The sequence below is a fragment of the Cibotium barometz genome, chromosome 12 (genome assembly GCF_041138505.1).
Source record: "Cibotium barometz isolate CiBa-2024 chromosome 12, ASM4113850v1, whole genome shotgun sequence".
NCBI classification, from domain to species: domain Eukaryota; kingdom Viridiplantae; phylum Streptophyta; class Polypodiopsida; order Cyatheales; family Cibotiaceae; genus Cibotium; species Cibotium barometz.
The window spans coordinates 5,073,861-5,218,039 of record NC_141057.1 but is presented as its reverse complement, the minus strand read 5'-3'; the positions used below and the strand labels follow the sequence as shown (position 1 = coordinate 5,218,039).

Below are 144,179 nucleotides of genomic sequence, written 5' to 3'. Positions count from 1 at the left end.
GTTTTGGTAACTTTTTCTACCGAAGAGATCGAAGTTTATCTAGCACCTCCAAAGACGTCTTGGTAGTGTGGTGCCTCTGGAGAAATGTTTCACGTAACGTTGCATAAGTGGAAAAATGTGCATTCGCGTATTGTGCCTTCCATCTTCCAGCTTTAGATTCCAAGGTAGATGCAAACACATTGCGGTTTAATTCATCGGGTCGGTTTTGATTACCATTGGACCGCCAATGACTTTAAAGGTGCTCACATGAGTATCAGGATCCTCTGAATGTTTTCCCTTGAAAAACGAGATTATCTGGCTCGTCGTCTGAAAATTGACTTCCACCACCATTAAGGGATTCCACCAGACTGGGTTACAGCCCAATGTATTCTTTGAAACTCCAGTAAATTCATAGAATTGATTCGCCCCGTTATATTTGTTAAGGACTGGTAGTTGGCTGGCCAATGCCTCTCGTTGACGTTAGGTCTCCTCCTGTGTGAGGATACGTTGATCACATGGCATTAGGGACATGACGAAGAGCCCTGGCGTGGTGATTGTCATGAATAGGAAAAACGTTGTTACACTATGTCACCAAGAGTCTGCCAAAAGCATTTAAGAACAACATGATCGCTAAAAGTGTTGTGGATCAATCAAAACCTACTGAGGTTTACCTAAAAAAACAAAATTATACAACATGCACAGGAAAACGTCAAGACATATTTGAATCCTCGAGCTGCAAGAGGTTTCTTGGGCACCCACCATTGATTATCATGATAATGGCAAGAGATTGGGGTGCTTGTAGAGTTAGTACACGAGAAGGCTTAATTGTCAATGTTGGATGGTGTCAAGTTGAGGGTGATTGTTGACGACGACAAAGCTTGATTTTCAATGTTGGATGGTGTCGATTGTGCCCTTTTGACCTGCTTTGGTGAGGCACGAGGTGTGGTAACAAGTGAGACTGCCGGTGATGAGGATGGGACTTGAATTTGGAGGAAAGTTGAGGGTGAGACCATGTGGATGATTTCCTCTTGGATGGTGTCGAGTGGAGGGTGATTATCGACGACGACGAGGCTTGATTGTCAATGTTGGATGGTGTCGACAGTGCCCTTTCGACCTGCTTTGGTGAGGCACAAGGTGTGGTAACAAGTGAGACGATCGGTGATGAGGATGCGACTTTTATTTGGAGGGCAGTTGAGGGTGAGGTTGTGTGGATAATTTACTCTCTTGGGGACACAAGAGGACTGTGGCTTTTTTGGCGTTGACTGTCATGGTGGCCATTTCTTCTCGCCAATTGATTTGGTAGTGATTGATTTCTTCTCGCCAATTGATTTGGTAGTGATTGATTTCTTCTCGCCAATTGATTTGGTAGTGAGTGGCATCAATTCACTCTTTTCCAATTACAATTTGGACTTGGAGTGCTCCTACATCTATGACATGAAATCTGCACTCGAACTGGTTATTTCCTATAGATATTTTAGGAATGAAATGCTCAACACTCATTAGACACATTTCATGTGAAATTTGAATGTAAGTGTCTTCTTGTGTAAGTGTGGGTTTTTCACCATGTCTCCAAGAATATGAGATTGTTGGGACCATAAGTTATATGTGGGCTTTCCACCGTTGTAGACCATTCTCAATCAAGAGTCCAATCCATATTCTTGGTGGGTTTAGTTTTGGTGGTAGTTCGAGGGCGATGGAGGACTTACCAGTTTTTGTGGGTGAGAGAGTTGGTGCTGGTAGAGGATCAGATATGGTGCACTCCCCATCCCCCAGAGGATCATCATTACCTTGCCCTTGGAAAGCTCGAGGGTAGCTGTGTTGTCAGTTGAGTTGATTGTACATGTAGCATTGTTCACCCAACTCCCTTCAAGGATGACTGCTTCTTTGGTCTCACCTGTGGGAACTGCATAAAACTTACAAGCCAATGGGTTGAAGACAATATGTACCATTTGTGTAAAAGACCCAAGGCTGTGTATATGTTGTCCACCACTAGGCAGTTGAATTTTGGCATGAGCACTATGAAGAGATGGTTTGCCTAGGGAGACCCATGTTTCCCATGGAAAAAGATTGTGGCTAGCTGTGGGGGACAACAAGGCATGCTTTCTTTGCATATTTCTACCAAAGGGGAAATCTAACCATACCCGAAGGGTTGTCGTTTCATGTTGGGGAGCTATGCTTACACTCAAGGTGTTAAGCAAGGCAAAGGCCTGGTAGGGGTCATGAAGGTACCAGATATTTGGGACCACAAATGGCATTTTGAGTTTGTGATCTGGGAGTGCATCAAGTGTAGCTAGGATTTTCATCCAGTCATGGTGGTCAGCTTCATCGTCATTGACAAAATGGTCGAACATCAACACAGGGACTCGTCCCATTCATCCTCATTGTGGTTTTGCTCAGTTTATCGCTTTTCAACCAAAAATTTAGGAATCATCATTTTTCAATCAGAATCCAATTCAACTCATCAGTTCTCAATCAGAATTTTAAAATCATATCACCCACATTTGAATTCATCATCTGGATAGCATTTTAGCTTATAATTTCAAGATCTTAGATTTACTCGTATATAGTGCCAGTAAAGAGCTGCAGTTATACCCTCGGTATATACGGGTAGTCATGGTCCTTAGAACTATAAGGTAAATACCATCATATCTAGGCCTCAAGCAAGCCAGGGATTCCATATAATTGTAGTACTTCCATCTGAAGATCCAATTATCAATTTATCAATTTCAGTCTGAATAACAATTTGTATGAATTTTATCACACAATTATAACCTTTTACTGCTTCTTCATAAATTTTTGACATTTTTGGCTTCTTGGTTGATCCACATTAGCCAAATTTACTCTGATACTAGCATTAAGATCCCTGTCCCCACCGCGCAACGAATTCAGGGGCGCTAGCAGCAGAAGTAGCACTTCTTGCGCGGGGCATGGTCCCACACTTGGGGCCTCGCCCACGGATATCCGGACAAGAGACTAATCCATCAGTTCTTCCAAAATCGAACCCATAAAAACTTCCCTTGTCCGAAAAGCACGGGCAATTCCTCCTAGTCAAAAGCCTTATCTAACAGAACTAATCTGACCGAACTCGTAAGTCCCATAGTCAGGTCAAGGAAAAGATTGCACTTGGATCATAGAGACCAACGCTTTTTTCCTCATTGAGAGGCACAGCCGTTGATTCTTTTCCATAGAACAATTTTTGTTCGAGATTTACTTCATCTATCGTAGCATAACAGAATTGAGTCTCAATTTAGAGATCCATCAGTCCAGCCTAACCCCATCCAGTCCCATGGATTAGCCAACCGCCCAACCACTGTAGTGATGGGATCCAATTAGGAATTTGGTTAGGTTTTGTCCCGGGTACCAGGGAAAAGAGTTCCTAGGTCCCCTAACCGGATATTCATGCAAACTTAAAACTAGTCATACCACTTACACACCCAATATGAAATTGCCTTTTTCACAGAATCAACTATCTTTAAAAATAATCATTTAATGAAACCATTGAGTCACTGATCCTAATCCTCAAAATCTCCAGTTAAATCCTTATTTCCAATCATTCCTTCATCGGTGTACCTATGACATCATTGGCAATCAGAACGCTCACCACCTATCCACTCAGGGACCTTTTCGATAGTTCCTAGCTCATAGTAATCGGCAATATATTCACATATCAAAATGGAAACTCCGTTGAAGATCAGCAAGATCAACCAACGGATCCATTTAAAAGGGCCATAGACTCAATCGTTGAGTACCAGCAAGGTCAAATCATCAGTGACCCAGAGCTCGAGCACTGTATGGCTAGCACCCTCTAGGATCCTTCACAAGTGACCTAGCGCTTCACTCATAGGCCGCTTCCTTGGTCCCTCATCCATTGTATCGAAAGCTCACCATTTTAATCAAACTGAGGGAGGCTAGTCAAGACCTCGACCGACCTTGCTACGCGAGACGTCCTCCATTGACTCTTTGTCAGCTGTTGTAACTTATTAGATTAGGTCTCCACCATGACCTCATTCACAAGAGACGGTCAAAATGCTTCCCCAGCATTCTTGACATAAAACATTCATTAAAAAATAAGTTATAAGGTTGGCTTTAGGAGAGGATTTACTACCTTGGATCACATACTAACACTTCGGGCACTTATTGAAGAGGGCAGGGCACAGAAGAGAAGGATATAGTGCTGCTTTGTGGACTTCCGCAAAGCCTTTAATACCGTACCACGTGCCAAGATTATGCATAGATTGCATGACATTAAGGTACCTGAGGATATGCAGTGGGGGATATATGTATGAGTTTGTGACAGGCAGAGTTTGAGCTCTAGGCGGACTATTTGATATGGTGACCAGCACGATAGGGGTGAAGCAGAGACGCCCGCCTATCGCCCACCCTCTTTGGACTGTACATTGATGTAGTCTCTCATTATGTAGATAAATTGGGAGCCCCAAGGGCATGCCTGGTAGGGGTGTTGATACTACCCATCTTGTTATATGCTGATGATATTGTTCTAATCTCAGACTCTTCGGAGGGATTACAGAGACACCTGGATGCATTACAGGCTTTCTGGTGCGGATAGAGATCTGACAATGAACCTTGGGAAAACCAAGGTTATGGTGTTTAACACCACACAAGCATGGGTGATGAGATCAGAGCATTAGTTCACTTTCCGAGGGGAGCCGGTTGAGTACATTAGGTCATATGTCTACTTGGGAGTTACTTTCACAGGATCGCGTTTCTCCCTAAAGGAGGCAGCAGCAGAGCTAGATTAGCTTGAGGGCATGCAGCCTTGGGGGCACTTGAGAGGCAGTGTGCACACATACAGTTTTAGGAGCCGCGCACCAAATTGTGGCTATTTGATATGCTTGTCACACCGACCCTCCTATACGGAGCTCCAATTTGGGGGCCCAGCATACATCACAGATCTCAGAGAGGGATGGATGAGGGATGGAGGCGGATGGAGAGACCACTAATTATGATGATTGCCCGCATGATTCAGAGCAAATCGTCAGTACCACATGAGATTGTTCGGGCTGAGCTGGGTGTTGCACCAGTAGTAACCAAGGCCCTATTCCAGGTAATTACCTTTTTACAGAGCGGCTATGGGAGCTCCCTCAGCAGAGGTACTCCCGATTGGCATTGATCTCATCCATACAGTTGGCACAGGATGGAGATACTCATTGCTGGTATGCTCAGATGAGATCATGGTTTGACCGACATGGTTTGTGGATAGAGGCACTACCACCCTTTCAGTACAGTCTAGATTGTCCATTTTTGGATCTCACCCACTTAAAGCAAAACCACGTGATCAGGATGGATATCATCATAGTGGACACAGAGAGGAAATGGACTAGCCCCCTTGAGCCCTTAGTAGGCACGAAAATGGCTCATTTATAAGAGCCATTTTCTACACCTCTCACTAGATGATTTTATCACCCGCCCGGCGTACATGGATGTACACCTATCACATGGGATACGTTGTGCCATTGGGCAGATCCGAACCTCATCACACCAGCTGCGGATTGAGACACAGGGCGATATGTGCATAAAATCTTGGATGACTGCATTTGTCAGCTATGTTACCAGGAGGCAGAGACAGAGTAGCACTACATTTGCCGATGTACAGTCTATTATGAGATCCGAGGGAGATATCATCCTCTTCCGAGAGGGTTTCGGGCCGTTATGCAAGGTCATGGAGTTTGAGGATCAGAGATGCCTGGGATTGTACCTACTTGAGCTCAGGAGACACATAGAGACCCTCTTGGTTGGCAGACAGGAGACTGAGCCATGATGTACCTAGCATTAGGCCATCATGGCACCGACCACCACGCTCCCAGGGAGTCACCACCCACTGATAGAGAAATTATCTTATGTCGTGCTCGTCGGCCACGTCCACCAGGATCCCAACCACGACATCCTCACCATCGCTAGATCAGAGCCATTATTGCTTTGCATTAGAGGTGCCTACCTCGCTTCTACGACCTCTCCATTCTAGATAGCCCCATGGTGGAGATACTTGATCTAAGGAGAGGGCAACACTTCAACTGATCCGCATACATGGATCTACTTGATATGCATTTTCCAGTATTTTCTACTCAATATCATCTCGGAGTCTTACAATTCAATTCTTATAACTGTAAGACAATCAGTTTATTGTACTTTTTAGTCTCATGTAGTTGTTCGCTTTGATGAGACACCAACTTCAGATGTACTCTCAATTTTGGTATCATAGGCCATTATGGCCTCTTAGAGACGTTAATATATCAATTCAATTCAATTCATTCTCTCTCTCTCTCTCTCTCTCTCTCTCTCTCTCTCTCTCTCTCTCTCTCTCTCTCTCTCTCTCTCTATAAGTCCAAGTTTTACGTGCAGGTTGAGGAATTGCACAAGTTCAAAGTGCAACCTCAAAAATGGAGGCAACACAAACCCTAGCATATTTTATGAATTATTGTTTATTATTTAATTTTCTTGGAAATAACCCATTTATTTCATTTATAAAATTTACTATTTTTTTGCTCTTTTTGACTCCAATGTGTGTAGGGGTGCACATATGCACATATGGGAAAGCCCCAAATAATTTATGCATTGATCTTAATTTTTTTTTCTGATTATTATTTTCTCAGACTTCAAAGGCTCTCTCATTAGATGCACACATTCTTTAAAAACTCACATTCTCTCACTAGAAAGTGCACTTCAAAAAATAATACCTCAGTTACATTAGGCTGTGGAAAGAGGGATCTTCCCACTTGAAGATCTAAGATGCCCTCATCTCACAAACTGGGGATAATCCTTCCTTAATTCTTCTTCTTTCTCCCAAGTAGAAAATCTCAATCAAGAAAACTTTCACTTGATTAAATATTCTTTTAAGATCTTATTTTTAAGAGGTTTTTCTCTAACGTCCAAAACTGCTTCTGGTTTTAATTCTACTTGACCTTGGGTTGGAAAAGCAATTTCTTTGTCATCTAATATATACAACTAGGATATTGGACATACTTCTTCAGTAGGCTAACGTGAAAGACATTGTGGATTTTCAAATATGGAGGCAATAAAAAATTCAAACAGAGTAAATGGTTGTGGGTGATAGTTTCTTGTACTTTCCCAAGGAGAGAGAACTTCTGTTGGGTCATACACGAAGAAAAACCATATCACCTTCATTAAACTCCCTGGTAGAACTCTTTAGATTGTTGCTTATCTTAGGTATCTCTTTAATGTCTTTTTTCATAGACTCCATTTAACGATCCATCTCATCCAGTATGTGCTTTTGTTGGAAATAGGATTGTAGGAATGCACACACTTTTTTTTGTGTAAACAAAAGAAGGTGAAAAGGCCAAGTGGATAGCTTCTAGTAATCAATTTTGCACTCCAATCAAGTTAGCACCCATACCATCTCATTTTTCAACAAAGAAACATCCCAGTCAATCGGATATCCCAAATGCCTGACCAACTGACCGAGTGGAACAATCTGACCTGGCCAAAGATTAGAATGCCAAAGATAGTAGCAGACTGATAACAACTTCAACTTTCAAAAATTGACATGTAAGCCAGCTGTGAGCCCATAAAGCAAAAGGACATCCATAATTGGTTGCAAATCCGCTAGGGTATTTCTAGGAGTCATTAACATAGGCCCGTGCCACAAAGTGAGAACCATCCAGCATCGCAATACCATGCAATCTGCCCTTCTGGGTAAGCTTGTCAATATATAACAGCAAGGGATCACACACACACACACACACACACACACACACACACACACACACACACACACACACACACACACACACACACAGTGGAGAACCTCAAGGGAGCACAAAATGAGATGATATATAGATGATGAATGTGTGCTATACAAAGAAGATAAGTATACCCCAAGATGCATTTATACTAACACGAGGGAAAAAACCTCCTAAAGAGGAAAAAAGCGGCCCAATTGGTCCTAGTGTTTTCATACACACCACTACCAAATATGGCTACAAATCCCCCTTGGGAGTGATGTTGTGAACAAGGGGTAGGTTGGCACTAGAAGTACAGAGATATGCCAGGCTCTTTGGACTGTGAGATAGGGAGTCCATACTAGTCCTCAAAGGAAAGTAAGTTTAAAGCTTTGCGAGAAGCTTTAAACTTCTCTCGTGGGAGAGCCTTCATTAACAAATCTGCTAAGTTGTCTTGTGTTGGCACATAAGCCAAGCTGATTTCCCCTGCAGAGCATCTCTCCTCCCTAACATAATGATAGTGCACCTCAATGTGCCTTGTGCAAGCATGAAAAATTGCATTCCTCGCAATTGCCATAGCGCTCTGACTGTCAGTGAAGATGGCAGTGGCCGAGGACTCGTTACTACCCATAAGGTGCCTGAGCCAAACACGCTTAGGGGGCTTTGTGATGCGCTTAGAAAGACTGCTTGCATGGATTCATCAATTGAATATAACGAGTCACGAATCCAAGTTCCACCAAGGACGACATCATACTCAAGGGAATCTAAGTTAACATGGAATGTAAATTCCATATCTCCACTGATTGTTTGAGTAGCATAGCTAAAATAATCGGGAACTTCAATGTTTTGTCCATTGGCTCCTCTTGCAAGACCATTGTCTGTAGGGATGAGTTTAGGTTGTCCCAATGATACCCAAGTGTCTATTTTCATGATGTTATGACTAGCTTCAGGGCTAATTAACGTGCGTTTGCGTTTCACATCATTGCCCTGTAGGGAAATCTAACCATACCATAATAGAATCTTCTAGAGGAACCATGGATGTTTCAGTTTTTGTTTCAGCTTTAGATCCTGTTTTCTGTTTCATATTCCCACTCACGTTTGTCCTCTTTTTGGCTCTCAGCTTTTTCAAGAGTACCCAATGTGTAGACCGGCACACTTGGTGCTCTGACAATTCTAAATGAGGTATGTTTGGAAGCTTGTGAATCCTCACATTCCTATTCTATGGAGCTCTTTATATCTTGGTATAACTCATGTTGTGAGCCCTTAAGGGTGCAAGTGCTAAGTGCTGATGTTATGCTGGCTTCATCACGAGCATTCCTCCAAATGAGGTTTTGAGAGACTACTTTAATTTGGTAAGGGATTTATTGAATTCCTCACGTGCTTTCTCAATCGCATAATTTGTGCAATCTGCCTCGAATGACTCTTCTGTAGAGAGTATGTCTTCCTCTTGAAAGGGAAAGTGGTACTCCTCTAGGTTTTGTATTTTGGTTGCTTTTTTAGGTTTGGCATTATTAGGTTCAATCACCAACCGGTGATCCTGTAAGACACTCAACCAAGCTAAGCATGCTCTCCTAAGCTTGCTTTTTGCGTTCGGCATGTCATATGATCATGATTTTCAATTTGGGGTGGTTGGGTGGGTTCTAGTTTCTTAATTGGTTTATAAGGTGCACTGAGTGAAGAGTCAGAACTTGTTTCATCCTCACTTAGTGATGTACTAGACAGCTTACAGAGATTGAATGTTGCTAAGATGGAACTGCAGATGTCCTCGCAAAGAGAGAAGAGGCCATGATGAAGATCGGCAAGTTTCTTCTTTGTGTGTGTGAAGAAGAAAACGACATACAAGTGCTGCATGTGCTTAGTATTTTTCAGGCTTCGCTCTGACAGTCTGCGAGCTAGTCGTTACGTAGTTGCCTCTACGTTGGTGTTTTTGTTACACATGTTGGTTGGCCTGCATGCGTGGCTCTATCAGCTGGGGCTGGTGGTTGGTTGAGGCCACGTGTGTGGAAGGCTTAAGTGTGAGCCTTAAATTATAAGGCTAAAAAACTTAGTCATTTTTTTTGCCTTTTTTTGTGTCAAACGTCACGTTTAAAAAAAAACGTGAGTAGTCGTGCCTTGTGAACCCAAAAGGTGGCGTCTCTTTGATGATGACGATTCAGCCTAGAAGGATGTGATCAAGGCCTCCAGGGGAATAGAGGGCAGCCTGCTAGCACATGGATGCAACCCTGGTGTGAGTTTCTGCTTCCCATAGTTTTTATTTTTTTGTAGACAAATTTGGTGAAAAATGACTAATTAGGTAAAATTGGGCAAAGGGGTCAAAATTGGATGGGGCATTCTCTCCTGTTCTTCCATACAACTCTTACTATACCTAACTTTAAGATTAAGTTATTGATTTAGGGTTAGGGTTAGGTTTTTTTCGGGTGTGGGCATCCTAAGCTTGGAGCTTTTTTGCTCTGATACCACTATGAGGACTTCCTAGTCTATTAATACTTAAGAGACATGACTAAGATTGAATACAAGAACTAAAGATAATTAGAGAGCATAATAGGTTTAAATAGGGACTGAATAGGTGCATATGAAGAGGCACATCCCTAAAGCAGGGGTGTAACTCTTAGATGAAAAGTCATGTCTTTAGATGAAGAGTTACATCCTTTTACAAATAGCTGTCTCCTTGAGAATGAGACATGTCCTTTTATAGGTGACCCATGTGACGGGGTGCAACCCTTCACTCGTGTAATCGTGACAAAAGTCCCTTGTGAGGTTGCCTTGTTAAATGGTTCAATGGAAGGATCTGAGGTTTCTTGAAGTTGCCCATGGAGTAAGCAAGGGAATGATTTTAGCAACATGAAGATTTTTGGAGTGTATATTCTTAAAGAAGCTACCAAGAAGAAGTTCATGCCTCAAGGATAGTGTTTGGTTCTTGCATCATGAAGTGTTGGTTTCAGCATAGATGATGCTTAGTGTGAAGAAGGGTTGCTATGATGGGAGGTGTTATTCCCATGGTTCTTTGTAAACAATGCAAAGAACGGTTTTAGAGGTGCAAATATAGTACTCGTCCTTTATTAATTTAGGAAGCACAAAAAAATTAGGTAACTTGCGTGCCATTTTGGAGGGAATATTTGGGCATATAAACAAATGAATCATCTTGGGGTGGTCCAAAATATCGGCAGCTCTCTCATACAACATTCCCTCTAATTCAGGCTCTAAACTACTGAAAAACAACCAAGAATTCTCTCTCATAAAAAGTGAATACATAAGATCCTAGACTCACAAATACATTCTAAACTCTAAAAATATGAGCTTTCTAAAATTTCACTTCTTGTGGGTTCCAAAAGCTAGCCCATGTGTGAGCACACCAAAGGAAAGGTAGTGCTGGTTAAGTTGCTCATAACTGGATGAGCAAGCACAGCATGAGCTAAAGAGAGCTTGTGTATTAGGCACCTGGTGGTTTTTAAAGGAAAACCTTATGAAGAGAAGCGCCCTGGTTGTATGCCAAGAAGAGGAAGGTGCAAGTTAGAGCTATATGATGAGCTCTAGTTGATGCAAGAACATTGGAGAGGCAACTAACTTGCTAGGCTTATATTGAAATGCCAATAAGAGTCCAAGAAGAGAAGTCACTATTGAAGAAATATGAGCCTGGCAACCAACTTTTGCCAGGCTCATATTGAAATGCCAATAAGAGTGCAAGAAGAGAAGTCACTATTGAAGAAAGATGTCAAAGCAAATTCGAGGCATAGATCATGAGGAAACAGAATTGGATTCAGGAATGAGAATGCACAAGGAGGTGCCACTTGCAAAAAGAAAATGAAAATAAAGGAGGAAGAACTGGGCGAGTCATTTGATTAACATTTGTGTGTGGTTAACATTGGTGTGCAAGGTGGAAACTTCTAGAGGGATAAGGATGCCACATGTCAAATATTCTTGTCTAGAGGCTATCTATACTAGCAGCCTTTCATTGTATAGTTGTAAGCATACTATAATACATTTGGTTGAGTGTGCTCCTTGGTGTCCACATATCTTACTCATGGATTATCTTGATTATTTTGAGCCTCCCTAATCTAATCTCTCTCATTCTATGCAACACTCTACCAAGCCTATCCCTCACCCCTTTAGATTCTCAATAAAAGAAAGAATGTTGAGTTTCAAGATCAATAGACTAAAGATGCAAAAAAGATTACTCCAATTAGAAAGAAAGCTCCATCATAAAGAGAGCTAAAAGTAGTAGTACAAAAGCTTGATGAGTATGAAGAGGGTTACTCTACTTAAAAAGAAAGCTTGATGAATATAAAGAGGGTTACTCTACTTAAAAAGAAAGCTCGATGAGTATGAAGAGGATTACTCTACTTAAAAAGAAAGTTGCATCATCAAGAGAGTTAAAAGTAGCAAGAGAAAAGCTTAATGAGTATGAAGAGGATATCTATATTCTTAAAGCCATCATGCAAAGCATATTGAAATAATGGAGGCCAAGGAGAAAATTTTAGAAGATTAGGTTAAAGAACTAAAAACTTATGTTCGAGTGTTGGAGAGTGAAATTGGAAAATGTGCAACTTTTATCAACATGCAGTAGATACATTGTAGACTAAAAAATTTTCCATTGTTTAGACTATCTAACACTGTTGTGAATTGGTTTGATCCACTTATTAGAGTGGAAGTGTCAAAGCTATAGCCATATTTGGCAGTGATGTGTGTAAACACACTAGGACCAGCCCGCGGCACTTTTTCCCTCTATAGGAGATTTTTTCCCACGTGCTAGTATACACCCATGTTTGGGTATACTTATCTTCTTTGTACAACACACATTCATTTTCTATCTATCATCTCATTGTGTGCTTCCTTAAGCTTCTCCACTGTGTATGTGTGTGTGTGTGCGCGCGCACGCTTGCTTTTCTGCAACCCTATTTTCAACATTTCGTATTAGAGCATACGATCCTTGCCCCTCTATTGCTGTCTACCCTTCACCCCGAGTTGTCTATCTTCTTGAGTTAGATCAAGGAGACCTTTTGGGAGAAGAAAGAGGACCATGAAGTGTGTAGTAATTTGTACTATAGTGTTAACCCATTCATAGGGTTAACAAGATCTACCGCCATTACCTTACATCAATAAGTCACAATAGATACAGCAAAGGGTCATAGTATCCACCAAAGCTACAACTTGGATGGGCACCCGCCGTAATGGTGTGACGGAGTATTTATGGCGATTTCCACTTCAAGAGCGTGCGGTAGCAAGTTAGGATGAAGTCCTAAGTGATGTACTTCATGGATATATTATGAGAGTAGTCACTGTAATAGCATTAGGCCTCTTATGAGCCTAAAGTGCCCTGTCGACCACAATTTAAGTGAGTGTGAACACTTATGGCCATGTATATAAGTGAATATCTCTCATAATACAACATACTCTCCCATTGTGCAATTGAGTCTTGCTAATCTCTCTCCCTAATTTATGCTAGTGAGTGTGTGTGAGTGAAGTGAGGTGAGAGAAGGGACGAGTACCCGTAGTGCAACGTATAGCAGTGTGCCAACACTTGCGGGAGGCACGGTGGAATTGCTTCTCAAGGAGTTGTAGAGCTTGGAGACCTCAAGGGTTACGAGATCGGACATTGAAAATATCCTCAGGGAGAGTTGCAGTTCACCAGGTAATCTCTTGTTGGATATGTTTCAAGAGGGGTTAGGGGGAGCCATAACATTTTTGGCGCCTTTGCGAGGGAGCCATCCTTTGGCTTTTTCCATCGTTTTTTCTCTAATCTACGCATTATCCATTGCCCATTGTCTTGATTAATGGTTTTCTATGAAAAAGATGTGGATTTGATGGTGATTTGTGTGTAATTTAGTGTATGATAGCTCTCTTTTTTGTTTCTGTAAAGAATGTTTTTAGCTTAATTTTTAGCCTAATTTATTGTATTTGTTATTGTTATTGCGGTTTTTCATGTTCTTAGGGCATGCACATAGTTTATATTAGGCTTAGTTTTCATCCATTGCATCAAACAATGCAATAGAATGTAATTTTTAGTGAATGTTAGCTCTCTTAGTATTAAACATAGAACTAAAATCATTAATTTTAGCTTAGTTGTGTGTTTTTTATTGGAATTGTTTGCATTAGAGTGTTAGCAAAAAGTATTAGGAGTAGATTAATCTTTCAAAAAAATTCTCAAAACCATAAAAAAATCCTTGAATTCGACTAATTTCTCTTAATGGATTGGTTTTTGTTCATTAAGGGTGATTAATCTTATTCAAGGGGATCAAAAATTAGAAAATATGTGAATTGGGATCTAAATTGATCATATGAGTAGTCGAAATTAGTGTTTTTGAGAGTTTTAAGAGCATCTTGATGCATCAAAACACCTAATTACATCAATTTCTTCATCAATTGGAGGAATTTGACTCTCTTTGCTTAATTTTATCTTAAAAGAAGAGACCAAAATTAAGAGTCTAATTAATATCTTATTTTAGATTAATTTACACAATTTTTGATGCATATAGCTTAGCATTCTCTTGCACTATCCAATGATGTGCTCAATTGTGTGAATTAATAAGAGATTAGTGGTTAATTAGAGTCCTTGATTAGTGTAAAAGAGGGAGAGATTAGTAAAAGAAGTAATCTTTGATTAATTCTTAATCACTTTTTTACATAACTCATTAAGGCTAAATGAGCATTCAATGAGTAGATGCTCATGAGTTGTCAAATTGTCCATTTTAGGGGTCATTTATGAAGGATGTAAGGGGTGTTATAAAAAGGTTGACTTTTGTATTCCCACTTACCTTTTTGGAAAAATGCCCATGTCTCCTTAAATTTAAATTTAAAAAAATCCCCCCAACAACAAACAAGGAAATTCGTATTTCCCACTAGACTCCAAAAAAAATTGAAAAAATGTGAACCATTTTCTACACTTTTACGCCTTAAGGTTTCACAGCATGAAACAAGATTCACACACAAAAAAAAAATGGTTCATGACATGAACCATTTTTGAATACTTTTAGGGCCTAAGATTTCACGCCCTAGGAGTCCACAAAAAAAAAATCAGATTTAATTTTTCCTTGAAGTCTAGTTCACGGCGTGAAACCCCAAGTGTTTCACGACATGAAATAAAGTTTCCTCCCAAAAAACAAATCAAATTTAATTTTTCGTGAAGTTCGATTCACGGGGTGTAAAACACTAAGTGTTTCACGATGTTAAAAAAAAAATTGATAAAATTCGTGAAGTCCACTTCACGATGTTTAAAAAAAATTTGATAAAATTCGTGAAGTCCACTTCACACTGTGAACTGCACCTTGCTAGTTCACGACGTGAAGGGGGGTCTGTCGGCAAAAAAACACCCCCTGTTTGGAGGCTCGTATCTCCTAAATCGTAAATCCGATGAACGCACTCTATAGGGCTTATCGAATAGCTGACTTAAGCTCTTTAACTTTGGTCTTGGTCGTCCGAAGTCAAAATAGATCGTTTTGACCTCCGACCAACAGCCTCAAGAACCACATTCTCCCAATGGTATGAGGGATACCATGGGCCAACTCGGGGCCTTACTAACGTCTCTGCCGTCCGGCTATACAAGCACAAGAACGGGGCAACGTCAAGGCAGGGAGAAGTTATACCTATACCTTAATTTAACCAAGATAGCAATCCATTTACTCAACTAAACCATAGGACTAGAATCCATGTTACCTTCTTGATAAAACAATCCTTTTCACAAAGATTTTAGCATTTCAACTTGAGATTGCGATAAGACATTCTTTATTAAGGCATATACTGTTGTTTAAAAGAATACAAACTTTAAATAGTAAATCAATCAAATAGATCACTATTAACAATTAATAGAGAATCCGGGGCCATACCTCAACCCCTAAGAACGATATATAATTGAAAAACAAAATATGTATATACCTTATAGAAATTTATCATTTATCGTTACCTTTGCTCGTTAACAAGAGCTTTAGAACTTGACATATGAGAATAGAGTCCTCTAATACCTTCTCTTACGATTGAAATCATCCGATCATCCCCAAGCTTTATCTCTTCTTACTCGTAGTGTGACTTTTCTCTCTTTCGAAGGTCTATGTAATATAGCCTTCTCTTGCAGAGCTACGGCATACTATTCTTTCTTTTAAAGAAAAGCTATGGAGTTTTGGTCTCTTTCTCCAAAAGACCATAGAAATCTAAGCTCCTTTTCTAAGATATTAGATAAGAATGAAGGGATATATACTCCTCAAGCTCTAGGATTACCTTAAGACTACTTGCTACCTTCTTACAGTTTTCCCTGTGTAGAGACCCTGACAGAATCAGCAAACTGTTTTGGCCATAACTCTCTGATAAAAACTCAGAATATGGCCGTATAGCCAGTCAAAAGAACCGGAAGGCATCTGGTCTACAAGCCATCGCGGGTAGAATAGGAAAAACGTTTGTATATAGCCACAAACGTGCCATCTTTAGAAACGCGTTGTTTTTCCACATTTTTAGTATGCATGGACTCTAAATATGTAAAAGTACTCTAAATATGACCTCTTATCACCTAAATTCGAATTTCTATTTTTGGAGATACTTATCTCTTATAATAGAACTATTCTTGTCTTCTTAATTCTTTGAGGATTTTTAGAGCTAATATTTTTATTCTAACACTTTCCTAATGTTTTAAGCCTTATTGTCTCACTCTTCTCTAAGTACACTCTCTTTCCTTATTGAAATCTATATTAAAAGAGACACATACATACATGGCTTGGGAGGGACCTTACAATCCCCATTACATCGGCGGGGGTGGTCAGTCGCGCAGCTCCTCCCTTGCTAACCTTGCCACAGCCATATTCCAATATGGCACAATCTTGCTCTCCCAGAGATGGTTCTTACTAGGACACAACGCCTACAGGAGCTGCAAGCAGAGCAACCAAGTACCATCTCCTATCATGGCAGATGAATCGATCCTTGAAGACGAACTCGTTCTCTTACCCGATGACAGCATGAGATGCAAACCCAGATGGCAGCCATGCAGAGTCTACTCTAGAAGACTTTGGAGACTCACATCGCAGATGCAGTCCAGACACTCTCAACCTGCAAGTTCGACAGCTTCAATCAACGCACCAATTCTAGACACCAACATTTTACACCTAGAGGTAGCAGCCAATGACCTAAAGGTTATTTATCATTTATTATAAGCATAAAAAACTATGAAATTGGACATTAAACCCCTTGAGTCCTTTTCTTGTCAATGCAACAAGCAAATCCTTGACCAATGGCTGTGTAAACTCTGCTTGTCCTTTGAGCCCATGGACCTCACTGATGCAAAAAAGATTACCTTTGCCACGTCTTTGCTGAAAGACAATGCATTTTTATGGTGGCAACGACGACTGTCTGATGGGAAGACCATCAACATGTGGGAGAAATTCGAGTGTGTCATCCGTAAGCAGTTCATACCTGCCAATGTGGATTTTCAAGCATAATCTTGCTTACGCCAACCGGCTCATTGGCCTCTTATATCTTGCAGTTTACCAGCTTGGTGCTAGAGATTTTAACATTATCCCCAGAAGACAAGATACATGCTTTTGTCGAGGGACTTACCCCCATGTTGCGCACGGACCTTCACAAATACAATCCAGTTGATCTAGAAACTGCAATCGGCTATGCTGAACGCATAGCCGATGTCACATTCATACCGCGAGGATCTTCATCACAAGGTCACCTAGGCTCTTCTAATCTCGGCAATGGTAATAAATTTGTTTGTGAGGGTTCCAAACCTTTGTTTGGCGGTTCTCAACCTCGACCCATTTCTCGGAGCAGTCATTCCAGTAGCTCGACAACAAGATGGGTCATCCTTAGACCGCCGACCATGGCGCCAGCAGGCTTATCAACCACGTGGATCAGACTGTGGATGAGACTCTGGACGCGACCAATCCTGTAACCCAAAGCAATCTTCCTCTATAGGCCAACAGAAGACAAGCCTATGCACCATTTGTTCTGGAAACCATCGTTGGTTTGAGTGCCCCAAACGTCCTAGTAATTGGCAGAACTCCAACGTGGAACCTTCCACCTCAGAAGACAAGTCTTAGGTTCAGCCTTCAAATAATTCTAAAGGCAAACGTGTTATGGCTATATCCCAACACGCACAGGCTTGTGTAATTACTTCAGTGGCAAAAACACAAGATGCCCCTAAAATTCTAGCCTCTGTGTCCACTCAAGTGTTGACACTGATTGGCTCAATTTTTCGCTTTCCTATCAGTGTTCAAATTGACAGTGGCTGTTCTCACAATTTTGTGGCTACAGCAATGGTGCAATGATTGAAGATACACACTATCCGCAGCCCCCACACTTATGAGATTGAGTCGGCAGATGGGTCACGTTTTAATTGCAATACTATGGCTCCTCGACTTTCCTTCCACATTCACCAATATTGCGCGATAAGATGGATTTTGAGGTTATACCTTTATCCCGATACGATATGATCTTGGGTCAGCAATGGTTACATGAGTATGATCCTCTCATTAGTTTTCGCAGCCACACCTTACACTTTGTCAAAGATGGCAGGGACATCGATCTCCCCAAGGTGTTCGCGAATCAACCCTCCACACCAACTTGTCCACACTACAGGCAAAGCGGTGGGTTTGAAAGGCCGGTTGTTCTTTGACACTATTAATGGTTTATTCTACAGAGGAGACGGTGCCTGACCAAAATTCCAAGGTGGCATATTTGGCCCAACCCTTCTTTGCCCCACACTTGGATCTGTTTCCTGTTGCGGAACTACCCCCAGTGTTGCCTCATGGACACCCAGTAGATCATCCAATTGATTTACTTCTTGGCAAATCACCACCAACTCATGCTCCATATCGAGTCTCTTTTATAGTATCCCAAGAAATTCAGCACCAGTTAACGGAGCTCTTGGACAAAGGTCATATTCGCCCCCGTAAGAGTCCTTTTGGTGCACCAATTTTGCTTGTGAAAAAGAAAGATAAGTCAATGTGACTTTGCATTGATTATCGTGTCCTTAATAAACTCACTATCAAGAATAAATATCCTCTTTCTTGGATTGATGAATTATTTGATCAATTGCTTCATGCCAAAGGTATTTTCCAAGATTGATCTAAAGTTCGAATATCATCAGATCAGCAACTTTTATGAGTCTCATGAATGACCTTTTTCGACCATTTCTAGACAAGTTCGTGATTATTTATTTGGATGATATTCTGGTATTTGGTGCTTCAATCGATGAGCACAAAAACTACATCAAGTTTTTCAGGTTTTACGAGATAATGCACTTTTTGGCAATCTAGAAAAAAGTAAAATTTTCAAGACATCACTGGAGTACCTTGGGCACATCATTTTAGCTAATGGCATTTCCGTTGATCCTAAGAAGATACTAGTTATTCAGGATTGGCCAACACCACAAAATATTCATGATGTTAGATCATTCTTGGGTCTTGCCAATTTTTTTAATCATACGAAGGTCTTTTAGTTTTCCGAAATTGTAGCACCTTTGACAACAAAAGGCTTTAAAATCAGCGCCTACTTTTCGATGGACAAATGATGCTTCTCACGCCTTTGATAAGTTAAAGGTTGCTTTGACAACAACCCCAATAATGGCAATCGCAGATCCCAATCTTCCTTTTGAAGTCACGACAGATGCTTTTGATATTACAACTAGCGCAATTCTCATGCAAGAAGGCCGAGCCATTTCCTTTGACAATCATAAGCATTCAATAATTCAAACACGTTATCTAGTGTATGATAAGGAGTTCTTGGCAATTGTTCATGCTTATCGAGCGCCTGAAAACATTATCTTTTAGGAGTAGATTCTGTTGTGAAGACAGATCATCATTCCTTGAAGTATATTTTCACACAACTAGTTATGAATGTTGCCATATATATAGGCAGTGATGTGTGTGAACACACTTAGGACCGCCGGGGTACTTTTTCCTTCTTTAGGAGGTTTTTTCCCCCGGCTTGTATATACGCCCATCATTCTAGGGGTAACTTATCTTTTGTACATTGACACAATCTAATACACTTTGTGTTGTGTGCATCCTTGCTTCTTCTTCTCCAAGCTTTGTGTGCTTTCCTGCAACCCTAATTCCAACAATTGGTATCAGAGCAGGCATCGGCTCCCAGGGCTACGCCGCCAGCACCCTCCGACTCACGTTCTCCGATTGAGGCATACGTATTCTATTGTGGGCCGCGCTACATAGCACGAGTTATTTTTTGTTCAGTATTTGCTTCATTACAGGTAGCTTTTGTATCAGTTTCAGTCAGTGGCCATGGCTGATAACAGCAATGATGTATTTCGCATGTTATCTGCTGATGACAAATTGGATGGAGACAGCAACTACCTACTTTGGGCATACATGATGCAGCATGTTTTGGTTGCAAAAGGAGTATGGAACATTGTGCAAGGTATGGATGTACGTCCAGGTTCTGTGGATGTAGGATCTGTTGAGGATGTTGCAGGTTCTAGCAGCTCTACTGTTGCTGCTGTTTTACCCACTGCTGAACAAGCTCGTTGGGATGGTAAAGATGCGCAGGCTCATGCCTTGATTGCACTTTCTGTCAAACGTAACATCACCCCACATATTCGTTCAGCTAAAACAGCAAAACAAGCTTGGGATATTCTAGCTGGTTTGTATGCAGGTCGTAACGAGGCAAAAATCGCTTACCTGCGTAAAGAGCTAGAATTGAAGATTATGCAAGAAGATGATGACATGAATGTTTTTCTTGCTGAGATTAAAGATCTCAAAGAACAGTTGATTTCTGCAGGTGAGATTATTCCTGATCATTCTCTTGTGCAGACTGTTCTTGATGCTTTACCTGAGACATATCAGACTTTTGCTTCCACGTGGAGACTTCTTAATGAGGACAGACCTGATGCTATCAAGTATGATACTTTAGTCAACAAACTCTTGCAAGAAGCGCAGTCCAAGAAAAACAGGGCCAAGCAGCGTGCAATTGATCAAGCATTTATTGCTGCCCCCAGCAGCAGAGGAGAAGTGGTAAGGCAGCCCCTTCCACTGTTTCTTCTCCTATTAGTAGGTCTGCAACTTCTTCTCCTTCCACAGGTAGCAACAATAAGTCTAAGAAGGCTCTTGATAAAGGCAAGAAAAAGACCAGGTGCAACTATTGTAAGGCAAATGATCATGTCATTAAGAATTACCCTAAGCTAAAGGCTAAAGAGGCAAAGAAGAAAGAGTCAAATGCAGCCACAATAGCGGATGCTTCTACAAATGCAGATTCTGCAAATGTTGTGCAGGATACAGAATGGGCGTTTAGCGTGTATTGCCAGTATGACCCATCTGTACATGATGCATGTTTGGCAGTTTCTGTTGACTCTCATGTATGGTATTTTGACAGTGGTGCTACAAAGCACATTACCTCGCATCGTGATATGTTCACTTCTCTTGAGGCTGTCCCTAATGGGAATACTGTCACATGTGCCAATAATGCTTCTTACCCAATGAAGGGCATTGGTAAAATTATGCTTACTGCTACAAATGGCAGCGCTTTCACACTTTCAGATGCTTTGTATGTGCCAGGGATAAAGAAGAATCTATTGTCTGTCTCTGCGCTTGCTAGACTTGGACTTGTAGTCAAATTTGTGGATGACAGATGTACTGTTCATGATTTGACTTCTGGTGATACGATTATTGTATCTGGCACCTTGTTTCGTGGGCTGTATAGGCTCAATTCTTATGACAAGTGTGTGGAAGATTCAGCAAATGCAGTTTCTGATGAAAAGGCAGTTTCAGATGTATGGCATGCTCGTTTTGGTCATCTGAACTTTGCTAGTTTGCTGCGTTTGCAGAAATTTGATATGGTTGCTTCATTGCCCCCTCTTGAGGCACCATTAAAACATGTTTGTGAAGGCTGTATTTTGGGCAAAATGCAGCATTCTGCGTTTCCAAAGGATGGTTCTGTGCGGGCCACTCGCAAATTGCAACTTGTACATAGTGATGTGTGTGGGCCTATACAAACTCCGTCATTTGGTAAACACTTGTACTTCGTGACTTTCATTGATGATTACTCAAGGCATGCATGTGTATATCCACTAAAGGCAAAGTCCGAAGTGTTTTTGTGCTTCAAACAGTTTTTGCTTATGGTTGAAAATGTATCCAATTGTAATGTGGGCACCCTCCGTTCTGATCGAGGGGGGGAGTACATGTCTAAAGAGTTTGATGCATTTCTAGTCGTGGGATAAAACACCAATGTACAGTGCCGTATACCCCTCAGCAAAATGGTGTTGCTGAGAGAAAAAACAGGTCACTTATGGAGATGGCACGATGTATGGTCAAGAGCCAAGCTTTGCCACATGCGTTTTGGCTTGAGGCTGTCATGTGTGCTGCATATGTACTCAACAGGTGTCCCACTAAGGCCTTGCAGTCTATTACTCCATACGAAGCTTGGCATGGCAGGAAGCCTTCTATTAGTCACTTGCGTGTCTTTGGTTGCTTGGCCTATGCTTTAGTGCCTGTGCAACAACGCAAAAAATTGGATGATAAGGCTATCAAATGCATTTTTGTTGGTTATAGTGCTGAAAGCAAGGGTTACAGATTGTATCATCCACAGTCAAAGCGTATCTTGATTAGTCGAGATGTTGTTTTTGTGGAAGATGCTGTGCAGCCCTTGTTATCATGTACCAAAGAGACAGGTGTGAGCTCACGGGATGTATTTGATACGTTGTTGCCTCTCTTTACAGGTGGGAATTCAAATGTAAGTCCTAATGAGGCAAATATTCAGCCTATGCAGATTTCAAACGACATCATAGATCAGCCTATTTTTGATGCAGATTTACAGGATATAATTCATGAGGATAGGGCTTAAAATGAGCATGCTAGAGGTATGCCTAAATGGCTGGTGCAGACCTTGCGTGATAGTAAAATTGATGCACCTATATCTAGTCGTACTCGTTCAGGTTTTCAGTATGCCTCTTATGCATCAGATTGTTATGCTTTGGCTGTGTCTAGTATGTGTGAAGAGGAAGAACCTCTTTCATTTGATGAGGCACAAAAATAAAAAAATTGGTTGGCTGCAATACAAAGTGAATATGATGCTATAATGAAGAATGGTACATGGTCTTTGTGTGATTTGCCTATTGGTAAAAAGGCCATTGGATGTAAGTGGGTTTTTAAGTTGAAACGAAAGCCAGATGGCAGTGTTGATCGCTATAAGGCTAGACTTGTTGCAAAGGGTTATGCTCAAGAAAAGGGCATTGATTTTGATGAGACCTTTGCTCCCACTTGTCGTATGACTACCATTCGTAGCATTTGTGCATTGGCAGCTCATAATGGTTGGAATGTACATCAGCTGGACATAAAGACTGCGTTCTTGAATGGAGATTTGCATGAGGAGGTGTATGTATCGCAGCCTCGTGGTTTTGTTCAAAGAGGGCAGGAAAACAAAGTGTGCAGGTTGCAAAAGGCCTTATATGGTTTAAAGCAAGCTCCACGAGCTTGGTATGAAAAGATACATGCATATTTGACTGCACATGGATTTCAGAATAGTCCAACAGAAAGCACTTTGTATGTTAAACGTGTGGATGGTGTACATCTAATCATTGCTCTCTATGTCGATGACATGCTGCTCACAGGACCAAATGAGAGTCATATTGTTGATTTTAAGGCTGATTTGAATGCCTCTTTTGAGATGTCAGATTTGGGGCATTTGCATCATTATTTGGGGATACAATTTAAGCAGTGTGATGGAGGTATTGCTTTGTGTCAGACAAAGTATATTGAGACATTGTTGCGGAGATTTGGCCTTGAAGACTGCAAGCCTATTGCTACTCCAATGGAGACAGGTTTGAAGTTGAGTCTTCATGATGCTGGAGATCACTTTGATGTCACACTCTATCAGACAGCTGTTGGTTGCCTCATTTATGTATGCATTACGAGGCCGGACATTCAGTTTGCAGTCTCACAGGTGAGCAGGTTTATGCATAGCCCAGGGTCTCAGCATTGGAAGGCAGTTAAACGCATCTTTCGCTACTTGAGTGGCACCATACATCTTGGGTTGTTTTATCCCAAGGGGGGATTGTTGCCGCCAGATTTGCATGCTTTTTCGGACTCAGATTGGGCTGGTTGCTATGACACAAGAGTGTCCACAAGTGGTTTTTGTTTCATGCTCGGTAGCTCATGCATATCTTGGTTGAGCAAGAAGCAACCTACTGTGGCCACTTCGAGTTGTGAAGCTGAGTACAGGGCAGCTTTCATAGCTACGGTTGAGTGTGTGATTGGCACTTGCGAGAAACCCAGTTTTTCATGCTCGCACAAAGCACATTGAGGTGCATTATCACTATGTCAGGGAGAGACTCTCAGCAGGAGAGATCAGCTTGGCCTATGTGCCAACACAGGACAACCTCGCCGATCTTTTCACAAAGGCGCTTCCTCGTGAGAAGTTCGAAGCTTTCCGCAAAGCTTTGGGCTTGCTCCCCTTTGTGGATTGATCTACTTCGGGCATGGCACTCCCCTATACATGAGTGCCAGCTCTCGTTCACACCATCACTCCCAGGGGGGATTTGTTGCCATATATATAGGCAGTGATGTGTGTGAACACACTTAGGACCGCCGGGGCACTTTTTCCCTCTTTAGGAGGTTTTTTTCCCCCGGCTTGTATATACACCCATCATTCTAGGGCTAACTTATCTTTTGTACATTGACACAATCTAATACACTTTGTGTTGTGTGCATCCTTGCTTCTTCTTCTCCAAGCTTTGTGTGCTTTCCTGCAACCCTAATTCCAACAATGAATGTACGACAAGGGAGATGGGTGGAGTATTTGGTAAACTTCCATATGACTATTGAATATGTTCCTAGTCTTTCTAATGTGGTTGGCCGATGCTCTTAGCAGAATGCCTCAGGCCTTAGCAATGGCAATTTCTACAGTGTCCAAATCGACATACCAACGACTTTTGTGGATCGTTATGCAAACGATCAAGATTTTGCAAATGCTTTTCGAGTGATTACGACTCCACAGTCTAGTCCTTCTGATTTAAAGATTTATGCACCTTATTCTCTCGTCAATGGATTATTATATTATCGGGATCGCATCTGTGTTCCTCATAACACAAGTATGCGTAAACTCTTGGTGAAGGAACACCATGAGGTTCCTTATGCAGCTCATCCTGGTATCAACAAGACATATTGGTTGCTGGCAGCTTCGTATTATTGGCCTCAAATGAAGCAAGATGTTATAAAGTTTGTTTCAACGTGTTTCTCTTGTCACCAAACGAAAGCTAATAAATAAGCTCCAACTGGTCTTCTACAACCACTTCCAGTACCAAATGAACGTTGGGAAAGTATCAATATGGATTTCATTACATCTTTGCTCGTTCTTCGAAAGGTAATACACAGATAATGGTGGTGGTCGACAGATTGTCCAAAATGGCACATTTTATACCGTGCAAGAAGACAGCTCAAGCTCCAAATATTGCTTCATTATTTATTTAGTATTTTTTCAAGATACATGGATTTCCAAAGTCCATTATTTCAGATTGAGATCCTAAGTTTACCGGACATTTTTGAACTTCACTTTTCAAGTCACTTGGCAATTTTATTGTTCAGTTTAGTGTATCATCCACAGACAGATGGCCAAATTGAAAGAGTTAATCAAATCCTTGAAGAGATGCTTAGACATTATATTCAGTCTCGCTTACCATCTTGGGAAGATTATCTACCATTGATGAAATTCGCTTATAACAATTCTCATCACACCGCAATTGGAATGAGTCCTTTTCAAGCCGCTTATGGTCATACACCAATTGTGCCATCAAACTTTGTTCTTCAACACAAGGTGGCATTAGCGGATCAGCTAGTTCAAGAAATGCGAGATGTTCTTCTTCAAGTTTGAGATCAGATGATTTGAGTTCAAGAACAATATCAACAAGCAGCTAACCGACGTCGCCGACATGATGAATTCAAAGAAGGTGATATGCTTCTTTTGTTCATGGCTCCTCATCAATATAAAACAGTGAAATCAGTTTTTCCAAAGTTAAGACCATGTTACTATGGTCCTTTTTGGATTATTAAGAAGAATTCTCCTTTGAGTTATGAGTTAGATTTACCACCTTCATGGGAAAAGATTCATCCAACTTTTCACATATTATGGATCGAGGAATTTGTACAAGAAGGAGATTCTACTGTACCAGATATTTCAGATTATGTTCCAGAGATCGAAGATGAGCATATGATTTTGATTCCAGAAAAGATTCTTGATGTTCAATAGAAAGAAACTCGACAGAAGATTATTACAAAATTCTTGGTACAATGGAAAGATTTATATGATTCAGATTCAACTTGGCAAAGTGATAAAGATTTACAACAGTACCCGAAATTACTTCAAGAGTTCTTTAGTCAATAATAGTCACTTGTATAACCCTGGATCTTATTTTAAGTGGAAGGGAATGTCACGATTGTGACTTAATCTCTCTAAATTGACTTGTTTAGTCTTAATCATTGAAAGGACAGCATTGAAGAGTCACACCCTGTCACATGGGTCACCTATGAAAGGACATGTCTCATTCTCAACAAGAGACATAGCTATTCATAAAAGGATGTAACTCTTCATCTAAAGACATGACTTTTCATCTAAGAGTCACACCCCTGCATTAGGGATGTGCCTCTTCATATGTACCTATTCAGCCTCTATTTAAACAGGGCTTTGTTAATGCAAACAACACCTAGCTTAATTGTCTTTAGTTCTTGTATTCAATCTTCGTCATGTCTCTTAAAGTATTAATAGACTAAGAAGTCCTCACAACTTCTATAAAGACTTCTTCATTTGGATTCATGATACATGCTAGGAGGCCTCTCATGGAGGACGCTATGTTTTGTGTCCAAGAAGTAGGAATTTTGTTCTTTTTTTGCTTCTGCTGTATAAATCCCTAGATACAACACTAGGAATAGCTATAGGGGGTAGGTTGGATACTTAAGGATATTTCGCTTTTGATAACCTGTGATTGCCATCCTTCTGTCCCTATTTGCCAACCATTCAATGTCTTTATTGCATTGTTCTATTTACAAGGGTGTCTTTTATCTAGATCTTTGCTTCTAGTTCTATTTTCTACTCTTAACCTGGCTTCTCTGGGGTTGCATTATCAAAAAGACAAAACCATGCTATGTAGTTGCTTATGATAGGGTGTTGGTCAGAGGTGTAGATGTCCATGGGATCTTTTAGTGAAATGGACCCTTGAAACACCAACATGGTGATATAATAGTCCGCCATCAACACCGACCGGCACCTACTTGTTCATGATTTCTAAGCTAAGCAATGGCAGAGGCACTTCCAATGATATATTTAGATATAGGGTGCCTTACCAATTTTAGATATTTTATTAAAACTGTCTCTTTAGCTTTTATCCTTCTAATTCGTTCATCCTTTTCATGCTCGCATTTGTGCTGTTGAGAGCCTTTTGCACAATTTCTAACCTAATGTTCAACCTTGCCAAATGGCACCCCTTGCCTTGTTCAGCTCTATGTTGAGCTTTCGGTTGGTCTCCTCCTTTTGTTTGAGGTACACGTTTTCCTTGTCGTCCAGGTGGCTCTGTAGGGTGTTGGCTTTGTGTGTTTCTTCAAAAAAGAGTGGCTTGCGATTGGGTATAAGAGTTCAAAAGCTTTTCATATTTTCCTCTAGCAAGCTCTTTGAGCTCTAAATTTGTTGATTTTCCATTTCCAACTTGCTTATTGTGGCATGGTCCTCCTTAAGCTTTACTTCATACTACTCAACTTTGGAGGTGTGGGCTTGCAACAATTTGAGGGTGCTAAAGATTATTGATTATGCATAAGTCTCTGCTACTTTTGGCTCCGAAGTGGAGGGGGGTGTTGTGGCTTCCTCTGCCTCCTATGTTAAAGGCTTTCTTTGCCTCTTTGGAGAGCCTCTTAAACTAGTCTAACCATTGAGATGGAATCATAGGTCTTTGGTCTCACTAAGATCCATGATGATGTAGGGTTCTTGGGCCTTGTTTTTCCCTTTGGGTGTGGACCCTTCGCTGGACAATCTTCTACTTCTAGGGAGATTTGCAACCCTGATCAGTACAATGCAATCTTGCCTGATACACCTGCAATGGCAGCAGAGCACAATAATCTGCCAAGGCATGCAACTGCTACACTGGCCCAATGCATACACACGTTTTCCAACCTTGTGCACTCTATTACTTGTTCTGCAAACAAGAAGTTAACTTGCAAGCACTCAATCAGTGCCGGGCATACAATCGAGGAAATGCAATGCAAATGCAACTTCGCTTTTCTATATTTCTTTTACTCCACTCGCCAGACAACAGTAAAATCGCAAAAAGCTCCTCCCCTTCCTTAGGCACAAACTGAACTGTATAGTCCCACCACAGAGGGCAATCCACCTCTCTGCGCATCCATTACTTGCAAGAACCTCTGTACAGCAATGCTATGCTACTTCATGGAAGTAGACAATCGACCACAAGGACTGCTTGATCAAGAAGACTGTGAAATACCTGAGTTGGGCAAGGTTGAAGGCTTGGGAGGACGCTAGAACAGACGGCGATGGCACTGCTCTGTGTACTTGAGTCGCTCCGATTACAAATGATTATGCAATCATGGGCTAAGGTATTTCTATGCGGTGGATGACGTGGCATAAGTGGTCGTGCAATCGAACGATCGGAAAACAAGCGATCAAAGTCGCATCGATCGCTCTGTGAGTTGACGAGCGATCGCACGATTTCTCTGCGAGATCAGGCGATCGGACTTTAAGGCGATTGGAGACAAGGATCGATCGGTGTCGGATCAATCGCTCGAGGTGATGAACGATTGCACGATTTCTCTGTTTGATTGGACAATCGAGGCGATTTGAGACAACGATCGGTCGATTGAAGGTTTGACGATCGAAGTGGCCACTTCTTTTAAATGATTGGAGAAGCCGTCGATCCACCCTTCTATTATGGCAATCATCAGAAGCATAGAATTGGGCGATAGAATCGGCTGATTTGGTAAGTCGGATTGTCTGGTTGGCCCATTTGATCGATGATCGGGTTTTTAATTTAAAGCGAGTTTTTAAGGCTTTTTCCAAGTTCTTCTTCTCAGTGCATGGGTCCATATGTCCTTTAATATAGACACCCCTGGGTATGATTTCAATCCATGAAACATAGGGCACCATGTTTCATGTCCTGTAGGGCACCTATGCACAGACTGTGCAGGGAGTGAACATGTTGACATTAGACTTTGCTCCAAGGATTACGCCTTTCTACAACATTATGAGGCGTGTCCAGACTCCGACCAAGTGGTTGCTCAGGTCTGGAATCAAAACCTCCTCTTTACCATGAGGATTATCTCATGGAATGTGCAGGGTCTAGGGAGGCTTCCCACAACGGTAGAAGCAGGGATTGATGCATCTTTGCACGATTGGATAGATTTTATGTGGATGACTGGGGCATGGATAGAGGAGGCTCTATTGCCATCTTGCTTGGTGGTACTACCAAATCAGATCACTGCTCAATTGTCTTGTGCATCAGGGAACTTGGGAGGCAGAAGGGTGTACCCCGTGCTCGCATCCCAGACTCTATCAAGATGCAGAGACCTCCTTCGAGGTTAGAGAGATTTGGAGGCCTTGTGATGATCCTGACCCCAGGAGAGGCTTGGCACTGGAGAGGACCAGCCAGCACTATCATTATGTTGACTTTGCCAAGAAAGAAAAGGCTCTGGACAAGGAGCGAGCTATCAAACACAAGTTGGCTATGCTTCATAGGGAAGCGTCCTAAGTCCCCTTGGATTCCATCTCTTGTCCACTGTTAGAGTTGAGTTCCAGGTGACCATGGATAGGTAGGCTGAGTTCTCATTTCATGCTAATCAGGCATTTTGGACACAAATGGGTGGCAGACATAACAAACCATTTTTCTCCTATGCACAGTAGGGACAATTTGAGATGCTTGCAAGATTCTCAAGGAGAATTTCATACTGGTGAGGAGTATTGCCTCAGGTTTTTATTAGACCTTGCTCTCTGCAGAGGCCCACTCTTTGGATAGATATGTTGCACAACAGAGTCTATGAGCACATGCCCAGGCTTATGAGTACAGGAGAAGTGTAAGGGAATGGTGGGCAGGAGGAGGTTCGTAGCAATACAGAGAAGGGGGTGTGAAATGGCAGGCAAGGAAGGGGCTGGGGAGGAAAGGGGGAAGCAAGTGGCAGGTAGAAGCATGGGCGCAGCAAAACAGAGAAGGGGAGGGCGGGCGGCAGGGCTGGAAGTCAATGTGTACCACCTCAAGGATCAATTGGTCCCTTTTTGCATTAGCACTGGTCGACTCGGCTGAGTTCAGTCTTGCAGACTCTTGGGCTTGGATGAAGTTTTGCAAGAGTAACACACTCGATGCACTCTACCCATAATTCGATGGTTCCCACATTGACTTGGATAGCAAATACTGAGGTATTATATGTTACACCAAAATAACATAACTTGTCAAGATGAGAGTCCCGCATTAATCAAAACGTACCCATGAGTGCAATTCTCCATATCCCGCATGCTTAAGGGGGGAGCCCTCAAGAAATGTCTATTTTTGGAACGAGTCTAATTTTGCAAATGGGTAAGAATTTTTGCCTTCAAAGTTCTCATTTTGGCGTCCTTGCCTCCTTTCCTTTTCCATTGAAGTTTGAACATTCCCCAATGGTGCCAACTGGCAGTATGTAGTGATTTCATTATGTATACTACGTGATTTCATTATATGGATGGGCGCAATTTAGCTAGACCCCTTATCATCATACTGCTGTGGATGTGATAAATGCTGTCCAATCTAGCTCATGTTTGTTCCCTCTGGCTGCAGTGGTTCATTCTCTCTAGCCGTGGTGGTTCAAGCATGCTTACAGATCTTGACATCTTGTGAGTCAAAAGGAAAATATGGCAAGCAACAATTATCTCAAGTGCTCTTCAGTGTGTGAACCATTTTCAAGTTAAGATAAAACATGTGTCATGGGCCCTCTACCACACCATGCTGCCCAGTAAGGCAGCCAGTTTGAAGCCTGACATGTAGGATACTGTAAGGTGAAAGAGGCAAGTCAATGCAGCCAAATTTCAGTTTAACACAAAGGGGTTCACCAGTGATGAACCTTATTGTTCGTACTTGTGGCAAAGGCCATCGAACCCATCTTTGCACCACCATATAAGCATGCCACCTCATGGATATGAACAAAGAACTTCTAGCATTTAAAAGCCTCACTCAATAGAAATGACTGATGAAAATAAGCACAAAATTGCCTTAAGTGTTACATTGAAAACCGTATGCACTCCCTCTTCCATAATAATGTGTTCTTCAACTGTAAACATATACAGCATGGAGTCACATGAGTGAGATTTCGGGGTAAAGACTTAAAAGAATGGCTGTTGCACAAAAAACAATTACAAGATTTTCTTAGGGTGCTGCTCTTTTGCAGCAAGCTCTGTATACATGTCTTCTATTGCTTGGGTAAACTGTGCTCTCGCTTGAGGTCTTTTCACCTGGTTACATGCCAAAACAACAAAAGCAATTAGTCTAGCATTTCTAGTTCTAAATCTATCTGATCAGATCACGACACCACACACAGCCTGCATTAACATCTTGAATGTTTTGCCAGCTTTGTACCTTGAAGGTTGGTGTAAGAAGCCCGCTTTCCACAGTGAAAGGCTCCGGCACAAGAGTGACGGCTTTAGCCAATTCAAATCCTCTCAACTAAAAGCATAAAGTGAAAATCCATAGAATACAAGTCAGCATTACACCTGAGAAAATGTATGTTCTTCGAACACTGAATTCATGGACAAAGGGCATGGACACCTTCCATGATTTTTTTTACCTTGGCCTCACACCCTAAGGCATCCATGTCAGCAAGAATGGCGGTTCGCACTTCAAGGTCATCGCATAGTTTCTCCAGATTATTGGAATGCTGCAAAAATGACCAGAACCATCCGGGACAGCGCGCACATTTTTTTTGTGAGTATTTTATATTAAACTTCACCCCTTACTTGGGGGTGGGTGGGTGGGTGCGAGGGAGGGGTGAGTATTGAACTCATGACAGCAGAATACAGCATGAACACTCTATCCGCTAGGCTATCTCCCCCATCCTAACAAAACACTCACTTATGATGCTCTCAGTGAAAAAAAAACCTCCCGATGATGCATTTGGCACCAAAAAGCATATAGGAAACACACAATTGTCAATAGAAAGAGACCTTCATGCCCCTTGATTTAGCCAGCTTTAAGACCTCCTCAGGGTCGACAACAGCGATGGCCACCAGACTGGAATTGAAACTATCACCTGCAATATTTCACTTTTTCATGACATGTCCTAGTGGATGTGTTCACTTTATTCTTTGGCAAAAACTGAAATGGAATTGAAAACCTTACCGTATACGAAGCATTGTGCAATGTACTTGCTCCTCACGTAGACATTTTCAATCTTCTCTGGAGCAATATACTCTCCCTGAGCAAGCTTGAAGATGTTTTTCTTCCTGAAATGGCATTCCACGAAACCTGTGTTTAGGTTTATTGTCTATGATGATGCTTCTTTGCTTTACAATATAAGCAAAATCTTACACGTGCCACAATGGGTCTAAGCCATTCTTTCAAGGAGAATGCCAACGAGAGGCCAACTTGACATGTCATATATGCTATACTATAACATGGTGACAGCAGCAGCTATGCAGATGGAGCCCCAATGCCCACTTAACAGCATCAGCATAGAACATGATTATTGCCCGATAAATTGTATCAACTTTCGCTTATTAAAATCGGCATTGGTTAAATTGACAGTCCGTTCCATGGATTCAAACATCATCCTTCAAAAAAAATGTCTCTAGCTGTAACACACGGAAGCTTTTCTTTTCTTTTTTTTTCGAGAAAAGATCCTTTCATTAGTTATATAAAAACGCCCGTAGGGCTACAAAAGATCCTCTCCTGCTCACAAGAAAAGCAGAGCAGTGAACAAAGCAAGGCAGCCCGGGAGACTCTCCCTAGGTGCTGAAAAGTACAAGCATCAGTACAAGGAACTGAGGGGCTAAATCATACAATAGGAGGGGGGAAAAGCCAAACAGGTGGCCTGTAATGCCAACGGGGGGACCCCGCGTGCAGGATATAGAAGGGGCCGCTGCGCCAGGTGGTGTGGATCCTCAACTGCAGGCTGGGCTCCCGTGTCCTCTCCTCAAGTGTCAAAATAACTGGCGCATGGTCTGAAAATGAGGTGCCAGCGAGAATGCCAACGGAGCCCCCTCGCTCCCCTAACCAGTCGCCCACATAAAAGCGATCAATCCGTGATAGATTAGTCCCTCCCTGCCGGCGATCCGACCGAGAGAAACGAAGACTGTCCTGAGAGCGGGAGAAGGCCCCATGCTGCCATGCATCAGTGATCCTCAGTGACATGCAAAATCGCTCCCAAGCTGCAAGCTCCGTGCCGTGCACTGTAACATGACTGCCTCCCACCCTATCGGCCGGGTCCTCAAGCATGTTGAAGTCTCCCCCAACAGACCAATGTGCGGCCTCTGGCAATGCATCCGTAACCTGGGTCCAGAACTCTGCTCTGGCACTAGCATGGTTGGGCGCATAGACATTGAGCACGCCCAAGAGCTCATCATGCATCCTCAGAATGACATACTGTGCTCTACCAGGCACAATGATCCCTCGATCCACAATGGCCTGCCGCCATACATCTGCAATGACCATGCATACTCCTCCCTGTCCACCCAAAGGGCCAAACCCTGCAGACCAAAAGGTGTCCCATCTACCAGGCATCACCGAACCATATCTCCGGATCCTGCTCTCACCCAAGTGGTGCTCCTGCATCATCAAAATATCAATACTGCCTCCAACCAGGCATCTCTACAGCTCCTGCCTCAAGCAACCACGATAGCGTATATACTGTGCTCCGCCAAGGCCCTGTACATTCCATGAGATGATCCTCATGGATGACCTGCTGAGGTAGAAGCTGTCTCAGCCGTACGGCGGGCCTTCGCAGCGGCTTGGATGGAGAATAGTCCCCATCCGAGCAGCTACGAATTTGCCCACCCGGTGTGCTGCAAGAATCACGGATCAGGCGCCAGTGGGCTGTGCCCCAGCCTCCCGCTCAGACAAAGCAACCTCGTGTATGCATACATATCCAGGGTCGCATGCTAAGTCTGCCACTACGAACGACCAAATGACGAATCCCTGAGGCATCCACACTCCCGGGATCCAAGAAAAAATGAGCCAACTCCCATAGTCGGCCTATCACATCTGTCACCTCCAGATCGCTCACATGGTGGGAAAACTCAACTGCCTGAGTCTTCAAAGTGCTAAGAGCGAGCTCCAGAGTCCACTCCCGGTCGCATGGGCCACATAGAGGGAACGAGAAGGTCACCGCTGCATCAAGTGCCTCCTCCCCGCGGGCCAGAGGTATCACTACATGAACTCGGATGGGTGCTGGCTCGTGGGGGGGCTCTGCTCCAAAAAGCCGTGTGAAAGAGTAATCAAAAGCCTCCGAGCGCTGTCTAGTGCCGAGGCGACTCAACCGACTGCGGATAGATGATATCCGTGAAGCCCGAATCGGCATGGTACGTCTCCTCTGCGGTGCTCGATCAAGATCGGTGCTCAGAGCCCTCCGGATTGCAGGTGACCGCCAGGGGACTGCCAGGGCCTCCCGGGGAGCTGAGGCGGGCGGGGGGGGGGAGGAGGAGGGGGGCGAGGGGGGTGGAGAAGGAGCCGCTGCCGAAACCGGAGCGGGGACGGGAGGCGGCGAAGGTGGAATCGGGGCGATAGGGGGAGGTGGGGGGGGTGAAGGAGGGGGTGCTGGCATCTCGTCGCAGGGGTCTCCTCCTGCAGGGGAGCAAAGCTGTTCCTCACGGGAACCCAGTGATGCTAAGACTGTGGCTGCTGCTGCACCGGTCTCTGGGCGTGCTGCTGTGGCTGTCTCCCTCGACGGCGCCCCTGTCCAGGCTGCCACTCCGAGGTCTCTGTGGCCTGAGCAGGTGTCCCGGAGGCTGCCTGCCGAGCCGCATCTGTGGGCGGGCCGTCATGGGCCTGTTGCTGTGGTGAGGGTCGGGGTCTCCTGCGAGGACAGGCCTTGGCTAGATGGCCGACCTGCCTGCAGATAAAGCACTGGTTCGGGAGCCCCGAGAACTCCACTCTCTGATCAATCCATCCCCCCCCTATCCTAGGTAGCTGAATGACCTTCGGGAGGGAGGAGATGTCGGGAACCAAAACTCTGACTGAAGGTAGCCCAGCTGCTCTGGCCACCGCTGAAGCTGCTGTGGGGCCAGTCTCTAGCACCGAACCCACCAATGCTCCTAGCCTAGAAAGGAGCGGCAGGTACTCACGGCAGAGTCCAGGGAAGCAAACTGTAACATGGAAAAGGCGCTCTCCCTGCTCGGCCGCTGCTGGGGTCAAAGCCATGCTGCCAAGGTCTGAAGAATGCCCGAGCACCCCTGATGTCTAGGGGACTCATGGCTAGGACCTTGGCCACGCTCTGGGCGGTCTCGAACTCGATCTGGTAGTGACCACGGCCCAATAGCTGAACGTCCAGGATCTTGCCCACATCTGCAAGAAGGCGGGCATGTAGAAGATCTCGGATCTCCCCTCTGCTGGGGCGAGTGCCGACTATACGGCAGATGGTGGAGTGTGCCTGGAGGCGTTCCACCTCTGCGGCGGCGAGGCTCGCTTCCTCTTCTGGCGAAAGAGAAAGCCTGATGGGGGTATCCTCAGGGGCGGGCGAGGGGGATGCGGGAGAGTCCCTCTGAGGCGGGGCGGGAGGAGCCTCCATCAGTGTTTGAAGCTAAGTCGAAGGCGGAGTGAAAGCGGAGAGTCCTGCAAGAGCCGAGCTGCACACAAAGGACGGAGAGGGAAGGCGGAAGGCTAAAAGAAACAAAAAAGGAAGACCCCAGGGGACGGAGAAATCAGAAAAAAAGGAGGTAAGGCGGCGAAGACAAAAAAACCCCTAGGGGGGAGGCGGAAAAGCGCGAAAATAGGGGGCGGAGGGGAAGATAAGGCGAGGCGGCGAAAGGGGGCGGGGCGCTGAAGAGAGACGGGAGGGCGCGAAAGAGAGGCGAAGGAGCAGGGGGGGTGGGGCGCTGCAGCGCAGGGGCGCGCAGGACAGCCAGGCAGGAGAGGGGGGGCAAGCGCGAGTGCAGGCGGGGGGGGGGGGGGGGGGGGGGGGGGGGGAGCAGGCGCGATGGCGGGAGAGAGGGGGAGCAGACGCGATGGCGGGAGAGGGAGAAAGCGTGCAGTCAGCGCGAGCCGGGGGGGGGGGGGGAGCGTGAGCTTCAGCGAGCGGACCAAGAACAAGACAAAAGCGTAACACACGGAAGCTCTAGCAGCCATGTGCGTGTATTGGAGCCTTCTCTGTAGACGGGTCTGCTAGACCTTCTACAGCAAACTAAGTGTTATTTGGTGTCTTAATAAGCACCTAATTAGGTGGTAATTCGTCATACAATCCAGTGTATCCTCTGGCGCAACTGACACTCAAGCAGCAAAACAGCGCAAAAGATCCATCATTGAAGGAGAATCAAGCCTCCACCGTCTGCTCACCTTTCCTCCTTATTTCTAGGACGGAAAGTTCAGATTTTCAAAATAAATCTTGATGATTAATGGTTTATAAAACCTAAGATGTAAAAAGGGCATTTACACATAGGCTCTTTGTGAGCATGTTTCACATATTTTCATTAAGTCTAACTACACCATCCTAAGAGGCAATACATATCTTTGTGATAAATATTTTGTATCATGCTCTCACATTATAAAGAGCATATTCCATTTTTCTGAGTGAAAACACATCATGCCTAGGTATCTCCGTACTCCAACCAAGGCAGAGTTAAAAGTATCAAAAAATTCTCATAAAATTAAAAAGGAAAGAACTCTACCAAACTACTACTACCTCACACAATCCCTTAACCTTTCAAAATTTATGTGTGTTCACATGCATCTATTTAGGGAAGGACAGTTTTGATTTTGTAGTGTGTGATTGTACGCAGATTGAGTCTATCTTGTTGCACCTCTCTGTGTGAGAGAACACTCTTGTAAAAGGATCTTGTTACTGATAAAGGATACCTCTTTATCACTCAGTGTGAGTTGTGATAGTGTGCACCATGTCCAGTCATCACTATGGGCACTTCTTAGAAAAGTCTGAGAAGTTTAATGGTTCAAAGTACCATACATGGAGTATTAAAATGCAAATGGGATTGGTAGATCGGGAACTCTGGGCTATAGTCGATGGCTCAGAGAAGAAACCTTCTAGAGATCCTGACGGTATCAATAAGTGGGTAAGCGATGATTCAAAAGCTTTATCCTTCATTATTTGTGGGTTAGCAGATAATCAGATCCATCAAGTGAGCTTCTCCAAGAGCTCTCATGAGGCATGGTCTCGTCTCAAATCTATATTTGGCCAAGTTAATGCAGCAGCACATGTTCAAATAAGCAAGAAAATGCTACAATGCCAAGTGTAGAGCTGAATTGACAAGTGTGAGAACACTTGTCTCACTTTTATCCTCTTATCCACCACGTGTGTGTCATCCATGACACATAAACCAGTACAACAGCCTATATGTCGCATCCATGAGCGCCAAAACCTGTAAACCAGCTTGTATATCACATAAAACCAGAAATTTCAGCAAGATTTAGGATTGTTTTGCTGAAATTCAGCCATTGAGGGTGTGCAAGATGGTGTAGAGTAGTGAAAGTTATCTTCCCCAAGTTGGATATGGCTATGGCGGGCTTAGATATGAAGAGAATTGGTGAAAAATCAAAGTTTTCAGCCTCCAAAAACTTGCTTGAAGCTTAAACTCTCCCAAGAGATGACTCTCTCATGTTCAAATAAGCAAGAAAAAGCTACAATGCCATGTGTAGAGCTGAATTGACAAGTGTGAGAACACTTGTGCCACTTTTATCCTCTTATCCATCACATGTCCCAAATCCAAAGGCCAAAAATTCCAGAATCTTCAGCTCTAAAAATATCCTAGATGATAGCTAATTTTACAATGGGGCTTTGGCAATCCTCGATCTCTGCTGAATTCCGGAGGTAATGACACAAACGGAAATTCCATTGGAGATTGCCAAAAATAGCAACTTTCCCTAAAATTTAGGAGATATCTCTGTGTTCCACCACATGAGAAATACATGTAAGCACCATGTAGAAACCTATTTCATTGCTCGATCTCTCCCAAATCCTCAAGAGTTCTTTCCACTTGACACTTGAGCTCCAAAGCCCATTTTTGTGTCCAAGAAGCCGTCTCAAGTGCCTGGACCATGCTACGAAAACTTGGTCCTCTATATTGGATAATCCCCCATTCCCAAAGCTTGTACATTCTTAATCTTTTGGGCATCCAAATCCCATCCACACACATGAATTCTAGAGATGCCCAAAATGGTGATAGCTGGTACGTGGTGGATGCCACCTACCGGCATTTAACCTCGGAGAGCAGCGTGGTCTACAAACCCATTGGAATCCTGGTACTTTACCACAAAATATGGAAGTAGCTCCAACTCATGAAGAAAAGCCATCCAGCAACACCTATTCAACACAATCCATGTGGCCTATCCCACCAGGATGTCTCAAATGATGAATACAGGGAGGCACATGAGTTCTACACGTTAATGAAGCCAGCACCCTCCGTGAAGGAAGAAGATGAGGAGAGCAATGACAATGCCTTGAATGAAGACAATGATGCTAGTGATGCGTCAGGCAACTAGGAGAAAACAACATAAGAGAACATTGTAGGCTCAGAAGCCAGTGGCCCGAGCAAAGTACCTCAAGACCCTCTCCCGTCATGCCTATCTTCTGACACACCAATCATAGGATCTTCTGCCCCGAGCAAACAGAAGTACTTCACACTAGACCATCAACCTCATTTTCTCCTCCTGTTGCCTGTACTTCAACACCCGCTACTCCGCTAATGGTTACACCCCCTACCTCTCCAACACCACGGTCCCCAGCTTTGTCTCCCCAACAACCCCCATCCATTACCTCACTAGGGGAAGTCCTAAATGGACTCACAAAGGCCTCCACCTTGCAAGTCAACCACCACCCTCTTACCCCACAAGCTGTAACCTTATCCTTGGAACGATTGGAAGAAGGCGACATCCAAGCACCCCAATTGGGGAGCATGAATAGATGTTCCCCACCGACCGTCCTTTCAACTAGCCGGACCCACTCGACGCCCTCGACATTGATCAAGCAATTAGAACATGCGGAAACCCAACCCAGATCTTAACAGGATCACGGATTTCCTGGACCTCTCCCTAATCAAGGGTTATCTTGAGGAAAAAATTAACCGATGGCCAAGGGCACATCGCAAAGGGGACCGTGGTGGATACAAAAAGCTAATCCAATCATGCATGACCTCAAGGGGGAGCAACCTGTTTGGCGGCGGCCATACCTTCTCAAGCGCAAATTTTGGAAGGAATATTGTTATGCTCCCAGGTACCTCTGAGTCAGCCCCATATACTTCCCCTTCGAACAATGTTGGGCATGGGATCTATTTGATAAAGAGTTGGAGAAGAACCCAAAGTTACAATTCAACTTTCCATGGATACCTCCACTTCGTCCACCCACACTTTTCAATGAGACATGGATGCTTCGTACCATGCAGAAATTCATCCAAGATTACAACTGAGTGCCTGACCGGCTGACCCCGATATCATAATCACCATCCACTTCTTCTGCCTCGTCATCACCCTTCCAGTGGAATTTCCAAACTGGGACAGTTCAGATGAAGGTTCACAGGGCCTCGCCTTCAACGTCAACAAAGGCCCAACACTTGATAGGTACTTGGCTACTACAAGCGAGTACAATAGATGCAAGGCTGGGAGCTACTCATCTTCGAATATATGTCGGAGACAACCTTCAGGACCTCTTACAAAGCCGTCCACCGCACCACCTAGTACCCGAAGTCCCACTTCGATTTCTACTGGAACTATAGCAGCTTCTACCATTGACTCCCACTGTGCTTCACCGCCGATTCCGAGGATGGAACCATGATTAGGGAGGGAGGTATGTTAACCACATTGGGTAACATTACTCTGAACATGTGGCAACACTTTTTGAGCCAATGCGTTGGCCTTGTCTTTCTTTTGGCAGCGTGGTTTCCTTCTTCATGTTGTCTTGATATCCAGTTTTGTATTCATGTATCTAGCTTCCCACTCTCCCTAGTTGCTGCTTCCGGATGCTCCCTACTGATGTATTGTAGGGCTAGATACTTACCTTCAGTCCTTTCTTTTCTTTTCCAGATAGTGTATCAGATGTCATATGGTTGTAACTTTGGTCTCATAGGTCACTTTGGCCTTTTGAAGACGTACTCATGGATCTTATGAAACATATTTTTGTTCTCATAGACCCTTCAGGTCTTTTGTGGACATCAATACAATATTTTTCTCTCTTCGACCTAACGAGACGGTGTTCTAATGCTTGCAACAAAAAAAGAGCTTAAAGGCACACTAAGAACAACTGAAATCCACGAAACCTGTCGATAATCTTGAGTCTTCCACCAGGCAGCCATGCTGCAATATCCCCTGTATGCAACCACCCTTCCTCATCAAGAATCTCTCTCCTGCACATACAGGAAAGATGTGTTAGAATAATGCCTTTTTAAATACATCGCTTAAATTCTCAGAAGACACTAGCAGAATCAATCACGTTTGCACTTCATCTTTGTAGTATCCCTTGAAAACGATTGGTCCTCGGACACAAATCTCTCCCCGAGGGTAAGGCTTGTCATCAGAGGTATAATTCATCTCTGGAACATCTGCAAACTTCACCTCTGAAGCACAAACTCTGAATGTTAGCAAAGCACAAATACTTTCCCTATAGACCACAAAAAAAAAGAGCATACAAAGACTTGTACTTAAAGGCACCACACTCTGAATGTTAGCGAAGCTTTCCCTATAGACCAAAAAAAAAAAAGCATACAAAGTGTTGTACTTCAAGGCTTTGAAAGCTTTCACATCTTTTCCTGGGCATTTCAAAACATCTGATGTCTTGGTGAGGCACTCACCACACGCAGGATTAGGTGATCCAACATGCCCCGATGTGTTATCACCATCATCACACGCAGAAATCACACAAGCTGTCTCCGTCATACCATACCCTTCAGAAACACGGCCTCCAAAACAACTAAAATGACCATACAAGATTTCAGAAAAGGTGAGCTAACAACTCGTAACTTCAAATTGAAAAGGAATGGATTTTAAGCCATACATTCTGAGAAAATCTAGGACATCCGGTGACAATGGGGAGGCTCCAGAAAACATCATACGGACACGGCCACCCAACCTTGCTTGTATCTTGTTGAAAACCAAGCGATCCCAAAGAGGGGATGGTGTTTTTCCTGGCATGACAAAAACATGAGATTGCTAAGCTTTAACGAAACTTGGGCAGCCCTGAACCAGCCAGAAGCAGCCAGGCCAAGCACCCAGCAATGTGAGAACAACCTTAGAAAGGAAAAATGACCCATTGCGCCTAATTGAACACAAGCAATATGAGACCAAGATAAGCCCAAAGAATGTAAAATTCAGATTTGGTATAATCAGCATTACCCCTCTCAAAAGCTTGTTTCTTTGCATTGTAGGCAGCATTAAAAAGCCTTTCTCGTAAACCACCCGATGTTCTGACTGCTGCAGTAATGCTGCAAGAAACCAAGGGAAAACATGAAAAAAATCAAAGCTTTATGCCATTGCATTATCTGTTTAACTTGTGGATAAGTGTGAATTCCTCCCATATCCACATGGGTGTAAAGGTGCCTAAGGATCCTCAAGTTGTGTAAAAAGATGCCTCCTGTTTGGCATATCTATTGTTGGATTATTATTGCAATGCCATTCTAGTTTGCTCCATTCTTGTGCAATCAGTCTTTTTGTTCATTCCTTTAATTTTTTGAGCACTCAAGTTTCTTTTCCCAAAAAAGAGCTAAGAGGCCGGAAATCCTCATCATAAAGTATAAGGTAATGGCAACCTATAAGGGGTGTGGTGATGGCAAGAGAGTCCAGTGGGAGTCAAAGAGAAGAAAATCCCATCATCCCACTCCCTCATGAAGAGAATGTGCTTTACTTGCGCTAACTTAGAAGGTCCCTGTATAGAGGACCAAGTGGCCAGAAGGGTATGAATAAGATCTCTGCAAATCGTAAAAATGCACCCTTATCCACTGTGCCATCCAAACCTGACCAAAGAAAGTTGTGGATCAATCTCAGCAGCTGACCAATGCATCCTTGTGAAAAGAACTAACAGGAGAAGATATACCAGGCTCAGCCAAGAAATACGTAGTTAATCACCAAGGCTTTAGAGGCTAAGTCCAGTTTCCTAGAGCTCCAATGAAGCTCACGAGGATCGGTGCAAACTGCTGTGCAGGGAATACATTGATCCCAACCTGACATCCTACGTACCTCAAAATGCTGCCTCTTGCAATCAAAGGAATCCAAGTTCTGCACCCCAATCGACTCTCACCAAGTCACTAACCCAAAAGCCAACGGATTTGTGCCACTTGATAAGAGCTCTTGCGGGCTAATAAGAAATCCTCCAAGGCAATTCGAAAAGGACAAGGGCAGATGTGGGAGGCCTCGAGATACATAGATGTGGGAGGCCTCCAGATACATAGCAGTGTCATCTGCAAGCTCAGAATCCAAAAGTTCCTCCTCTCTGAATAAGGGTAGACTCAAGCCAGATACTCATAGATCGAAAATATATACTCATAGCCTCAACCAGTGAAATATAGCCTCAGCCACAGTGAGATATAGCAAGGGGGGCACAGGGCATCCTTGACAAAGGATCGAGAGATCTTGAAGCGCTCTTCTCTGTCACACCACATGCAAGTACAGTGCTATGAGAATCACTATCCAATCCTGTGAGACCTATGCATCTAAGGATTCCTTCCAAAAAGCCCCGATCAACTCTATCATATGCTTTCTCAAAGTCAAGCAGTAAAATGGCTAAGGGTCAGTTGCACGCTTTAGACCATTCCACTCCCTTCCTATTACGTACCTAATACTAACCCTTGAGATTAGGGCCTAATTTGGAAAGGTTAGGAAACCCTAGGACCTGGTCCTTGTGTGAGTGTGCATAGTCACCATGGTATGGGTCGTATGGGCTCCACACAGAAAATCACATTCATGTAAGATGGCTGCAGTTGTGTCCTGATAGGCATACAATGGTCCAAAACACCCGTATGGCAGGCAATTAGCACAAGCACGAGAGGGTTCAGATGGTCCTGTGCAGCAACAGAAACAGTGCCCACCAAGCAGCCTGTCGCATACACTGTATGGACAGCCACTTGCAGCTGTACAAGCTGACGTGGTGTAACACGCGGAAGCTCTGGGTAACCTCTTTCAGCCCTAAACACTCTTGGAAACCTTCTGATGCAAAAACGCAGGTAGAGAGAGAGTAGAGAGAGAGAGAGAGAAGTGCTGGAAATTCAGTATATACTATGGTACAAAAAGGTACATGTCTGCAGCCCTTGGCTGCCTTCTTGAAAAGGTGGTAAAACACCCAAGATTCTGCCCTAGACTAGGACTCCTACTGACTCAAACCCCTAGTGGGTTGAATGAATGAAACATAGAGCAAGGGGGCCTTTTTATATGGGTCTTGGACCCCTTTTTATGCTGGCCGACTGCTGGTCAGCCAGTTCCATGTCCATACTAATATTCAGCGCTGCCCGACTGATGATAAACTCTGCCCGACTGGATCTGCTGCTTGTTTATGATGCGCTTGATGCTGCCCAAGTCCTCTGATTCCGCCGACTGGTTCGGTGAGCAGCCGACAGCATCCCTTTGTTTCTTCTCCAAGCCTTGCTCAGTCTACACTGCAGAGGTGCTCTGTGCTCTGTGCTCCATCATCCTGGTTCTTCTACTGGGTTCATACTCTTTATCTGAATGCCTTTTCTGGATCTAGCCCTGAGAATGTCCATGGCATCTATGATGCACATGACATCCCCCTCTGCTAAACTTGATGACGGGAATCCAACCTGCTCTTGGATGACTGTCATCATCCCAATCCTGTCCCGAAGACCCTCTGTCATCATCCATCCCTGGCAAACCTTTTTCTCTGAAAATCCGGTCTGTTCTCCAAACCACTCTGTCTCTGATGAAGATCTATGCATCTGGTCTTCCTCTAGTCCACAATCCATTCCTGCCCTGGCTCTGAAACACCGTCTTGGTCTTCATTCCGGGAACTGAGTCTGGCACTCTCACATCACCCTTGGAGGATCAACCTCCCTTGGAACCGTTACCTGAGAACCTATCTGGCTCACGGAACTCCCATCCCCATCTAGCACTGTGGAACACCACCAACAAACCTCCAAGGAGTTTGTCCCGATCTGTGTCCTTGCCTTGGGCTTCGAATCCGTGTACTTTCCTGTACCTTGGACCTGTACACCATCATATGGGACTGAATTAGCGTTTAGCCTGGCTGAGCCTGATGCTCTGATACCAATGTAACACGCGGAAGCTCTGGGTAACCTCTTTCAGCCCTAAACACTCTTGGAAACCTTCTGATGCAAAAACGCACCATCTGATGCAAAAACGCACGTAGAGAGAGAGTAGAGAGAGAGAGAGAGAGAGAGAAGTGCTGGAAATTCAGTATATACTATGGTACAAAAAGGTACATGTCTGCAGCCCTTGGCTGCCTTCTTGAAAAGGTGGTAAAACACCCAAGATTCTGCCCTAGACTAGGACTCCTACTGACTCAAACCCCTAGTGGGTTGAATGAATGAAACATAGAGCAAGGGGGCCTTTTTATATGGGTCTTGGACCCCTTTTTATGCTGGCCGACTGCTGGTCGGCCAGTTCCATGTCCATACTAATATTCAGCGCTGCCCGACTGATGATAAACTCTGCCCGACTGGATCTGCTGCTTGTTTATGATGCGCTTGATGCTGCCCAAGTCCTCTGATTCCGCCGACTGGTTCGGTGAGCAGCCGACAGCTTTATGATGCACATGACACGTGGCACCCGTAATAGGCAGAGCTGGCATGTACGGGTGCTGCAGCTCTCTTCAGGTCGCCTGCAAAAGGGGCAAAGAGAGCAGCACTAGAAGAAAAAGCTACATGCGAGGGTTTTTAAAAAACATAGAAGTCCTATTTTTTGTTAAAAACGATTTTTTAAAGGGGCACTTGTATGTTTTTTTTTTGGAAAAGCATGCGTGTGCAGGCCTTTCATGAGAAATTGTGTGGAAAAAAAGGAGGGCTGCTTTTTATGGGCACACATCCGGAAAACTTACACCGCTTTTTTGGGAAAAAGCATACACAGCCTTTGTAAGGGACGACTCCTAAGGATCACCTAATACAGAGGTATAAACAAGATTAGTACAAACAAAGAAGGGTGCAATCAAGCTCACCACACAACTGTAGGTTCACGTCCGCAAAATCCCTTGAGCCAACGGCTAAGGTTTCACTGCCACAAGTCCATGCCAGTAAGCCCTGGCACCCCATACCACCAGTGCCGGCCCACAGGGGTCATCAGAAAGACTATCCGTGATCCGCCATGTCCATGGCACGAGTAAGCCTCTCGGTCCAGGTCCAAACCACACTAAATCAATAACAACCTATATAGTGCTTATTGGTGCGTAGGTGGCCATGCACCCACCCCCACACACACAATTAAGGGAGGGCTTCTCTCCCCACCATAGCCCATGTGTGGGTGCCCATAATGGGTGCCCCCCCTACAAAAGGGCACCATAAAATATTGAGGAGGCCGCCCACTCATTAATGAGTGTGAACCTGCAACCTTATTAAAAAAAAACAAAGGTTAGAAATAATGCTATAAAATAAACAAATGAAATACACTTACCACCTGTTCACACGCAACAAAACTGGTCAGAAGACAGAGCAAACTTCACGACTCACTGGCAGGCGTCCCCGCTCAGTAAGTGGCACGTCAGGCAGGCAAACACAAGAATACAAGTCACGCGAAAACAGTTCCAGACATGCAAACATGAATGCATGTGCAAACAGTATCATGGACATATCTCCCGTTCATGGAACAAGTACTAGACATTCCTGTCAGGCACAATGTTGGCACAACAGAAAGTATAAATCCCGGTCTTCCTATGGAGTGAAAGTCCCGTAGGTAAGACACAGATCCAGGCACGAGCCTCCCTATGGAGTGGCAGTCCCATAGGCAAGACACGGCACAAATACTGGCTCTTCCATGGCGTGACAATCCCATGGATAGAACACAATCCAGGTCATACACGGGTGGCACCAGTCTGGCTCCCATCCATACGACACCGTCCTGCTAACACACGGGTGGCACCCCATGTTATGCAAAATACTGGCCCCTTCACATGAGTCACCGGCCTGGCCTCAAGTGAACAAAACACAAATCTGGAGATGGACCAAATGGTCGGCCAATTGGTGACCACCTTCTTCACAAAGGTCATGGTGCTCAAGGCCATTCGTAGACTACGCAATGGGCGAGCCCAGGATCATGAGGGACTCACTGCCGAGTACATATCGCATGCCGATGATACCCTGGCACCCCTACTAGCCTACATGTTCAATAGAGCCCTTTGTGAAGGATTTCCACCCTCTTCGTCCACCAACACCATCACCCCCATCCTCAAAGCCGGAGATCCACCTGATCCTAATAACTACAAGACAATCATGATTGGCCACACATTGGCCAAACTCTATGGATCAGTGATAGAGGTGGAGCTCAGTTCATTTGCAGAGAGCTAGGGATGTAGAGCCTCAAGACAAACTGGCTTTCGGAAGAGCTACTCTACCCTTGACCACATCTTCACCCTCCATGCCATCGTTGAGGAGGGTAAAGCACGACATCAGAGGATTCACCGCTGCTTTGTGGATTTCCGCAAAGCTTTTGATACTGTACCTCGAGCCCGCCTCCTACACTGTCTACAGGAGATCGGAGTCCCATTTGACATGGTTTGGAGCATCATCACCCTCTATGACTCCATCACCGGACGAGTGAGAGCCCCGAGCGTTACATCACAAGAGATTTCCAGCACTATTGGGGTGAAACAGGGCTGCCCTCTATCAACAACTCTTTTCGGCCTCTACATTGATGAGATCTCGAGCTTCATTGATGGATTAGGCAAGGCTGGTCCCACACTGGCAGGCATTTGATCCCCATACTACTTTATGCAGATGACATCATCCTCCTCTCAGACTCAACCGAAGGGCTTTAGAGACAGTTGGATGCCTTACATGACTTTTGCACAGCGGGACCTCTCTATTAACCTTGGTAAAACCAAGGTAATGGTCTTCAATACCTCTTGCCCCTTCACATCCAGATTGAGCTTCACATATAGAGGGGATCCTGTGGAAATTGTCTCATCCTATGTCTACCTTGGTGTCACTTTCAGTGGCCCACGCTTTACCATGCTTCCCACAGCACATGCCAAAGTGACACGGGGATATGCAGCCTTGAGCTTACTTGAGCGGCAGTGCTTCCAGGCACATTTCCAGGAGCCCAAGACGAAGGGCTGGCTTTTTGACACCCTCGTCACACCAGCCTTGATGTATGGAGCAGCCTTCTGGGGGCCAGATTTATCCGACGAGGATTCGCAACGAGTTGAGAGGCCCCAGGTCATGATGTTCTCCCGTATGATCCGCAGCAAACCATCGGTCCTACACAAGATTATCCAAGCAGAGTTTGCTGCAGCCCCGATGGTAGTGGATGCACTCTTCTAGACAGTCACATACCTCCATCGCATCAGTCACATGGATCCCCATAGGTACCCGAGGCTTGCCCTAGAGTCCTCCAGACAGCTAGCACTTGAGGGCCACTCTGGAGTATGGTATGCACTAGTTTCCACTTAGTTCTCAGTACATGGGCTCTGCATGGACCGCCTACCCCCCCCCTTCAGTATAGTTTAGACTCCCCTTTTCTCCGGCTGTCTCACGAGGATACCAACCAGGTTATCTGGTTAGATCTTCTTAGCCTCTACACACATTGCATATGGATCACACCTCCGGAGCTCCCCACGAAGATGCACTTCTACAGAGATCACTTCCTCACACTCACTGAGGATGGATTCATCCAGCAGCCAGGCTACTTGAGTGTTCACATCTCCCATGCCATGCGGATTGCGATTGGCCAGATATACGGGTTTCATCCCACTGCCTCAAAGTGGAGACATGTAGAGCTGAGCGCATCTTCAGAGCCGGGAAGCTCATACGGAGACCCAAAGAGGAGAGGATCTGCCGACTATGCCACACAGAGGTTGAGACGGAGGAGCATTACATATGCTGCTATCCAGTATACTATGAGATCGGCGGGAGATTTCACTGTCCATTTTGGTGAGGGATTCGGTCCACTCTCCAAGATCATTGACTTCTAGGACCAGCGTTGCCTAGGCCTCTTCGTGCTTGAGCTCTGCAGACACCGGGACACCTTCTTGAGAGAGCCTCGGCCCCAGCCACCCCACCCCCTCCCTCGCCAACCAACCATCACCAGTTTCTTCCGGACCCAGGAGGTGGAGGACATCGACATAGTGGATCTTGTGGACCCTCCACGAGCTGCTCTGGACCTACCTCGCCTGAGAGGAGTTACCTCGGACCAAGCCTTTGCGCTCCAACGTGCCCGACGCCCTCGGCCCCCCCATCTGCCACGATCACCTCATTAGCTCTAGATTCAGGACATGCTCCACCGCCATCAAGCTACCTTTCCACGTGACATAGTTGAGGGAGACCTCTCGGCCATACTCATTAGCCCCATGCTTGATATTTTGGAGAGTGGTATACCATCTACTCGGAGCTCATGTTGCTCTCATGTTTCTATGTTCTTAGTATTCCGTGATGAGTTTCCATGGACACTTTTGTATCACCCCAGTGAGATAGCTATGTTTACGTTTTCTTTCAGTTTTATTTTCCATTCCATGATGAGATATGCCATGGACATTGTTGTCTCACTTTGGTCTCATAGGCCCATTGGGTCTTTAGTAGACGCTTAATATATCTTTCTTTCTTTCTCTCTCTCTCTCAGTGGAGCCATCACAGATTTCTTTGTGGTACATACATCCACATTGGAATCTACTGCCCACAACAGTTCCTCTACTACGACATTAGAGCCCACCACTTGTACCCACGCTCCAGCTCCACGCCCCAAAGGAGTTCTTAGTGAGAGAGCTCGATCCATTCTGCGAGCCAGACGTCCCTGACCCAGAGCATCAGGACCCAACACCACACAGAGACGGATTCGTGAGGTTCTCCGCCGACATGTCACGCTCCCTGTAACTTGGTTGAACACAATGCTAATCAATACACTTAAATACACTAAGATTTGATGGACACTTGACCAAATACAAGAAGTAATTTGCTGAATTGACAAGAGACACTACATAACTCAATGCAATGATTTTACACAGCAGCCATGGACATGCACCATCATTACGTGTTCTTACCCATCATAGACGCGATTGTAGAGTCGGGGGACACTTGGAAAAATTGTAGGCCTCAACACTCCCATATCATCCATCAATTTCAAGACATCCTGTGCACAAACCCATCATGAAATGCAGATGGCGATCTCGCAGCACCTAGATAAAACTTCAACAAACTTAATTTTTGGTATGAAAAATGTTGCCTTACCCCTTGATAGAATCCAATAGCTGCACCATGGCTTGTCATGCCAATAACATTCGCCCTTTCGTATATGTGCGCTAAAGGCAAATACGAGATGTATCTGTTTGGAAACCCACCATATGACTAAGAAAAACTTTGTAAAAACAATGTGGCTGGATGAAGAAGCAAGGGCTTTATCTAGAAAGGCAGCTACAATTCATTGTCAAGTATGCAAAGCTCATATGTCTCACATATCGGTTGAGTTGATTATATAGCCAATACTAGATCCCGCCACATTGGCTATAAGGTTGCCATGGCTTAGAACAGCTCCCTGCAATAGTTGCGCATTGTTAAGAAAAACACAAACGAGCAAAAATGGACAGTTGAAACAAATCATTTCGTGAAATACATCACCTTTGGAGTCCCAGTAGTGCCAGAAGTATAGCAAATGGTTGCAATGTCCTCTGCCAGAGGTGGTACAAAAGGCTTCAATTTACTTTGTCCCTAAACCAAAAAAAAAAAAAGGTTAAAAAACAAAAGTTGTGACCATAGCATAGGGAATAGCTTACAATTTTCAACAACAGCAGAGCAAGTACAACCCAAGTAAAGTGAGATGGACAAAGCTGCAACACCCTTAAGCAGCCATGATTGGTCAAATTGTCTCATTTTTCAACTACATGAACTAAGATACTAGGCTATCCAAAATTAACCATCTTAAATTTCACCTACGGTTGTCTGAAATGCAAATAGATTTTGCCGATGTTAGCAAGGCAACCATGATCTGTCACCCAACAGAAGAGAGTGACGTTGCATGAGAGATAGCTACTCTAGAGGTGTCTCTAGAAGTTGGCAAGAACATGTCATCAGGACAGTCTGGTGGGGACATCACCACATCATCACAGCTGGAAAAACACCTCCCTGCAGTGGATAGGCAGATCTGCACATAATGGGAAGCCAGTGGAGCATGTGACCTCTTATGTATACCTTGGGATCACGTTTACCAGACCGTGTTTCTCTATGCCGAAGGCAGCCGAAACCAGATTGATGTGCGCCTATGCACCTTGGGTGGTTCACTTGAGAGGCAATGCTCACAGATACATTTTCAGGAGCCGAGGACGAAGCTCTAGCTATTTGACACACTAGTCACACCCGTATTATTATATGGAGCTCCCACCTGGGGTCCTAGTTTGTACCACAGAAGGAGACAGAGGGAGGAGCCAGCTGAGACAGAAATGGAGGATGTATATGATGGGTGGAAGCCAATGGAGAGGCCGCTAGTGATGATGATCTCACGCATGATTAGAAGTTAGCCATCAGTGCCACACAAGATTGTGCGGGCGGAGATAGGGTCTGCACCGATTGTGACAGAGGCTAATTTCTAGACAGTGACATACTGGCACAGATTATGGGAGCTCCCACCAAACAGATACCCCAGGCTCGCCCTAGAGTTCTCGAGACATCTGGCACTAGCCGGAGACACGTAGTGTTGGTATGCCCAGGTGAGCACTTGGTTTGGAATGTATGGCATGCAGATGGAGGCACTCCCTCCGTTCTAGTGCAGCATAGAGGCGCCTTCCTTTGCTCTCAGCCGCACAGAGCTGAACAGGGTCCTCAGGAAGGACATAGTGAGACTGGATACTCAGAGGACCTGGTGCCCACCCGTCCAGCCCCTTGGGACGAAGATGGCCTTTTACAGGGACCATTTTCTTCGCTTGACAAAGAATGGCTTCATCACACGCCCATGCTACATGGACACACATCTGTCATTTGGGGTGCGATGTGCGATTGGACAGATTCGCACCTCATCCCATCAGTTGAGAGTGGAGACAGCCAGATATGGGCCGAGGGCAACTGCACTAGAGAACAGGATATGTCAACTTTGTCACACAGGCTAAGACAGAGGTCCACTACGTAGTGGACTGCTGTGAATCGCCTGCGAGCTCCGCTTCTCCCCCCCCCCCCCGCTGCTTCTCGCCATCGCGCCCCCCTCTCCCCCCCCGCCAGTCCGCCTGCATTGCACCTTCTCTCCCCCGCCTTCTGCCTCACGTCCTCCCCCGCCTTCACTCCCCCGCCTCCCTCCTCGCTTTCGCCTTCTTCCCCCCCGCCTTCTCTTCCTTCGCCACCTTCCTCGCTGCCGCCCCCACCATTCCCCCCGCCGCTTGCTTCCTTCCCCCGTCCTCTTTTCCTCCGCTTCTCTAACCCCCTTCGCCTCCTTCTTCCCCGCCTCTCTTCTCTCCCCCGCCTCCTCTCCCCCCTCCGCCTTCTCTCTCCTCCCTTCCTTCTCCCCCTCCTCTCGCCCCTCCGCCGTCTCTCTCCTCCCTTCCGCCTCTCTTCTCTCCCCGCCATAGCCCCCCCCCCCCGCCCCCCCCCCCCCCCCCCCCCCCCCCCCCGCCCCGCTCCCGCTATCCTGTAGCCCTCCGCCTCTTTTTTCCTCGCAGGGCTGTGTCCCTCCCGTTGGTGACCCCGGTTTCTGGCTTTTTCCCTTTGGAGGACTCCATGGAAGCCGCTCCGACTAACCCTGCCGATTCCGGTCTCCGTCTGGAGTTCACAGTTGAAGATCTTCAGTTGTTTGTTTCCACAGTTTCCGCTCTTGAGGCCTCCTCCTTGGTCTGCAAGATAGTGGGTAGCCGTCCGATGCGGAGAGAGCTTCGCGACCTTCTGCAAGGCAGCCTTGTTGGCGTGCCCGCCAAGATCGTCAGCGTAGATTTTTTGGGACGTGGCTACTACCAGGTGGATTTCGAGTCCCCACAGGCAGCTCAGATGGTGCTGGCTCGGAGCCCCATTGCCCTCCGCTCATCCCGGGCGTTCCTGGCGCGATGGACTCATGGTTTCGACCCCGCTTCTGACCCGCTAGCAGGCGCGACAGGTTTCCCCGTCACTATCTGCTTTCCTGGACTCCGTAGGGAGTACTTGCCCCTCTTGTCATCCATTGGCAAGGCGTTCGGGCAGGTGGTGGAGACGGCTCAGACAGCGGCTTCAGTGATTGCTCGGGCAGCAGGACTCCCGGCCATTCGGGTTGTGGTTCCGTCACCGGGCGGAGTCCCTCCCGAAGACGATCCTTCTCCCTTGTCTTTCTGGAGGTCATATGATACAGCGCGTGGAGTATTCGGGCCTCCCCGGCCAGTGTTACACATGTTGGGAGATGGGCCATCTCGCACGCGCCTGTCCCCGCAAGGGGACTCATCCTTCACGCTATGCCGCCTCTGGACCCCCTACAGGAGTCCCGAGGGGTGGCCATCCACTTCAGAGACCGGACATCCCTGGCTCGCCACAGCAGGCGCCATCATCTGACGAGCAGGCCCCGGCGGAGGATGCCGCGCAGTCCCAGGAGGCTGGCGGATGGCAGGAGGTTCGCCGGCGGAAACGCCCGGCCCGCAGGGACCGTCGCAGACGCCACCAGGCAGCACAGGCTGGCGGACAGGCGACTCCGGGTGGCGTACAGGCACCTACCCGCACATATGCTCCTGTCAGGGTTAGGCGGCCAGCAGGTCCCACCCCGATGGACGAGGATTCAGACTCAATGCCCGTTGAGGCCGCTGGTGGAGCCTCCCACGTGGAGACCCCGCTCCCGCCCCCTGCTTGGAGCAGATTCCTGAGGATCCCGGGCCGCACTCTTCGCCCCCCGGCTCCCCTTCCCCCCACCCGGAGAGCACTCCTTCCACCCTCCCCTCTCCCCCCCCAGCCCCCCCCCTCCCTCCTCCCCCGGCGGCCCCCCCTGACACCTATCCTCTGGCAGATGCCTCTCCATCCTCTCCTCGCTCTCCCCCCTCCTCGCCGCGAGCCCCCATCCCTCCCTCGGCCTCTCCAGGATACTTCGCCAGACCACCCACTACCCCGGGGCAGCGCAGCTGGGTAGGCCAGAGCTCAGTCCAGCGGCTGTTCCACCGCCACTCCGGGCCGGTGGAGATGGCGATCCTTGCTTCGCCCGCCACAGAGTTCTCTCCAGCCTCCCCTGGGGGGCCCCCGCGAGTGATGGGGCTACCAGTGGATTACGGTTTTTTCAGGTGCCTCCAGTTGGATGCTGGCCCTTTCGAGACACTGGTCGCGCCCTTGCGAGTTTGCGTGGTGTGCCATCCCTCTCGTTCTCCCTCTGTGGTGAGCAGCATGGTGGCTTTCTCCTTTCCTCTCAGTGTTGCCCCAGACACAGCTTGGGATTGCAACTCTGTAGAGGAAGTTTTGCGTGATCAGATACTGGAGTTTTCCCACCACTTCAGTGACTTGGGGCTCACGGACCTATTGCAGACCCGATTACACTCAGCCCGCATGAGCTTGTTTGGTATAGGAGACTGGCGGGCGGATCCGGTCCACACCTCAGTTGAGGCGGTGCTTCTGATTCTCCTCCATGCCGCCCCGAGGGTGCAGCCTACATTTAGATACATATATGCAGAGGATTGGTCTCACGCCTATGCCCTGGACAGGGCGAAGGCGGAGTGGGGCTGGACACAGAGACAGGTCACCCTCTTTTTGGAGAGACTCCGCACCCGGACAGACAGTGATTATTCTCCCTCCAAGCCGGCGCCCAAGACTCACAGAGTGGAGGGCAGATCATCCGGGCCGGCTGAGAGGGGTGAGCCAGTGGAGGCTGCTTCACTTGCCATAGCTCATCCATGAGGATCCTCTCATGGAACATCCAGGGTCTCGGTGGACATCGCTGCTACATTGGTCGGGGCAGACTTCGTCAGGAGATCCAGAGGGCTCTCGTTGGAGGACCCATAGATATCCTTTTCATCCAGGAGCACCACCTTTCTGCCGGGCGTACCCGCACCTGCGGGAAGATCTTGCCAGGCAGGAGTCACACTTTTTGGTCACCGGCATATGGCTCCCAGGGGAACCAGGGTGGAGTATGCATCTCAGTCAGCGAGCAGCTTCTATCCGAGGTTGTGGACTCTGGCATTCTGGTCCAGGGTCGTGCGCAGTGGATCATCCTTCGGGTTGGGGAAGACCGCATTGGCTTCCTCAACTTCTACGCCCCTAATGGGGCGACCGGGAGAGCCGAGTTCTGGAGCACCATTAGGCAGTCCCTCCCCTTGGCAGACCACTGGTGCCTCGGAGGGGATTGCAACATGCTGGAGGATGCAGAGGACAGGATGGGGGGCAGCCAGGAGACCATTCATGGGCCGGAGCTCGCTGCCTGGGAGGAACTAGTGCTACAGGTGAGAGGCCAGGATCCGTGGACTCTCCCGGAGTTTGGCAGGTTGCAGGGGAGTCTATCTTTCTCGCGCTCGGATAGACGGGCCACAGGAGTTAACCTTTCCCGCATCGACAGGTTTTACATTGATGAGTGGGCCTGCGATAGAGGTGGCACAGTGGGCATACTTGCAGGCTCCTCGTTTTCAGACCACTTTCCAGTGCTTCTCCAGATCGAGGACCCCACGAGAGGAGAGCAGGGCCAGAGCGTCCGGATTCCAGATTGTCTCATAGAGGAGCCCGAGATTGCGATCAGAGTTGAGCAGGTCTGGCAGGAGCTGCAGTTCAGGAGAGGATCGGCAGCCAGCGATCTTGCCAGTGGCTTGCAGGAGATCAGCCAGATGCTCAGACAGGCTGCCTTGGACCGGCTGGAGGCCTTCAGAGAACAGGAGAGGAGCCTACGGAGGAGTCTAGCGTCCCTCCAGAGACTCCATGAGAGGGATCCTACGAGCCCTTGGATCTCAGAGCAGATGGAGTCAGCTCGCACTGAGATCAGATCCATCGAGGAGAGGAGGGTGGAGTTCCGATTCCATGCTCGGGCGTCTTTTTGGACACAGGCTGGAGACAGAGTGACTCGAGATTTCTTTGAGGCGACAGGGCCTCGCTTCAGACGAGAGGGTCTCAGGCGTCTTCGGCAGGCTGATGGCCAGGTTGTGGTGGATCCCCCCAGGGTTCGGGCTATAGCCACAGATTTTTACAGGGATCTTCTCTCTGCTGAGCCAGCAGATGACAGGGTGAGAGAGGCTCGGGAGGCAGTCTGGAGCTTCACGAGACCGGTTGTGCCGGCCCATTTGCAGCACTCCCTTCTCTCCCCCTTCTCGGATACGGAACTGGAGGAGGCTCTTCAGGCATTACCTCGGGGCAAATGCCCTGGAGAGGACGGTCTTTCGGTGGCTTTCTTCCAGAGGTACTGGGGCCTCTTACATAGGGGCTTCAGAGTGGCATTCCAGGAGATTATGGAGTCAGGAGTCATGCCGGACAGCATGGCAGAGGGGTTGATCCACTTGATCCCCAAAGAGGGAGGAGACAGACTGGAGATTAGACAGTGGCGACCGATCACCTTGCTAGGCACGGCCTACAAGGTCCTAGCTAAGGCGATCAGCAGGCGGCTTCAGCCTCACCTTCCGGACATCATCCACTCCACGCAGACAGGCTTCATCCAGGATAGGAGCATTCTGGATAACATTTTCTCTTTCTGGGAGGCTACGGCTCTGGCTAGATTTCGACAGGAGGATCTGGCAGTGCTCCTTCTCGACTTCGAGAAGGCATATGATCGGGTGGACTGGGCCTTCTTGGAAGGCACTATGGAGAGGATGGGCTTCCCCCCTCAGTGGATCCGTGGGGTCTCTGCACTCTACACATCGGCTCATAGCCAGGTGTTGATACAGGGCGTGCGCGGAGAGAGGTTCCAGCTCTCGCGCTCGGTGCGGCAGGGGTGCCCCTTGGCGCCCTTTCTTTTTCTTTTTGTGGCGGAGGCCATGAGCACTTTTTTGACGGCACAGGATACAGGTTTGCGGGGCCTCCAGCTTCCCATCCGCACCTCGGAGGAGCTCCTAGACTCGGAGTTTGCGGATGACACTGCTGTCTATCTTCAGGGGGGTGAGGAGAACCTCCGCCGCTTCGCCTTAGCCATGGACAGGTTTTGCAGAGCTTCGGGCGCTTTGATCAACTGGCACAAGTCGTGTGGGTTGTGGGTCAGCTCTATGCCCCCCCCGACTTGGAGGCCAGTTGACGGTTTTCAGTGGCTGCCCCCCGGCACTACAGTGCGTTATTTGGGATGCTATGTGGGCATTGACATATCTCCGGAAAGATAGCCCCCCTTCTTCTGAGCATTCGGAAGAAGCTTCTGTATTGGAGTACCGCTCGTTTATCTTTGGCTGGCCGAGTAGTTGTGGCCAACCAGGTTCTGCTTGCTACTATGTGGTACATCACTTCTTGCTGGGCCTTCTCTCGAGCGTGCATTGGCCAGGTGCAGAGGCTCATCAGGAACTTTCTTTGGTCCGGTGGTGACGGGCGGCCCGCCAGGGCCAAGGTGGCATGGGCGGTGATCACTCAGCCGAGGGAGAGAGGCGGCCTGGGCATTGTTGATCCTATTTGCCAAAGCCGAGCATTGCTTGGCAAGCTGGTAGTTCGTGGCCTCCTGCCAGGCGCTGAGCCGTGGAAGGAGTTTCTTGTTTCCAGGATGCTCATCCGCACCCCTTCTCTTAGCGGCCCCTGGACCCCCAGCATCAGGTGGATCTTTACAGAGCAGCGATCCAGAGGAATGGGCCTTGGCTTCGAGGAGCGTTTTGCAGCTAGCCTTCTGAGGGCCTGGTCGCATCTGAGGCCGTCACTCTTCCAGACTCCCCCGGGCACCGATGAGGAGCGCCTGAGGCAGCCTTTGATCTGGAACCCCTTGATTCGTCTCCCCAGTGGCCATATGGTTGGATCGCGGTCTCACGTGTCGTGGGGCCCGCTGAGCTCTGGCCCACAGCCCAGTCCCTAGACGACTGGATAGGTTTTCAGCAGCTGCCTCTAGAGGCTCAGGAGAGGAGACTCAGTGGGATGAGGGGCACAGAGTTGATGAGACAGGACATTGAGGCGGCCATCCCCCGGGAGTGGCGGACCCCAGTACAGGACCCTCCACCTCCACAGTGGATGGGTGTCTTTACTCGGCATGAGATCCTTCTAGCGGTCTGCGGCACAGCGAGAGAGTCGCCCCACTCACTTTCGAGGTGGGAGAGGGTGGCCAGCTTCAGAGGACACGACTAGATTTGGATGGGTTCCAGGGATGTATTCTTCAGAGGGTGCGGGTGGTCGGCTTTCATCAGAGACAGTGGCATGTAGACCCCTCACCGGCCTCGATAGGGGAGGACTGTTCTTGGAGATTATGGGCTTGGGACAGCAGGCCTCTTATTCGCCTTCAGTGGGATCCAGGTGAGTGGTTTTGGCGAGATCCCTACTTGGCCCCTACCAGCCCAGGCATTCCCTTTTTTCAGTACACAGCGAGGCTCGGGCGGAGGATTCAGAGACACAGGATAGCGAGCACCCCGGCGGCGACAGGGGCTCTCCCCTGCCTTTCTTAGGGACTTCTGGCAGCGCCTTTGGGCCAGCTTCCGGCCCCGGAAGGTGACGCTGTTTCTTTGGCTCACAGCGCATAGAGGACTGGCTGTGGGGGCTTGGCTAGCTTTCGGCAGTCACCCAGGGTCCTGCCCTCGGTGCGGCCATGCACAGGAGTCGCAGCGGCATTGCTTATGGGATTGCCCACAGGCACAGCAGGTCTGGCAGCGCGCTCTAAGGATGGTTTTTGCAGGCTCACCAGGTGAGATGCTGGTGACGTGGGGTGCGGTGGCTTGGGCCACGGACAGCGGCCCGGCCCTTGGATATGAGGACGTCCCTGGCAGTGCGACCATCCAGGTCTCTGACAGGGTGATGGTGGTGGTTCCAACGCCAGATTTCTCTTCGGCAGTCCCTCAGGAGGGGGTCGGGCACAGATGGGAGTTGATCAGCAGCATGACGGCTTGGCACATTTGGAGAGCCCGATGCAGGGAGGCCATTGACCGCCAGGCGACTCCACCGGCGGAGGTCATACAGGCCCTCTGGGTGGACATCATTCATACCTTGAGAGGACACTGGGGGAAACTCCAGGGCGACTCGGACCGCATGAGAGGGCGCCGCAAGGCTTTCCTCCGCACTTGGCAGCCTGGCCCTTTCCTCACCGCGAGGGGCGAGGATGTCACTTGGCACTACAGGCCTCCAGTGTGGCTTTTCTCACCTCCCACATGTACTATTAGGTAGCCCCCCCCCAGAGAGCGGCCAGCCACGGGGGTGGAGCTCAGGAGTTCACTGTGTTTTTATCCCTCCTTGCGAGGTGAGCTTTGTAGCCTTATGGCGTTTTCTCATTAACTAATAGAAGGATCTTTTTTCCGGAAAAAAAAAAAAAAAAAAAAAGAGGTCCACTACGTATGCAGATGCCTAGTATACTATGAGATTAGGGGGAGGTTCCACTACCTCTTTCAAGATGGATTTGGACCACTTTCCAGGATTTCCCAGACCAAAGATGCTTGGGGCTTTTCCTCCTCGCCCTTCGCGTCCCTTTTGCGGCCCAGACCAGCGGTACCCGTCAAAGGACCAGTATAGAGAGCTCTCACCAACTTCTTCCAGACAAGAGCCACGAGGGCAGATTCACCCACTACACCCGACCTTCAGGCTGATGCAGGACCTTGGCCAAGAGAAGTGACACTAGACATAGCCATTGAGCTATGCAGAGCCCGGCGCCCCCGACCCCGTGGTCAACACCCGCGCCCACAACACTACAGGAGGATCAGAGCCATCATCTCCCACCACCACAAGACTTTCTCCCACCGGCCCAGCTTTACTACATTGGGTGCCATGTTGCACTGTCCTATGAGGGATATTTTAGGGTGATATGAGAGCTAGACACTTTTTGTGTCGGGACCAGATCTGACATTTCAGCTCTTGTTACTTTCTTTGATTTTTATTTTTAGTACCCATGATGATGTATTTCATGGACATGATGTAACCTTTGGGTCTCATAGGTCATTTTGGCCTTTTGTAGATGTTAATACATCCTGTGTCCAAAGGGGGGGTCGAGATAGGATGCATTTCATGATTGTACACCCTATAGCATGCTAGTTAGTCTACATCTCATCTAGGCAGATACATAGTTGTATATCAGTGGTTAGCTATTTCATTTCATTTTCCGTTTTCCATGAATAATTTCAGATCCAGGCAGCACAATGGGAACTAAAGCAGCATTCAATGTCCTTTCACAGCAACTATAAAAACAGGTCACAGCAGAAAAATGCAATGGATTATGACAACAGTAAACAAAATCTTGAAGGGCTTTGCCTTCACTTGTAAGGAGATGGACAGCCTCATGTAATTTTTTTTATTTTTTTTTATTTTTTTTTGGGGGGGCGGGGTGTGTCAGAATGCGCAGCGGAGATGATGACCAGATCTGGGAACACGAGCAAAAAACGCATGCAGAAAAAATACAGCACAAGAGAGAGAGAGAGAGAGGCGTGTAACTCTGCTCTATATACACAAGAAGATCCCGGAGTAGGTACAGCATTTGCCCCCATTCCCACCCTCGCGTCTGCTCCCCCCCCCCCCCCCCCCCCCCCCCCCGGCCTGCCCTCGCGTTTGCCCCCCCTCCCCCGCCTGGCTGCCCTGCGCGCCCCAACGCTGTAGCGCACGCCGTCCCCTGCTCCTTCTCCTCTCCTTCGCGCCCTCCCGTCCTTCAGCGCCCTGCCCCCCCTTTCGCCGCCGTCGCCTTATCTTCCCCCCCGCCCCCTTTTTCGCGCTGATTTTTTGTCTTCGCCGCCTTTTTTTTTTCTGATTTTTCCGTCCCCTGGGTTTTTTTTTTGCCTTCCGCCTTCCCCGTCCTTTGTGTGCAGCTCGGTTCTTGCAGGACTCTCCGCATTCGCTCCGCCTTCGACATAGCTTCAGACACTGATGGAGGCTCCTCCCGCCCCACCTTAGAGGGACTCTTCCGCAGCCCCCTCGCCCGCCCCTGAGGATACCCCCATCAGGCTTTCTCTTTCGCCAGAAGAGGAAGCGAGCCTCACCGCAGAGGTGGAACGCCTCCAGGCACATTCCACCATCTGCCGTATAGTCGGCACTCGCCCCAGCAGAGGGGAGATCCGGGATCTTCTCCAGGCCTGCCTTCTTGCAGATGTGGGCAAGATCCTGGACGTTCACCTACTGGGCCGTGGACACTACCAGATCGAGTTCGAGACAGCCCAGAGCGTGGCCAAGGTGCTAGCCATGAGTCCCCTTGACATCAGGGGTGCTCGGGCATTCTTCAGACCTTGGCAGCATGGCTTTGACCAAGCAGCGGCCGAGTAGGGAGAGCGCCTTTTCCATGTTACAGTTTGCTTCCCTGGACTCCGCCGTGAGTACCTTCCGCTCCTTTCTAGGCTAGGAGCATTGGTGGGTTCGGTGCTAGAGACTGGCCCCACAGCAGCTTCAGTGGTGGCCAGAGCAACTGGGCTACCCTCGGTCAGAGTTTTGGTTCCTGACATCTCCTCCCTTCCGAAAGTCATTCACCTACCTAGGATAGGGGGGGGATGGATTGACCAGAGAGTGGAGTTCTCGGGGCTCCCAAACCAGTGCTTTATTTGCAGGCAGGTCGGCCATCTGGCCAAGGCCTGCCCTTGCAGGAGACCCCGACCTTCACCGCAGCAGCAGGCCCCTGATGGCCCCCGCCCACAGATGCGGCTCGGCAGGCAGCCTCCGGGACACCTGCTCAGGCCACAGAGACCTCGGAGTGGCAGCCTGGACAGGGGCGCCGTCGAGGGAGACAGCCACAGCAGCACGCCCAGAGACCGATGCAGCAGCAGCCACAGTCTCAGCATCACTGGGTTCCCGTGAGGAACAGCTTTGCTCCCCTCCAGGAGGAGACCCCTGCGCCGACTGAGGACCAGGAGATGCCAGCACCCCCTCCTTCACCCCCCCCACCCCCGTCCCCCCCTACCGCCTCACTTCCACCTTCGCCTCCTCCCGTCCCCGCTCCGGTTTCGGCACAACGGCTCCTTCTCCACCCCCCTCGCCCCCCCCTCCCCCCCCCCCCCCCCCCGCCCGCCTCAGCTCCCCAGGAGGCCCTGGCAGTCCCCTGGCGTTCACCTGCAGTCCGGAGGGCTCTGAGCACCGACCTTGCTCGAGCACCGCAAAGGAGACTTACCATGCCGATTCGGGCTTCACGGATATCATCTATCCGCAGTCGGCTGAGTCGCCTCGGCACTAGACAGCGCTCGGAGGCTTTTGACTACTCCTTCACACGGCTTTTTGGAGCAGAGGGCCCCCATGAGCTAGCACCCATCAGAGTGCATGTAGTGATACATCCGGCCCACGGGGAGGAGGCACTTGATTCAGCGGTGGCCTTCTCGTTCCCCCTCTGTGGCCCATGCGACCAGGAGTGGACTCTGGAGCTCGCTCTTAGCACTTTGAAGACTCAGGCAGTTGAGTTTTCTCACCATGTGAGCGATCTGGAGGTGACAGATGTGATAGGCCGACTATGGGAGTTGGCTCATTTTTTCTTGGATCCCGAGAGTATGTATGCCTCAGGGATTCGTCATTTGGTCGTTCACATAGTGGTAGACTTAGCACGCGACCCTGGATATGTATGCATACACGAGGTTGCTCTGTCTGAGCGGGAGGCAGTCGCCATGGGACACAGCCACTGGCGCCTGATCCGTGATTCTTGCAGCACACCGGGTGGGCAGATTCGTAGCCGCTCGGATGGGGACTATTCTCCATCCAAGCCGCTTGCAAAGGCCCGCCGTACGGCTGAGACAGCATCCACCTCAGCAAGTCATCCATGAGGATCATCTCATGGAATGTACAAGGCCTTGGCAAAGCATATTATATACGCTATCGTGGTTGCTTGAGGCAGGAGCTTCAGAGATGCCTGGTTGGTGGCAGTATTGATATTTTGATGATGCAGGAGCACCACTTGGGTGAGAGCAGGATCCGGAGATATGGTTCGGTGATGCCTGGTAGATGGGACACCTTTTGGTCTGCAAGTATGCATGGTCATTGCAGATGTATGGCGGCAGGCCATTGTGGATCGAGGGATCATTGTGCCTGGTAGAGCACAGTATGTCATTCTGAGGATGCATGATGAGCTCTTGGGCGTGCTCAACGTCTATGCGCCCAACCATGCTAGTGCCAGAGCAGAGTTCTGGACCTAGGTTACGGATGCATTGCCAGAGGCCGCACATTGGTGTGTCGGGGGAGACTTCAACATGCTTGAGGGCCCGGCCGATAGGGTGGGAGGCAGTCATGTTACAGTGCACGGCACGGAGCTTGCAGCTTGGGAGCGATTTTGCATGTCACTAAGGATCACTGATGCATGGCAGCATGGGGACTTCTCCCGCTCTCAGGACAGTCTTAGTTTCTCTCGGTCGGATCGCCGGCAGGGAGGGACTAATCTATCACGGATTGATCGCTTTTATGTGGGCGACTGGTTAGGGGAGCGAGGGGGCTCCATTGGCATTCTCGCTGGCACCTCATTTTCAGACCATGCGCCAGTTATTTTGACACTTGAGGAGAGGACACGGGAGCCCAGCTTGCAGTTGAGGATCCCAAAGAGGGTACTTACAGATCCTAGTCTCGCTGAGGACATTGAGAGGATCTGGCATGATAGTCAGTGCTCTGACCAGGATGCAGCAGGCCAGTGTGCCCAAGGACTCATCGAGCTTAGCTCTTTTCTGCACGCTGCAGCTTTGACACGGCTGGGAGAGACTCGCGAGCGGGAGCATCGGCTGAGACGCAGCATTGCTTCGCTTCAGCGCCTTCAAGAGCAGCAGCCTGCGTGTGAGTGGGTGGCGTCCCAACTGAGCCAGGCACGCCAGGAGGTTAGAGAGGCAGAGGAGCAGAGACATGAGTTTTACTATCGTCGCCAGGCCTGTCAGTGGACGCAGCTTGGTGATAGAGTGACTGGGGAGTTTTTTGAGATTATTGGACCCCGCCATGCTCGAGCAGGAGTCCGTCAGCTTGGGAGGCCGGACGGATCGGTAGCTACTGAGCCCGAGGAGATCAGAGCCATTGCCACTGGGTTCTATAGAGACCTGCTTTCAGCGGAGCCAGCCACTAAGGCTCGGGATGCTTGCAGACAGACTGTGTGGGCCCATGTGCAGAGGAGGGTCACAGATCGTATGCGTACAGTTCTGGGTGAGCCTCTTTCAGAGGTTGAGCTTGCTGAGGCCTTGAGGGTCCTACCTCGCCATAGTTGCCCAGGGGAGGACGGTTTGACGCCTGCCTTTTTTATGCGCTATTGGGACCTTTTGGGACCAGGCCTCCGCCGCAGGGGCTTTCAGTATGTTTTGGACACTGGGGTGATGCCACAGAGCTTTTCAGAGGGCTTGATCTTTCTTATCCCCAAGGGGGAGGGAGTATCAGATGATATTCGGCATTGGAGACCTATTACGATCCTCAATATTGTCTACAAGGTCTTAGCAAAGGCCTTGAGTTTGAGGATCCAGCCCTTCGTGGGGGAGTTGATTCATGCTACCTAGACAGGATTCGTCAAGGAGCGTAGTATCCTTGACAACATTTTCACCTTCTGGGAGGTGACGGACCAAGCTAGATTTCTTGGTGAGGACTTGGTCGTGATGCTTCTCGATTTTGAGAAGGCATACGATAGAGTCAATTGGGGTTTCTATGAGGGCACTATGCTTCGCCAGAGATCCGATGGATATTCATAGAGATGAGGAGGACAGGCCTCAGTAGAGGATGGGAGGACAGATTTGCCTTGAGCATCCTGAGAGCTTGGGAGCTGCTGAGACCGGGGCTCTCTCAGAGACCTCCTTCTTGTGTGCAGGAGCGGGCCAGACAGCCGCTCATCTGGAGCCCAACAGTTCGCACAGAGCAGGGTCATATGATGGGTTCTCGGCCTCGTCTAGCCTGGGGACTTTTGGCGGCAGGCCCAGCACGTAGCTTTGGAGACTGGCAGGCCTTCTGCAGTCTCCCAGAGGAGATCCAGGTGGAGAGGCTGAGTCACTTCAGAGGGGGGTTGATTATGAGGGATGACATTCAGGAGGCACTCACAGAGGAGTGGTTCACGCCTCTCGAGCCAGTGGCCCCACAGTGGATGGGAGCCTTTACACAGTTGGAGATCCTGATTGCTGTCAGAGCTTGCACTGAGGATGGCAGATGCCTCTACTATGAGATTCAGGATGAGGGCAGACTTCAGAGAGTGGAGGTGGAGTCGCCTTTGGTTGCAGAGTGCACCTTTCAGAGGATACGGGTAGTGGCCGCCGCTTCTTGGAAGTGGCATATTGACCCAGACCCTGCAGATGTGCTCCCGGATTGGCGCATATGGGCATATGCAGCACGCCCCTTGGCCCGGCTCCAGTGGGACCCTGGTGAGTACGAGTGGCATGATCCTTATGCATCCCTTGAGGCCACAGAGATCACCTTTTTCCAGTATAGTGTTCGGTTGGGGCGGCATATTTTGACGGCGGCGAGGAGGATGGTCTCTCCAGCTACAGTGGGGCACTGGCGGCTACAGGGACTCTCACAGGAGTTCCTGGAGGATTTTTGGGCCCGCCGGCTCTGGGCTAGTCGACAGGCCCGCAGGATCTCGACTTTCCAGTGGTGGTCGCCCACAGGGGCTCAGCAGTTGACACCTGGCTTGTCTACAGCGGTCTTCCGGCGGCCTGCGTCCGATGCGGACACCCTATGGAGACACAGAGACATTGCCTATGGGACTGCCCTCAGGCGCAGCAGATTTGGCTGCGGATGCTGCGTATTCTGGCCCCCCTCTCTCCAGAGGGTATGTATACGTGGGGTGCCGCTGCTTGGTCGACTTCATCAGGGCCTGCTATGGGCTATGAGACGGAGCAGGACAGCCAGGCCATCAGATTCATTAGGGGCCAGCCTCGCCTTGTTCCTTCACCGGATTTCTCGTCCGCCAGCTAAACACAGGAGGGGATCTACGATGGGTCCTCAGCAGCCTCACCATCTGGTTCACCTGGAGGGCCCGGTGTTTCAGGGCCTTTGAGGGGAGACTGGAGCCACCAGTTGAGACTGTTCGGGGGATTTGGCAGGAGACACCCCCTACGAGGACGGTATGACCGCATCCGGGGCGACTCGGATGAGACGATCTTGCGGCGCCAGGCCTTTCACACCACCTGGCGCAGCGGCCCCTTCTATACCCTACACGCGGGGTCCCCCCATTGGCACTACAGGCCACCTGTTTGGCTCTTCCCCCCTCCTATTGTATGATATAGCCCCTCAGTTCTTTGTACTGATACTTGTACTTTTCAGCACCTAGGGAGAGTCTCCCTGGCTGCCTTGCTTTGTTCTCTGCTCTGTTTTTCTTGTGAGCAGGAGAGGATCTTTTGTAGCCCTACGGGCTAATGAAAGGATCTTTTCTCGGAAAAAAAAAAAAAGATCCCGGAGTATGATACAAAATGGAATGGGGGACTGGGGGCCTATTTATATGGCCCCATATACCAGTCGGCCTGTGCTACAGGCAGCCGATTGGTCCTGAATCTCCACGACCAGCACATGCAGCCAGTCGGCCAGTTGTGAGGCAGCCGACTGGACATCCACGACCTGCAACAGCAGTCGGCCAGCTCCAGAATGGGAACACACACATGCTGATGCAGTCGGCCAGCAACTGGATCCTCTTGCCAACTCAGGGCTGCCTCCCAAGCCACAGAAAAATGGGAAAAAATAGGGGAAAAATACGGAGAGTGGGAAAAAATGAGAAAACACCTCATAAGGGCAGGCACACCCACAACAAAGGCCCTGGTGTATAAAAATAGACAGGAGATGACTTCCAACACCCCCTCTCAGCTCCTGGCTGTGAAACCAACCACAGGGAGCTGGGGTGCCACCTGAGCAAATCACCTGAGCAAATCGTGAGATAGCGACTTCGTGAAGAGGTCCACCGTACTATCCTCTGTCGAACAGAACTCTAGCAAGATGTCATCAGCAACGATCTGTTCACGAACAAAGTGCCTCTAGATGATCATGGGTTCCTCCAGTGGAAGCCCAAACCTGCAATGCAACCTCTGCATCCTCACCACCTCACAAGCAGCATCATAAGCAGCCCGGTATTCTGCCTCTGTCCACGACAAGGCAAAAGATGACTGCCTCTTACTGCTCCGTAAAACTACTCTGGGCCTGAAGTAGATCTCCTCGTGTCCGGATCTCCTCCCCAAACTGAGTCACTCCAACCGTGGAGTCGGACTCCATCCAACAATCCCCCTCCTGTGTACAAGAGTCCATGATCCTTCGCATGCCGTAGAAACCACACGAAACGCAATCCTGCCTCCCAAAGAGTCATCCGCAACCATGAGCTCAACTGCCTCATCCGGAAGCTCCCGTCCAATCTGGTGTTCATCAATCAGATCAATGAACCATACTACTTCTGAGTCAAAGAGGCACAAGGATCAACACCTGTTACGGTGCAAAAACAAGTCCTGGAAACCTGATGAAGACCACGCAAGGCCTTCTGAAACCTGTCAACCACCCCCTCTGAATCCGGAACCACAAAGCCTGGAGAAACCACCTCCTTCTGCAAGTAATCAACTGCCACCTGCCTGGCTTTCCGAAAGGTCCCCATGGAAAGAACATCCTCATCTACTAGAGGTTCTTTGTCCCGAATACGACTAGACATCAGAGCATAAGTGACCTGTTTAGTTTCCTCTGACTGACGAACACAAGAACCACCAACATCAGTACTGGAGAGTTCCTGCCAACTGCTGCCATCTACTGGCAAGCTATCCACCAACTGGTCCCGGAAAGCCTGCACCTGCAGCGTATCCACACACAAGTGGCCAATACCAGAGAGCCACTCATCACAAACCTGAGGACCTGGGAGAGAGTGTTGAAAGCTTGTAGACTCCATTCTCCACTCCGCCTTCCCAAACCACTTGGCCTGTTGTTTTGTCCCGGAGAGCAACAAAAATGCTCATCAAACTCCACCCGTACGCCAGTCTTGCAAACCTGATGCACTGACAACAGATGAAAACCAAGGGACGGAACATACAACACCTGGGAGGAATGCTTTCCCCCTCTGCCATCGAGAACTATCTCCATCCTGCCCTCACTGTGAACTGGGATAGTGGATGTATCCCCAGTAAGAATGTGACGAGAAAGCCTGCAGAGATCCTGTAAACCGGAACGGGAAGGAGTCATGTGCCTGGAAGCACCACTATCTAGAATCCACTCCCAAGTATCCGTTGCGGAGAGTCCTCCAATCTCCTCCCTGCCTGAAGAAAAGGAAACATCGGTAGGAAACATCGGTGTCCACCACCTCCAGGTGCACAAAAGCCGGAGTCTTCATGATTGCTGCTGAGGAATCTTCACCCTTCTCGGTCTTCCGCTTGGAACACTGCCTCCAATAGTGGCCTTTCTCGCCACAATCATTACAGGTCCTCTCTGCCTTTAGTTTCTCGCGGTCAGTTAACGGACTTCTTCTCAGAAGACTTCTTCGACGAAGCCTTCCCCTTGCCCGTGTTACGGCCTTTCGACCGTTGGCCAATTAAGGCCTCCGAACCTCCACCCTGAGGAGGGTTCGTGAATCGTTCCTCCTGGTCCAAGACCATGGGCACAAGCTCCTCCCACGTGATGGTGCTGAGCCTGCCAACCACTGGTAATCAAAGACGAGTAAAATGCTGAGTACTGAGAGGGTAAGTGTGACAGCAACGTTATGGCCATGTCCTCTGACGATATCTCCTTCCCAGCCTGAAGAACTTCCCGCTGAAGAGCCTGCAGCTTGTTAATATGCTCCCGCATCGTTGACGACTTTGCAGGGTTCATAACCCGCATCTGTACTTCCAAGGAAATCCTCTTCATGGGCGATACCCTGTTGTAAAGAGAGGCCAAATGCTGCCATATACCTCTGGCCAGTGTCATATGCTTTATATGATTGATTACCTGCGGTGTGCATGAGAAAGATAAACGAACGGACCCTGGCGTTGACACGATCCCACATCTGTGTCTGAGCCTCCCGGTCCTTTCGGATCGATGGTAACTCCCGTTCCTCTACTTCCGGCCGTGGAACACCAACAACGACGAAATTGGCGAGGTCGTAAGACTCCAGAACAGATTCCATCATAACCTTCCATATGCCGTAGTTGCTCCCGTCCAACTGACGGTCCACCGGGAACGTGGGGAGTGTCGGGATCATCACATGCCTCTCGGCCATCTCAAACAGATCTGCCAGTGCGGGGATGTACTCTGAAAAGGGTGGGTGGGAACAAAGAAGAACTAACACTTGCAAGTGGCTGTCCAGCAAATTAGCCCGCCGTCCTCTTGCTTCTCCTCTTCCCGAGAACAGTCCCAAACAGTCCACCAATCAGCAACACAACAGTCCCCCTCTTGCTCACACAAATCCCAAGAACTATCTAGAGCCTAGGCTGTGATACCATGTCAGAATGCGCAGCGGAGATGATGACCAGATCTGGGAACACGAGCAAAAAACGCATGCAGAAAAAATACAGCACAAGAGAGAGAGAGAGAGAGAGGTGTAACTCTGCTCTATATACACAAGAAGATCCCGGAGTATGATACAAAATGGAATGGGGGGCTGGGGGCCTATTTATATGGCCCCATATACCAGTCAGCCTATGCTACAGGCAGCCGACTGGTCCTGAATCTCCACGACCAGCACATGCAGCCAGTCGGCCAGTTGTGAGGCAGCCGACTGGACATCCACGACCTGCAACAGCAGTCGGCCAGCTCCAGAATGGGAACACACACATGCTGATGCAGTCGGCCAGCAACTGGATCCTCCTGCCAACTCAGGGCTGCCTCCCAAGCCACAGAAAAATGGAAAAAAATAGGGGAAAAATACGGAGAGTGGGGAAAAATGAGAAAACACCTCGTAAGGGCGGGCACACCCACCACAACAAAGGCCCTGGTGTATAAAAATAGACAGGAGATGACTTCTAACAGAGGGGGTGGGGGGGGTCCATACCTGGGCTTCCAACCTTGAATAAGAGATAATCTCCACTCCTGGCATTGAAGGAAATGGCACAAGAAGATCATTTCCGCCAACTACCTACATGGCAAATCATTACAAACAACACAACAACAAAAAATGTTCACGACACTATGTTAAAAAGAACACCTAAAATATGCTATGCCAGGAAACCAGAACATACCACGACCAGTCGAACTGAGGATGTTTCTGACAGACAGCTGAGCAACTGAGAGACAAAAAGACCAGAAAAATGTAACAGCAATCACATAGACAAACGGCACAATATTAACAACAAGGATCCAGAGACAACCCAAACAAGAACTTAACCGCACAAAGCCATATGAGGCATACAAAAATTTGACAAAAGGCACAATATTAACAACAAGGATCCAGAGACAACCCAAACTAGAACTTAACCACACAAAGCCATATGAGGCATACCAATGAGACAGCACTTTACAAAGCCTCTCAACATATAGAGGTGCAAGACATCAGCAAATCAAGCTTTTCATCGTGCTCCATGTCTTCTCAAGCTCCTCACTGAACGCAAGAGATCATGTGGGAGGATTAACACTTATTGAAAGCAAAAAGCCGTCTTCTTCTCCGCCATCAGATCCGTATTGGCTGAGGAGGGCATCATTATTAGTTGATCATGGCTAGTTTTTCCCATACAGGGTTACATGCTAATAATCGTTGTTCCTCCTCTCCCAGTTACTTCTTCCATGGCTTACCATATCCATGGTATCATTGTATCACTTATCATCTCATGGAACCTTGGTGTCTTTTGTAGAAATTAATATTACTTTCTCTCTTTCTCTCTTTCTTTCTTTCTCATCCTATCTCAGAGGTGGCAACAACTCTTAACGCTGATAAAACTGTGCCCACCACCTGCAGGGACTTATCACAAGCGACATCTCTGCAAGTCTCTACCTCATCAATATTGCCTTCACCTAGTCTTAATAGCGCAAATAGTAAGGCCCTCTCCTGCCGTCCTGCAATCACGCTTACCAACTCTCAAGACCACAACTTCATCCACCTCCTGCAGCGACTTGCTGCAGCAAGCCCACAAACCATCTCCAAGCTCGCCCTTGGAAGCACCCATCAAAGGATTAAATCCATCCATTAAGGCCCAGTGTTGTTGGCTAATCAACATGGCAAGACAATCGGATTGAGTCAGGCTCTATTAGTGCCTTTCCGTGCACAAGCACAGCCTATCCAACTTAACAAGATAACACATCAGAAGCATAAACGTACACAAAAGACAGGAAAGACAGATAGATATGAATCTGAAGCACAGTATCGGTGCTACGTCTCGAGGCTAATTAGGGTTAATACATTCAAGTTAGGTTAATGATAGCCTAGGGGTTAGGCATCTTAAGTGGGGGTTAGTAAGTTTTATGAGACATGTGCTATACTATATTCAGAACATTCAACTGGTATGATGTGTAACATACAGCAAGACCTTCTTTATACCTTTATGTTAGTGAGCATGAAGCAATCCACTTTTATCTTTATTCACATGAGACAAAGCTGAAGAGAGAGAGAATGTAGAGACGATACCAGATTGGGTCCCAATCTACCCACTTAAGAGCCCCCTCCCACAAGCAGGAGTATTTGCTTTATTGCTTTGGAGAACTTCTGTTTCAGTGCAGAAAACTTATTGAGAATGATTGACGGAGAATGCCAAACGCAAGCAAATGTAGACATCAAACGGGTTGAGGACAACTTTGAAGCCACTTCGGAGAGCCTTATGCACACTCAAATCTGCAGAGGGAGATGCACTACTGAAGGCTGAATGCTGAAGCAAGCTTCGGGCTGCCTTGAGACTGAAGCACTAGGGAGCACACATATTCCTGCACTTTCTACTGCTGAACAGAATGAAGAATGAGATAATTTGAACAACGAATGAGGGGCAGCTTATATTAGGAACTATGCTGCTGGTCAGTGGTTATATGCAGCTGTCGGCCAGCTATGACTTCTGAAAATAAGAATAAAATGAAATCTTTCAAATCTTGGCTTCACATGTGTGGTACACCAGCTGGCCGATTGCTATAGGACCTGTGGCCGACTACTGTCCCATGCTGCAAATACTGACCAACTGGCTGCTTACAGGCTGAGTAGGGCTGCCAACTGGTTCTAGGGCTTTTGTATGCCTTCTTAGGAGTGGCCATGGTGCCCACAAGCCAAAGGCTCATAGGCTGGCCCCCAAGGGCTGGCCTAGAGCCTTAATCCCTTTGCTAGACATGCTTCTAAATGCCATTTATGCTAGGGAAACCTATATGCTTGGTTGTTCTCCAAGTGGGTTAAGTGACAGATTCTGACACCTACGACTTGGAATGACCTACGTAGCTCGTGCCTGACATGTCTCTAGACTAGGGCTCAAAATGGGGTCATGGCATATGACAAATGTTCTTAAAAGGTACTACTTCTATACAAGTATAGCACTGATGATAAGCCACTATGTCACATTGCATCTCACCGCATGGGTACATGTCACATTCCCTCCTGCTTAGTTTGGGGGTAGTTGCATGGCCTCCAAGTAGTCCAACAATAACTGTGGGTAAGCTTTCCTCGTCAAGACAAATGGCTTTGTAAGTGCCTCGAGCTCTAAACTTTGTGTAGAATTGTCTAATTCTTCGATTTTGGAACCATGCTTCTACTTATGGTGGAGAATCTACTCAGGTTCCATGATTTCTAATTTGTCGACCACTTCAGGCTGCTGCTCTTGTGAGGATGGTCCAATGTGCGGCTTTAACCATGAGACGTGGAAGACATCATGTATAGTCCAACTGTCTGGCGAGTTCAATTCATGGAGACATCACTAAGCTTCTTTACAATAGGAAATGGGCCAAAGCTTCGGAAAGATAGCTTGGGACAACGCTTGTCCACTTTCTTTAATCGTTGCTTCATGATGCATAGAAATACCCGATCTCCCTCCTTGTAATTGACATCTCGTCGAGACTTGTTGGCTTGCCTGGTGTATGCTTCCTATGCTTTGGTTAGGCGCTCCTTCACGGACTCAATAATCTCTGAGATTGTCTCTATGGTCTTGTTGACCTCCAATGATGGTGACACTGTCACGTGCACGCCCGTGCCATGGCTAATCTCTAGCATGAACAGTGTTAATCCCTGATTAATCACATCAGATAGGACATCATTTAAGTCATCATCAGCATCATCTTCAACATCTTCATCAAAAGTATCATCAGTATCAGCACTAGCATCATCATCAGCTTCAGCAGCACCATCATCATCATCATCAGCATCCACATCATCAACACCAGCATTTGGAGGACTTGCATGCCCAATCAGCTGCTGTCTGTGGCATCCCAACAACAAGTCGGCCAGGAATTAGGGGTCGAACAGCAACCTGTACAAGGCATAAGATCAGAGCTGCATTTAATGAAGAAAAAGCAAGCATTTTATTGTCCTAGAGCTGGCTGACAGCAGTTCTGGTGGCCGACCAACACTCCAGCATTATATATATATATATATATATATATATATATATATATATATATATATACACACAGCAGCAGCATCCACATCATCAACACCAGCATTTGGAGGACTTGCATGCCCAGTCGGCAGCCAACCATGCAGTTTGCTGTTGTCTATGGCATCCCAACAGCCAGTCGGCCAGGCATTAGGGGTCGGACAGTTGCTTGGACAAGGCATAAGGTCAGCGCCGCATTTAATGAAGAAAAAACAAGCATTTTCTTGTCCTAGAGCTGGTCGACAGCAGTTTTGCTGGCCGACCAACACTCCAACACTATATATATAGACCAAGTCATAATTCAAGTCTCTCATTCAGCATTATAGCATTCGCAGAAGTAGCATTCAGTAGGAGTCATGTAGAAAGGGGCCAAAGGTCACCCCTTTGGAGCTGACCAAGGGCCTGCATCATGTACATCCATCCAACAACCTTTTTGTACCATATAATACAAAGAAAAACCTGACACCAATCTCTCTCCTCTGTCTTAATCAACTTTAAATCAGTGTCATTTTCTTAATCAGGCTTAGGGTTGTGGATCAATTTAGCAAAGGTTTCTGTGCATGCAACATGCACCATTCTCATAAGAGAGACTAGAAATGGCGATCGAATGCTACCTCATTTAGAGTCTTGTCAATGCTAGATGAATGAGTATCGTTGAGGATTGCCTGCACCAAACAAAGATAATGTTCCCATTTTGACTTGCTTACAATTTCTAAACATCGAAGGCCAGTTGATTGTATATCTCTGTCTGACCATCTGTATGTGGATGAAATGCACTAGACAACTACAATTTAGTTTCAAACTTGTTAAACAATGTTCTCCAAAAATGAGAAGTAAACTTGGGATCTCTATTTAAAGTAATCGTCCATTGCAAACCACAAACTAGGTCAAAGACGGTGGATGAACAAGCAAGCAATGTCTTCTACAGTGGCCGTCTGCTTGCACGGAATGAGCATGCAAAACTTATTGAACCGTTCAACAACAGCCAAACACTATATTCATGGTTCCCATTGCTGCTGGAAGAGGACCTACGAAGTCCATGGATGTTCTTAAATCTCTTGGGGATAGGCAAAGGCTGTATCAAACCGGCCTACTTTGAATGTGGAACCTTCACTTTTTGGCAAATCCGACATGCATGGACATACTGGTAGACATCTCTTCTTATCTTTGTCCAATAGAATAAACGCTCTAACTTCTCCACGGTATTATTAATACCTCGAGGACCCCCAACAAGAGAATCATGGGCATCATGAAGAAGTGCCTTTTTTTTCTCCCTAAGTACCCATACCCGATTTTTGTAGAATAACCAACCATTGAGGACTGTACAATGACTCGGTTCTCATCTACGGACCAAAATGTACGAAGTCCCGAATTCTACCGAATCCGAATAATGTGCCTTCGTGCTATCCAAATCTTCTCCTTGAATTTCTAGCACGGTTGACCCTTGTAAATTCTGAATGGTTGACTTCCGACTAAGAGCATCGCATAGTAGCAACAAAACTTGTTTCAGTCCATTTGAAACGGACTGAAACGTTTCACAAAAGTTTCATACTTTGAAACGCGTTTTTTACCTATCAAAAAAAAGGTCTTATCACATCTTTTTGCCCGATGTGTACTTCGTGTACGTTCACACAGCCGCACACGTTTCGACTTTCGAGCTGCTGCTGCTGCCACCTGTGCCGACTGAAGTTGTCCACGACTCCACCCATGACCCGTCACCCGATTGCTTGACGACTCCCGACAGCTTTGACCTGTCCACCATGTTCATGATTGCTGGCCGAATCCCGACGAGTGCTTTTCACAACTGATTGGCGACTCCCGACTGCCTATGACCTGTCCATTGGTGGCCAGCTGTTGAGGAGCCTGTGGTCAACTGCTACAGTGCTGTGGCCGACTGTTGTGTGTTCACCTTCACCCGACCGAGTGCTATAGCCTGTGCAGTGTGACCTGTCCACCACCCACCTTCACAAGTCACAACTGCTGTCCAGACTCCAAGCCTACTCCTAGTGCCAAGTCTCAAGGTAAGCCTAGCTGCCTAGGTGTTTTATGTTTCTAGAATCTATACTATTGTGTTTTATGTTTCTATACAGTATACTATTAACTATACATAATACAGGCTGCTCTAGCCTACTGCCTGCAGCCTATATCAAGCTTTTTTTCCCATAACTAAAATGGGGATTTTATCACAACCTATGCAGGCAACAGGTTACAGGGTATTTCTCTTGCTGCTTGCAACTTTGCAAGATGCCTCACACACAAGATCCCTTGTGGAGCAATGTCACATGGGAGAGCAAGTATGTAGGCTCAGGCTCGGGAAAATGGAGGTGCAATTTTTGTGCAGAAGTGTATCCTGGCAGCATTACACGGTTGAAGGCACACTTCACACATACAAAGGGCCATGGGGTGGGACCTTGTAAGGTCATACCAAGGCACATTTATGAAAGCCTTAAGGCTTGGAAGGCTAAGGAAGTAGGCCTTCCTGTTGAGGAGATCGTGGATCTTGAGCATTTAAGAGAGGCTGCCATGACTGTGGAAGAGCAAGATTCTACAGTAGGTGACATGCAAAGTCAGTATCATGGGACTTTTACTGTTGGGGGTAGCTCTAGTTCACAACCTCGAGCAAAGAGGACAGCTTTACCTTTGTTGAAGAAAGGGCATGTGCAGGCAAGGTTTCAAAAGGCTGCCATGAAGGAGGCAACAAGGGAGATAACCAAGCTTTTTGTGCAGTGTGCATTGTCCTTCAATATTTTGCGGACTCCTCAATGGAGGACAACAATTAGAGCAATCTCACACATAGGTTGTGAGTGGGATGGTCCCTCATATGAGGCCTTATGTACTATAGAGCTTCGGAGAGAGAAGCTAGCAGTTGAGACAGAGATGGAGGCTCTTAAGGCTACTTGGGTAAAGTATGGGTGTACTTTGATGTGGGTGAAGTATGGGTGTACTTTGATGTGTGATGGCTGGTCAGATGTGAAGAAGAGGAGTGTTTATAACATTCTGGTCTCCTCATGCAAAGGCACTATGTTTCTTTGTGCCATTGATGCCTCTGCGGCGGGGCTGTTTTGGGCTCCATACCGGGCTGTTTTATGGACAGTTTATGAGCTGATTCATGGGACTGTTTTGAGACAGTTTTTTTCGGTTGGCTTTTGGTGCTGTTGGCATTGTTGGCATTGGATATCTGGGCAAGATTTGTGATGATGCTCTGTGGAAAATCCGGTGCTGTATGCACCCGCACCTTGGTTTATTGTAAAAGCTTCTCTCTGAATAAAGAAGTTCCCACGAGGGGCCGGCCGTTCCGGCTCAGTGTGGTGTGAGTATATTTTTAATGGTTCTTCCGCTATGTTTTCATGCTCTGTTTAGTATTTGAAGTGTTGGTCTTTTATTGTTCCAGGTTCCCCTACTTGTGACATGTGAATATTGTAAGCAACACTTGCATTACTCCAAGACACTGTTAGATGCCCTTCATCATACCATGCACACCTGCAGTGGTCACAGCGAGTGGGACGATACACAGGCTGCAATAGACAAGCAACTGCAGCCCTCAACTGATAGACTCAACGAACCCAAATGGAAGGAAGGTTAAGGATAGGATGTAGTATGAAGGATGTCCTCGAGGATGAGCGGAGAGCCATTTAAATGATTCCTGCAACGTGGTGGAGTCGGTGGAGTTGTGGCATCTCCTATCTCTGGTAGATGCCCGTTGAAGTGTCAATGTGGTGTCTTCAATGCTGGTGCGTGCACCTCTCATGCATCCATTGGTGGTGCGCTTCCATTTTTGGATATTCCACCGAATGCTCTAGGGTGGTTCCTCCAGTATCGAGGTGATCCACTGTGGCAGTGTGCTGCGGTGATCGGTGTGGCGGTGATCCAGTGTGACACCCAAAGATGGTCCAACCAGAACAGTCCAGTGTGGGCACCCTTGGTGGCTACAAGATCATCGCATTGATTTGGTCCACGGGACAGAGCCACCCAACAAGTTCCCATATCGCATATCCAAGGCGTTGGAGGGCAAGCTAGAACATCAGTTGTCCCAATTACTCCACAATGGATTTTTTGCGCCCATCTTATTTGTGCAGAAGAAAGACAAGACCACACGTTTATGTGTAGACTACAGGGCACTGAATAAGCTCACCATCAAGAATAAGTACCCAATGCCCACAATTGAGTACATTCTAGAGCGGCTCAAAGGCACCAAGTATTTTTCCAAAATAGATCTCAAGAGTGGCTACCATCAGGTTCACATCTTTGAGGCCGCCATTCCACAAAGACGGCTTTCCAGACCAAGGGTGGCCATTATGAGTTCGAGGTGATGCCATTCAAACTCACCAATGCACTAGCAATGTTAAATAAAATGATGTCTCGACTGTTCATGGAGCTCGTTGGAAAGTGCATATTTATCTTTTTGGATGACATACTTATCTTTTATGCCACTGTAGAGTAGCACGAGCAAGATGTGAGAAGGTCTTCCAAGTTTTGCGCCACAATGAGATCTACATCAGTGAGAAGAAGAGCGTGTTTGAACTATTAGAAGTTCATTATCTCGGAAACATTATTAGTGCTTCGGGTATTCACATTGACACTTCAACGGGCTAGGATATTTCCAAGACTACTCGAGAAATCAGATCATTTGTGGGTCTTTCCAAGCCTATCCATGCTAACAAGTTTTCCAACCTTGCAGTGCCACTCCCATACCTACTCAAGGGCAAGAAGATGCGTCACCCAAAAGTGTACGTTATGGGCAAGGCTCTCGAGGCCTACCATGCATTGAAAAAAATAACCTCGGCAGAAGCACATGTTCTTAAGCTGGCATCATGAAATGACCCATTTGAGATTAGTATGACGCTTGCAATCTTGCCATTGGCACTGTTTTACAACAAGATGGCATACCAATCGCTTATTACAGCCGCAAGTTGAACGTCGCCAAGAAGAACTATTCGGTGTATGACAAGGAGCTATTAGGGAAGATCACAATACTCAAACGGGAGAGAATTCACAACGAAGACTGATCACCAAGCACTTGAATGGTTGCAAACCATGCCAGGTGCCCAATGGAGTGATAGGCAAGCTAGGTGCAGTCAACTTTTCCAACAGTTTGTAAGCATCATTGAGTATGTCCCTGACAAAAATAACCACGTTGCTGATGCTCTTAGCTAGAAGGCCTTCATTCAGCCATTGTTGCAAGGGTCCACTATGCTAGAGATTCAAGGCAAAGATTTAGATAGTATGAAGGCACAGTATGTGGATTCTATGGAAATGATGACACCGTATAATTTGGCCCTCAATTCAAAACCGGGCCACTATTTAGTTCATAGTCACAAGAAACGTGTTGGGGTTCTTTTCGTTTCGAGGTTTTTCGGGTTTTGTTTCGAAAGGCTTCATCCCTCGGCTAAGAAGTCACAAGGTTTCGAAAAATCAATAATTTCATAAAGTATAAATACTTAAAGAACTTATAGTAGCCATCTAAAAACATAGTGTAGTGATGAAAAAATGGTGTCTTCTCACACATCTTGGGGAACCGTCATTATTTTGGTGAGGCATTATGGCAATTTTGCTTGATTAGATACCACAAGTGGTTCAATCAAGGACGCTTAAGAAATTGAAGAAGAGAAGGTAGAAATTGGAAAAGATTTAAGACATTGAAGGATGGTGTATGAAGAAAAAGGGAAAAGAAGAGAGGAGAAGAAGAGAAAAGAAGAAGAAGAGCAAGGGGGAAGAAGAGGAGAGAAGAAGAGAAAGGAGAGAAGAAAAGCGAGGGAGAAGAAAGGAAGAAGAAGAGGAGAGAAGAACAGAATGAAGGAAGGAGGAGTAGAGGTGAAAGAAGTAGCACAAGGTCGAAAAGGGAAGAAGGGAGGCAAAAGAAGAGGAGGGAAGGAAGGTGATGAGGAGGATATGGAATAAAAACAAAAATAAAAAAATCACGCGCGGGGGGGCACGGGGGAACCTAGAATTTGGGCGAAACTGCCGCACTGGAGAGATTTCGAGGTTTTTTTTTTTCAGAAAGGAGACTTCTATTAAGTATGAAAAAATTTTACAAAATGGAGATTTCACACCAAGTAAGGTGGAGATCTCAACCAATCAGGAGCCCTGTGCTGCCAATAGGGTCCCGAATGAGAGGACGTGAAAAAGATACCAATGTCCCACTCTCTCATAAACTGGCCGCGCTTCCTCTCCGCAGCCCTCGAAGATCCCTGGATTTTGGCCCAGGTAGCCATGATTGTGTGAATAATATCACTCCAAATCCTGCAAAGACACACTGAGAAACAAGAACGGGAGTACCCTCAATGGCCTTGGTGCATCTAGCCTTCCAGATATTCCAGGCTAAATGCTAGCAATAATCTCCCAAGAGCTGTCTAACCTCTGTGCCGGAGGGACAAAAAGTGAAAGTGGCAAATCCTAAAGACAACACTGCCGAGCAACTCCTTGCCTAACCATAATGGCCAAGCTCCTGTCAGTCCCCTCGAATCTCAACTTTCTCTTAAAATTTAAATAAAAATCTCCATTAATTCCTTTACACTAGGAATTACACTTTCCTCATTTAAATATTTGAATTCCAATATGGTGGGAATTCCTCTTTCATCATTTAAATTTATCTATACAAAAAGATAAATTTAACTAAAGTCCTTGTTTAATTTTTAAATAAAATATACATTATTTTAGCATCCCAAGTTTTCTCTTACTTCATTGGAATACATGGATTTCCATTGTCATGGGGGGATTACTCTTTTAACATAAAAATGGATTACTAGATATTTCTCTTTTTTCTAATTAACTATTTATACATAAACATAAAAATCAATTTATCTATGATTATGATGAGAATTAATCAATTAACCTAGGATGATTAATCCTAGAATATGATAGGAAGCCCTCTTTTCATATTATGAATGAAAATGATTTATGTGTTAATTTTTCAAAAATTTTACTATAGCTCCGCTACTATTATTGATAATTCTCAATAATTTTGAAAGCATAAAGTTTAGTAATATCATATGATAGAATAACCATTAATTGGATCACTATCCAATTATGGAATTGATTCCTAATTTTTTCATAAATTAAATAGCATAAAAGCATTAAAAAGCCATTTATGAAGCTTCATTTGAATATAGAATAGGTCATAAGGAATGACCATTCTTTGGGGGAGAGAGAGACATGCTTAAAAAAGCATTTAATTTAAGCATAAATGGAAATTTATGTGTTATATAACTACAATTCATTAAAGAGCTTCAATTGTATAAAAAGCAATTCAATTGAATGCTTCTCAAGCTTGAGAGGGGTTGAGAAGAGAGAAACATTTGGAGATTAAAGAAAAGAGACGTTAATATATCATTTCATTTCATGTTTTCATTTCTCTCTCCTTGTTGTTGACATCTCGTCTAGACTTGTTGGCTTGCCTGGTTTAGGCTTCCTGTGCTTTGGCTAGGCGCTCCTTCATGGACTCAGTAATCTTTGAAAGTGTTTATGTGGTCTTGTTGGCCTCCAACGATGGCAACACCATCCTCGTAAGAAGAGACGAGAAACGGCGGCTGCGTCCGATGGAGTCTTACTGCCAATACTGGATAAATGAGTGTCGTTCAGGATAGCCTGCACCAAAGGAGGATACTGTTCTCATTTCGGCTGCTTGTCATGGCAATATGATTTGAGAACATCAAAGGCTAGTTGGTTATAAATTTATGTCTATCCATCTATTTGTGGATGAAATGCACTAGACAACTGTAATTTAGTCCCAAAGTTATCAAATAGTGGTCTCCAAAAATGTGAAGTGAACGTGGGATCTTGTCTGAAGTAATTGTGCGTGGTAAACCACAAATGGGATACCAAAGGCGGGTAAATAGGCGAGCGGTATCTTGTGCTGTGGCCATTTGCATTGTGAAGAAGTTCCGTCTTTTCTCCTTGAGTGCACATAGCCGGTTTTTGTAGAACAACCAGCCATCTTGAACTAAATCATAGTAACAAAAAAATCCGTTTCTAACTTTCGAAACCTTGAATCCTCAAAATTTCGAATTGAATTTTGAGAGAGATTGGGTATTTCCCCACATCATCAAGCAACAGTTATAGAAAGTGGGCAAGCGTTGTCCCAAGCTCACTTTCCGAATCTTTGGCCCATTTCCATTGTGAAGAAGCTCCATGATGTCTCCATGAAGTTGAAGTTACCAAACAATTGAACTATGCATGATGTCCTTCACGTCTCATGGTTGAAGCCTTATGTTGGACCATGTTTGCAAGAGGTTCCAAATAAGTGGATTGTTTTATGCTCACTAACATAAAGGTATAAAGAAGGCCTTGATGTGCATCACACGATCATACCGGTTGCATCTTAAACTGTCTATCAACCTCATCCTCTTATCTAGGAAGCCTCTGTCTCAAAAACGATCTCATTCTGCTCCAAGCTCTCATAATGGCAGCTATAAGTGGAGAGGAAGGTGCCCTATATTCTGCCTCAAATAAAGATGAAACGTGAAGTGAGCACTCAATCTCCACCGCCACAAGGCGTACAAAAGAAGATATGAAACAGAAAGAAAATCTTCCAAGGCTCAGCGCCTCTAGAAGGAAACCTATGATGATTGGTAACTTGCAAAGCAATGCTCTGCACTGTATATCCGGATCTACAATATTCAGTCCCCCCTTCCCATCTGGGGTGTATAACAGTCTCCCAAGCCAGTCTGGCCCTGGTGACGAGAAAGTTGTAGACCAATCCCTGTAGGCTGACCAATGCCTGCACGAGAGAAGCACCAACATCAAGCAATGAACCAGTGCACACTGTTGTGCAGGCAATATATCAACCCCAACTTGACCCCCCCAATATTTGGCAGTACAGCCTCTGTCAATCCATGTAAACCCGAGCTCCACACCCCAATCAATTCTTTGCGAGTCACTAATCCAAAAACCAACAGACTTATGCCATTAATGAGAGCCTGTCCAGCTAGGCAAAAAACCTCCAATGCAATCCGAAAGGAATATAAACTTATGTGTGAGTCTTCGAGGAACATAGTATTATCATCAGCAAGCTCACAGTCCAAAAGCTCGTCCTCGCTGTGCAAGAGCAGACTAAAACCAGAAATTCCAGCACTGGAGCAAAGAAAGATACTCATAGACAATGAGAAATAATAGAGGGGCTAAGGGGCATCCCTGTCGTACATTTGGAAGCGATCACCTTTAGCACCATATGCGAGCACAGTAGTGTGAGCATTCCGATACAAGCATGAAACACCTTTGATCCAATCACAAGAGAATCCCATACATCTAAGGGTTCCTTCAAGGAAATCCCAATCAACTCTATCATATGCCTTCTCAAAGTCTAGCAATAAGCACAAGGTCTTCAAGATTACAACAAGGTAATTGTTAGCCTACTCATACCAGTTGGCTCTCCCTGCAGCTCCTCATTGACGGGGCTCTAAACCTAGGAAGGAGCTTTTCTTATTCGTTTCACTTTAAAGATGCTAGGCAACGTGGAATAATGACCTAGCTGTCTTTTTGGCCCGACTCAAAGAAAAGTTTTTTTCTTACACGGGAAGATAGCAGGAAAGGCCAACGCTGCACAGGTGGCAGATGGGTTGAGGAGCTGTTGACGAAGGTGATGGTCATAGCCGTGAAAGGTACCCATCAATAGTGAGAGAAAGTAGTGATATCCATGGCACCAACTGTGGCGGGAAAGGCGAGGGCTGCGTAGAGAAGAGGATGGCAGCGAGAATGGCAGGCTGTATGTGCAGGCGCACAGAAGCGCAGCAGGGGGGCAAGGTGAATGGTGGGCAGTAGAAAGGGTGCACAGAGAGAAAGAGGGCGAAGCGATTGGCAGGCAGAAAGTGCAGGCCCACAGGTGTGCAGCAGGGGAAGGTGTACCAGCAGTGGCCATGAAAATGCACACTTACCTATACAACTGACATGTGTCAGAGAAATTCAAAAAAGACGGGCGCCTATCATCATCATAAAATTGCCATCCTAATCGTGTCATCATGTCTTAAATAAGAAAGATTTCATTCTTCGTCTCTTTCTTCATCGCATCCTTCTTCTTTTTGCCATCATCATGTGCTTTGCTGTTCATTGATCTTCACCAACAGCTTTCATCACTTGCGGGCTTCAGTTGTTAGCATCATCATCACACACCAGCAGAGGATCTATTGCATCTCATACCCGGTCGACTCAACACCATCACATCGCGAGCTCCCCCTGTTACCAACTATTCTTCTACAGCAGTAGAATAATTCAACATAGTGATTCAGCTTCTTATGTATGTTGTGTTGGATGGTTTCCTTACGGCCTTTGCAGTCTATATAATCTTCAGAAAACTATCTCACTTTCACCGAGTTTTATACCACTGTGAGAATGCAGGTAACCTTACATTTCAAGTGAACAATTTCTCTTTGTATGAGAGAATAAAACACAATCCAGAACCTTGATAAAGCAATTTTCATAAAAAGTGTGTTCTGCCTGCATCAACTTGAATAAGGGAATAATTCGAACTTACAGTCTCAAGCTTATCAGGAGTGCAGAACACACAAGCCATCTCAGCATGACTTATGATGAACTTCACCGCATCTGGGCCTGCAGACCAGAAAACATGGTGCCCTATTAAAATCTAGGAAAAATTGACTGCAAATGCAACTTAGTCTAGAAGCTTACCAAGGGTGTCATACAGAGGGACAGAAATGTAAGAATAAGACGAGCAAGCATGTTCGGTGATGACCCATTCCGGACGGTTGATAAAATACAGTCCAATACGAGAACCCTGGTAAAGAATAATCACAATATATTAAATAAACATATTATTAGCCTCAATCCACATGAGTTAAAAAAAAACTATTTTTATGAAGGCCAATGTACCTTGAGAATGCCACGTTTAACGAGGCCAGACCCAATGGATGCTCGAGCAGTCCCTGCCTCTCCATATGTCATCCACTTGTACCTTGAATCAAGAAGAATAAAATATCTCAAAGCTTCTGATTTTGATAATGGAAGAAAAAACCCATTGACTCTCCCAGATGGGCACACACAACCTTTCATGCTTGACGTTTAGATAATTGAATTGTCATCACAAGACCTTCAACCTGATCATCTATAGAATGGAAAAGTGCTATACTTTTACCGTAAAAAGTAAAGTTTTTGACATACAAGACTATAGAACTTGACCAATGAAGGTATCTTCACAAAATAAAACCAAATAATGGTGTGTGCACCCACATGCACATGCTTTTATGAGTTGAGCAGACACACACACCGGTCATGTTCGTGTGTGTGTTTTCAAAAGTCCTTTGTAAACCAGAAAAAATAACCACTTACTCTCCGACACTCCCATCTTGACAAACCCTTGTGCCAAGATAGTTCAAGTCCTGGAAAACTTTTGTGGAATGCCTGTACAAGATAATAGCCATATCTCCATATCACATGGTACTAAATGCTCTCATTCTAATGCTCACAAACATACAATTCACTTACACAAAGTTGTCGTGCAATGTTCTTATTTCTGGGTGTTCAGGAAAGTGATCAATAAGCTGCAACGGAGATCGTGCTGATCTAATTTTCCAATTTCAAAAAAGGGGTCAACTATAATATTAATTTCCGAATTACTCGATAGCAATGTGTTTGAGAAAGAGAACTTTTAAATTTAAAAAAAGAGACGAGATTTTGGCATACCTATAGACATTCCATTCCCCAGTACTCAGTTTTTCTGGAAGTATAACACTATACCCATTATCTGCCCCCGAAAAAAAAGATTTGATTAAGCACTCACCAAAACAAACAGCAGAACAAAAGCTCTTTGTTGAAGTAGCAGAAGAGAGGTTCAGACATACGGATATAAAACTCTCCAGCTGTAGGCCACAAGCGTAGCCCATCATTCTCCCCTGAAATAAAAGCGAATCAAATGATTCACTGTTGTCTGTAACAAATTGGCACGAGTTCTATCATTGTAATTTAATTATGCACTCATAATATTCAGAGAGAGACACATGGTGCACTTAACACTGGCTCCCGTACCATACATCTCTACATCTTATTTCATTACTATGTCCTACTCCGAGAAATCCCCACATCGCCACTACCTTGCGTCTCAACCCACTACACCGAGGCATTTCACTGCTTCAGCATGGGCATACCATTTCCTTTCCACCATCTCCTCTATGAATCTATCTGTCTCTGTTGCCACCAATTTCAGGCTCAGCTCAACAAGCCTGAGATCGTCTCCTTCACCTGGCCTTCTCCTCACTTCCTCACCTACCTTCTGCAGCAGCCCCCATTCTACTTACCTCCCTGCCACCCCGCCAATCTCACCATTCATCCCCCACGGAGTCCCGCATCCGACCTTGGGTGCAAAAGGATCTCCTCGCCTCACCATGCTGCCGCACCATCCCTCCCGCCACCTCTACAATCACGCCCAGTGCAGCATCATCCGCAGCAATCTCCACCTCACCTCTTTCCTCGCCAGCAACATGTTCCATCCACTTCCCTACCTCGCCACCCTGCCACGGCGCCCTCACCGCTTCCCCACCTCTACCGACGACGGGTAACAAGTCATCATCCAGATCCCCTCCAGCCCCTCCTACTACTATGGTGATCACTTCCCTCCTCGTTGTTACATAGACCATCGCTTCTGGAGAGCCCTCTCCACCCGCACCTGCCTTGGGTTCTCCACATGAGGTGACCTTTCGCATAGATCGGGGTGACAACACTGAGCGCATTGAGCTTCCAGACTCTCCATTTTCTTACAGCGCTCAGCTATTTCTGTGGGTGATCTCCCTTGCTTGCGGTTCCCGGACCCTCCAAAGTAGTTGTCATTGCCTCATCCTCATCGAGCTCGCTGCATAGTCCGGGGTTTGTATAACCTCTCTGCTCATCTCTAAATCTACTCCACATACCTCACCAACTACATCTTTGAACTCTCCCATGATCGCGCCGTCACTAGAGGGATCACACTCAACAGGCTGAGGACACCATTCGAGATCTTCAGACTCAGGTATCCACTCTTGAGCAGTGCCGTCAGGAAGTAGAATTGGAGCTCACTCACCTCCGCACATCATCTTCCCATGTGCAGGTGCTCAGTGAACATGAGTGAACATAGGTGCTCGGTGAGCATGAGTCAACATAACAGCACAAGTACTGAAATAACAGGGACTGAAGTGCACCAGGCACTCCATCTAGGACATCAAGCATGAGTGTACAAGAGATGTTCCAAAAGATGATGCGGGCAATCGCCGAACAGGGTACCAAATTGGCAGAGCAGAAGACGCAGATACTCGCTCTGGAAGAGCACACCCGTTCTCCAGCTCCTCGTTTTCCGTCTCCTCCTCCTCCTTGTTAGAAATCTAGCATGGTATCATACTAAACTAGAACATGGAAGAAGACTGCAAGAGAGATGAAGCAAACACTGAGAGATATATTTCCATGATGTGACCCCTGAATAAATAGGGCCAAGTACAAGACCATGAGCAAGAGTGCTTATGGGATAAATGTGGAGGTGCCACATGGCACACACTCAAGACTCAAGACAAAAACTAAGACTAGACAAAATGTAGACTAGAGAAATAGTACACCTAGTGTGCACTTATTTCCAACACCCTCCTTAAGTGGACACTAGGAGGAAGACAAAAGACAAGACTAGAAGACTGACATAAAGACCTATAGACTGAGAGACAAGACAGAAGACATGACAGACAAAGATCCTGAGACACCCTCCTCAAGTGATATCCTCATATGGGTCCACAAGGGTAGGTACAAAAGTGGATCATAGACAGACAAAGAGAGAGACAATCAGCCAGTAGAGTGGTCCCACAAAGAGAGAGACTGTCAGATAGACATAAGAGAGTCTGACAAATAGAAGATAAATGGGGACATAGACAAAAATGCCAAGAGAATGTGGGTAGCTAATCCACAAAAGAGAGGCATATAGACTGATAGACAGAGTGTCAGAGACATGACTGTAAGATCACACTGATAGACACATAGACATAGAGACTGACTGATTGTAGATAGACAGAGAGATGGACCTTGACTAATAATCCCTCCTCAAGGGCAATCCTCCTGCTAGAGTGAGTAATGCAGGGATGCCTCTTGGGTAGGTACAAAGATAAGTCCAAATAGACATGACATTACCCCATGATCTACATCATTGGTGATCATTGGTGGTAGATAGCATGAAAGCATAGACAGATATGTGAAAGATGGGAAGGTCTTACCATACTTGGCAGTGTCTAATCCCGTACAAGATAGAGAGTAGTTCTGAAAATTAATTTTGAAGAATAAACTAGAACTGAAAATATTGCAGCATAGAAAGATAATCCATTTTGGTTTTACCTCAGGTCTTCCACCCTTTCAGGGGTAACCCGAGAGAGAGACTGCTGCAAACAAAGAATTCTGCAAATAGAAAGAGATGAAGTACAAAACCACGATACCCAGAGAGACCGGAGAGAGCAGAGGTGCAGAATTTTGGGGCAGAGCTCGTGGGCAGAGAGAGCAGATAATGGCGTAGAAGAGGGCGGGGGCCAGGAGCAGCAGCTGTAGAAGATAGCGTGCAGATTTTCAGCAAGCTGAAGAGGTGCGCGCAGTATTGGCTGGGCAGACAGAAGCAGCGCGGGCAGAATGGCGGGGCTTAGATTGCGCATGAGCAGGAGCAGCACCTCGCCATGAACAGGCCCGTATTAGCAGCTGGAGAAGTGCGCGCAGCAGCAATGGCGGGGCAGAAGTGTGCAGCATCTGAAGAGGTAGGCGGGCAGAGTGCAGAAGAGGGTGCAGCCTGTTGAAGAGGTGGCGCACAGGTCCAGACCGAACTGAGCAGGAGCGGCAGCACCATGATGATCCTCCGCAGCAGCAAGAGTGAAGAGACGGGGCAGATGTAGAGGTGCGGCCAGAGGCTGAAGGGAGATGCCGGAGAAGGATAGCGGGGAGAGGTAAACTGAAAGGAGAAGATGGAGATGACGAAGCTAGGGCTGCAGCAGACTGAGAGGAGAGGAAAGGGGATCTACATGCTCTGATACCATGTTAGAAATCTAGCATGGTATCATACTAAACTAGAACATGGAAGAAGACTGCAAGAGAGATGAAGCAAACACTGAGAGATATATTTCCATGATGTGACCCCTAAATAAATAGGGCCAAGTACAAGACCATGAGCAAGAGTGCTTATGGGATAAATGTGGAGGTGCCACATGGCACACACTCAAGACTCAAGACAAAAACTAAGACTAGACAAAATGTAGACTAGAGAAATAGTACACCTAGTGTGCACTTATTTCCAACACTCCTTCCGTTTCCCAGATTCCAGATCCTCTACACAGGGACCCTTTCAAAGAGTCACGACCGCAACCGAGTCCGATGCTTGAGTTGCAAATGCGCGCAATGGAGATTCGACAACGTGAAGACGATGCCATGCAACGCGTGGAACATGAACAATACCTTGCGGCTTTGGATAAAAGACTGACGCCAACGGCTTCCTCAAGTCATTTTCCCGAGAAAATGAACTTCAGTAAGTATAATGGTAAACGCAACCCCACAACTCTTTATTCATGGTTGCATCAATTTGAAGCTTACTTTGCCGCAATTCAAAAAAGTGATACTGACAGGGTGATCTTAGCTAGTTGTGGTACTTGGAAGGTGAGGCCATTCCTTGGTGGACCCAGTGGACTCGTGCCCACACCAGATTAGGTATGGCAGCTTATGTTTGAGACAAGTTTGTTTGCGACCTTAAGCAGCAGTTTCTACCACCGTATTACCTTGAGCGACTCGAAGACGAGTTTAGGGGAGCACGTCAAAACGCGCAACCAGTTCTTCAGTTTGCCAATAAAATTTCAAACTTATGTGGCAATTGGGCTTATCTGCTGATACGGACAAGAAAGGTCAATTCCTTTATGGCCTTGACATGCAAATCCAGTCAGAGGTGCGTATGTTTAGACCAGCCACCTTCGAAGATGCACTCTCGCTTGCACAGAGTGCTGAAATGAAATACAATGGCGAAAAACCCAAGACTTCCCAGCCGGCTACTCCCAAGGCTAACACCTCGGGGAGAAAAGGCCAGAACCAAACGGGGTCTTCCCCAAGACAAAGCACGGGAGCCTCTGGCTCCAAGAACTCGACCAATGCACCCAAGCTTACTCAGTACAAGAAGGACACACTTCTCAGGAGTGTCCTAAGAAGTGAGACAGGCAAGACTGGTGGCAAGTTTAGTGCTTGGGAGATCGCTCAGTACAAGAAGGAGGATAGGTGTTTCTTTTGTCATACAAAAGGACACACTTCTCGGGAGTGTCCTAAGAAGACTACCACTCCAAAGACCGCCGCCTCAGCCTCCACAGCTTCCGTGGTGAGCCCAGCTTCCACACAGACCCCAGTGGCTGCCCCTAGTTCTTCAAATCCCAATGCTTCAGTTGGAGCAATCATTAGCCTGGAGCTCGAAGATAAGCAAAAGGGCGCCCATGACCAGGAGTATGAGCGCAACGAATTGCTCAAGACCTTTGGCTACATAGGTGGCCAGAGAGTCATTGTCTTGTTTGACAGCAGCAGCACGGAGGACGTGGTCACGGAACAGGCCGCTCGGCGTGCCCGTTTCGTCCCGACTTCGGTGGACAAGCAAGTTGAGGGTTTTAGCACAGGCATGACGACGAGCGTCAAGTATGAAGCTCCAGGTGCTAAATTGGTTATTCAGGGCACAGAGTTTGTGCGTGATTTTATGGTTTCCCCTCTTGTAGGAGCAGACATAATTTTGGGCATTTAGTAGTTTCACAAGTTCCTTCGTGATGTCCAGTGGGACAAGCACACTTTCCAGATTAATCGGAATGTGTCAAACACCTCAGTGAGACCATTAAGTGTGAGCCAAGAATTCCAAACTTTCCGCTCATAAGCCACTTGCAGGCTAAGCGAGCAATTAGGAAAGACGCACATTGTGCGATGATATACATCCAGAGTGCCCAGACGGTGGCTAGTGCTTCCGACAAGTTCCTTCGTGATGTCCAGTGGGACAAGCACACTTTCCAGATTAATCGGAATGTGTCAAACACCCCAGTGACCATTAAGTGTGAGCCAAGAATTCCAAATTTTCCGCTCATAAGCCACTTGCAGGCTAAGCGAGCAATTAGGAAAGACGCACATCGTGCGATGATATACATCCAGAGTGCCCAGACGGTGGCTAGTGCTTCTTCCGAGAAGTATTTGGCTCTCCATGAAAAGTTCTAGAAGATTTTTCTTCGAGACAATCTCCCTCCCCAGCTTCCCCCATCCAGACACAAGGACCACAAGATCGACCTCCTCCCAGGCTCGGAACCCTCGAGCAAGTTTCCATATCGCCTTTTCAAGGCAATGGAATCGGAGTTGGACTGCCGACTCCAAGAATTATTGCAATCTAGCTTCATCCGTCCTAGTGTATCGCCATTTGCGGCACCGATCCTCTTTGTCATCAAGAAGATAGATGGGTCTTCTCGATTGTGTGTCGATTACCGTGCACTCAATAAGCTGACTCTATCAAAAGTAGATTCATGATGTCTCAAATAGACTATATTCTCGAGAGGTTGAATGGCGTTAAGGTGTTCTCAAAACTCTATTTAAAGAGTGGATACCACCATGTGAGGATTGTTGAGGGGGACATTCCCAAGACAGCCTTCCGTACAAAACGGGTCCACTATGAATTTGTGGTCATGCGTTTTAGCTTGACGAACGCCCCAACCACATTCAACCGCATGATGACGCGGGTATTTCGGGAATTGATTGGAAAGTGTGTGTTCATATTTCTGGACGACATACTGGTATTTTCAGCTACAGTTGAGCAGCATGGCATTGATGTGGAGAAAGTCCTTAAGTTGCTGAAAAGCAACAAGCTCTACGTCAATGAGAAGAAGTCACAATTTTATTTGTTACGGGTTCATTACCTTGGATACATAATTAGTGCAAAAGGCATTCGACTTGATCTGACCAAGGTGGCCGAGATTGTCAATTGGGAAGAACCACAGACTGCTTATGACATCAGATCCTTTGTGGGCCTGACCGGCACTGCTTCATGTGCAGGACAATGCACACCTGACCTTGGACGCATGGAGTGGAACCCTGGCTGACTCGTCTCGGACTGGGCTCACATGGGACCAGTTTTCCACTCTAGGTCCTGCACCTTCTTGTTCAGATATGTCCATGTGGCATCCAAGTGCGGGATGCACGTGACATCCCCTTCTGCTTAACTTGACGGAAGCTGCATAGTCTTCAAATAGTCCGTCAATAAAGCCGGATAGTCGTCGAAGAACTCTTTGTCAAGCCATACCGCTTTGTGGGTCCCTCGGTCTTGAAACTTTTTGAGGAACTGTCTGTGTCTTTGGCTTGAGCCATGCTTGAAGTGGTGCCAAAAGATCTGTTCTGGAACCATCACTTGAGCTTCATCAATGATGTCTGGTTTCACTTTGTCTTTAACTTATGAAGGGATCGGACCTGCATATGGCTTTAACCAACCGACATGGAACACATCGTGCATAGTCCAGCTCGGAGGTAGCTTCAACTTCATTGAAACCTCGTTAATCTTTCTCTGGATGGGAAAAGGTCTAAATCTCTTGAATGACAACTTTGGACATCGCTTGCCCACCTGTTTCAACCTTTGCTTCATGATCCGAAGATAAACCCAATCACCTTCCGAAAACTTCATATCCCTTCGGTCTTTGTTGGCCTGTCGAGTGTAGGCCAACCTATCTTTTATCGACTCCAAAATCTCCTGGTAAGACTTCGTCAATCTGTTTGCTTTAGGTTCTGAAGACGCGGTCCTAGTCAATAGCGATTGGAATGGTCTTCCAAACGCTGCTTCATATGGAGTCCTGCCAATAGTAGCTGAAAGAAAGGAATCATTCAAAACAGCTTGAACCAAAGGCAAATACGATTCCCACTTACCTTGCTGATCATGGGGACATAATACTTCAACACATCAAAGGCCAACTGGCTGTAGATTTCTGTCTGGCCGTCCGTTTGTGGATGAAATGCATTGGAAAAATTCAATTTAGTACACCAAAGTTATCAAACATTGCCCTCCAAAAATGACAGGTAAACTTGGCATCTCGGTCTGACACTATGGTCCTAGGGATCCTACCAATCAGGTACCAATGCCGAATGAACAAATGGGCAATATCCTTGGGGGTCACATTGGCCCTACATCGAATAAGCATAACAAATTTTCTAATCTATCAACTATAGTCAAGCACTGAGTATTACGCTTACCCGGACTGGGAGGTAGATTCGTGACAAAATCCATCGATATATCTTAGAAAGGTCCCTCGGGAATTGGTAAGGGCTGTAACAACCCTATCTTCTTCTCACGAGGAGCTTTCACCTTTTGACAAATATCACATTGTTGCACATATGCAAACACATCTCGCCTCATCCTTGGCCAATAATATTGCCGTTCTAACTTCTCCAAAGTCGAATTCATGTCCCGATAACCACCAGTAATGGCGTCATGGGTGTCATGAAGGAGAGCTGCCCTGGACGACTTTATGACACACAGTCGGCCTTTGTAGAAAAGCCAACCATTGTGTATTAAAAAGTGGCATGGTCCTGTGGCATCCAATGCCTGTTCCTACTATGTATCGAATTTCTCGGAATCTGTGTATGTATGCTTCATGTCGTCTAGTCCCGTACCAAACAACAAGGTCGAGTCTAGTGGTTTGAATCAAAGTCACTTGTCTCTTCCGGCTTAAAGCATCCGTCACTGGATTGGCCTTTCTTGGAAGGTACTCAATCATTTCACCAAATTGTTGGAATATCTGGCTGCAGCGGTGATGTTGGTCACTCCACTGTGCACCTGACATTGTCTGAATCCAGCGTAATGCTTGATGGTCAGTGCGAACCTCAAAGTCACGGCCATAAAGAAAATGTTTCCAATGTTTCAAGGCGTGAATAACTGCGAGCAGTTCTCGATCGTAGACCGAGTAATTCTTTTCTGCGGGCAGTAACTTACGAGACATGTAAGCTACTGGATGGCCATTCTGTTGTAATACACCTCCAATTGCGATGTTACTTGCATCGGTGATCACTTGGAACGGCTTGTTCCACAAGGCAAGCGCTAGACAAGGCGCTTCTCACAAAGCCACCTTGAGGTTCTTGAATGCCTCCAACGCTCGTGGAATCATTTGAATCCGCTGCCTTTTAGTCTTGACACCCTTTAGCAGATCGGTGAGATCTGCCGAGAGATCAGAAAACTTGTCTATGTGGGTGGAGTTGCCTGGCATGCTGTGAGTCTCCCTCTTAGAATGATGTCAGTTGCTCTGTGTGTTTGGTTTGCAACCATATGCCAAACCTTTGTGTAGAACTTAGGTTTGCTTTTAGTGTGGGCATGGGGAAGGCTATAGCCTATGAGCCACCCCAAGGGACCAAGAAGGCCCCCGGCCTTGGCCACCAGCCCTAGTGTGGGCTGGGCAGGCTGTCGGCCAGCCCTAGGGGCCTAGCCATACAGCCAACAGGGCTATAAGCCCTACCTAGCAAGTCAGCCAGGTATGGGAGGCAGTCCCACACCCATACGCAGCCTGGACAACAGCCTGGACATCAACAGATGCATGCGCATAAGTGGCCAGCTTTTATAAAGTGTGAAAACGCTGATTATTTAGCATAAGTGGCTATTTTACCCAGTCGTGGAGAATATTTCTGCCACCCGACTCCTGTTGGAACAGCCGGCCAGCAACCTGAAGTGGTATATGTAGCCCAGCCATAAATCAAGTCGTTCATCTCATATTTCGCAAAGTGTTGCAGCTACTCAAGGGCCTGGACAGCCAAGGGAGAAGCTAACGCAACGGTGAAGGGTGAAGGTCAAGGGCAGTGATTCACCTCAGCTAAAACAAGTCAAGACAATCTTTTATTTTCAAATTTTGCATCATTCTAATAAAAGTAAATACACCATTCGTGGTGGGGGGCCTACAGAGGGTATTCAGGACCCAATATTGTGTCCTCTCTCTCTCTCTCTCTCTCTCTCTCTCTCTCTCTCTCTCTCTTTTCGTGAAATGGTGTTTTATATTATATGTAAAATGTACATCAGCCACATGGCTCACACAGAACCTATGGCCTCAAAAAAAAACCCCCACAAAAGATCCTCTAAAGGATCATGACCATGCAAACCTGTACACTAATAAGAAAGCCTCCTAGCCAAATAAGCATCCAAGATAAAAGCATCAAAGATGAGCCAGCCGAGCCGCCGTAGACCATAACGAAATAACATCTGCATCCAGTATAGCTGAGCTGAGAGAAGAGAAGAAAACTGCCAAAGCAGCAAACCGCGGATACGTAGAATGTGCCCATGTATTCCAGACAAGGAATCAAAGATGAACCCATTCCGTATAGTCCAAATATGCCAAAGTCCTGTCCATCTAAGGAAATGGAATATCACAAGGTGACTATCCGAAGTAATGACTTGAGGACAAATCCCAAATATCCACTGATGAGCCGAAACAGTAGACCTCTCTACCGCCTCCCAAACGCGAGAGACAAAAGACCAAATCTGACGGGCCACTGGACAACTCATGAACAGATGCATAACTGTTTCAGTGCATGTCGTGCAGAAGAAGCAAGAGGCCAATGTAATTTTACGACGGCTAAGCTGATCCCGTGTAGGTAACCCTCCCACCAACATCCTCCAAATGAAAACCTTACCTTGGTAAGGGAGTTTAGACTGCCAACCACGCATAAGAGTTTTTTGCCACCATGATTTAGACTTGTGCAATCCCCACACATTATTGGCCTTGGCTGAAACCCAATCTTTCTCTGATACGAGCTTATGATAGACCTGGTTAGCTGAAAGTGATATCAAGTCACCAGATTTACATAGTGCCCAATCAAGCCAAGGCTGATCTGCAGATGGCCGAGGCAATGGAGTAAAAGGCTCAACTGCATGCATAATGTCAACCCATAGTGGCTGAAATGTCCGAGGAACCCTAAAGTGCTGTCGAATACAACGAAACGAATATGGCCTGTCACAACCAGGTATCACAGCATCTCGGATTCTAACCAAGCCTAACACCTCTCTCTCTCTCTCTCTCTCTCTCTCTCTCTCTCTCTCTCTCTCTCTCTCTCTCTCTCTCTCTCTCTCTATTTTTTGCACATCTATTTTCAGTTTTGTGCGTTATTCTCATTGTGAACGATTGTTGATTTCTGAGCATTGAAGTTACCGATCTCCCCCAAAGCTTCCGCATGTCACATTGTAAAAAGCCAGCTTTAATTTTGTGCTTTCGTAAAAATCTAGGGCTTTAAATAAAAGTCCCCCCACTTTTAGCACAAGAAGCGTTTATTTTTTAGACTCAACACCAAAAATAACACAACCCTCTCTAAACGTGATCAACTCCAAGTTTGGCCCAAGGTTTTCCATCATGCACCTCCTCTCTGCCCCGCACCCCCCCAACCCCCCCCCCTCGCCCCGGCAGGCGCCAAAGAAGAGACTTCTATTAAGTATGAAAAAAGGCATACAACAACCACGTCTATAAGCCGGAATAGAATAGAATCACCCCAATATGTAAGGTGATCTCAGCCACTAAGGAGCATCATGGTGCCATGAAGGACCTGTGGGACTAGAAAAAAAGAAAATGCCATTGTCCCGCTCCCGCATAAATACAACGCCCTTTTTCTGCGCAGAAAGAGAGGACCCCTAAATACGAGTCCGAGTAGCCATGAGAGTATGGATGATATCACCCCATACTGTGTTGATGCACTAAGACTCAAAAATCTCTCAATCGCTTTGGTGCATCTAGCTCTCCAAATTTGTCATGCTGTAATACTGGCAACAATCTCCCAACTAGTGTCAATCCTCTGTCTGGGGAGGGGGGTGTGTATATTTTATGTGATATCCATGCTGTTTTTTTAGGTTTTGGCACTCGGATGCGACATACAGGCTGTTATACTGGTTTATGCGCTCATGGATGAGCCACATGGGCTGGTTTACAGGTTTTGGCACTCATGGATGCAACATACAAGCTATTATACTAGTTTATGAGTTCATGGATGAGCCACATGGGCTAGTTTATAGGTTTATGTGCTCGTGGAAGAACCATATGGGCTGTCATACAAGTTAATGTGCGTATGGAAGAGCCATGTGGGCTGTTGCACATGTTTGTGCGCCTATGGAAGGACCCATATTGGATGGACAAGTTTATGGTTGTATATGGAGAATCCGGCATCTCCCATGGGGAGAGTAAGGCCCTCAAAGCTTGTACATGTTATATTTCTTCTTGGATAATGAAATACTCCAAGGGCGCGGGGGGTCGCCTCATTCCGGCCTTTATGCAGTGTTATAAGTGCAACTTTTATTTTCAGCTTTCTGGATTGTTTAATGGCTGTGATTAAATCCCGAAATGTTTAATTGTGCTCATGGTCAAGCGATGCACACACACTCCCGCGCTTCCAGAGCGAGTTTCAGAGGGGATCATCCCAGACACCAGGCTTAGTCCAGTGAGGATTGTTGGTCGTTCGGGGAAGCACTGGTTCATTAATCCTTCTCCTCAGATAGCGACGCATGGCTCCTGGTGTTTGTGGCTGTATGGTGGCAGTCCTATCAGATATCTTCAGTGGGGTCCAAGTGAGTGGGAGTGGATTGATGCCTCCCATCCATTGAAAAGCCTTCCCTTTTTTAGTTTCACGGTCCAGAATGTCAAGCTTCTCATCACTCGATAGATGCATAGGATGCCTACTCTCAGGCCTCATTGGGAGAGTTATGACATCACTCCAGTGATACAACGCAGATATTGGCATAGGCTTTGGCATTCATACAGAAGGGGCTAGGTCTCTCATTTCTTTTGGTTATGTTTACATGGTGGTCTCCCCACCAATCGGTGGAGATCGGTGTTCGGTGTAGCACCTACTTGCCCGAGATGTACAGCAATTACTGAGAATGTACAACATTGTTTATGGGGATGCAACACTGCACAACGCATTTGGGGTTCTATAGCCCAACTTATGGACAAATTGAGTGGTTGCACCATGTATGTTACTTGGGGGGCAGTTGCTTGGCTTTCCCAGTCTGGTCCGCAGCTTTTCTACGAGGGCAGTGATACAGACATTGCTATTTTCATTCGTAGAGGTATTGCCCAGCATGGTTTGTTGTAGGATGTCTGTCACGTGCATCCCGCACTTGGATGCCACGTAGACATATCTATACAGAAGGTGCAGGACCTGGGATGGAAAACTGGTCCCATGTGAGCCCAGTCTGGAACGAGTCAGCCAGGGTTCCATTCCAGTCATCCGAGGTCAGGTGTGCATTGTCCTGCACATACATCCAAGGTCAGGGGTGCATTGTCCTGCAAATGAAACAGTGCCAGTCCGCGCTATGAGTCTCCCTCTGGAATGATGTCAGAGGTTCTGTGTATCTGGTATGTTACTGGATGCCAGATCACTGTGTAGACAGTTAGGGTTTGCATATAGGAAAGGGGCCAGCCCATAGGGCTACCCCAAGGACACAGATGTGGGCATGGGGAAGGTGTAGAACCACCCCCATAGGGGCCAAGAAGGCCTTGGCTGTACCCACCAGCCATGGGATGGCCATAGAGGGGCTGTAGACAGCCTTAGGGCTCTTGGACAGGTGGCCGACTGGTCACACAGCCCGTAAGGGACTGTAATCCAGGTATGGGGCAGCCCACACAGGCTGCCCAGAGAAGCCAGGTTTGAGGCACCTGAGGGCCAGCCCTGATTTTAGTCATGCGCAACATTTTCAACATTTAATGCTGTATTTTTCTAGTCGTGGAGCATTTTTGGGACAGCCGACTGCTGTAGATCCAGCCAACTCCTAAAGGGTATAAATACCCAACCCACAAATCAGTTTATTCATCTCATCATTCACCAAGTGCTGAAGCTGAACCAAGGGCTAGGACAGCCAAGAACAAGCTAACGCAGAAGGGGTGAAGGATTGAAGGTCAAGGGCAGAGATCCATCTCAGCCAAGAAGGTTCAATCGGTCTTTTATTTCAGTTTTTTGCATCATTCTAATAAAAGCAAATACACCATTCGTGGTGGGGGCCATATTCGGGACCCAATATTGTGTCCTCTTCTCCCTCTCTCTCTCTCTATTTTTTTGCACATCTATATTCAGTTTTGTACGTTAATTTCGTCGCGACAAGTGTGCTGTTTTCTGAGCATTGAAGTTACCGATCTTCCCCGAAGCTTCCGCATGTTACACTGGTATCAGAGCATACTTCAAGTGTAAAGATTCAGCAAGAAACCCAAAAAAAAATTCTCGCTCGTGTGGTTGGTTTTCAGACTCTGGTGGACTACCCCTTTTCGGAGTGACTCCTGTCCCTCGAAGGACAGTTGGTTTCAGCCTCCGGAAGCCTCCGGAAGTCTCCCACACACAGTGGATGGTCAGATTGCGCTCCGGAAAGGAAGTGCGTTTTCCTGCTATGGCGAGCTTCGACGACGAGAGAGACCAAGAATCTTGGGACCAGAGTGCACCAGGCAGCCCAGCTAGGGCATCAAGCATGAGTGTTACAAAGATGTTCCAGCAGATGATGCGAGCAATCGCAGACCGGGCGACCAAGTTGGAAGAGCAGAAGGCGTAGATCCTGGCTCTCGAAGAGCGCACCCGTTCTTCAGTGCCGCGTTTTCCATCTCCTCCTCCCTCTCCTTCCGTAACCCAGATTCCAGATCCTCTGCACTTGGATGCCACGTGGGCATATCTCTACAAATAGGTGCAAGACCTGGAGTGGAAACTTGTTCGTTGTAAGCCCCAGTCCGGGACGAGTCAGCCAGGGTTCCACTCTAAGCATCCAAGGTCAGGCGTACAAGTCTCGTATATGGTCTTGATCAGGTGTGCAAGTCCCACACATGAAGCAATACCAATCCGTACTCTGAGTCACCCTCTGGAATGATCAAGTGTTCCGGGTATTTATCCTTTAGCCAGATGCCAAGCACCTAAGAAGAACATGTATTTGCATGTAGGATTGCATAGAGTATAGGGTTTTTACCCAATACTTGGGCCATGTAGGGCAGCCCATGGGCCATGGCTTCGGCCCCTGAAGCCCCATAGCATCTAGTGGCTAGTCCTAGGAGGGCATGGGCAGCCTGTCGGCCAGCTTATACCAAGCTTGGCCAACATGGCATCTAGCCCTAGAGGCTGGACAGCCAGGCGGCCAGGCGGCCAGGCCAAGCAAAGCCAGCAGACCAGGCCATGCAAGGCCAGCACACAAGGGCAGTCTGGACAGCAGCAGCAAGGTGGAAGACCAAGGCGGCCAGCCCATGGGCAAAAAGGTGCCTATTTAATGAGCATAAAACAGGTCTGGAGTGAGTAAAAGCAGGCCGACCCTTGCTGAAGTCCACCGACTAGCATCCTTGAGACTATATAGGCATGGGTTAGCCCAAGGCTTTATTCATCTCATAATTCACAAAGTGCTGAGGTGTTCCAAGGGCCAAGACAGCCAAAGGGAGCATAATGCAAAGGTGAACTTGAAGGTCAAGAACCGAGTCATCTTCAGGCTGAAGGTTTACAGCCAAGGGAACGTCTCCAAAAGTCCGCCTTTTTCTCATCATTACCAAAAGGCAAAGCTCTGATACCACTGTAAAATGTGGAAGCTTACAGATAGGATTATACTTCAGATAATGAATATTCAGCACCTTGGTTCCTGACGATTGCACAATGTAGTGGAAGTAAGAGTGCGAGAGAGAGAGAGAGAGAGAGAGAGAGAGAGAGAGAGAGATTTAAAAACTGAATCTAGGTGTGCAATAAGTACAATGAGTGGTGGAGGGGATGGAGCTCTACTACTAGGAGAATGCAAAGCTATATGCATGGAGTATACAATCATGATATGCAACCTAGCTAGCTCCATCCTGTACCATACTGGGGGTATAAAATGGTATACATCAATGAAGGGGGTGTCCACAGCTCCCTGAAGAACATGCCTAAAGACACGGTACACCCGATTGGGTCCCAAATACCCTCTGCACTGCCCCCATCAAGGATTGTGTATTTGCTTTATTGAAAGAAATTCAGCCAAGAAAAAAAAAATCGCTTGTGTGGTTGGTTTTCACATATCTTTTGATGCTATCATTTGGTTGACTCAGTCGGGGCCCCAGCTTAGGTATGAGGGGGACGGCAGGAGTCGCGTCATTTGATCAGGCAAGGAGTTGCTTAGCGGGGTTGCCTTCAGGATTTGTCAGATTCAGGATACACCCCACCGGCACAGAGATTGGACAGTGCATGGGAGATTATTGCTACTATTACAACCTAGCAAATCTGAAAGGCTAGATGCACTGAGTCCATAGAGGGCACTATTGTCTTGGACACACAATGCCTTTGCAGGATTCGGAGTGATATTATCCATACCCTTATGGCAACCTGGGCCAGAATCCAAGGATCTTCGAGGGCTGCAGAGAGAAAGTGCGGCCAGTTTATGAGAGTGGGATCATGGTCTATTCTTCATTTCCACTCATATGGAACCTTGTTGGCAACACAAGGCACCCGATTGGTTGAGATATCCACCTAGTTTGGTTTGAAATCTCCCTTTTGTATATTTTTTCATACTTAATAGAAGTCTCTTCTCCGGAAAAAAAAAGGGCCGACCCCTGCTGAAGTCCAACGAACAACATCCTTGAGGCTATATAAGTATGGGTTAGCCCAAGGCTTTATTCATCTCATAATTCACAAAGTGCTAAGTGTTCCAAGGGCCAGGACAGCCAAAGGGAGCATAACACAAAGGTGAACTTGAAGGTCAACAACCAGATCATCTTCAGGCTAAAGGTTTACAGCCAATGGAAGATCTCCAAAAGTCAAATCTTTTTCTCATCATTCAATAAAGCAAATACACCATCCTTGGTGGGGGCCCTACAGAGGATATTTGGTACCCGATCGAGTGTACCGTCTCTCTCTTGCACTCTACTTCCCCTACATTGTGCAATCATCAGGAACCAAGGTGCTGAATATTCATTATCTGAAGTATAGTCCTATTTGTAAGCTTCCGCATGCTCCAACAAAGTGGTTGGTGGCGGCCAACACTCCTAAATCTTCTCTTGGGTAGTCCTGGGCAAGGCATGTGTCACCCATTGAAGTTGCCACGGTAAGTCGGTAGATGGGCCACTATAACTATTTGGCCCTCCTAGCTCTATTTCACATGATGAAACCCATGCCCGAACACCAGACAGGTGGAAGAAGACATGGGGACAAGGTCCATAAGGTTTGATTACGAAAAAGCACCATTCTTGGTCAAAAAGCAAGAAAAAGCAAAAAGTCAAACAGGGTTGACCACGAGCCAAGGGCACCATTGGAAAGATGAGACTGAGCTGGACCAAAAAGCTAAAAGGCACTTTCTCGAAAAGCAGCTCTAAGGCCAAAAAGCAAGGCCTTAAAGCTAGAAAAGCAAAGCACCAAAAGCTGAGTAATATTTTATTAATAAAAGTAAAAAGAGCAAAAGCAAAGGCAAAAAGAGAAAAGCAAAGCATAAAAAGGCAAAGCAAAAGCATGAAGGCTTTTTGGCAAAAAGCAGGGTCTCTTACAAGTATAAAAAGGATTGGACTTCTCTTGTAGTACCATGAACAAGATCATTGAAGATTGAAGGTGATCGTGGAGTGTGTGTGGGCATCATTATGATCATGGAGAGCCTCTTCTTCACCATCAGCACCTTCTTCAACTTGCTTTTCAGATGTACGGTTAGCCCTAGACTTGTATGGCATATGCATGGGCGATACGGATGCGTGTACGGAGCTGTATGGACATGTACGGATAGAAATTTCAAAAACCCTAAAACTGCTCCAAAAACCCTAAAATTTACTTTTTGCAGGTTTTTATCACCCAAAAACCATTAAAACAGGTTTTATATCAGTTTTCTTGCCAAAAAGAGCTTTTCCATGGTTTTCTTCATTGAAAAGGTTGTAGGATTTGTGGAGATTACTCATGGGAACTTGGACTACTTGAACTTGGATTTGAACTTGGACTTGGATGTAGACTTGGACTTGGATTCATTGGATTTGGATTTGGATATTAGGTTTTGTACTAGCCCAGTGAGAGATACTTGTGGGTCATCCCCGTGGTGTGCTCGGCATTAGAGATCTCGTGCCTCCACATCAACATCGACTTGGATATCCTACATCGGCATATCTGTTTGTTTTGTATTCATTGATTGTATTGATCCTTGCCAACGTGCCCGTGGCCAGTGTGCCCACCAACACTATGGTCTGTGTCATCAGTTGTATCACACTCTCCCTTGGTAGTAGTTGCAATTTCCCTAGCTCCTGGAGAAGGTGGTTCTCGTAGCTACCAAGACAGAAGGTGGGGAGGAAGGTGTTCTTCATGGTGGCACAGTCCGTAAAGTGGTCAATTGGGAATTGGCTAAACCATTTGTTTGCAAAGCCTTCTAGAGTGGATGGAAAAAGTACCAAGAAGGCATCCTCTTGCTCAAGATCTCGGCTCTTGCACATCGAAATAAACTGCCGGATGTGGTCATCTACATCTCCAATGGTGGATCCTCTAAAAGTAGGAAGCTTGACATTTAACTGGCCCAACACTGTGGAAAGGGGTTCCGGGCTAGGAGGTTTGGCTGGAGCATGTTCGGACGCCAGCCAACAATGCCCAGTTAAGACACTGGGGTTGGCCATAGGTGACTGGATGGTTAGAAGACAGTTGGCACCATGCCAAGTAGGATGTATGAGAGTGCAGGCTGATAGACCGCACTCAAGGGATAACAGAAGATCTTCCCAGGGACACCTAGTCCTCCAGTTGTGGACCCAAATGGACACCCATAAATAGGGTTGGAAGCTACACCTTGACCTACGGTCTCTTATTTAATCTAATATTATCCTAGTCAAGTAATGTGGTCGGTTCAATCCATCCATAGGGTGGCCAAACTTGGCCAACCGATGATATGACCAACCTAGGTATTATATATAGACAAGTTGGGTAGCCTCTTTGCCATATTGAGATCATCAGTTGAGATCTATCTTCACTGCATTGTGCACCGAGATCACCATCAAAGCTCCTTGCCAGAGCACATGGATGGGCAATGCTATCAGTTCGTAATTCAATTCACAACAGGAATTCACGATTGTTCTCTATCTCTCTTAAGTTCTTTGTCTTGTAATAAATCCTACTGTTTGTGTGAATGCATGAAGCCACATTTTCTTTCCAAATATCACTAGGTTGGGTATTTGCTGAGCCAAAGAACATTCTGAATGACTTCTGCCATAATCTGTCTCAAATAATAGCCTTACGTTAGGTATCAAAGGTCTAGCTTTGCTTCTTTGCTTTTGCTGCTTGCTTGCTATTATGGGCTGTCTTAAACTGAGAGGCTGGAAGTTCACCAATCATCCCAACAGGTCTAGTGGTTAGAGCTTGCTTTCCCAACAGGTAGGTTGTCAGTTTGGAGTCTGGACCCCTTCTTGCAAGAGACCCCCCTTGTGTAAGAAGGGGTTCACATGGTCTAGTGTGAGTTCCATGCAAGTGAGCATGGTGACCAGCCACACGTTTACAACTCACCTGGCACTCTCTACAGTTACCTGCAGTGGTTGTGAGAACAACAACAGCATGCAATGCAGCTCCTCATTCCCAGATGAAGACATTGGCTGCCATGGACATCAAAGACCGTGACTCAGTTCATGGTTCTCTGGAGTCCACAACAACTGTCTGTGGAGCATGTCCTGCATCTTGTAGCTAGTGAATATTTGGAAGGGTGGTGTGTGAGGGTGACTTCCATTGGGAAGAAAAGCTTCCAAATGAAAACATTCATTCAGACCCTCGGTCACATAAAGTCCTGTAGTGAGCATTGGTATATGTGATTATGAAAAACCCAGTTGCAATGGCATTGCAACCAACAAGGGCTCACCATCCATCAGGTCATAGAAGAGGCTAGAAGCTCACAAACCACTAGAAGAGTTTAACCAATTCCTATTGGCATGCTTTGTAATGATAAATGAACCATTTGCAATGGCTACGGCCCAATATAGCTTTTTCAACATTGCTCTTATAAAGACCAATGGCCCCAAATGATGCTTGAAAAAAGACACATTTACAAATTACTACTTTTAATTCAGGCTTATAAAATGATCCCAATTTCAATTGCAATGATGAAACATATTTTTTAAACTCATAATCATGTAAGACCCATTTGCAGCAATGGGTCAAAACCAACACAATTTCTATATGGGCCAATTTGTCATGGCAATACTATAATTTACACATGTTTTTGAAAACCGATGTACGATACTACTGGTCATTTGCAATTTCTACATACCTGGAGGTGGGGGTAGCAAGTGCGTGTTGATGACATGCAAGCGGCGTCGAGCAGGCTCCATGGGAAGGTTGAAGTTCAGACCATAAACAGCAGAAATCGCTCACTTCAAATTTGATCAGAACCAAGCGGCTACACTTTGCCACTTCCAATTTGAGCAGCAACAAATCGCCCAATAAATCCCTATCAAATCTGAGCAGAATACAGATCGCCCACTTACAACAAGCCCTCTCTGCATCAAGATTCCCAAAGCCAAAAGCAAGTTTTCTCCTGCAGACAACAACAATCACGGAGCCTCTCTCGGGAAGGTGACGAGAGAATAGGCAGTGGATTTTTCTCATGAAACAAATATTCGAATTTCCCTCGAAAATCAACAGTGTGTCAGCGGTACCCCACCGCGAAATCTCGGGTTTTTGCATCATCGCTTCGGTGTACCAAATTCTCTAAATTGCTAAAAGCATGAGTTTCTACGTATAGGCTTTTGTGAAGTTGACTGAGTTAATGCAACTTGGTCATCAGATTTTTTGAAAGTCAAAATAGGGGTGTCAAAAAAAACCATCCTTTAGTTAATTTTGATAGAAACATGGGTTGTAATTTTGCTTAGCCTTGAGTTTAATAAAGAAACAATTTTGAAATTTTAGTTGTAAAACCAGTTAACTTGTGCTTTTTGTCAATAAAAATGAGTTGTGCTTGCATCAGTTTGTAATTTTGCTTAGCCTTGAGTTTAATAAAGAAACAATTTTGAAATTTTGGTTGTAAAACCGGTTAACCTGTGCTTTTTTTCAGTAAAAGCGAGTTGTGCTTGAAGCTCTTCCTTTTTTTCACTAGCTAGAAGAAAAGTGCATTTCTAACATTGCCCCTCTCCCTCCAATAGTGTCAAAAAAACCATCCTTAAGTGTAATTTTCACAACTAAAATTGAGAAACACCGGTTGTAATCTTGCTTAGCCTTGAATTTAAAGAAGCAATATTTTGAAATTGTAGTTGCAAAACTAGTGCACCAGTTGAGCTTGAAGATCATCCTTTTTTTTTCAAGAAAAGTGCATTTCTGACATTGCCCCTTGCCCTCCAATGAGCTCTAAATAGCTCTAACTTTTTTGAAAAAAGTGGGTGTTGGTTATAAAGCATGTGTAAGTGCCAAGCCCCGCTCCAAAGCTTGGATAGCCTCTAATTGTACGCTCCACGTCCGCACTTGAATATGCTCTAAGTCGTCTAAAAAAATAGAAATTTGTATCTCTCATTGGTTAGTCCTAGAGCGCTTGATAAGTTGGGCCATTTTCAATAATAGTTCTAAGTCTTGTAATGAAATAACAAATGATGGTTGAGTATTTAATTCCATTGTTACTTGCTTGGGATGTAACCCTTATATGTTTTCTTATAAAACTTGGTCACAATGTAATAAAGATACATTTAGTTAAGTTGACCCGTAGGACGATGGCTTTAGCCAAAGATATCAAGGCAAAAAGATGTGTTATACACTACATTTGTAAGAAAAACAATCTTATTGTGTGTAAAAAGGGAAAAAAATCTCACTGTTACACTTCTAATGACATGTGGCAAGAGAATAATACTAATAAGTGGTCAGCTTGGATTGTTGAAAAAGCTAATGCTTAGTGCTCCACCCTCATGTTCCTGGAGGTGACAGATGTGCTCTATTTTGTAAGGCCGCCTATTATGTATGCAGCTCTCTTATGGGCACCAAATTTATCATCGGCAACATGGCAGTGCATAGAGCATCCTCAGATCATGATGCTATCACAAATGATATGCAGCAAGCCATCTGTTGCCCACCAAATCATCCAGGTAGAGTTTGTTGTGGCTCCTATGTTGATGGAGGCCATGTTCCAAATAGTCACTTATATACATAGGGTGAAGGAGATGGATCCACTTTGACTCCCCCAACTTGCACTACAGTCATCATCACAGCAGCAAATAGAGGCCAAAGGAGAGCATTCATCTTGGTATGGCATAGTACTCACCTGGTTTCAAGCACATGGATTACAGGCCATTGTGGTGATCACCCATGCACCTAAAACTTTGACAAACATTGGATGGTAGAGCCAAATGTGGCCAGATAGTTAGAAGTAGCTTATGTAGACTTGGTCTTCTACCAAGTAGGATACACGCTTGTGCGGGCTATGTGACCTCAATAGTGAGTGGTGGTAGGACAGAAAATTGAGGACACACTATTCTAGAGTTAGGAGAGTATTTGAGGGTGGCCTCAAAGGCTTCATAGTAGACCCTTAAAAGGTTAATGAACCAGAACCAGAGGTCTAAAAGAAGAAGACCCCGAACTTAGTACCTACTTTTAGAGATTTGGTGATTCAAAATTGACTCAAAAGAGAATGGAAGAAGCTAAAATTGAAGTTGATGATCCCAAATCATAGGAATTGGTAAATCCAATAGTACTTGAAGTATATCAAGCAATTGATGTCAATTATAAAGTTCCAACCATGGATGTGACTATCAAAAAGGGAGTAGTCAAAGGAGCATTACTTAATGGAGGATCAGGGGTTAACATACTCCCTAAATTGATGTTCAAAATTTTGGCTCCATAAACCTAGAACCTGCACCTTTTTAGGTAAAAATGGCTGACCAAAGAAGAGTTCAACCACCACTGGGTATTCTCAGAGGAGAAGAAATAATTGTTTTTCTACCTTGAAGTTCCCTGTTTACTTTGTAGTATTGACATTGGAGGATGAAGCCAAACCTTACCCAATGTTATTAGGGAGGTCTTAGTTCAGATTAGCAAAGATCAAACAAAATTGGGGAACTGAAAAAGTGCTAATTAGACAGGGAAAAAAGATGGTTAAGCTTGACATGGTGCCTAAGATGATGATCAAGCAAACACACCTACCCCTAAATGCACAAGGGATAAATATGGTGGATGAGATTGATGATGAAGATTAAGAGAAGTTCTTAAAGTTGAATCCTTCATTAGTATCACTTTTTGAGGTTAATGTTGCTCAGATTGTTCAAGAGTGTCAGGTCAAAGATGAAGCTATGTTGCAAACCAGAACAACATACAAAGACCAAGAGGAGATAATTCAAAAGTTATCTATTTCAGGTTTGAAAATTGTAAAAAAACCATTTGATATTAGGCTGCTATTCAATAGAGAAAGCTTATCGGAAGCATCTTAGCAAAAGTTCCAAAGTCAAAGAGGAAAAATTACAAGATATGAATTTGGGTTCAGAGGAAAATCCAAAGATAGTCAAAGTTAGTGTCCATGTGGAAGGACAGTTTAAGAATAATTTGCAGCACTTGTTTGTTGACAGAGTATAAAGATGTTTTTGCATGGAGTTACACAAATATGAAGGGAATTGATCCTAAACTCTATCAACAACAGATAAATTTGAAGAAGGATGCAATACCGATTATTCAACAAAGGTACGTAATAAATCCAAATTATGAAAGGAATTGATCCTAAATTCTATCAACATCGGATCAATTTGAAGAAGGATACAATACCAATTATTCAGCAAAGGTACAAAATAAATCCAAATTATGCTCAACAAGTAAAGGAGGCATTGGATAAATTACTTCAGTTTGATTTGGATAAATTTACTTGATTATCTCCTATTGTAGTAGTTCTAAAGAAAAATGGAAAAATCAGAGTTTGTGTAGATTACAGGAAACTGAATACACCTATAGTTTTGGATCCATTTCCATTACCATTTTGTGATACTTTGTTAGATACAGTTGCTGGTCATTAAATGTATAGTTTTCTAAATATATTTAGTGGTTATAATCAGGCCAAAATGGTAGTTGAAGACATGCATAAAACAACTTTTGTGATAGGGTGTCTTTGCCAATAGTGTGATGACATTTTGATTGAAGAATGCACCTGCAACTTTTCAAAGGATGGTTGGTGCTCGGTTGGTGCAAGAGATTTTTACAGATTTTTTTACAACCTTTACGAGAGTTTTCTTGGATGATTTCAATGTATTGAGCAAGATGTTGGAACATTTGATGTATTTGGGGCTCTGTTTAGAAAGATGTAGATCAGTGAGCTTGAATCCACTTAAATATTCTTTTGCAATAAAGAGAGGTGTTATTTTAGGACATATTATTTCAAAACATGGCATAACTATTTATCCTAGAAAGATCAAAGCAATTCAGGAAGTTCAGGCTCAAATTCAGAAAGTTCAAGCTCCAAGGAATCTGAAAGAATTAGGTAGATTAAATGGCATTACAAGTTTCTCAGATATTTGGCACATATCTGTATTCTACGGAAAAGTTTAGTTGTTGCACTAGTTGTACAACCACCTCATTGGGTTTTGGAGTTTCACATATTTGTGGATGCTTTTGATGTGGCTATAGAAGTAATTTTGATGGAGGAGAAAGTCAAAGGTTGGTTCAGACCAGTATACTATGTAAGCAGAGTCATGACTTTAGCTGAGAGGAATTATTCATTTACAGAGAGAGAAGCTTTGGGCATGGTGTATGCTCTCAACAAATTCAGACATTACTTGTTGGGAAATAAAGTGATTTTTCATGGTGATCATTAAGCTTTATTGTCTTTGGTAAAGAAACCTCGTTTAACTAAAAGACTAGCCAAATGGATGCTTCTGTTTACATGAATTTGAAGTCACAATAGTTTATACACTAGGAAAGGAGCATGCAATTGCAGATTTTGTGAGTAGAATTGAATAAGGAGAACTAGCTGTTGGAGTTTAGGATTAGTTACTTGATTCAGATTATTTCTTGTCCATACACTTAATCCTAATGATTGGTATGATCAAATGCTATTTTTCCTAGCAGATGGCATATTTCTTAAAACAATGACCAAGGATCAAAGAAGGAATTTGGCTCTTAACAATAAGTATTTTCTCGTTATTAGTGGTGTTCTGTACAAGAGAGACATTGATCATATTATCAAAATATGTGTTTTTGACTACGAGCAAAAAACAATACTTCAGGAGGCACATAAAGGTGTTTCAGGAGGTCACTTTTATGGAGAAATCACAAGGAGAAAGATTTTACAAGCTGGATTATGGTGGCCAACAGTTTTCAAGGATGCTCATGCATTTGCTAAGTAATGCTCAATTTGTCAAAGATTAGGGCAACCAACTCTAGTTGATAGGATACCTCATTAGTCTATGTTGGGTTTCTAAAATTGACATCTATAATATGAGAAGATGGATGAACTTGTCTATAAGGCTGAAACTAAGAATTTAAATAATTAGAAAAAGAACGAGTGTTGGGCTTCCAGATTGCTAGACTCTGGAAGATCTTCAAGCTGCTTTGTGACCTCCGCTGGTTACTTTAACCATATAGTCAGGTAACGGCACCTTTTTTGTGTGCAGGACTCGAGCCTTTAGACGAGTGGCCTTTGTGTGCAGGCTCTTTGTATCAGGTAGGGTGGGGCTTTTTTTGGCCAGAAATTATGGGTGAGCAGTTTTGCAAAACTGGCGAGCGGTTAAAATCGTAATACATAGGTACCTCTAAAATTTCTCTCTCTCTCTCTCTCTCTCTCTCTCTCTCTCTCTCTCTCTCTCTCTCTCTCGGGATATTGACACATGTACACACCAACACATTTCACACTTTTGCAAGATATTAAATTTTTAAAACAGGTTGTAGACCAACCCAAGTGGGAAAGACATTAACTTGCTAGCAAGCAGACCACCATTGCAATGTTTCCACTATGAGGGACCTCACTATATTAGTGTTTTTTTTGGAGAACCCCTCTAAAAATTTATAACCAAAGCTTATTACGATCCTTCCCCCTTCTTAGGCTATGTCCCCCCCATAAGACTCTCTGGGCTCAATTTCAAATTTTTAACATAAACTCTATATATTCCCTTTGAAAAGCCACATTTTTGGTGACCATCCCCCCCCCCAAAAAAAAGACCATTTTTAGGTGATCATTATATGTAACAAGAGTGGGGATCTTAGCCAAAATGCCTAAGAATATTCCCTTAAAAGTTTTTGCTACCCTTTTTTCTAAGTTTTTCCAAATTAAAAAACATTGCTCACCATGTAGCTAAGTGTACGATCATAAAGATGCTTGCCACACTCCTGCATTGTTGACCCCAGTGTGTGTGTGTAGTGGTTGTGGGATTTGACCAATGTATAAAGGTTGCCCAATGAGAGCATCTACATCTAGCCTGGCATTTGTAACTTGCTGCAATTGGCACGCATATTATTTTCTACAGAAGCATAAAGATGCAGGCCCGTGGCTCTTCTGGACATCTTGGTCTTGGAATTTGGCCTGATACTCTAGAGTTCTGCCTTTAGTTGTTGAAATAATATGCATGCCAATGATATTGGTTTCCTACAGAAGCATAAAGATACAGGCCCATGGCTCTTCTAGACATGTATGTAGCTTTATGTGTTACAATAGCCATCTCAATTAAAAATATGAAATGCAGCCAATTCTAAGCCTCTTTTTTGTGATTGTTCAACTTGTACTCCTTTGTTATTGCACCCTTAGAGTTGAAGTAGAACTCCATGTCCTCATATGAAGCTTGTGGCACCTCCATAGCCCCTTCCAAAGGCAACCCAAAGACTTGAGAAACATATTCTATAGTAAATAAAGTATTGCCTTGAGTTGTTTTCACTATGTTGTTCTCCCGTACCTCCAGTAGCTACTCTAAAACATCTGTGTCGAGTGCCTAAGGATTCCATGGCAACAAAGAAAATTTCAACCGACCCACCTTCTCTAGCTAAACACGGTCAAGGTTGAGATTGACATCAAGAACTTCTGTTAGTTTCTCGAACTCAACCATAAACACTATGAACTAAGGAAGCAATGAGAGCGAAAGTAGCAAGAGCAGCGAAACAGAAGATAGTAAAAGAGAACAATGAAAGATAAAGAGAGTAGGTGATGTAGACGTTAAAATGTGGTAGTGATATTCCAAATGGCCAAAATATCTACACACGAATTCATGATAATGATAATAATGAAGGTGCATAACATTCGAAAGGACAGGGCGGCAAAGTGCGCGAAGTGAAGTAAAAGAAAGGCTGCCCCACAATGTGATAATAATAGCCCAATTTGGATATACACGAACCAATGCATGATGACAACATGGACGATTTAATCGGAACCATTCACGAGTTTTGGTAGTTTCACACCATCCAGTGTCATTAATTCAAATGTGCCGGTGTCGAGTTTGGAAGATATCTGGTATGGGCCTATCCACTATAACTTAAGTTTACTCGGATGAGGACCCATTCTGAATTGAATAATAAAACCAGATCATTAACATCAAAAAATCAAAATTTTATCTTGTGATCAGTCCACACCTTCCTTCGACGCTAGATGACATCAGATGTCCAGATACTCTGTAACCTCTTCTCCTCCAAAGCCAGTTAATTGTTCCAGTTGGTTTGATTTAGACTCTTTTGAAGATAATCGGGCAGTTACCACCACTCTTAAATTGGGTACTACAAACTTTACTGGAACCACTGCTTCCAGCCAGTAAACCATGGAAATGACATTTGCCTTGTTGTTGAATTATAAGCAGCCCGAAACACCCATAATGCAGAGTATAGCTTCTAGTCCCAATATGTCTGGTTCTCACTAACCACTTTCTTCAAAAAAATTTGTAAAATCTTATTGGAGAATTCAGGCCTAACCATTGGCCTTTGGATAATACAATGTAGGTTTCTTATGAACGATCATGTGCTGTTGAGTTAATCTCTCAATCATTTCATTCAAAAAATGTCCACCCTCATCACTAACTAATTCAATTGGACAACCAAACCTGGTCATGATCATTTCATACATGAATTTTTCCACGGAGCTAGCTTTATTATCACTTGATGCCTTGACTTCCACCCATTTAGTACAATAATCCATGGCTACCAAAATATACCTATTACTAGTTTGCGAAGTTGGAGGCTTAAAGGGTCTGACAAAATACAGACCCCATTTTTGAAAAGGTTCCATTGGGAGCACTGGATTATGTGGCATTTGATTCACTACACTCGGTTGACTGAGCCACTCCAAAAACATCACACTCTCAAGCCAATTGCCATGCATCTTTGATCATTGAAGCCCGCCATAATCTAGCTTGAAAAATTTTCCATCCTGTTACTTCTCCTGAAAAATGGCCGCCCACACTGATACCTTGATGAGCTTCAATCAATACAACTTGCTGCTCATGTGACTATACACACCAGCAAATTATTTAGTCAATGTCCATTTTATACAATTGACCCACAAATTACCAAAAAGGTTTTACTGTAGAGAGATAAACCCTATAATGATCTCTTGGTCATGTCTGCTGGAAAATTTTATTTGGTCAAGAAAATAAGCATTTCATCATACTAATCCAGAGCCACAGCAATCCAAAACAAATCTGCATTCGGCACAACTGATTCGATACACCTTTTGGGGGTTCTCCAGTGTTAATTCGAGATAGAAAATAAGCCCACTACATGTTGATTACTAGGTGTATGACGAACAGTGAATTCAGAATCTTGTAATATCAACATCCATTGGCTTATATGCCTGATAAATTAGGTTTATTCACCAAAAACACCAAAGCCTAAACTTGTTTCCCAAATGATAATGCTGGAACTTCTTCAATGAATAAATCATTCCAAGTGCTTCCCGTTTAGTTCTCCTGATTTTTCGGAGCCAAGACTTGATTATATCCATTGAAGCCATCCAAAAAAGAATACATCTCATGCCCTGCCAGCATCTAACACTTAATATGTGAATGGAAGTGAAAAAGGATCTGTCTTAGTTGAGACATTGAGCTTCCGATAATCCACACAGACTCGAAGCTTTTCATTCTTCTTTGGTACAATCACTATCGGGGATAACTATGTCACCTTATCCACTGGATAAATGAACCCCACTTTCAAACTTTATCAATTTCTTCCTTAACCTGCTTTGCATAATTATGGTTCATTCTCTACCGCTCTTGCTTGATTGGAATAGCATCCTCCTTAAGATTGATATGATGCTGATAAAACTGAGGATAATCTCCCTTCATATCCTTGTAACTCCAAGAAAATACATCCACATATGATTTTAATAATTGCTAGCAGTTTTGTTTAAACTCTGTATCAAGCTTACTACTGACCTAGACCATCTTCGGATCCTCTTCATCTCCTAGATTCATATCTTCCAGTTTATCTGTTGTGACCTTGACGGATATGCCTCATATCCCTCTCATGATTTTCTTCCGTGCTACCAATAAGAACTTAAACTTCTTCTGGTACACCCGCATCATCTAAGAGAGTGCTTTGGGACGCAAGGGACTTGGCCATATCCGGAGTTGGAGTATAATGAGAAACAATTCTATCGACATCCACCTCAAAGTGTGATACTAAATTTGGATTTTGGTTAAGAATTTCTTCCTCCTCATCCGCATCTACTCCTTCCAGCCAATTTAATCCTTCAACACAAACCGGCAGACAGATTGTTGTACCTTTCATCACGAGATGCCACATGTACGTAGACTTTCTTCTTTCGATTTCGAATTATAATTTGATCGGTTTCCCAATTGTGTTTAATCTTTGCTTGTCTCAGCCATGGCCTTCCCAATAACATGGGGTAAGATTTGGCAATTCCTTCCATTTTCAACACAATGAAAGCTAATGGGAAATCACATCCCGCTATTTCGATTTTGGAGTTCCGGATTACCCCAAGCGGCTTCACCCTTCGCTGATCTACCATTCGGATCAAAAATGGATCCAGTTCCAATCCTCAATCCAAGATGCCCAATTCCCCGGCAAGTTTTATTTGTGATAATATTCACTCCGGATCAAGGACCACACCTTTGATGGTCTTCCCCTGTATCGGAACTGTTACTTCTGGAACCACCTCATCCCAATCCGCAACTGGCTGGACTTTTAAAGGGTAACTGATCCTCTTTCTCTTCCTTGGGGCTGACCACTACACGTGAAACGTCAGCAACATAGTCCTTAGTCACAAGCTTCCGGATTAACTGTGTGTGGTAAATGGGTACCAAGCAGTTGATCCAACGTCATGTCAAGCTTCATATTCTTCAGATCTTCCAAGAGATCATGCTCAAGAGTTGTCGTCTTTCCACATCCGGATTTTTTCTTATTTCCAAACTCGCGGATAGTATCATTTTGCCTTAATGGACTTATCTTCACTGGGGTCTGCTCTCCCATCTGACTGAAGCTTCTTGCTCCCTGTGCCTTGTGTATAACTTCTTGCCTTGTTGGCTTCATGATTATCGTCCAATTGGACTTCTTTCACGCATCCTGTGCGAACTGGCACTTTTCGGCCTCCTTCATCGTTTGTGATTTCCTCTTGGATGTTGGAATCTTCACATATCATTTGCACAACTTCTTCTTACTTTGGCCTTTGTTGGGTTTCCCAGAAGAAGTAGGAACGACAAGCGTGCTTGCCTTACTGTGCTTTACTGTGACTGCAGAGTCGTACTTGTTGGTAGATGACGCTCAACCACTTGGATCTAGGAGGGAACCTACTGATCGTTTTGGACTGCCCCTTGTGCTTCTTGAACTAACTTGGCAACATGGTCCCGAACATGCTTTTGTTCCACCCAATCTATGGGTTTGTCCTTTGTCCTCAGCAAATCATCCTCCACTTTCTGGTCTGAATCCAAGGAATCTGAATATTGCTTATGCTTTCCCTTCTTAGAAGTTCGACTTGTCAGGCTGCGCCTCAGCACACCGACGAGCAGCTTCCAGCAGTGCATCAAAGTCTCTAACAGTGAGATCCATCAAAGCAAACGCTGGATTCAACTTTTTGTGCAATCCATGAACAAACCACTCCCCCATCAAGGCTTCAGTTGGCCAATTTGCACGATCCACCTGACTCTGAAGAGTGCGGAAACATGCTGCATAATTCTCCACTGGCAAATTCTTCTGCTCCAATCGACGGAGCTTATCCAGCACTTGGGAAGAGGTCTTGTATTTTCAAAAACAGTGAAGGAAAGCATCCCAGAGGATCTCAAAAGTAAGAAAATGATTGGGGTCATATTGAGCATGCCAGTTGGTTCCCTCACCATCAAAAGTGCCACTGCTGAAGGGATTCTGCTTAGTAACTGTGGATGGCATACCATTGGCACACTAAATATTCTCAAAGTTGGTGACATGGGTATTTGGATCCTCCTTTTTCTTGCCATATAGCTTTGGATACTTTAAGGAAACCCGATGAGCCATTCCAACGGGTGGAAATGCTACACTACCAAGACCCAACGAAATCGGAACCAAGGTCGAGCATTGGCACCAAGATCTACAAGAAGGAGACCAAAAACTAACAATTTTTGCACTCGGATGAGCCCATCCGAAATTTTTGGAATCACTGCTAGATTCCTCATTAGTAAAGTTAAAACGCACTTGTGGAGCAGCGTAATGTCGCTCATGGTTGGTCATGCGGTCCATTGATTTCAAGAATCATACCCTTGCTCATTCCAGAGAGTTCCCAGATCATCCAGCTCCTGCTTGGTATCCGAATCAAATGACACAAGCATGCCACTCAGTAATGGAAAATACAAACAAAAATCATTAAACCACATGGAGCGGGGAATGCTCTATAAGAAAGGGTGGCAATAATAACTCGACCCATGGGAAAAATTAATGGTTTTGAATTCAATGCGATCAACAATGCCCCAATGACTGGCTAACTGAATAGCGGTGAATTCAGTGGGTGTTAATGGCTCACCCTAACCCTCCTTGAAATACATCTAACAAGACCAATGAACCGCAATTGTTGTGAGGATCTTTCTAATGGCCGAGCTCATGACCCTTGAGGTATCCAAGCTCTACAACTCCTTGAGAAGCAATTCCACCGCAACTCCCACTAGCGTTGTCACACCGCCGCATTGCACTATGTGTACTCGTCCCTCCTCTCACCTCACATCACTCACACACACTCACTAGCATGCATTAGTAGAGAGAGAGAGAGATTAGCAAGAGAATTAGCGAGAGCTAGACTCTATTGCACAATGAGAGAGTACATTGTATTATGAGAGAAATTCACTTATATACATGGCCATAAGTGTTCACACTCACTCAAACTGCGAGACTGGCCAGGCACTTTAAGCTCATAAGAGGCCTAATGCTATTACAATGACTACTCTCATAATATATCCATGAATTACATCACTTTTACGACTTCATCCTAACTTACTACCACATGCTCTTGAAGTGGGAATACCTTTTGGTGTATCTACCTTGACTCCTTGATATAAGATAATGGTAGTAGCTCTTGTTAACCCTAGAAATAGGTAAACATTCCCCTCTTTCTGATGACAATCGCATCCTCGTGTGATCGCATTGAAGACCTTTGTGTGGGGAGAATTGATATGCTTGTAGATGGCTTTAATGTTAGTTGACTTTCAATGGTATTTTGTTCCTCCCCGGGGAAGGAATAAGAAGGGATAATTAGTAAATGAAAAGGTTATTGGTTTATTGGGAATTCCTAATGGGTTCGAGGGGTGGAATTTTTGTGAATGATTGCGTTTTTATATTTTTGTGAGCATGTTTTTTTTTGGCTCACTTTGTTTTTGGCAATCATAAGCTAGGTTACATGTGATTTGTGTTAGTGGGGAAGCTAAGAGATGTTAATGATGGGGGAGAAGAGAAGGAAGGACGGTTAGGATCGGTCGGCCATGTGTGGGCGCCCATGTATGAACGGCCAGGTCACATATAAAAGTCAAATGTAACCTAAAACCTCTCATTCTTTGAGTGTTGAATACAAGGAGTGCTCTTGCTTCATCTTCTCCATCTCCTTCTCTAGCGTGTGGAGGAGTGTAGACGAAATCATCAGAAGTGAGATTATGTTTCTTAGTTCCTCATTTGATTCATTGAAGCGACATTCATCATTTGAAGAAATTGGCCTTCGATGATGTCCCTTTGTGTGGCAGGATTCTTGTCAAATGTTGTTGAGTAGGGCCTATTCCTACATGCTTGTTCCCATGTGCTTTTTATGTTTTTATGTATATTTAAGTGCTCTTATAAAGCAGATATACATGAAGGACAAGAATTGAGTCATATAGACTCTTATTGAACTGCTCTATGTTGAAGTAGCCACTTGCTAAGGATTGAAAGAATTACATCGGCTTGTAAGGCTAATATAGAGATCTTTACTAAGGATTGGAGATCATTGATTTTTGAATATGGTAGCATTGTTTTTTTGGAGAGGTTGGTAATTTGAAAGAAAATTCGAGGCGATGGGTTATATCATTGACCAGGCTTTTGCCCACCATGGCCCCCCATCTAGAGATATACCTGGAAATTTATCGATGGTGAGGCTTTGGTGTAAATATTCTCTAATGCATGAGTGTGGATATGTACTCATGGAGTAGTTGTGACAGTAATTTACCCAAAATAATACTAAGCTATAAGCTTAACAAAAATATAATGGCTATTGAAGATAGTTGGGAGTTACTTAAGCCGTGAAGTATTAATTCGTGAAAGGGTTAGCACATGAAAGTGCTTAAGCCGTGAAAGGCTAAACACATGAAGGAGCTTAAGCTGTGAAAGGCTTAATTTATGAGAGGGCTTAACCTGTGAGACTATTAATTTGTGAGAGGCTTAACTCGTGAGATGCTTAAGTCGTGAGATGGCTTAACTCGTGAGATGTTTAAGTCATGAGAAGGCTTAACCTGTGAGAAGGCTTAATTCGTGAGATGCTTAAGCCGTGAGATGGCTTAACCCGTGAGATGGCTTAAGCCATGAGAAGACTTAATTTGTGAGATGCTTAACTCATGAGAAGGCTTAATTCGTGAGAAGGCTTAACCCGTGAGATTGCAGGGTTTTAGTTGTGAGATTGCAGGGTTTGATGGTTTTTTATTTTAAACGATTCTATAGCTCAGCTAGGATATGACTTGCGAGCAACAGGTTCTTGTGTACTTATATTTCACATCCAGAGGGGTGATAAAAGCATTGTGAGTTTATCTTGGATGCACTCATAAGTCTCCGTTTTGCAGACAGAGGTATTGATTCTTAAATTTGTGGCTCAATTGTTGTTGAGGCAGTAGGTAAGGCTTCTAGGTGGTTGCCAATGGGGTTGACTGAACACACAAGCTCTTGTGTAGGTGTTGTACACACAAGAGGGGTTAAGTGACTCCCTTGGTGTTGCTTGGGTTTCCATTCTTGTCTAACTTTAGGTAAAGCTGTTAGGATTAAAGTCAGGGGTGAGAATATCTTTACTTTGTTCAATTTTGGCAACCATATAATGGGATTACCATCATAGTATCCTTGTTGTTGAAACACATGCACATGCACCCATCTTTGATGAACATTATAAATTGGTTGGCTGATGTTTTTGGTGCTCATGCTTCTTTCTTTGTGTAAGCTTAGGGGATCTTTTGGTTTGCTTGGGAACCCAAGCTTTGTTATTTCCTTTGTAGTACCCTTGTGCTTGCAGTAATCTTTTTGATACCCAAACTTGTTGATTTGTTGGAGTTGTTTGAGGAACTCACATAGGCTTTTGTGGACGGAGTTGCAGAGTACTTTTCTTTTTCCTTGGCTTCTGAGTACTCGGTTGAGGAAGAGGCTTTGACTATGGAGGCACCCAAATTTGCTTGGCACCTTCATGGTAGTCTTGAGCTACAAGGAGGTGCTTCTCCACCCATATTTTGATACCATTAAGATACCTTAATCTTGGCTGTCTTGGTGGATTTTTCTTTTTGGTTGCAATGGAAGGTTGTGGGCCCTCCATCACATTAGTTGGCACTAAGATTGTGGGTTTGAGACTAATGGACATTGTTGATGAGGCTAGAGTCTCTTGTGGAGTGGTTGTCCATGATGAGGTTTTTGATTATGTGGCCGTCTCTGTTGGTGAGGTTTGTCGATGAAGAGGTGTTGTCTTTGGGGTTTTTCCTTGGAGTTCCTTGTTAGAGATAGATGGTTGCACACGGGGAACTTTTTCAGGAATAGCTATTGATTGCAAGGTTTTGGCATTGAACTTTGTTGGTGAGGATGGAGTGGAAGGGGTAGATGCTTTATCGGAGTCGTTGATACAAATGGTAGGTCTTTGTGTAGAGGGGCATTCGAGGAAGAGGCTTGTAACTTTTTGCACTCAGTATCATAGAAATCCATTAGGGTTGAATCCTCTTCCTGGAAGTATGATATTGTCAACTCTATATCGTTGACTATCATGACGACCCTATCGCTGGCAAAGCACAGTGGTGCTTGAGCAGCAATAGTCCATTTATGCCCCAAGATCAAATCTGCTTCCAACACATACTTAACCACAAAAAACTTGCAAGTAAGGGGGTTAGTTTCAATATACATTCTATGTTCAAAGTAACCCAAACATGGCATGTTCAAGTCTTGTGTGAATGGAATTCTTTCAGAGCATTGAGTGTTGGTTGACCTAATAAATCCCATAACTTGAGGGTCATGAGATTGTGTTCTCGTGTTGGATAAAGCTGTGCTTGGATTATGGTGATTTTATAGGAAATTTCCAATCCAACCATAATTCTTGGAATATTCTCAGTAAGGTATGTTGGAAGTTCTAGCTCCTCCAAGGTCTCTTCCTCTCGTATAGTAATTGCACAATGCCTGGGCAAGAGTGTTCAAGGTGACTGTTTGCATGGATTCATCAATTGATTACAACGAGTCACATATCCAAGTTCCACCAAGGACGACATCATTCTCAAGGAGATATGTGGTAGCATGGAATCTAAATTCCACATCTCCACCGATTGTTTGAGTAACATAGCTAAAGTAATCTAGAACTTCAATGTTTTGACCATTGGCTCCTCTTGCAAGACCATTATCTTTAGGGATGATTTTAGGTTGTCCCAATGACACCCAAGTGTCTATTGTCATGATGTTATGACTAGCTTGAGGGCTAATCAATGTGCATTTACGCTTAACATCATTGCCTGTAGGGAAATCTAACCATACCATGATAGAATCTTCAAGAGGAACCATGGATGTTTCAGTTTTTGTTTCAGCTTCAAATCCCATTTCGGTTTCATATTTCCATTCACTTTCATCCTCTTTTTGGCTCTCAGCTTTTTCAAGAGTACCCAATGTGTACAATAGCACACTTAGTTCTCTAACAATTTTAACTGAGGTCTGGTTAGAGATTTGCGAATCCTCATAGTCCTGTGCTATGTAGCTCTTTATGTCTTGGTATAACTCATGTTTAGCCTTTAAAGGTACAAGTGTTGATGCTATGCTGGCTTCACCAACCATGAGAGAGGAGCACTCCAAATAAGGATTTGAGACCCTGCTTTAATTTTGTAAGGGAATTATCGAATTCCTCACGTGCTCTTTCAATCGTGTAATTCGTGCAATCTATCTCTAATGACTCTTCTGCGGAGAGTACGTCTTCCTCTTAAACGGGATGAAAAGATGCAGGGAGGAAGAGAGCTTGAGCTCTTGCAAGCACACACACACTCACAAAACCCTAATAGAGAACACACAAGGTGAGAGGCTGAAATCTTCTTCTTCTTCACTCAACACTCAACACACCATATACAAGAATAAGAGTACTCATAATATGAAAGGTACTCAACCAATACATACACGGGTTCTCTATAGTGTGAACCCGACTAAATGAGCTGGCGCTATAACTATGCCAGTCTCTAGAATGGCTGTCACACACAGCCTGTCATCCCACTGGCCGCATATCACCCAAGATCTCACCAACCATGCCAGTGGTGTAAGTGTGGGGCCTATCCCCCAGGCGGGTCATCAGTGTCCATCGCCTCACTAAACGAGCTCGATATCTCAACACTCCCCCTCGAGCACAACTCCATCTCATGTACACCAAGCGAAGCCCTGAATCTACGGAGCTTCTCTGTACCCAATGCTTTGGTGAAGATGTCAGCTACCTGATCCTCTGTGCTAACATAAACAAGGTCAAGATCTCCTGCCAAGACCTTCTCTCTGACGAAGTGGTAGTGGACCTCTATGTGCTTCGTACGAGCATGAAAGACTGGGTTCCTGGCCAACTGTATACTGCTAATGTTGTCACAGAAAATGACAACTTGTCTATCCACTGATAGACCCAAATCTGCAAGTAGCTTTCTCAACCAAGCTACCTCACATGCTGCCATAGCAGCTCCTCTGTACTCGGCCTCTGTACTCGATAGAGCAACCGCTGCTTCTTGCTGCTCCAAGTCACAGCAGCACTCCCCAAAGAAAACATGAATCCACTGGTAGATCTTCTATCTGAGATACTACCAGCCCAATCAGCATTTGTGTACCCATGTACACATATCTCTGTCCCAGTCTCATAGTCCACAATGCAAAGTAGACTTCACATACCTCAGTATGCGTCTCACTGCATCCAAATGCGGTTTCCGTGGAACCTGCATAAACTGACTCACCAACCCAACTCATAGAATAGTCCACAATGCAAAGTAGACTTCATATACCTCAGTATGCGTCTCACTGCATCCAAATGCGGTTTCCGTGGAACCTGCATAAACTGACTCACCAACCCAATAGCATAGCTCAAATCTGGTTTGGTGATCGTCATATAGATCAAGCTTCCTACTATGCGCCTGTACATAGTAGGATCCTCCAAGATCTCTCCTGAATCTGCACTCAACTTGCCATTCTGATCCAATGGCACAGAAATAGGCTTACAGCCTGTCATACCATACTTGGACAACATGTCCAAGCCATATTGTCTGTGCAGTAATCCAATACCATGTGATGACCTAATCACCTTAATGCCCAAGAAATATCTGAGCTCCCCCAGATCCTTCATCTCAAACTTCTGTCTAAGCAAGATCTTTACATCAAAGATCTCTGCATCATGGTCCCCCGTAATGATCAAGTCATCTACATAGATGACAACAAGCACAACTCCTCTATCACCTTGTCTCACATACAGCGAGAAATCTGCATTGGCTACATGAAAGCCAATAGTGACAAGATATTCAGAAATCTTGTCAGACCATGCTCTTGGTGCTTGCTTTAAGCCATACAAGGCTTTCTTCAACCTGCACTGCAAACATGCTCGGGTGACCCACATCCTCATATCCAGGTGGCTGCAACATATACACCTCTTCTTGCAAATCCCCATGTAAGAATGCATTCTTTACATCCCCATGTAAGAATGCATTCTTTACATCCATTTGTTGATGTAAGGACCATTGCTTTGATGCAGCCACTACTATCACAACTCTCACCGTTGCCATCTTGGCAACGGTGAGACCATTGCTTTGATGCAGCCACTACTATCACAACTCTCACCGTTGCCATCTTGGCAACTGGGCTGAAAGTTTCCTCATAATCAATCCCATATGTCTGCGCATATGCTTTGGCTACCAATCTAGCCTTGTACCTGTTTATGCTTCCATCACTGTTATGTTTAACTTTGTACACCCACTTGCATCCAATGGCTTTCTTGCCTTGCCTTCAGGCAATTGCACTAAATCCCAAGTCTCATTTCCATATAGTGCATCCATCTCCTCATCCATAGCTTTCTCCCAACACACATTTCCAACAGCCTCATCAATGCATGTGGGCTCAACAACCTGCACAACCTTTGCCATATATGCATAGTGATGTGCCACATAACCATCATAGGTAAATCTCTGCACAGGATTTTTCACTCTCCCAGATCTTCGCAGCTTTTCATTCATGGCTTCTATAGCCTTCTTTACACCAGGTGTTCTCATAGCTGGGATCCCAAGCTCCTCATCAAGGCTCATATCTGAGCCACTAGACTCTCCATCAACATGAGAATGCCCTGCAAAAATGTCAGGCATACCAAGGGGCTCAACCACTTTCTCTTTTCCTTTACGTGATGTAGTAATCACATTTGCAGGGCTGGTATTATGATGCAGCCTGCCACTCCATGGTCTGTCAATAGACCCACTAGATGAGGACTCTCCTGGTCCACTCAAAGATTGTGATTGCTGACCTGCATTCTGTGCAACCACACTTCCACTCAAATCAGCCCCAACAGCTTCTTTTTCAGCAGCATACCAGCTGCTCATCTCATCAAAGACAACATCCCTGCTTACCCTCAACTCACGTGTAGCAGGGTTATAACACCTGTATCCCTTTTGCTCAAGGGAATATCCAATAAACACACATTTTTCAGCTTTCGGATCCAGCTTAGTTCTCAGCTCATCTGGCACATGCACATATGCAATGCATCCAAAGACTTTCAGATGAGACAAATCTGGTTTTTTGCCAGTAAACCTCTCCTCTGGAGTTACATCATGTATGGCTACAGTTGGAGTCCTGTTCATGATGTATACTGCTGTAGAAATAACCTCAGCCCAATAGCAATGCGGCATATTCTTCTCTTCCATCAATGCTCGCGCAATCTTAGCAATGTGCCTGTTTTTCCGCTCAGCAACTCCATTTTGCTGCGGAGTGTATCTGCATATAAACTGTCTCCGAATACCATTCTTCTTCAAAAATTCAGAGAACTCATTGGAGAAGTACTCTCCCCCTCCATCTGACCTTAGGCACTTTACATATTTCCCTGTTTGCTTTTCAACCAAAACTCTGAAATTCTGAAAGTGAGTGAACACCTCACTCTTCTCCTTCATGAAATATACCCACACTTTCCTTGTGTGGTCATCAATGAAAGTCACATAATACCTACAGCCTCCCATAGATATGGTCTTCGTAGGACCCCATACATCTGAATGCACAACATCTAGTGCATTTCTGCTCACATATCTGTTACGTGGAAACACATGCTTTGTTTGCTTCCCAAATTGGCATGCTTCACATATTTTCTGCATACCTTCCACTTTAAATTTTGGCAGCCCTGTCACAATTCCTTTTGTCTGCATAGACTTCAATCTCTGCATATTTACATGTCCAATCCTTTTATGCCAGATGTTTGTGTCTGCAACAATTCCTGAACCATTTGCAAACATCGCAGCACTCATTTCAGGCATGTCTATATTCAATGTAAACATTCTGCCCACTCTGTTGCCTTTTGCAACCAACCTGCACTTGTCTTTAAAGTCTTCAACATAACAATCAGGGTTAAACTGAACCTGCAAACCCTGCTCAATCATCTGGCCAACTGAAACCAGATTCTTTGTTATGTTCGGTACATGAAGTACATCTGCAAGGTACTTCACTTTGCCATCCTGCATAGACAATGGCACATCTCCAACATGGGCAATTGGATGAGCAGTGTCATCCCCTGTTTCCACAAAACCTCGTCTTTCCGGGTTTTTCATCTCCTTGAACCACTCCCCATGACTTGTCATGTGGTTCGAAGCACCTGAATCCACATACCATACGTTATCTTTTTGTGCTGCATCAACATTTTCAGACATGGTATTCACGACATGCTGCATAACAAACAACCTTTCATTATCCTCATTATTTCTACTTGAGGATGCATAGTTGTTTTGCTGCACTTTCCCATTTTGCATGTCAGCCTGCTTCTTATAACATTCTGCCTGCACATGTCCAGGCTTACCATAGTAATAGCATTCACGTGCATCATTATACTGCCTTTGCCAATTTCCACGGCCTCTTTGACTCCCCTTGCCTCTGAATTTGCCTCTTCCACACCTGTGTGTTGTTGTTGTTGTTGTTGATTCTGGGACTGTTGTTGTTGCTGCTGCTGCTGGCCATAATTCTGATTACCTGTTCTGTCACCTCCTTGACCGCGTCCACGGCCTCCTCTACCTCGTCCTCTTCTTGAACTCGTGTAGAAGGCCTGTTGCTCTGAACTGTTTTTGCTTTGTGAAGGCTGCTGGTCTTCACCCAAGTTCTTCTTTTCGATAATCAGCATAGACACCAAATCTGTAAAGTTGGGAATGTTTTCCCGAGTCTGAATGGACGTCTTGAACGCCTTGTATTGTGGCCCGAGACCACGTAGACAGACTTCCACCTTGTCATCATCATCTACTGACACACCAATAGATGCAAGGGATTCCACAATACCCTTTATCTTCAGCGCATAGTCATGCTCTTTTTCTCCACAGTATGAAGTTCATTTACGTGCCTTGGTATTTGTTTCATAAAGCTTTACCAAGGTGTCCCACACCTCCTTGGGGGACTTGGCATCCTAAATGTGCCCAATCATGGTGTCCTGTATACTAATGGATAGCCAATACATAACCTTCCTGGCTCCTTGGTTCCAGTCTTTAAACTCTTTCACATCTGCAGCAGTCGGATTTATATCTGGTATCTCCGGTGCCTCTTCATGCTCACCTTCTATGTAGTCCCAATAGCCTTTTCCCATCAGGAAATTTGTCAACCTGAACCTCCAAGCATGGAAGTTATTCTTATCAAGCTTCTCAGCCACAATCTGGGTTATCCCATTATTTGACATCTTGCCAAACACACAATTTTACCAGAAACTGCACTCTGGTTTTTCTGCACAACCTGCTGTATTTTCTGCACAGTGGTACTGTAGTACTCTCAAATGTCACAACCAGTGACTTCAATATGCATACATACACCTAATGGCAACTGTTGACCTCTTTGTAGCACCCATAGTGTCTGCACAGTCAATCTGTCTTCCTGCAGTTCTTAAAACAGAGTTCTGCAGAGAATCGATGACTTACCCGCAGTGCTCAAAATCGCCTGCTTTCTGAAAAACGGAGGTCCAGACGCGCCCAAAACGCGTTTTTGGCCCAGAAAATGTTGTCCGATAGAGTTGTTGAAGCTCTTACCCTCGTACCACTTCCTCTGGTTCTCTTGCTTGTAGCTCAGCCCTTAGCACGAACCAGGCTCTGATACCATGAAAAGATGCAGGGGGGAAGAGAGCTTGAGCTCTTGCAAGCACACACACACACTCACAAAACCCTAATAGAGAACACACAAGGTGAGAGGCTGAAATTTTCTTCTTCTTCACTCAACACTCAACACACCATATACAAGAATAAGAGTACTCATAATATGAAAGGTACTCAACCAATACATACACGGGTTCTCTATAGTGTGAACCCGACTAAATGAGCTGGCGCTATAACTATGCCAGTCTCTAGACAGGCTGTCACACAGCCTGTCATCCCACTGGCCGCATATCACCCAAGATCTCACCAACCATGCCAGTGGTGTAAGTGTGGGGCCTATCCCCCAGGCGGGTCATCAGTGTCCACCGCCTCACTAGACGAGCTCGATATCTCAACAAGGGAAGTGATACTCCTTTGGGTTTTGTATTTTGGTTGCTTTTTTAAGATTGGCATTATGAAGTTCAATCACAACTGGTGATCCTGTATGACACTTAACAATGCTAAGCATGCTCTCCTGAGCTTGCTTTTTACGTTTCGCATATGTCATGTGATCATGATTTTCAATTTGGGGTGGTTGGGTGGGTTCTAGTTTCTTGATTGGTGTGTGAGGTGCACCTAGTACCAAATCACAACTTGTTTCATCCTTACTTATTATTAGCGACTTACTAGAACTTGTTTCATCTTTTGACTTTCTTTGAATTGTCAGGTTTTCATTATGTTTGCCCATGCAATGAGAACGAACTTTCTTTTGGGATTTTGTTTTCTGTGTCGCACATGTGGGTGTTTGTGGTTTGTGTGTGGTAGCCATTGAGGTGGATGCTTCTACATCATGTGTAGCTTTTGGGATTTTGTTTTCTGTGTCGCACATGTGGGTGTTTGTGGTTTGTGTGTGGTAGCCATTGAGGTGGATGCTTCTACATCATGTGTAGCTTTTGGCTCTTTTGGGATTATGTCCTCCATATGCTCTTTTTTCCTATCCTTTATTTCAACTTTGGTTTTGATAGTTTGTTGCCCCTTGTTTTTCTTAGGTCGTTTAGAAGGTTTTTCTTTCTCTTTTGGGTTCTGCTTTAAAGCATGTTCTTCTACCCATTTTGAAGTATTGTCTTTTGCATTCTTTTTTTACTATTTCTCGTGTCTTGGCCGCTTGTAAGCGTGTAAGCACATTTAAAGGTACCGTTGACAATTGCCTGTTTTGTACACTTAAGATGTTAAGAGTTGTATTTTGTGAGACAAGTTGCATTGAAGCAACACGCCTTGGGCAATCTCAGAACATGTGATCAATGCCACATCGTTCACACATGGGTTGCAAAGTGTCAGTGACTATGGGCATGGAAGTATTCCAAACTATACAGTCTGCTACTTTTTGTGAGGTCCACGACAATAGAAACACTGAAGTGTTTGCTTAACTGCTTCTTGAGCAGTTTCTACCCTTTGGACTATTTTTGTTTGGTGTACGGGAGATGGAGGTTTTGAGTTAATTGTTGATGAATTGGGACATAGGGTTTTGTCATGACCAAAGGTTTTACAATATATGCAGTACAAAAAAATAGGTGCCTTGTACGCACAATGGGGATTGGGATGGTCATATTGATTGCACTGAACACACAAGGCATTTCACTCATCACTTGAAGAGGCATTAAGGATGTTTGGTTTTGAAGGATCTCACCCTCTCTTAGAGATGTCGGTTGTAAGCTTATAACCAAGGTTGCATAGAATTCGAGGAATGACAATTCCGAGATCAAATTTTCTTTAGCCATTGCTTCACTTTGTTTAGATGAGGAACATCTCATAGCGTGATCATCTCCCGACACGTTGTTATCTAAACATATTGCTTCTTTACAACATTGATCAAATGTTTCTGGATTGGATACCATGATCAAGTTATGTAAGCTGTTATTCTTTAAGCCCATCATGAAATATCTCTTCAATTGAGAATCATTTAATTTTTTCCATGACTCACATCGTGAGTTCAAGAGTTTTATCTGAAGGATAAAATCCCAAATGGTTTCATTCAGTTTTCGCTCAATTGAATAGAGTTATGCCGCACTGCACTCCACTGATCACCTTGTCTTAAAAAGACGTGGATAAAGGCTTTTTTCAAGGTCCTTAAGTTTGTCTTGATTGTCGGCATCAATGTGATGAACCATCGACTAGCCTTTCCCACTAAGCATAGGTTCAACACATTTACCTTTGTTAAAACCCTAAAGATCTCTCTAGCTAATAACCATGCATGAACCAGGCATATACTCATCCACCCAACCCCACCCCCCCCCCCCGAGCCCAAGGGTGCACACATAAATACAATGAAGTATCTTATATCTTATCTTAGTGTCCCATACCACCAAGAGATATGACTTCACTCCACCAGCACTTGGTTAAAATGGCAAGAGAGTAGACACATCTACACAAGAGAATATCCCTTGAGAATGCCCCATGCCCCTATTATATAGGAGGGCCCTCAAGTGACTCTTGACTCTCCATTTCCATGTGTGACTCTTAGTTGCCTGACCTTAACCTCAACCCAAGGTTAGACCTACCTTTGCCCCACTAGAGCATATTCCCATGCTCCCATGTTTACATGCCTAGTGTGGGTTAGCCTCCTAGTATATACACATATAATGTGCACATAACATACTTCCTCTCTCTCAAAACATTGCACTCTTGCAATGAAAAGAAAGAAAACTACATTGAATGTTCTCAATTGACTCCCAATTTGAATCATCAATTTCCATGTCTTTCCACTTAATTTTAACCTCAGGGATTAGGTGACTACGAAGTTTCCTTTCCCTAAATTCAAGTACCTTTTCAGGTTCATGTGGAACATAAGATAAATCTTCGACTTCAACGAGTTCTCGAGGAGTACTTGTGTTATCCTCACCTCCCAACTTCTCTTTCAGTCTACTGACATGAAAGACTGGATGAACTCTGACATGTGGAGGTAGTTTTAATTCATATGCAACCGTACTAATCCGATGTATAACTTGGAATGGATCACAATATCTAGGAGATAATTTTAAGCACTTTCTTACTATTGACAGAGTCTAAGAATCTTTAGGAACTTTCAAATAAACCAATGCTCCTAGCTCAAAAGACCGAGGTGAGCGTCCCCTATCATCTAAGAAAACCACCACGCATTTTCCTAACAGATCATAAAATATATAATTCATCATATGTTGGAAAGTTGCTGGTGTATTAGTGAGACTAAAGGGTAACACTAAAAATTCATAATGGCCATAACGTATCCTAAAAGAAGTTTTAGGAACATCTTCCTCTGGAATACGGATCTAATGATAACCGGTTTGCAAATCAAGCTTTGTGAAATACTTAGCTCTTTGCAACCTATCAATAAAATCGTCTGATCTAAGCAAAAGTATTTGTTTTTAATTGTAACTTTGTTAAGATGTTTGTAATCAATACACATCCGCCAAGTACCTTGATCGTTTTTCTTAACCAGGAGAATTGGTGCACCGGAGACTTACTTGGTCTAATTTGACCCATCCTCAAGTATTCAGCTAGTTGCTTTGCTACCTTGTCTTCCTCAGTTTGGCTAAGCCTATATGGAGGAATAATAATAGTTTTTGCACCCTGTACTAGCTCAATCTTATGGTCCACCTCTTGTTTAGGAGGTAGTCCATGAGATAATTCATCAGGAAATACATCCTGAAATTCACTCTTAATAGAATCTAACACTTTACTTTCACAAACATCCATAGAAACAGTGTTTAACATCAAAATAAACACACGAAGACACTAGATCCATAACCAATTGACAAATTTCATAGTTAAAAAAAGATTTTCCATTAAATCAAGCTCATTAATAAAAGTTTCCTTGGATACAGCAATGTTTTCCTTAAAAGTAACAAGATGGAAAGACATCAAATGTTTGGCCCAATCAACAGAAAAATCCTTATTTTTTTAATGAAACCATTCCATCCCTAGAATTATGTCTACATAACCCAAGCTCATGACATGAAAATCAAGTCTATTTGAGTACAATTGGATGTCTAACAGTAGTTTGGACACCTTCTTGTGGTCCTAGAATTGGACTTGTCCTCTAGCCATCCTGACCTTGTACATGTGATCATTCTGTGTGGTTTCCAGCTTTATCCTCTATACCACAATGTGTCAATAAAATTGTGAGTACTACCAGGATCAAACAAAATATGAACCTGATGTCCATTTATTGATACATAAACACGAAATAATTCATTTGGACCAAAAATGCCTTTACTGAAAGTACAATCTAAACATTGGCTTCCTTCAAGATGCACAATATTGACTTCAAAAAATTTACCTTGAAGTTCTGTAATGTGTATAGATGTCTTTGGTATGAACTTGTTTGGTGCCATCTTTTTTCTAGGTGCCGAAGGTGCTATAGCACCATTCAAAGGACATAATTTCTTCGTGTGTCCCTTTTCCTTGCATTTGAAACATGTGATATTATCCTTACTCACAATTTCTTCGTGTGTCCCTTTTCCTTGCATTTGAAACATGTGATATTATCCTTATAAATTTTTGCTTCTTCTTGGCATTGTCAGAATTTTTTGGTTTTGGTGTGAAAACCAACTTTCTTTTTTGGTTTTTGTGTGAAAACCAACTTTCTTTTTTGTCCACTATTTGAAAAAGTGAACATGGATTTCTTTTCATTAGACGATGGTTTTGAAGTGTTGGCGTCGACCATAGTCTTATGAAAAACCTGAGCTGCCTTAATAGCATCCTTAGCCATTTTGACCTTGCATTTCTTTACCTTGTACTGATAATCACGAGCTAGACCATTGATGAAAATCCAACACAAGGTATGATCATCAAATTTGGCTTTGGGAGAATTGTCTAAATTTATGCATAAAATTATCAAAAGACTGATTTGCCATGCTATTTTTAACAAGCATGGCAATTATTTCAAATTCATCCTCTGGTTGGACAAACTCTTTCTTAAAAGTTTTCTCAAAACTTTGCCAAGTGGTGGGAATGGAATCATCTTTGAGATCCTTCCACCAAGTTAATGCCTTTCCTTTCAATAAACCTTGTAGCTTTTGCGCATCTATGAATGGATGAAAGGCAAAATGTGTAGTCTACTTATTGAGCCAAGTATCTACACATTCCTGAGTCTTCTCCTTTTTCTCACCGTTGTATACTTTTGGTGCAAACGATGGAGCAACCGCTTTGGTAGGAGTAGGAGGTGCCGCCAAAAGAGCTTTTTGCAAAGTTAAAACTGCATCTTTAGTGACTCCATCTCGTCATGACATCTGGCAATAGTTGCCTCAAGACGCTGTGTTACTTCTAAAAATTTGCTCTTTCCAACAATCTCCTCTTCTTCAACTTGAAATTTTAGATCTTCCTCACCCAAGTTGGGATGATCACTCATCTCATCAATATTGTCATTGACTGAGAAGTCAATATGAGCCATTGTAATAAAATTCTTCAAAAATCATGATTCACTCGAATTTAACTTCACTTGTCCTCTTTTGACTAAAATGATCTAGCAAATCAATTCACTAGAGCTAACTACACATAAGAAAAAATGCTTTAATTAGTATTTTGGTGGCTAAACAACGGTTAAAAATCATGAAAACACCATCTAGAATTAACCAAATGGAAATAACTATAAACAGCGAGGCATACATACGAATAATTTACATTTATCTAATGCCAACATGTAAAAAATGTACTTCAATACTAGATAACTCCCAAAAATATTATATTCTCGAGAAAAAAGAATTATCATGATTTTTTCTTAATTTTTCCTATTTTTTAAGGGCTTTAAAATTTATTAATTTTAAAATCCACCAAATTCTATCTTATGGCACTCCAAATCTAAAATTTTCTAAAAAAATTTAGCAATAAAATTTACCAAAATACAATTGATATTTAAAAAATACCAATTTCTAGGATTTCTAAAATTTTCTAATTTTTGGTAATTGTCACTCACACCACCACACAAGAAAATCTCTCTCTTTCACTTCACTACACAAGCATGCAAGCATACTAGTATAGAGAAGGCACATGTGCTAGAGTACTCTCTCACACACTCTCTCTCAAGACAAAAGCAAGAACTCTCATAGCATAAAGGGGGATTTTTTCCATTCATTATATGAGAAAATACCTTATGTACAATTGGCCCTTATTCACACTTGGGCACCCAAAACTTACTAACTAAGGTCTTGGGTGGCCAATATCTCATAATGTTACAACTTTTCTAGTGCCTTTGCATGATACTTATTAATTTTCTCAATTGGAGGAGCATAATTGTTAATCCTAACTGGGATTAACATCCCCCTCTACCTGATGTAGGTTCTATCCTCAGATCCTATCATCACTGGGGTCTAAAGACATAGTCGCTGAACTCGTGACAATAGAAGTTTCGGTGTGATTGAAGCTTTTTCAGGGTTCTTCTAAATGTAGAGTGTGATCTCCAGAACCCGGTGTCAACCATGTCTTCGAATGTTACATACATGTATGCGATAAACACCTTAGGTGATGATAATATAACATCATGCCTCTATCAGTAGGGCCTTGATTCATGTCGGATTGTAGTTGATCAGCATCATATCCATCATATCTCTCTTTAGGTTAATCAATGAGGACCACAATCAATTTCAAAAATCGGACAACACTGGCAGGGTCTGGGATGCGATGCCATGCATGTACCCAAGTCAGTAATTGCTTCCTTTGCTATTTTATATTTGTAAATGTTGCTGGCAAGAATAAAGCAAAGTTGTAGCAGACATGTGAATCTCTCTGCTTAGCCTCATGGAATTCCAATGGTGTCCATCTTCATTTCATTGGCATATACAAAGGGTCCACTCTTTGTGTTGGCGGGGCACACATATATTGATGACTATATTCTGGAAAAGTCAGATACTCCTTCCTCCATGTTGGCTGTATACCAAAATCTTCCAGTTTAGGGTTGGCATCATCTGTGATAATGGTTGTATATCCCCCTTGTGTATGGACTGGATTTGCCTTTCTCCAGCTGCGAAAGCAGTACTGATCATGAATGTAACAATTGTGATGTCAAGTAAATGTGCGGGTTTTGCAGCTTTGTATGTCATGCCACATTTGACCATAAGGTGCCCTCTCCAGCCAAGGGCAATAATTCATCTAATTCTGGCTTTGGTGCTCGGAGAGGGTATGGTACATATGGCTGCTTTTTGTGGAAGTCACATCAGAATATGCCTCATGCAAGATCCGCCGGGTAGGTTCAAAAGGTGTTATTTGCATTAACACTTTGAACATTAACTTGGGCTTTAGGAGAGGATTCCATGCTCTGATGAAGCCTTCGTACTACTCTACAATAAACAATGACTCAAGAATAGCATCATTAGTAAACGGCTCAAAAGTATCTTGGGGTAGAGTGTGACTAACCTCTTGTGTTGGCCGTAGTGGAGATGGGTCAGGTGCCAGCAACTCCTCGGGGGCGAGAGTGTTAGTGGGAAATTCTAATGGAAGAGAAGGAAGACGTGAGAAAATACAATCTGCCTGAGATTTGTTAGTAGGAGGAACACTTGGGTATGGATTAAGTAATTTACTTGTGACAATTGAAAATATAGGATAAGTTGGATTAGATGAGGAACTTGATGTTTCCTCTTGACCCTCTTCGGAACTAGGGGTTGGGTGGGTGGGTCTGTTGAGCTTCATAAATTCTTGTAGCGCTCAATGATATTCTCTGGAGATATGGTAGGATACTCAATATGTATTTTATCAAAATTATAAAGAACGGTAGTTAGCATGGCTTCTAGATGTTTGTGGATATTTTGATATAGTTTAAGAATGCCAAAAGGATGATATAGTGTAGACTCATAGATATTTAAATGTTGATGGGTATTATATACTTCTAATCACCCATGATGACTGATGATCCATTGGTAACTGCGAGCTACAACCTTGTAATTGGGAGGTGTATCAGGAATATCATCTGGAACAAATAGGTCTAATTTGTCGACACTGTTGTCCAGGATAACATTTAAGCTTTTTAAGATTACATCTTGGTGGGTTGCTTCTGTTGTTGCTGTTAAATGCTCTTGGAGCATTTGAACTTTTGTTGTCCAGGATAACATTTAAGCTTTTTAAGATTACATCTTGGTGGGTTGCTTCTGTTGTTGCTATTAAATGCTCTTGGAGCATTTGAACTTGGTTTGGTGGGTTGCTTCTGTTGTTGCTGTTAAATGCTCTTGGAGCATCTGAACTTGGTTTGAACTTGGTTTGGTGGCATCCTGGACCTGCTTCCATAGTGTTATATTTCTATCTTGAAGCATATGAGTGGTCAAAAGATGGCATCAGCATACCTTTTTCTCTTGTTCCCAAATGGAAGCACTTGTTCTAGCCGCTCCTTCCAATTTTGAGTGTGGTAACTATAAGAGATTGTCTTTGCCTTCCATAGTCTCGTGATGGAATTTTTTGTAATCTAGGTTATGTAGGAAAGACTTTTTTGTCATCCTTTTTGCATCATCCAGACATTGTCGTTTGCTGGGGCTTGGTGTCTCCTCATTTCTCTTTTGCTTTCCTGTATCCAATCGTTCTTCGGGGATTTCTCCTTGTAATGAGGTTGCCTCTTCTTGGCTTTGGTGCCCTTCTTCTGGAAATTTTTCCTGTTGAGTGGCTCTCTCTGTACCCAACTCAGCAGATGTAGGCGTATCTAATATGGCAGAATTCCAAAGAGGGAAAAGGTTTTTGAAAATTAATTGTGCTGGGCTTGGAGGTGGGGTTTGTTGATGTGTTTCTGCTACCATGCCAACTGGAGGTGTTGATAAACTGATGCTTGTTGCTTCCTGCTGCCCCAGTACTTCCTGATAAGATGCTATCTCTTGGGCTAGCTCGGCCTCTATTCTTTGTGTTTCTTCTGCGACACCAGGCATTATTCCCCTCATCTTCCTGTCAATTTTCTTCTTTCTACCTTTCTTGAGCTCCTTCATGATTTCCTTTGTGTCCTTCAATAATGATTGTCCTTCTTGCAGCTCTTCAGAGGTAAGTGATGGTGGTATTAGCTATGCTGCCTGTTGCATCTATTCTTCTTGTTTGGATTTGGAAAAGGTAGCTATGCTATATGATTCAACACTTTTGTCATTATCTACAAATTACATACCTTTGATTGGTGTGCCTTTAGATAGTTTTCCATTTCCCTATGAATGTACCATGCCCAATCATCCTCTTTTTCTTCATTTACTTTGATGATTCTATTAAGGGGAACCCTGTTGTACCTATCCACTAGCTTCACCTGCATGATGAGGGACATGGCACTGCAAGCTTTCTCTGTCACCTTATCTATGATGTTGTCATATTCAGCCCCGTTGGAGTTGTAAGAGCTTTTCTTTTAGCACGGTGTCCAAGGGCATCTTCTTGAAATTGTGAGAGTGTATTTTGAGAGGTGGTGGTAACCGTAGAGCTTCCTATATCAAGTCCTCTGAGAGTAGTACATGTTCTGTTGTTCCATCTGCTTTGGTCACATTTCCTCTCTTAGTGGCCTTGTCATAGGACTTGAGGTACTCCACACACAATTCTGTATTGATGGTTCAGAGGGGAGACATTCTATCATTCGTCCTAGCCCAACTTTCTCTAGTTTGTCTTTGACTTCTGAATCCTCCAAGATCTACAAGCACTTCGGGCTGTGGTACTGCAAAGCTGTCTTTTCATAAGTAGTTTGGACTTCCTTGCTTATGATGGATCCATGGAACGCCTGTGCATATTGACCCAAATAGCTTAATTTTGGGCCCCTTGTGAGTCTTTTCTTCCTGTTAATTGCACTGGTTTGTGTTATTGCTAGAGTCCCCTCGGGTTAGAGGTAGCTGAGGTCGACATCTATAAGAATGAGAAAAAGGTCAGTCCGACGACTAGTGAGAGCATGTGTATATGCCTCGTTGTTTTCTTCTTCTTCCTCCTCTTTTTTTTTTGGAAGTGTGTGTAAGGTTATATTTGATGAGAAGTTTGTTAGTGGTGTGAGCAATAAGAAAGTATGAGTTTATAGGCGATTAGGTGCACACTATGAGAGTGCAGGTTTATGCACTGTGAGATGGGCAAAAATCGTGAAACAGTTATTCCGTGAGATGGGCTAAAACCGTGAAGGTGCAGGGTACAAAACCTGTGAGACAATTATTTCATAAGGCTGCAGGGTGTGAAACCCATGAGATTGTTATTCTGTGAAGAACTGGTTGAACTCGTGAGATGGTTTATCTCGTGAATTAGTTATTCCATGAACTGGTTAAACCCGTGAATTGGGTAAAAATCGTGAGATGGTTTAACTCGTGAGTTAGTTATTCCGTGACTTGGTTAAACCCATGAGATGGGTAAAAACTGTGAGATGGTTTAACTCGTGAATTAGTTATTCCGTGAGACTATAGGGTATGAAACCTGTGAGACTGTTATTTCGTGAACTTATTAAACCCATGAGATGGTTTAACCCGTGAATTAGTTATTCCGTGAACTGGTTAAACCCGTGAGATGGGTAAAAACCGTGAGATGGTTTAACTCGTGAATTAGTTATTCCGTGAGACTGTAGGGTATGAAACCCGTGAGATTGTTAGTGCATGTATCCTTTTTGGGGGTATTTTTTGAGAGTTACTTAGTGATTTTAGGTTTATGTCATGTTTAGGGCAAAGGAGCAAAACACACGTATGCAACATTCATACTTCGTGAAAATGTAGAACTGTGAGAGTACAAGGTGCGAGTTACAAATGTGATTGCAGGGTTTTGTGAAATTATGAGAATGTAGCTTTATGCAAACAAGGGAAGCAAACACACACATGCAATCGATAAAACTCGTGTACTTGTATGACTTAATCCTATCATGCAATTTTGAAACCATTCACGGGATTTAGCAGTTTCACACCATCCAATGTTATTAATTCGAATGTGCTCATGCTGAGTTTTCTCAGATGAGGACCCATTCTGGAATTGAATAATAAAATCGGATCATTAACATCAAAAAATTAGAATTTTGATTCTGATCCACAACTTCCTTTGGCACTTGATGATATTGGATGTCCATATACTCTGTAACCTCTTCTCCTCCAAAGACAAGAACTAATCCAATTGGTTTGCGTCGGACTCTTCTAAAGATAATCGGGCAGTCAATGCCACTCTTAAACTGGGTACAACAAATTCCATTGAAACCACCGTTTCCAGCCTGTAAACCATGGAAAATGGCATTTACCATGTTGATGGCTTGTAAGCAATCCAAAACCCCCATAATGTGGAGTACAACTTCTGGTCCCAATCTATCCGATTCTCATTGACCACTTTCTTCAAAATTTTATGTAAAATCTTATTGGAGGATTCGGCCTGACCATTGACCTGTGGATAATAGACCGTAGATTTCTTGTGAATGATCATGTGTTGTTCAGTTAATCTCTTAATCACTTCATTCAGAAAATGTCCACCCTAGTCATGATCATTTCATAAAGAAACTTTACCACTGAGCTGGCTTTATTATCTCTTAATGCCTTGGCTTCCACCCATTTGGCATAATAATCAGTGGCTACTAGAAGATATTTATTGCCAGTTTACAAAGCTCGAGGCTTAAATGGTCCAATAAAATCTAGACTCGATTTCTAAAAAGGTTCATCAGGAGCACTACATTATGTGGCATCCAATCCATTGCACTCGGTTGGCCAAGCCGCTGAGCATTACACTCTCGAGCAAATTTCCAGGCATCTTTGATCACTGTAGGCCACCATAATCTAACTTGAAATATTTTTTGGCCTATTACTTCTCCAAAAAAATGGCCGCCACTGATACCTTAATGAGCCTCCATTAATACAGCTTGCTGCTTAGGTGACTACACATCGGTGAATTATTTAATCAATTTCCATTTTGTACAATTGGCCTACAATCACTAGAAAGGCTTTACTACGAGGAAATATACTTTTGTCAAGAACATGAGCATTTCATCATACCCATCCGAAGCTAGCAATCGGAAACAAATCTGCATCCGACACAACTGATCCGATACACCCTTTGGGGGTTCTCCAGTGTCAATGCGAGGTAGAAAATCGGCCACTACGTGTTGATTGTTGCTGGGTGTATGAAAAACACTGAATTCAAACTCTTGTAATATCAACATTCACTTGGCTAATTTTCTTGATAAATTAGGTTTATTGACCAAAAACACCAAACCCTGATGATCCACATAAGTAAACTTGTTGTCTAAAAGATGATTCTTACATGAGCACACTCCCAATCACCACATTTGATGCATCAACAAATACATGAAATGGTATGGACCAATCCGGTAGTTGAACAATTGGAGCGACTGCCAATATCAATTGTAAATATCGAAAAGCTTGTTGAGACACGCATTCGACTATTCATACAGAAAATCCTTCTTCGTTGAGAAGATACATTGGATAAGCCACATCCACTAAATACCATAAGAATCTATTATGCCATTTGATATGGTTGAGAAATCTCCCTAATTCCTTGATGTTAGGACGTGCCATTAAAGCTTTGATTACCTCCACCTTCTTGGAATCCACAGCAATTCCGGTTTGCTGACACTACATGCCCCCTAAAAGGACTCCACTGGTTAATGCAAAGGCACATTTAGCCAGATTGAGACTTAAGCGGGCAATATGGCACCTCTCCGGATAGGGTGCTAAAAATAGAAGATGATCCACCATCTTGCTGAAGACACTGAAATCATCTAAGAATACTCTCATGAAAGTGACCAAGTAATCATACAAAATCTCGTGAACCATTCATTGAAATGTTGCTAGAGCATTCTTATGACTAAATGTCATCACATTCGAAGAAAATTCTCCCCATTCTGTAATAAAATGTGTCTTCTCCCCATCATCCAGAGCCATCAAGACTTGATTATATCTACTAAAGCCATCCAAGAAATAATACATCTCATACCCTTCCACCACAACATCTAACACTCAATCTGTGAGAATGGAAGTGAAAAAGGATATGTCTCAGTTGCGACATTGAGCTTCTGATAATCCACACAGACTTGGAGCTTTCCATTCTTCTTCGGTACAATCACTATCGGGGACAGCTAGGTCACCTTATCCACTGGATAAATGAACCCCACTTTCAAAAGTTTATCAGTTTCTTCCTTAACTTGCTTTGCATAATTAGGGTTCATTCTGTACCATTGTTGCTTGATTGGAACAGCATCCTCCCTAAGATTGATATGATGCTGATAAAATCGAGGATCAACTTCCTTCTTCATATCCTTGTAACTCCAAGCAAATACATCCACATATGATTTTAATAATTGTTGGAGATTCTATTTAAACTTTGTTCCAAGCTTATTGCTGCTGACCTGGACCATCCACAGATTCTATTTAAACTTTGTTCCAAGCTTATTGCTGCTGACCTAGACCATCCACAGATCCTCCACATCTCTTAGGTTCATTCATATCCCTCTCAAGATTTTCTTCCATCGCCGAGATGAGAGCTTGAAATTCTTCTGATACACCCACGTCATCCGAGAGAGTGCTCTAGGATGCTAGGGACTTGACCATATCCAGAGTTGGACTATAATGGAAAACAATTTTATCCACGTCCACTTCAAAGAGTGATACTAAATCCAAATTTTGTTTAAGAATTTCTTCCTCTTCATCTGCATCTACTCCTTCTAGCCAATTCAATCCTTCAGCACAAACCGGCTGGATGGATTATTGTAACATATCATGGGATGCCACCTGTACACGGAATTTCTTCTTCCGGTTTCGGATTGTAATCTGATCGGTTGCCCATTTGTGTTTAATCTTTTCTTGTCTCAGCCGTGGTTGTGAGGTCCCACTACCCCCTCTGCGCACCGGATTCTCGGATGGTAGCAATAGTGGAAGTAGCTTCCTCTTGCGCGGGGCAGGGTTTCCCACTCGGGGCCTCACCCTCGAATGTCCGGGCACAAGACTAAGCTGGTGGTCATTCCGAAAACTAAAACCGAGAAAAATTTCTCTGCCCGAAAAACGGGGACGATTCCACCATTTTGAATTTCTTTACGAATTTTTCTAACGAGGTCAAGATACTGAACTAACCTTTATTTGAATAAACCAAATAGAAGGGAAACTATTACAAACTTACTTGAAGGGATCAACGCTTTTTTCCTAATTGAATCAGGCAGAGCCGTTGATCTATTCATTAGAGAAGTCTTCAGGCTTTTATTTAATTACTCGAGTTCTAAACGTATTCCTATTAATCAATTTTATTATTAAAACTCTACTGATTCCAGCCATCCGGCCCATGGGTTAGCCACCGCCCAACCACCACTTGAATTGGTAGAACCAGACAAGTACACCCACCCATAATTGAATGCCTTTCTTAACTTTTGCTTTAGAATACAGATACGCACACACTTCTCTTTAAACTTTAACTTTTAAAACAATCCATTGATAAACAATTATTGGTTACAGATGTCATAGCTCAAAATTTCCATTCAATCCTTGTTTCTCACAAAACAATATCACTTTGGACTCTCCGTTGAGACCAGCAGGTCATCAACGAGATCTAGTAACAGATTATAATAATTTTCTCATCATCATACATATATATATCTTCCACGACATACGCATGGGTATCCTAAGCACCGCGAGCCCGTGCATCGCCTGGTGAGAACCCTCCAGGATCCTCCTTAGGTGTCCTCGCACTTCACTTACGGACCGCTTCATCGGCCCCTCACCCATCGTACCAGAAGCACACCATTTTTCACCATACCAAGGCTGGTCAGACTTGGGTAGGTTTTTACCGTGTGAGCCGTCCTTTGAATACTCCCCACCAGCTATTGCAACCGAACTTTCCTTAGAAAAACACATATACCAAATGCTCCCTCTAGCATTCTGGCGTAAGACAGTCCTTTAAGAAAACAGGGTTTCTATGCAAGTTTTCAGTTTTGATTTTCTTTTGAATACAATGAGTATATCTTAATTCCGTATCCTAAGACTTCTAGATCAACGGTCTAGATTCCCAAGCAGAATTCCTCTAATTCTGTAATCTTGACCCTCAGATCAAAATCAAAGGTCTCAATTTAATTTCAGATTTGGTGGGTGATTTGATTGAATTTTTCTGAACTGGTCACATCGTCTTTTCTTGAAAGTGACGAAGGAGATTAAGTCGTGGTCATAGTCTGATTCAGGGTCGAGTCTGGAAAGGTCGAGTCTGGAAAGGTTCTCCCTGAACTATCTTTCTTGAAGGGTAATATTTCAATTACTACTTTACTGAATTTCATTCATTAAGTATTTTGCTTAACTGAATTCAAAACTAAACACGTATTCCTATGAGGAATAAATTAATCATTTATTTAAAATTTCGACTTCAATAGATCTTCTGAATTTTCTCATTACCATCCTAGAGAATACGAAACAATAGAATTTTCTTTCACAGAGTATTTACTTATTCATTTACCAATATTCATGGGATTTAAACAATGATTAAGAGAACTCTCATTTTGATATTAAAAAAAATTCTGTATGCATCTATTTATGCATAAAATCCAACTTCTATGGAAATAACACTTTTATATAAAAGAAAATCCTTTTATGTAACTATTTATGCATAAAAATCAATTTTGATGAAACTAACACTTTTATAATAAAAGGATCCTTTTATGCATCTATTTATGCATAAAAACCATTTTGATGAAAGTAACACTTTTATAATAAAAAAATTTCTTTTATGCATGTATTTATGCATAAAAATCAATATTGATGAAAGTAACACTTTTATAATAATGAAAATTCTTTTATGCATCTATTTATGCATAAAAATCAATATTGATGAAAGTAACACTTTTATAATAAAAAAAAATTTATGCATCTATTTATGCATAAAAATCAATTTTGATGAAACTAACACTTATATAATAAAAAAATTTTCTTTTATGCATCTATTTATGCATAAAAATTAATATTGATGAAAGTAACACTTTTATAATTAAAAAATTTCTTTTATGTATAAAAATCAATATTGATGAAAGTAACACTTTTATAATAAAAAAATTCTTTTATGCATCTATTTATGCATAAAAATCAATATTGATGGAAGTAACACTTTTATAATAAAAAAATTCTTTTATGCATCTATTTATGCATAAAAATCAATATTGATAAAAGTAACACTTTTATAATTAAAAAAATCCAATATGCATCTTTTTATGCATAGAATTTAAATCTAATGAAAATCACTCTTTTATAATTAAAGAAAATAACCAATATGCATCTTTCTATGCTTAGAATTTAATTTTAATGGAAATAACACTTTTATAATAAAAATATTTCTACTATGCATTTTTCTATGCTTAGAATGAAAATAACACTTTTAGAATACACAAATGGTGGGGTTTACTCTTTTTGAATAATAAAACATAAAACTTATTTCACAAAATTTAAGAAAATTTTACCATAACCTCCTTTCTATGGCTGACCATTTTTTAAATTTTCCTATCCTTAAGTCACTTAAAAATTATTCCCAAATGGTTTAAAGCATTCTAAACTAATCAAATTTCACTTTTAAAAGAGAAATAATATGAAAAGTTTAATTCCAACAATTAGATTCCTTATCTGGGATAAAGAAAGGCTGAATTTAAGAATGAGAGAGGGGGAAAGCCTTTCCAACAAGGCATAGCATCATTTTATATCTCAAAGAAAACAAAAATTAGAAAACCATTAAAAAGGAATAAAAAAAAAGTAAGATTTCTAGCTTACATGAATTTCTAAGAGCTTTCCTTTGGCTTGATGGTTTGAGGGATCTACTCTTGTTTGTAACAAGAGTGGCCACACCAATTCTTTAGAAGAGGGAATGGTTAAAAACTAATGAATTATTAAGAAATTCACAGTTTTTGGCTCTAGGAAGGAGTAGAGTAACAATGCATAAAACAGTATTAAGTTTCTACTACAAAGGAAGAGGCTTCTATTTATAGGAAAAAGTGAGCTTCTAACCAAGCAAACTGATTCTAGAATTTTTCAGATCAGTTTGGTCAATTTTTGACCATTTTTGGGTCAGTTTAGCTTACTTTTTGGAACTAGACTTGAATGAGGAGAGAGGAGAGATGAAATATCTCAATATTTGAGAATTTAAAACTCCACTACTCATGTGAAATAGGCGCCTCCTTCATAAGGGAGAATCTTCACTCCGAGAGGTGTCAAAAATTCATTTTTTTAGTATTTCCTTTGGTCCTTAGTCCACTCTTCATCTTATGTGAGTATTTACTCATTTTTGGGGGGATTTTCTTTATTTCTTCTATTTATCTCCTCCTCCCTACATTTGGATAAATCTGATTGGCCCCTCAGAACTTTAATTTAAATTTTTTTGAAAATTTGGACCCGTAGGATAAGGTCATATTCTCTAGGATGGTAATATAATGAGAAAATTCAGAAGATCTATTGAAGTCAAAATTTTAGATAAATGATTAATTTATTCCTCATAGAAATACGTGTTTAGTTTTGAATTCAGTTAAGCAAAATACTCATTCAGTAAAGTCGTAATTGAAATATAACCCTTCGAGAAAGATAGTTCAAGGAGAACCTTTCCAGACTCGAACCCTGAATCAGACTATGACCACGACTTAATCTCCTTCGTCAGTTTTTCAAGAAAAGACGATGTGACCAGTTCCGAAAAATTCAATCAAATTACCCACCGAATCTGAAATTAAATTGAGACCTTTGATTTTGATCTGAGGGTCAAGATTACAGAATTCGAGGAATTTTGCTTGGGAATCCAGACCTGTGATCTAGAAGTCTTGGGATACGGAATTAAGATATACTCATTGTATTCAAAAGAAAATAAAAACTGAAAACTTGCATAGAAACCCTGTTTTCTTAAAGGACTGTCTTACGCCAGAATGCTGGAGGGAGCATTTGGTATATGTGTTTTTCTAAGGGAAGTTCGGTTTACAACAGCTGGCGCGGAGTGTTCAAAGGACGGCTCACGCGGCAAAAACCTACCCAGGTCTTGACCAGCCTTGGTATGGTGAAAAATGGTGTGTTTCTAGTATGATGGGCGAGGGGCCAGTTATGACATCTGTAACCAGTAATTGTTTGTCAATGGATTGTTTTAAAAGTTAAAGTTTAAAGAGGAGTGTGTGCGTATCTGTATTCTAAAGCAAAAGTTAAGAAAGGCATTCAATTATGGGTAGGGGTGTACTTGTCTGGTTCTATCAATTCCAGTGGTTGGGCGATGGCTAAAACCCATGGGCCGGATGGGCTAGAATCATTAGAGTTTTAATAATAAAATTGATTAATAGGAATACGTTTAGAACTCAAGTAGTTAAATAAAAGCCTGAAGACTTCTCTAATGAATAGATCAATGGTTGTGCCTGATTCAATTAGGAAAAAAGCGTTGATCCCTTCAAGTAAGTCTGTAATAGTTTCCCTTCTATCTAGTTTATTAGATGAAGGTTAGTTCAGTATCTTGACCTCGTTAGAAAAAAGCGTTGATCCCTTCAAGTAAGTCTGTAATAGTTTCCCTTCTAGTTTATTCACATGAAGGTTAGTTCAGTATCTTGACCTCATTAGAAAATTTCGTTAAGAAATTCAAATTGGTGGAATCGTCCCCGTTTTTCGGGCAGGGGAAATTTTCCTGGTTTCGGTTTTCGGAATGACCACCAGCTTAGTCTCGTACTCGAACATTCGAGGGTGAGGCCCCAAGTGGGAAACCCTGTCCCGCGCAAGGGACAAGGAAGAAAGTGTAGGACCCCCATATGAAGGACTTGCTAAGGTCAAACAAGTTAATCTTGTTGAACCTGGTGAAGAGCCCAAGCCAATTTACATTGTTACAAACCTAACAGAAGAGGAGGAGAAGGATCTTGTTGATCTTTGAAAGAATTCAAAGATGTGTTTACTTGGAAATACATAGATATGACAGGAGTGCTACCTGAAGTTTGCAAGCACACTATTTCTATTATGGATGATGCTCGACCAGTAAGGTAACGGTCTCGTTCTATGAATCCTAATTATGCAAAATTAGTTTGAGAGGAACTCAACAATATCATCAAGGCTGAGTTCATTTATGAAATTGAACAAACTGAATGGGTTTCACCAATTGTGGTTGTGCCAAAGAGGAATGGAAAACTTAGAGTGTGTGTTGATGTGAAGAAAGTTAACAGCCATGGATATTGATCCTGCCAATCAACATAAGACAACTTTCATTACTAAATGGGGCACTTTTGCTTACAAGGTTATGCCTTTTGGTTTGACCAATGCTCCTGTAACCTTCCAAAGGCTAATGTGTATAGCTTTTAAGGACTCTAAAAGAATTTCTTGAAATCTTTATGGATGATCTGGATTTAGCATCACTTTGGAAGGAACACTTCCTCTGCTTAAGGAAGG

The 144,179-nt window shown here is 44.6% G+C and overlaps 1 protein-coding gene across 4 annotated transcripts; it reads right to left on the bottom strand.

The window, feature by feature from the left end:
- Positions 1 to 30,844: 30,844 nt before the first annotated feature.
- On the bottom strand, positions 30,845 to 103,782 carry LOC147632978 (long chain acyl-CoA synthetase 7, peroxisomal-like). Of its 4 annotated transcripts, XM_086805978.1 has the most exons (24): positions 103,329 to 103,745; positions 83,992 to 84,042; positions 83,834 to 83,894; positions 83,636 to 83,713; positions 83,480 to 83,551; positions 83,024 to 83,105; positions 82,823 to 82,928; positions 82,668 to 82,744; positions 68,888 to 68,932; positions 68,701 to 68,784; positions 49,491 to 49,580; positions 49,328 to 49,407; positions 49,104 to 49,197; positions 48,917 to 49,005; positions 41,104 to 41,192; positions 40,766 to 40,895; positions 40,563 to 40,681; positions 40,205 to 40,328; positions 40,032 to 40,118; positions 31,960 to 32,063; positions 31,785 to 31,870; positions 31,409 to 31,498; positions 31,201 to 31,287; positions 30,845 to 31,076 (listed from the first exon to the last, which is right to left on the bottom strand). In XM_086805978.1, the coding sequence occupies exons 1-24, from the start codon at positions 103,387 to 103,389 to the stop codon at positions 30,978 to 30,980; spliced, it is 2,085 nt and encodes a 694-aa protein (XP_086662104.1). In that variant the 5' UTR covers positions 103,390 to 103,745; the 3' UTR covers positions 30,845 to 30,977. The 4 variants fall into 4 exon arrangements, with proteins under 4 accessions (XP_086662104.1, XP_086662106.1, XP_086662103.1 ...); XM_086805980.1 differs by lacking the exons at positions 83,992 to 84,042; positions 103,329 to 103,745 and having other exon boundaries at positions 83,636 to 83,708; positions 83,834 to 83,858; XM_086805977.1 differs by lacking the exons at positions 83,480 to 83,551; positions 83,636 to 83,713; positions 83,834 to 83,894; positions 83,992 to 84,042 and having other exon boundaries at positions 103,329 to 103,782.
- Between the last annotated feature and the right edge of the window lie 40,397 nt (positions 103,783 to 144,179).

What these genes read in the sequence shown, in the direction of transcription:
- LOC147632978 (XM_086805977.1), bottom strand. Translation starts at nt 103,747, where the DNA reads ATGATGCAAAAACCCGAGATTTCGCGGTGGGGTACCGCTGACACACTG. An exon ending in CCTCAGTTCGACTGGTCGTG is followed by an intron (nt 68,785 to 68,887) that starts GTATGTTCTGGT and finishes TTTGCCATGTAG; the next exon opens with GTAGTTGGCGGAAATGATCT. An exon ending in TTCTTACACCAACCTTCAAG is followed by an intron (nt 31,077 to 31,200) that starts GTACAAAGCTGG and finishes GCATGTAACCAG; the next exon opens with GTGAAAAGACCTCAAGCGAG.